The sequence below is a fragment of the Biomphalaria glabrata genome, chromosome 15 (assembly GCF_947242115.1).
Source record: "Biomphalaria glabrata chromosome 15, xgBioGlab47.1, whole genome shotgun sequence".
Taxonomy (NCBI): Eukaryota; Metazoa; Mollusca; class Gastropoda; family Planorbidae; genus Biomphalaria; species Biomphalaria glabrata.
In genome coordinates, this window is record NC_074725.1 from 5,020,010 (window position 1) to 5,160,052 (window position 140,043).

General features: G+C 35.8%; 5 protein-coding genes and 1 long non-coding RNA gene across 8 annotated transcripts; 3 read left to right on the plus strand and 3 right to left on the minus strand.

Moving 5' to 3' along the window:
- Positions 1–5,188: 5,188 nt before the first annotated feature.
- On the plus strand, positions 5,189–9,066 carry LOC106066692 (uncharacterized). The gene is made up of 2 exons (XM_056012238.1): positions 5,189–5,283; positions 6,631–9,066. Exons 1-2 carry the CDS (start codon positions 5,226–5,228, stop codon positions 7,002–7,004), a joined length of 432 nt encoding a protein of 143 aa, XP_055868213.1. The 5' UTR covers positions 5,189–5,225; the 3' UTR covers positions 7,005–9,066.
- Positions 9,067–10,190: 1,124 nt separating this feature from the next.
- Positions 10,191–16,837, minus strand: LOC106066691 (leucine carboxyl methyltransferase 1-like). Its single transcript, XM_013225767.2, has 6 exons — positions 16,586–16,837; positions 15,614–15,797; positions 14,535–14,776; positions 13,681–13,790; positions 13,482–13,565; positions 10,191–11,589 (listed from the first exon to the last, which is right to left on the minus strand). Exons 1-6 carry the CDS (start codon positions 16,784–16,786, stop codon positions 11,466–11,468), a joined length of 945 nt encoding a protein of 314 aa, XP_013081221.1. The 5' UTR covers positions 16,787–16,837; the 3' UTR covers positions 10,191–11,465.
- An 81-nt stretch (positions 16,838–16,918) lies between these two features.
- LOC106066693 (DNA polymerase delta subunit 3-like) lies at positions 16,919–33,108 on the plus strand. 2 transcript variants are annotated; one of them, XM_013225772.2, is made up of 13 exons: positions 16,919–17,211; positions 18,865–18,920; positions 20,156–20,261; positions 23,077–23,184; positions 23,963–24,027; positions 24,763–24,850; positions 26,860–27,048; positions 27,733–27,875; positions 28,394–28,428; positions 28,612–28,689; positions 29,530–29,796; positions 30,398–30,537; positions 31,679–33,108. In XM_013225772.2, exons 1-13 carry the CDS (start codon positions 17,140–17,142, stop codon positions 31,748–31,750), a joined length of 1,419 nt encoding a protein of 472 aa, XP_013081226.2. In that variant the 5' UTR covers positions 16,919–17,139; the 3' UTR covers positions 31,751–33,108. The 2 variants fall into 2 exon arrangements, with proteins under 2 accessions (XP_013081226.2, XP_013081225.2); XM_013225771.2 differs by having other exon boundaries at positions 16,924–17,211; positions 31,676–33,108.
- Positions 33,109–46,312: 13,204 nt separating this feature from the next.
- On the plus strand, positions 46,313–68,610 carry LOC106066694 (uncharacterized). 2 transcript variants are annotated; one of them, XM_056012828.1, is made up of 7 exons: positions 46,313–46,546; positions 49,586–49,677; positions 57,384–57,558; positions 59,603–59,784; positions 61,738–61,864; positions 63,874–64,018; positions 66,855–68,610. In XM_056012828.1, the coding sequence occupies exons 3-7, from the start codon at positions 57,469–57,471 to the stop codon at positions 66,905–66,907; spliced, it is 597 nt and encodes a 198-aa protein (XP_055868803.1). In that variant the 5' UTR covers positions 46,313–46,546; positions 49,586–49,677; positions 57,384–57,468; the 3' UTR covers positions 66,908–68,610. The 2 variants fall into 2 exon arrangements, with proteins under 2 accessions (XP_055868803.1, XP_055868802.1); XM_056012827.1 differs by lacking the exon at positions 49,586–49,677 and having other exon boundaries at positions 46,315–46,546.
- Positions 68,611–71,208: 2,598 nt separating this feature from the next.
- On the minus strand, positions 71,209–72,255 carry LOC106066696 (uncharacterized). Its single transcript, XM_013225775.2, has one exon. The coding sequence runs from the start codon at positions 72,253–72,255 to the stop codon at positions 71,209–71,211; it is 1,047 nt and encodes a 348-aa protein (XP_013081229.2).
- Positions 72,256–103,916: 31,661 nt separating this feature from the next.
- Positions 103,917–109,007, minus strand: LOC106074505 (uncharacterized). Its single transcript, XR_008774966.1, has 2 exons — positions 107,665–109,007; positions 103,917–104,405 (listed from the first exon to the last, which is right to left on the minus strand). It is a non-coding gene; the product is annotated as an uncharacterized LOC106074505 (long non-coding RNA).
- Positions 109,008–140,043: the final 31,036 nt, after the last annotated feature.

Genomic DNA, 140,043 nt, shown 5'->3' on the forward strand with positions numbered 1-140,043 from the left:
TTCACAAAAAGAGATCAAAATGTATCCCAATTTTGTCAAAACTTTTTTTTTTTTTTTTTCAAATTTTTTTTTTTTTTTTCGCATTTTTAAGACAGGCAAAAAATGTTGTGATTAAAAAGTGTACACTTATAGCATGCTTGGAATAAGTTAATACAGCTCCGGATTTACGACAGTGTGTCTGTCAAGGCCCTTATAATTGCTACATCTCCAATAGTATTTCCACTCTCTAGTATAGATCTAAAAAATTGTTTAAAATTATCTATCAGACACTATTTTAAAAAAAAAAAGCTGACTAACACTTTAATTCCCTTTAAGCATGATGTCGCCCCCCCCCCCCCCTCTTTTTTTTTCTTTGAGAGAAGGGAACGCGACCCACAGTTTGAGAACGTTAGAGTAGGCCTAACAGAGTTTTATTAGATTTCAGATCTGTATATATGTAAAGAGTGTTTATTCCCAGCGTATTTGGTATGTTTTGGTATTTAGATGTAGACTATAGATATCAAAGTGTATTGTTTCCGGCGTTACAAAAAATCGCCGTTTGCTTTTTTTTTCTTACACTTAGTCTACAGATCTATCTAGATCTAGATTCTAGAGACGTCATCCCAAGGTAGACTCAAATCTATAGTTACATTAGTTACAGCTAGTTTAACCGCGCTCTAGATGATACCAGATCTCTAAAACTATGATAGATATCTACACTTTACTCTGGATCTAGATTGACTAGATGATACTAAATTTTTTATTTTATACTACAATACTAGTTCTAGATCTAGATTACATTTTACATCAATCATCTACCTCTAGAGGCTCTAGCTCTACTCACTCTATGTCCTATGACTATCACTAGACTATGTCTATGATCTATCTTTCGACATTCATCATCATTGTTTTGTCATTCATTAATACTAGACTCTAGTATTACTCTATCAACTAATCAAGGCTATCTCAATAGTCTAGGCAGTCTAGGGGCAGTAATCGAACAATTCAACAAAAAAAATGTTTTATATTATGCTTTTTCTTAATGCAAAAACAATACAATGTTTTCTACCTAACACCATCATGAAATAAGAAAAACATTTTTTTTTTAAATACTCTAGAAAAGAAAAAAAAAAGCTTATAGATCTAGATAATTTTTTTTTGTATCAATTAGTTTGGATCAGTCATGTTATTCAATTTAATAGATCTAGTTCTAGACAGTGGCATAGCTAGGTTAGGGGAGAGGGGGATCTAAATTTGAAATCGGATCCTCCCTCTACTGCCCCTAGGATGTCCTGGTCCCCACTCGAAGAAGGGGCCCCCAGATGAGTGTCCGAAATTTGTTTTTATATTAAATATCACACCATTATCTCATGTCGTGATATTGAATATCTAAAGAGCTCAAGCCCCCCCCCCACCCCCTGAATCCCTAGCTACGTCTCTGGTTTTAGATCTAGACCAGCATCAATAAAACTGTGTGGTTATAATTATTTTACCAATTGGCGGAAAACAGATTCTCTATTGAAAATGCATTTTTCGAGTTCAATATTCATTATCTCTGAATATAGACCATCTGTGGTATATTTGCTTTTACTGATGGATAGATCTATGTTTCTGGAAGCTTCATTAGCAAAATTTTTTTGAAATTCGTTTTTATATGGAATTTGTGCATTTGTGAATATCATGAAGTATTGCCAAAAAGACAGACAACATTTACTTCTGGATTTATGTGATCCCATTTCAAAAGGTAAGAAACATATTTTAGAAATATAACTCATGTATAAAATACATACTTAGTATTTAAAAATGATTGTTATACACCATAAAGAAAAAAAAAAGTAAATAAAATGCTTCTTTTGTCTTAAATTTGAAAAAAAATAGCCTCGATGCAATTTTTGAAGTTGTGATGTCGCCAAACAATGTGTACATTTTTTTTTTAATATAAATTACATTTTGCAGATTTTCGTTTCAAAACACTTATTTTTGTATTTCTATCATCATAATTAATTATTTTTTTTATTTTTTGGCTATTTAAAATAAAAAAATATTTATAAAATCTCGTTTTTTTTAACACCAATCAGAATGGAGGTCGCCGGAATTGACTTCATGACCTCCCGTTCAAAGTGCTTTTTTTTTTTGTCATTCGCTCAGAAATATTCGAAGCGATAATTCTAGCAAAGGTAATTATAGACAGAATCTATTACAGATAATTCAGTTCATAATATCAACTGCTTAGTTAATTATTCTGCTTTAATAATAGGATGTCGTTTTCTTCAATAATTAACTTCAAGGACGGGAACACGGGTATCTATCTTTAGCCAGGCGCGCGCGATAAAAACAAACAAACACACGTTTTGACTTAGTCAACCCCTGAAGGCGCACCTCTGAATTGAGATCTTAGTCTGTAAAAGCTAAAAACCTATAATTTTTAAATTAATATCGACTACTACGGCAATTATTTTACTTTAATATTGGTGCAATGCATGCGTCATAAAATCGGCCCGGCAATGCGATGTTTCAGCGCGAGGGGGGGGGGGCACATTTTGAACTTAGATTTTAGATCTAAATTAATCTATCTCTAGATCTATAATAGTTTCTACAGATCTATATCTATAAAGACTAGATCTTAACCATATTTTAAAATCAATCTAGCGAAATGCTTTTAGATTAGTTAGACATAGATCGATCTCTAGGTCTAGGACTAGATCTAGGTCACTGGACTTAGACTCTGAGATTAGATTAGTCTAGATCTAGTCATTAGAGTTAATAAGCGTGAAATTATTTAAATATTTACTGATCTAGATCTAAATTCTCTTATCAGGATAGATTAGATCTAGAACTAGATGATTTAGATCTATATTTATATATAGATCTAGTCATTTCTAGTACTAGTAGATAGTCAAGTAGCGATGTACACACGTGGATCAAGAATCAAGACCGTAGTCGTAGTGATCTATCATGATCTAGTCTAAGTCTAAATGTAGACTCTAGGTCTTAGATCTATATAATTTATATAGCCTTATATCTACGTCTAAATATAATTCATAGTAAGACTTAGGACTAGATTTTAACATGGAAAAAAATCTGAGATCTAAATCTACTATCTAGATCTAGTCATTTCTAGATCTAGTAACTAGTACTACTAGTAGATAGTCAATTAGCGATGTACACGTGTGGATCTAGGAATCTAAATGTAGATTAGATCTAAGATTTTATATATCTAAATCTAATTCATAGGATCTTATAAACTCAGTAGGGTTAAATTAGATCTGATCTCTAGATCTACATCTTAAATTACTTAAAGTTAAAGTGGAAAAAATCTAGATCTAGTCAATTATAAACAAGAGTAGGAGAGAAGAGATTCAATAGACATAGTGACATAGTTAAAAATAACAACAAACACATATTAACCAAATTATAAAAGTTGTTTTTATTTCTTTTCTCAGCAACAGTTACTACAGATACAAAGATTGAGATTATTTGAGATAGTAAACAGAATAGTCAATAGATATAGATCATGCACCATGCAAGTTAAGCTTTATTAGGTCTAACTCTAAGTAGAGTACTCTAGACTTAGATCTAAAAAGTGATCAAGAACTAGAATAGATCTAAATCTTGATAATATTTCATTTAATATTAGATCTTTTCTAGTCTAAAATTATACATATCTATAACCTTTATCTAAAATTGATATAAATAGTATCATGTTAAAACATGAAGATAAGAGAAAAAAAAAAGACTTTTTATTGGTAGCGTGGGCCGAAGAGGGGGCTTATTTATTAATTATAAATACTTTTTAAGGTTGTTGTTTTTTTTTTTCAAATGTTCTATAAATATACTTTACTTTGTGACATAGTTTTAAGAAAATAATATTGTGAATTTGTGAAATTCATGGATTATTGGACATATCTTCTGTGAATTATGGATTTTTCATTATTAGGGGTAAGTGTGTTTGATCTCATTTTTTTATGTTAAATACTTGTCTGATGATAATGAATTTACTTTTTTTGGATTCCTCTCTTCTTGGGCATTAAAATTGATACATAATATGTCTAAACTGATTATGTTTTTGTTATTTAGGATAATGATAAAGTATAATTTGCAACCTAATTTTTTTTACGGAGGGGAAGGGGTCTGGGGTGGCTCAATTAATTTGCATAAATGACTTAAAAAACTTGTTTTTATATTTTTTTCAAATGTTCTATAAATATACTTTACTTTGGGATATATTTTTCTATAAATAATATTGTGAATTTGTGAAATTCATGGATTATGGGACATATCTTCTGTGAGTGATGAATTTTTCATTATTAGGGGTAAGTGTGTTTGACCTCATTTTTTCAAGTTAAATAATTGTCTGTTGCTTCTGATTTTATTTTTTTTGAATTCCTCTATTCTTGGGCAATAAATTTGATATATAATATGTCAATAAAAGTAATTTTGAAATTGGTCAAAAAAATGGTCCTTAAAGTAGAATGTTGAGAGCTCAATCTGTTTTCCGCCAATTGTTTTTGGTTAGCGCTGTTTCCTGTTTTAGCTTTCTCAATACGCTATATAATCCTATCAATTGTCTGGACCAGTTAGGAAAGTGAGGGGGGGGGGGAGAAAGAAAGGGTAATCTGGATGAATTTTACATTAATCTGGTTTTTAAAGCATTTACGAATAAAAAGGTACTGACCCAAATTCGAACTCTTGCTCACCCCTCCTCAAGCCGGCAAACTAACCACTATTCTAGTAAGGTTCTTGTGACAACAGAAGATTGTATAGTTATGTATTATGGTTTCAAACTTACTTTAAAGCTGCGACCTATATAGGGGGCTGGCTAACTCAGCTTGTACCACCACTTCTGTCAAGTACAATTTCTTTCCCTTCTTCAAGATAGAAAACAAAGTAATTAATAATTGGTTAATTTTTGTTATTGATTCTTGTGTTGTCGGGTAAAAGAAATAATTGTGTGAAAATTCAGCTTGATCCGAGATTGGGTGTCTGAAAAATAATGTGTACAAACATTTTACCAGACAGTGATAGGATCTAGTTAAATTTTTAAAAATAAAATTAAACTAGATTCTACGGTAGGTCAATTTTAGCCTAGGATGTAGATCTAATTAATCAATAATCAAATAAAGATCAATTCTGAAAGAACTTTGCAAACATGTAAAACATAACAGCCTACATTTACCATAAATTTAACATTTCATTTTCTGTTTGATAGGTTAAATTTAAACGTCTTTGACAAGTAGATAATCATTATGCCTCTGCAAGATCCTTGCCAAAAGTTTGCATGTGATTTGCAATCTTGCCTCAGGGGTAAGTCTGCTAATCAAGAATGTAATTAACTTAGAGATGATAAGCATTAGAAAGGGAAAGTTTTCCTTAGAGGCCTATACCTTTATGGCCTCCATCAGTAGCAAAGTGACTATGGATTATCTATCTCAAAGATAAGAGATGAAAGCCTGTGCAATATTTGACAGCAGTTCCTCTATACAGCCAGCACAATCATCAACTACACTTATTCTCTTCCACAAAATATTAGAGCATGGTGGACATTGGTACATAATAAAATCCTGGAGAATTTCTTTCTGGGATTTTGACTCAGCATTCTATCCAAGCTATGTTTACAACTCTGCCATACTGACTGACTAAAAATATTGATGCAGCTTGTGGTAAAATATTGAATTTCAATGACAACAATAATAAAGATGAATTTATAATTATGTGGCCTTGTTTGAAAGCTGGGAATGATTTCAAGCGTTTCTGTGGCCACACATTCTGCTCTCCATTATACTAAGTAAACCAACACAACACATTGCATAGACATTTACTGCAGCTTGCAAACTGATTTTAAAAAACCTATGAAGATAGTCTGAAAACTATAAAGAATGCTTATATCTGCATAGTATTTTTTTTTTCTTTCTTGACTGCAATATATGTGAAATAAGTAAAGTACCCTTTTCAAAACATGGGATTCATGGGACAGATGATGACTGGTCATGTGGTGTATGTGCTCTGGCCTCCCCCTCCCTCCCTTTTGCTGGAAGTTTGTGCTACGATATGATAATCTTCAGTTGTGAAAGAACATCTAACATACAAAAAATGATGATGTAAAGGCCATCTGTTTCTACAGCCAATAGCTAACTAGAGTATCATGTGGCCTGCACAATGGCCAACTAATTTCAGGCAACCATTAGAGTAGGGTGGACTAAATGTGTCCTAAAAATGTAGAAATTCAAACTCCCAGTTTTCATAAGCATTCAAACCTGAGACTCCTTAGTACACATGATAAGTGCTTAACCACTCAGCCACTTCAACTTTTCAAATTAGTATTTTTAAGGTCTTTATCTCTACAATAGTTCTTTACAAAGGTGATGGTATCATCATTAGATGAAAATCTCTGAGTCCAACTTTGATGAAATACTATTTTGATGGTTGGAGAGGTGGGAACTTTGCAGGGAAGAGTACAATGAAACAGAGATTATGTAAAGTAATACAAAATTAGTTTAAATGCAAAAACTCCAGGTTTCATTTTAGGCTGCAGTCTTTTCAGACCACCCTCATTTATACTAACTCATTTCTTTATCTCATTCTTTTAATAATACTTTATAAAAAATGTTTTGAAATATTTAAAATTTTAAAAAATAATTTTTCCCCCTATAGTGAATGATTACCAAGAATGGAAGTGTCAACATGTTATACAAGCCCTGTACGACTGCTGTTCCAATTGTGGCAAAGGAAACTCAGTTGTGTGCTCAGGTATAAACTGCAATTCTAATCCTATTGCTCAGAATACATCACTTAGGTATTCAGAGGGTAAAATACTTCCCGATGAGCCAACCTTCTTAGCTAATACTCCAACCATTCTTTCCTTGGAATCCATGAAGCCTGAAAATATCAATCCTGAATCAGTTGACGAATTTGTGGATAATATGCCAACAGTTCTTCAGCCTTCCATTCAAGCCATTGAAATTAGTAAGACAGACACTGACAAAAAAACTAAAAAGTCCAATAAGTTGAATGTTAAAAAATTTTAAACTGAAAACTAAAAAAAAACAAACAACAACAGCAAAACAATTTCAATTATGTTAAACAAAAGTTAAATTTCAATCTTTCTAGTGAATATATTTTTTATTCAAAGCTTCACACGTTTAAATAGTTCTGTTCTACATGTTTTGAACGTTCAAAACATTTGATTTTGTTATAATGTTTATTTTTTTAACAGTTCTTTTTGATGTGTGAAAGCTTAGTTCTTCTATACAATAGATACACAGAATATTCAGCCATTGCTAATATTTCATTCTGCATTTAGCATTAGCAGAACTTGTATATTAACACTTGCTTTGTGGTCATGTTTTCCACACTTAGAAGAACATAGACACTTTATATTGAAATGTGTTGTAAAGATTTTTTCAGGCATACGTTCACTAGTTAAAGTAGCTACTATTGTAGATGCACTAAAACAGAACATTACTATCTTTAATGAGATTGTTTCAAAATACTTTATACTCTAAATGAAAACAGTGTTAATAACTAGATGCAGGGCTAATTGTTTCAGAAAAGCAATAGTCCTTTAAATTCCTTACTATGGCTCCTCACCTAACCAAAGCATTGGTTTTGTTTTTCAACATACTTAGTTTTTTTTAGAAGTATGACTTTATTGCCTGTAATTTACTGTTGTCATATTGAATATATAATCTAGTCCATCATTGAAACTTACTAGCAGCTTAAGAGATTGATATTAGTAATTAATTTCAGGCTTTGTATTTTTCATTTTTTATCTTTATAGATATGATGAGAGGCCTTATTTGTAAATCTAGAGCAATAATTTATGACATGAGAATTGTTATTACTTCTTATGTGACACATGACAGGAGCCATGATGAGTTACCTTAAGTAAACCTAGGGCAAGATATATGACATGAAAATTGCCACTACTCTTTGATTTTGTCAAATGACAGTAGCCATAATTGTGACAGAGAGTGTCTTGCATACCAGTTGTTTATTTCCATTCTTTTGATGATGTTTTGACTTCCCCATCTTACATTCTTAAGATCATGACTAGATTGACCTAGAAACATGGGTAGACATAATCATCTTCTTTGTTGAAGTAACGTCTTTATTTCAGAAGAAGATAAGAAGTTGAAACGTTTTCTGTCTCTCTTCCTCCTAATGTCCAAGCATAAGCATTTATTATTTTTGTTTTTATTTTAAAAATGTACGTGTTACTATACTAATATCTGTGATTGCTTATTATTTGATGTTGTACAAGAAGTTGTGGGCAAATTAAAAAAAAAAATACTCCCAATGTATTAATTAAAAATATTAATGTATACAATTTTTATTTATATTGTGTCTGTTTTAAAGATGCTTATGTTTTAAAATATGCCTACTGATAGAGTGACGAGAATAAAATAAATAATTTTTTTATACCACATTTTTTAACTGTCTCCACTGCTTGTAAAAAAAAAAAAGACCTTACGTTTTTGAGGCCTTCTCTATTTTCTTTGTTTGATTGTGTAGCACTACCTTGTTTTCTTCTCGTTTGGTACTGTGATGCTATGTCATTTCACTTATATTAAGACAGAATTGGTAGTTCTGTGCTGTGTAAACAGTGACTGCGATTCATGCCTTCATTAGTTTTAGTCCTCCTGTAATACAGTTGGAAAGGTTCAGGTCTGTTAAAGAATAATTGCTTTTGGTTAGATTAAACCTAAATGTATCAAATGCCCAAGGACCTGGAAGAATTTTTGACCAAGTGGTTCAGTGTTTGGCTTCTAAACAAAAAGATCTTGAGCTTGAACATTAGAATGTCCAGAAGTTTCAAGCCCATCCGCAAATTTCTGAACCTGATTCAGTTTTCTAAAAATAAAGACCCAACATTTTTAATGTGAATATGTAATAGATTTTTAAAAATCTAGACCATGATAGCATTCTACTTATATCAACATCTTTGAGCAGTGAAAGAGATACAGACTTTTATTCTTAAAGCAACTAAATCAAAACTTTATTACAAAAGTGGCTAACAGTTGTTGAAAGTTTACATTGTGTTGTGGTATGTAAATGATGACTGTCTAAATAAAAAAGTTTTTATCTTGATAGCTTTTTTTATTTCATGAAGTTTAAATTCCAAGATATAGTTTTGTATTCCATTATGTTGAAATTTTTCTAATTTTCATGTTAATTTAAAAAGTATGTTTTAAGTTTGACATTTAAGCTTCCTTCAATTACATTTTCAATTCTGTTGATTTGATTAATTTGGTATTTTCAAACTGTTATCACAATCCAATTCATGTTATTTTTTGCACTAGATTTTAATATAAAATCTTGATAAATGGATAATTTAATTAGCAATATTTTAAAAAGTAATTTGGATTTGGATAACATATTAAAGCAATGCAGTTATAGTGTTAACTAATGTTCACATTTTACCTTCATTTTGTTAAAATTACCATGCATTTTAATATACAGAGGCTACGCACGTGTATTTGACCAGTATTAAATTACTCTCCAGTAATTAATTAAATTAAGACCAGTAAACAAAATCTTTTTAATTTCAAATGAACGAAGTTATTCATGACGTGTTTGTGTTCTTCTGATGAAAAGAATATGTACATTTCCATATAAAAAATCATTCATTTGTGAGAGGTGGGGGGATCAATTTGATATGTATTTCACATTAGTCTTCAATTGCTATCATTGTTTCACCTTTGGTTGATATTATCATTTGTTATTTATAGTTTCCAATTGCCATTTTCTCTCTTTTTTTTTTTTTTAAATTGCAAACAATGCTAACTCAACAAGTTGTTATTCTTTCAGTTTATAGTTCTTAATATTTTTTGATGATCTATAGCATAACGTATAAATTACATTTACTTTAATCCATGAAGGTAGAATAGTACTTTGGTAACTGTGTGAATTTTTATCTACCAAACAAATAAAAAAATATTAATACAAACATGTAAAAGAATGCTCCTAAACAGACTTCATTATGCAGGTATTCTGGTTCAACAAGTACACTAGTTGCATACAATGACAATGTAGCAAGGTTCTAATAAACAGCTGACCAACTAAAACTGTATCTAAAATGTTACTAAGCAATATGCCTCGAAAATTAAGGGAAAAAAAAGATATTTTCTTATGAAACATACAATTGAATTCTATTTGTAATTGTAGGCGCTTAGGTCATCAATGTGAGACACAAAATTAAAGCATGAAATGAATTAAAATTAAAGTCTGTTTATTCACGTCTTCATGGATTTAAACATAATCAATAAGTAAAGAAACCAAAAAGTGTTAAGCCATTCAGTATTAAAACAAACTCAATGATGAGCATGTGCATCCAAGTCAGTTGTTAAAAATACATTTAATCACACTAGAGACATGCAACACGTGTTCAATGCTAAAGCTATATGTCTTTCACTAAACTAGATGGCCAACACAGCAACTCACAAGTTACATTCAAGTATGAAGCATAAGATGGTTTTAAACAAAAAAAAAATTATAGTTCTTTTCTTGTTTATAATTTCATTAATTTAAATATTTTAACTAACAGAACTTGTCAAATTTTATTGTTTATTACAAAGGGCTTGAAAATTGTGTTTTTAATTAAGATTTTTAGCATTAAATGAATTACATCCACATATGTTTAAGTTACATTGTTCTATGAAATGAACTGTATATGATTTGACTGAATTGAATTCATTCAGTTTTATTTACACCAAGAAAATTGTTACAGCTTCTTGAAATATGTAAAAAAAAAATATTTTTTGGCCAATTTTGTAATTACATTATTTCACAAAATAGTTCATGCATACAGGTATTTGGCAATGCAAGAAATGCTTAATAAATAATAACAATATATTGTTTCTAAATTAAAGTTACAATATTAGTTACCCATAATTAAAATTATTAGATCTTTGGATATTTTATGTAATACAATGTATTAAGTAATTTAACATTTTATTTTCAACACTTGTTTCTAAGAGTCAATGTAATTGTTTTTCATTATTTAAGTTTCATTGTCATTTATTTTTTTAATAGTCTGAACAAGTTGACTGTCAGTTGACTTTTTTTATAAAAAAAATAACATGCATTTAGAAAATAGCAACAGAGTAATATTTGGTCATAACCATTGAAAAAAGTTTAAGACATGAGTTCTAGCACCCATAAAGATTCTGTGCTGTGTTAAGTTAGGACTGTAAGATCCATTTAGTCAGATCCATTTAACCACAACCTATTCTTTTTTTTTTTCTGACAGGAACATCTACATCTAAGGATCTCCCGTCTGCTGGCAAGCTCCAGGCTTGATGAATAAATAACAAACGTCTCACTGTGTAGCTGATCAGAAGAGAAATCGTCTGTACAAGAGGAATGAAATGCATTCTGTTGCTGTTTCTCTACATAGTTTAGCCTGCATCAATAAGCCTGCACAATCTGGTTAATGGGTATTTAACATCTGGCGGTTAGAAAGTCCCAAGGCTGTTGAGAATATGGGCTTAGGATAAGCTGATGGTGTGAAGACCAATGTTGCTTATGTCCTTATATGCCCAGACCAGACAGTAATGTCTCAGCAACTGATCCAGTAGTTCTCTTTCATCCAACAACTCCAACCTTTCCATTCTGGAAATAAATTGAAAAAAAAAATGTTCGTATTACTTATAAATACTTCATAGATATGTTTAAAAGAATTATTTATAAAAATTTGTGTTTCCTATTTGGAAACGGAAACCTCAATCTTGTATAGTTATCTAAAAGATTCAAAACAATACAAATAGTGATGAGAATTTTTTTGTCATTTTATTGTATTTTTAAAAATTTTCTACAAACTCACTCTGGTACAATTTTTGTACAAGTTTTTTTCTCCCATACCAAATCTCATATCAAGATGAAATTTTGAATCAATAAAATTAACCAATTAATTATATTTATTTGTTTGGTATCAAACAAAGGAGAGAAATTGTACTTGATAAATGCAGTATAAATTTGAATTATTCCCCTTTTTATTTGTAGAAAAAAATCAGGCCTTCCAGTAAAAGTTTGAAACTAACAATAGATAGCTATGAAATCTATTTTCATATTCACTGGCACAGTGGTTAGAGTATAGTGGTTAGAGTGTTCGCTTGAGTTCAAATTCAAGTTGTACAACTTTTTTGAAAAATTAAAATACATTTAAAAACTATGATGGTAACCTTCACCCAGGTACCCCCTTCTTTCAATTCACCCTTCCCAACTGGCCCAGATGAGTGATAGGATGATAGCACTTAGAAAAGCAAAAAAGCATGAAATTGCACAAAACCTGTTCAAAATTTTGTTCAATTGAGAATTGTATTTTAATTATTTATTTTTTTGCACAATATTAATAAATGTTCAATACAATATTTACAATAAAATATAGAGATACCGGTATGACAGTTTGCTGCATACTGGTTTATAAAATATTTAGGTAAGCTTTGGTAAATAAAAAAGATTTTTACAAATAAAATGTAGCTGCAAAACTTGCATATGTAATAGACAATTATGAACATTTAATTAAATTATGGTGACCTCAGATGAAGTCCATTAAAGGTAGGTGCAGCTGATCACCTCTACCTCACCACAGAGCTTTTAAGTGGGAGCTATTTACCATTTCCCGATTGTATTGTCGCGCCACCTATTTCTGATGATGGCCTCCATGTGAAGCTACTTTTTTTATCTAGGGCCTTTACTAGGGTCATTAATCTTAATTCCCACCCTGATACTTGTATACCAGCTCTTTGAATGCATCCAGGCTTCCTGAATAATTTGCTGGGAACCACTTTCCCTACCCATTGTTTTGATATCTGCTATCACTAAAGGATGTTTCCTCCAAGGGCATAACAAATTATGGTGACCATCCTCTCTTGTCAAAATCATAATCAGAATTTAACTTAAAACTGAAATTTAAAAAACTACCAAGCCATGTAAAAATAAAATGTTTGAAAAGTACCGGTTTATAAACCAATATGAAAGTTTAGCCAGAAAGAATCATTTTGAGTAAGCTAAAAAATTTTTTTTAAAAATCGAATTAAGATTGTCAGAGCAAATCAAAGCACTTGGTGCATGAGCCAAATGATCCTGAGTTAGAATCACTATGAACCTTTAGAAGATACATTCCTAGATTCACCAAGCTCTAATAGGTTCTGGTATGAAAAAACTAAAGATAGATTTTTATAAACTACTGGGCTATCTATCAAGGGAGTTTGACACTCAACTCGAGCAGAGTTGTGTTTACTGATAGCCTAAAGGCAGAAAGGAAAACCTTCTCCCTGGTATCACCTACCCACACACACACCTTGCTCCACAAGAGAGATTGGACCATGGTGCAATGCTGTAAGCATGAAAGCTGCACTGTATAAAAGCAATTAAAAAAAAAAGTAAATGGCTTTTATTGTGTGAACTAGATATCCTGGGTGTATTTAAAAATCAAAAACATGATCTGGTGCAAAGAAAAAGTTTTAGGAAGCAAAAAAAATAATAAAAATATCGTGAACAACCTGTGAACATCTTCTTGAGGTATATATCTGTAGACGACTGACATGTCTAGAGCATCACCACCAGTCCACCCATTGTTTAGAAACCTTTGAAATCAGAATAGTGTATTTTTTATTCTTCAATTGAACATATTGTTAACCATTTTAAAGTAAATAACAGTTTAAATAGTGTAAATTAAAGTAATAATTGAAGACAGCTTACCGATTCATCTGAGTTGTTAAACTTGAACAGGCTGAGACACCACTTAATACACAGTCGCGGGCTTTCAGGTTTTCAATCATTACTTGACCAAAGGCATCAGTCATGTTTACCTTTCAAAAAAAAAAAAAAAAAAGATGAGCACTAATTAAATGACTCAAAATGTTGAGACAGTATAGTGAGATGCCAAAAATAGACCCCTAAGTTCATCGTATGATTAATGTTTATACATTTGTTTACACATCCTTGAAAACTACACTACTACTTATTTTACCTACTAATGTCAGAAAAAAATCAAATCATCTTTACAGTCATACAAAAATATCATAACATTTTTTATGTTTTATTACTTTTTGGTCAGATACCACTCTCCATTCCCACATATCTGCCCTGATTCAAAAACAAAACCTAATAAAATACTCAGAAAGACACAAAGATAAAGGCACATTTCTTATTCTATATGCTAGGACAAACTCATACAAGTGCTTTTTTTTCCCCCCTAGTGCTGTTTGAGCATTAAATGGCTTGCATGAATTAGCCAGGAAAGCCAACGACTTAGCAAGAGTTTAAGTCTCTGATTAACATGCATGACTATACAGACACATAAAATTCTTAGGGCGTAATTATCTTCAGTTTTGAAGTAACGTCTGTAATTTATAAGATATTACAGAATTTTTAAATCACTAGAACAATAAGGGACCTTAAATAAAGCTAGCTAAGTATCATTGTTAAAAGTTTAACAATGACTTTTGTTATCTGTTTCCATGCCAATTATAGTTCATTTTGTACAGTTCACTTCACATTTTAGTTTTTTTTTTTTTTTAACTTTTAATGAGATAATTAGTATGCTTACAAACCTGTTCGTAATTGATAAAAAACGAAGTGGGAAAACTGTCAGCGATCCACTTGATCAATTTCTCTGTGGTATCAACCTCAATGTACACAAGAACACACTCGGAGAGAAACAGCGTAGGAAGAGCTCGGTCAATGCCAGAAGCTGAGAGTTTAGACTCTAGAGCACCAATGTTGCGTAGATTTGCAGAAACTAAATGGTAGTTTGCAGAATGAAGCTCTGCTTTATTCATCATTATGTCACTATCTGATTGGAAGATTTAGGTTAAATGGTCTAATTAAGTCATTCTTAATGGTAAGTGAAAGTATAACAACTTATATGAGGGTATCAAAATTTGAAAGATATAAAAGGGGGAATCACTGAGGTGGTATTGTGTTTATTATTATATGGGACTAAACAGTAATTAGACCTACAATTACTAGAAAGACATGGATTAAAAAAAAACAATTATAATGTCTTACTATGGATTTTGTTTAGAATAGCAAAAGTATAAATTAACTATTCTATTACAATTACTAAAATACAACTTAAGTATGAGTTTTTTATAAATTGAAAAAATAAATAGCAATACATATATATACAAAATCCCTTTGTAAAAACTAAAATTATATCCACAAAAGGGAAAGGACTGTTGAATCCCTGCTATATCACTCAATATTGCTAGTTTTATCTCCCTTGTAAATAAAACAAAATTTATTAATTATGACTAATAGGATATTTTTTTTAATTGAATCATAAGTTGTTATTGACAATGAATAATTGTGCAAAATTTCAACTTGATCTGAGAATGGGAAGAACAAAAAAGTGTAAGAGAATCCACCCAGACAGAGTGACAATTAAAAACTACATATATACCTTTGTTATTTAAAGCTATAAAATATAATTATTACTTATAGTTTGTTCCAGTAAACCCCTATTTATAAGTACACACCTGTTTCAGAAACACTGCAATACACGTGTACACTAGTTATTCATATTAAATATATACAAAAGTACAGCACAGACGCAACAACTATTGGTGAAGCTTCAAGATAAAAAAGTAATCTTACAGTAAAAAAAAAAATTTAAGTGGCTGCCAATTACCTTCTCCTGAAAGAGCTTGAAGAAGTTGCTGCTTGGACTTAATAAAGTGACATTTTCGAGTTGTCACCTGCTCAAAATCAATCTCTACAAAACTCTTTGGGACAAGGCCTGCTTGATGAAGTTTCCAAAACAAAGTGTCAAATCCAGCTCCAAGGTTGACTACTTGACTATTACATTGTGTCAACTGAAATGATTGATAGATAAATAAACTTTGATTATGAAGAGATAGATCTACTGATCTAGATAATAAGAATAAAATAAGATTATATTTTCTAGACCCTCTAGTATCTAGTCTAGATTCTAGATCTATGTATAATTCGTATAATTCCACAGACTATAGATCTCGAATATAATAGTAAGTAACTAGTTTAATATTGGCTGAGTAGTTACATTAGTAATCGTATAGACTACTAGGTCTATAGCGGATACTCCGTATAGAAGTACTGGTATCTCTTCTATTTCTAATAAATAGTACTAATACTAGTAATACATGACATAGAGACTATTATTAGTATTATTAGTATTTCTTCTTATCTTATCTTATATAATACAGACGTTACTTCAAAAAAGAAGATGATTACGTCCTACGCGTCATGCATTTAGTCATGCATATTAACCAATGACTTAAATTCTGCCAAGTCACTGGTTTTCCTGGCTAGCTCAGGCAACCCATTCCATGCTCTAATAGCACTAGGGAAGAAGGAGTATTTGTACAAATTTGTCCTAGCATATGGGACGAGGAATGTGCCTTTATCTTTGTGTCTTTCAGAGTATTTTATTAAATTTTGTTTTTGTATTTGAAGATTATGGTTCTATTTTACTACTACTATTATACTAAAATAAGTATATTTACTATTTTAGTATTTAAACTATTTATAATTCAATAAGTCCAATATGAATAATACTGGCAATATGTTAAAATGTTAAATTTAAATAAAATACTTGTTAGATAAAAAAAAAAAAGGGGCCTACTCGAAGAAATTTCTCCACTAACAACTGAGTCGAAATAACTCTAGCATAGTATCCTCGACTTATTTCAGGAGCTTTCTTGGTTGAAGATTTAGGCACCATACTGGAAATAAAAGGGTCGCTCCAATATCCTTTGTCAACTGCATAACGCTTACACGAAGCAGCGTCGTCGTTTGTTCCCATAACACCATCGTCTGTGGACATTTTTAATTGCTTATATTTTGACAACAATCCCCAGGCTACAGCGGTTATCTCTCTTGGTAAATGTAAATTTTGGAAGTTGATCCAGATTGAAATAGATCTAATATTGTATAATATAGATCTACAGTTGTACTAGATCTAGATCTAGATTCTAGATCTACCGAGAACTACACCTATATATAGATCTAGATGTCTAATCTTTTTTTAATGTATACAATCAAAGTAGATCTAGACATCTAGATCTATATACTATATGTTTCAAATTCACCCCAAGACAGATTTTATCCTTTTTTAGCAGATCACAAATTTACTAAAACATAGCGCGAAACGAAAGTAAACTTTTCATCTTGGTGAAGATGGCGACCGATATTGATGAAACACTCATTCAAGAAAACATTGAAGAATATGTCAATGACGACAATAAAGTTGTTAGTAACCAGACATCTAGATTTATAGAATAGATCTGGTCTATGTTGTTATTTTAAACAGTATCTCGACTCTGACTATAGATCTAGATTACTTAGAATTCTCTGTCAGTCTGTGACTGGTCACTCACAAGTCACTGAGAGTCACTGCAGTGTCAGTGAGTGAGTGACGCAGTCTCAGTGAGTCTGCATTGTAATGTAACGTGATTGTTTACAAATTACACTTGTAGAGATCTAACCTTTTTTCTTAATTAACTTTTTACGGGTGTGGATCTATAGTTTTAGTGACATAGTCTACTAGTAACCAGTTAGTGTTAGTGACAGTGCTGAGTGTAGGCAGTTAAGTACTGTTTTGTGTTTAGTCACTAACTAGATCTAGATCTAAGTCAAAGTGTACCATTAATTTAAAGTGACTCACTTTATTTAGTGTTACTGTAAATACTTACTTAGAGATCTAATAATCTAATGAGTATAGACTAATAGAGTATAGATTATAGTATAGGCCTGTCTATTACACTTTTATTAAAGGCTCTGTTTATAAGGAGGATTTAAGCACAGCTAATATTAATAAAAGAATAAAACATGACCTCAAATGCACACCATGCATGACTATTGACTATATAGACAATAAACTATCTCTAGAAATCTAGATCTCCTAATATATTCTATAAGATACACATACTAGATCTAGGAACTAAAAATGTACATTATGAAGGCATCTCTAAGAATGTTTCTTATTTTAAGAAAATGGAATAGCAACCAATTGTAATTACTACTAATGTTCTTTAATAAATCTTGGGAATAAAAAAAAGGTTGTTTGAGGTTTTGTGATTACAGTCATGTTGTTACTTGATTAAAAGATATCTAACTTTCATGGCATTTTCTGTGAACATGTAATACTAATTATTTACTAATACCACAGCTGATGATGTTGTTTCTTTTCTGGGTGGGATATGGGCAAGATATTTTTATTTCCAAAATCAAGTAACAATAATTGATTTGATAAATGCATAGCTTTGTTATGTTTTACAACGTATGACGCAAACAGATGGGACACACACACATATATATATATATATAACACATATATATTATATACATATACATACATACATATATATATATATATATATATATATATATATATATATATATATATATATATATATATATATATATTATATATATATCGGTATACAACATACATTTCATCCTTTAAAAAATCCCCTAAAACTTTGTCATGGGAAAGTGCTACTAACCCTGTATATAGGTTCTAGAGTCTAATCAAGCTCTAGTTCATAAAATCTAATCAAAACGTAATTAACTATTGACATAGATCCAGACCTAGATTTGAGATCTAATACTGGTTGCCTAATGCATGACACGTAGGACGTAATCATCTTCTTTTTAAAGTAACATCTGTATTTTATATAAGATTTGTATAAGATTTTTAAAAAATTACAATATTATGAACATAGATCTAGTTGTTTTTTTAAACCAGTCCCCCTTTAATTTATGAATCTAATGGTGGTTTATAATAAGAGGAATTGAAAGTTATTAAACTTTTTTTATATACATGTATATAAACCATTAGTATTAGTAAAGACCCATTTAATTTGTATTTTTTTTTTTTTTTGACTTTGTTTTTTTTTTTAGGTGACGATCAAATGGTTAAGTTTGACTCTGAATATTCAAATCAATCAAGCTAAAAAGTATGTCAGCCTTTATAAATGATCTTTAAGATATTGACTTTATATTTAACTTGTAAATTTTATGTGTGTTTTTTTGTTTGTTTTACATGTTTAGGATGGTCCTTCAGATTTGAAGATTATTACACCCTAGTGAAAACCTCGGCGGTGGATGGCAGTGGGCAGGGTTTGAGGTCATTCATAATACCCATTTTCTACATAAACCTAATGATATTTTACTAATTTAATATAAAATTAATGAAGCTGTATTACTTTCCAGGGATATATGAGAAGATATTATTAAATTATTGATTTTTATTCTGTAATGCTTTTAAATGTAACTTTGCATTAGTAATACTATTTATATACATGTTAACGTTATTTCCCTTTTCAAGTCCTTGAAGTCTTGTCATGTCTCTCATTTCTAAAATTCTTGACAAAAAAAAATTAACTAAAAACTTAGAATTGTGTTTGTTTATTGATGTCATCATTCTCATAACAGACTCATAGAAAGAATATTGTTACTTGTAACAAAAAGAAATAATATCAGTAATAAATGAAGCACTTTTAAAATGTTAAATTAATATAATTAATAAGACTGTGTTATTTATCTTTTAAAAAAAGGGTAATAGTAGATGAGGTCAGATATCTAGACGGGCCTACATTAATACCTTTAAAAAAAACCTCTTTGAAATATTGAAATATATAATCAACAGTTTCAACAATAAATTATCTTATACATATTTCTGTCTTTTTTAATCTGAGCTAGTATCAATGTAAAGTTACACACACTGGGTAATTTTTTACATTCTTACTACATAAATATGTAGCCAGTTGTCACTTGCTGTACCATTAAGTTTTGACATTATTTGACTGTATCAATTGACCAGACAAGTCTAAAAATATTGCCTAAATTATGTGACACACATTTGACTTAGATTTTCTCTAAAAATTAAATTGTTTTTTTAATTGATATTATTATATTATACTGTAGGTGACCTTAACTGCAATTCAGAAGCTCTGAGTTTTCTGTAGTGGTAAAGGCTTTGTATTTGGAATTAAATACTACTCCTGAGAACTCGAGGATCCTTCTAATTACTGCCATATATATCAGTTGAGATGCAGTAAAGCAGTTTGTTGTTGCATTCTCCACATAGTCATCATCATTTTTGTCAGCAATAACATCTGAGTAAAGTTTCTTTTATGCTATTCATCTTTTTGCTTTTTCTTTGACATTTTGTAATTTATGTGCATTCTAGGGCTCTGACAAAGTTTGTTAATGACCATAAAGGAAAGCAATCTGATGGTGATATTCATTGCACATATTTTGTTGCTGGTTTGGGCAAATCAGACAATGGAGAACCAGTAAGTTTGTTTTTTTTTTTTTTTTACTTTATTCTGAGCAAGATGTTACTATATAAAAGTAATAAGGCTTGTCTTCAAGTCTGAAGATTAATGAGAAAGGCAATATTTCTCATGGCTACGCAGCCCCTGCTGTGACCTATATATTTCGCCACATCCAGGGCAGGCTTAACTATATAAATGTGGGCTTCAAAACATTTTTAACCTAAAACATTTCTTATGTCAATTAAAGGCTGTTCTTTTATTTTAACAAAGCCAATATTAACTCACTCTGTCCAGGTGGATTCTTTAAACACTTTGTCTCTCCCATTTTCCATTCTCTGATCAAGTTAAAATATTGCTTCATATTCATTGTTCATGACAACACATGAACTATCAAATAAATTAACAAGTGTGACAGGTGGGGAAATGTGACGTGTGTTTGGCGCGTTTTATGTCTAGGGGATGATTATTTTTAAAGCTATCACACACCAACCTATCAGCATATGAATCGGGAGCAGACACGCAACGAGACAAAGCAATGCAAGATAGATACAAAAGTTAAAAATGAAGAATATTTATTTACATAAATATACATATAAGAATAAAAAGGGGGAGGGTTTGCATCTATCTCTAAATAATATTAGATTTAATCATCACTCTTGCACCTAATAAGAGAGTATGTCACTTTGTCCTCTGACTTAGCTGGTATTCCTGTTGATGTCGCAGCTGGCTGTGTCCTGGCTTGAGGTTCTGCAGCTGGAGGTGGCGCTCTAGCGGATAGAGGGACGCCGGCGATATAGTTCTTGTGGAGTCTCAATCCCCAAAATCTAATATCTGTAGTGGGCACAGTAGGGCGGGTGGCCGGCTACCGTGGGCACAAGGTTACTGCGGGCAGAGCGGATCTGCCGTGGGCAGCGTAGTTTACAGGATATGTCCAGTGAGTTGCAGAGGGTTGGCGTAGCTATGACGTCTCACACAGACCTGAGCCCATAGGGACGTCGCACCTAATAGCTTGACAGGTGGGCTGTCGAATAGGCGGGCAATGCCGATAGCGCCAAGTAGTAGAGTTGAGTAGATCTCAGTAGGCAAATGCAGCGCTGAATAGCACTAAACACATAAATAGTGGGTGATTCTCGATAGCAAATAAATAGGTGATTAATCCAATAGATAAAAAGGCAGACACCTGAGGGAGGCTGCGGATAAATAAAGACAAGTTAGGACATGTCTCTCATACATCTTATCGATGCCCTCGACTAAGGTGCATTCGTCAGATTGGTAAAATTGCTTTTGAGCACAAAAGGGGAGATGATGACAAATGGGATTTGGAATAATAGATGGCTGATAGTAGCAATATAAAAATGTACATAAAAGGGAAAGTAATAATATAAAATGTACATAGAAGGGGAAATAATAATCTCAAATAAACAACACAGGTGGATAGAGAAAGAAGGGAGGGTGAATTGGGCGGTGGTCAGCGATCAAGAAGGTTTGTTTACATATGACCGTGGGTCGAGAACAATGGAGCGCGCTTGAATGGAGAGGGTGTCTAACATTTCGTTAGAGTGAAATGGCTACAGGGGAGATAATTCAATACAGGGGAGATAACTCACATCTCCTTTCTAAGCGCAGTATTAGTGCGATAGTAGAATTATCAAGGCTGTCAACCGAGATAAAGGAAATAAAATAAGGTGTACAAATATATACATGGTTGCATCAATGATCAATTGATGCAACGTAGCATTAATAGATTAATGCAATACATAAAATATACATTAGCCATGTTCATGTTTTCTACTTACGACAGTGAGAAATACACAATGCACTAATTAAATATGAATGAAATAATAAACTACACATGATAAAATCCAATGGAAATATACACAGAGTAATTAAGATGGAACTTGTGATTAAGTTCGGCTTACCACCAGGTATTCCTCTAGGAGAAAGAATAAATGATATAGTCCAGACTCGATAGCTCAGCTCGAATGAGAATGAAAGAGAGTCTGGCTTGATTTAATTTACCTTATATACAAAGGCCTGGAAAATGTGGGCGGAAACCGGAAATGTCCTAGGCTTAGAATTATCTTACACGTGGGTGAAGTCCGACAAGAGATGGGATTCGCACATTGGGAGGTCAATGGGCGTGTTTGTCCTCGTGGTCTCCTAGATCAAAGAGAGACATAGGAGAAAGGGGGGGGGGTGACTTGCATTCCACGCAAGGTGGTGTCCACTGCGGCTGTCAGACATCCTGCCGATAAGATCAAAGAGTCTGTGTATATCTTTGCCCCGGTCAAGGGAAGATAAATGAAAGGACGCGCCTTAGCTATCTCCAATGTGGTCAACTAAGTCTAGCCTGGAGAGGAAAAGGTGGGGCGGGTGGAGAATTCAGGGGTAGGATGGGGAAATAATTAAAATAAAATAAATAAATAATGAAAAATAATAATTAATGCTGTGATAAATTTGAGTGACTCTGACAGCGAGTTTTTGACTTGTCACAACAAGATCAATTACTTACTTAGACTTAGGTCCTCCCGCGCCGTTCGGCGCATTGGGTGGCAAGCTGTCTCCATAAAGATATGTCATTGGCAATGTCTGAAGCCTCCTCCAGATCACATCAATTAGCGGTGATCAATTCTTTTTCTATATACAAAAAGTGGAGCTAGACTTGCAATAGCAGTGTATAGCTCAGTGCTTTCCATTCATGCAATATAAGCTTTGTTCTTTTATAAAAGTATTTATATTTTGCTCTTTTTTTAAAGTCATCTTTTTAATTCATTTCCTTCAATCTTAATTTTTTGTTCTTACAAGTCATCGAGTGACAATGTTCTTCTTGTAGATGCACAAGTGTTTTGTGGTGCCTGATACCCACCTGCTGGAAGTGGAAAAGAGTTTATCAGCAGTCACTAGCTGTCACATATACAGCATCCAGAAATCAATACTAAAGGTTAGATCACTTTATTATAGTACCTTTAGGGAGCTAAGGCATAGTTTAGGCTTCTTTCAATATGATGTAAAGGAACCCATCAAAAGTGGCTGAGAATTAAACAACCTAGATCTAATTCTTTTAACATTTATGATAGAATGCTGTGTTTACTGTTAGCTCGTAATCACTTTATTATAGTACCTTTAGGGAGCTAAGGCATAGTTTAGGCTTCTTTCAATATGATGTAAAGGTTGTGAAGGTCGTCTAGGGGGCTGGATCACTGGCGAGCAACTCCAATCCCTAGTTCAGTCTTTTGAAGACAGGAACATGTATCAGTAGAGCACACTCTCCAAGGAGACTCAACTCATTCATATAGTTAATAAACAATTTATTAAACTATTGAACCAATACACATAAAACCAATGTGTATCATCAGATCAACCCATAACAATGATAGTTAGTTAGATTGCACACCTCTCAACTAACTCTCTCATAGCCCTATCTCCAACTCTAAACGCTCTCAGCTCCCCTGTCCAACTAATTTAAATCTTACACACCTCATTTACCTCTACACACACACATGTGGACATGTTGACTGTTATCCCATCAGCTCGTGCTAGCTGTGGTCAACTTTTCAATGCTGAGGTAGAGTAGTCCCTACCATTACACTAAACAAACACAGTTTGTAACAATTTGTTTGGTTAAGTCATTCAGTGTATTGAGGCCATAGTATGTGGATATGGCTCTCAACTCTGTGTTTTATTTTATATATAATGTTACCTTTTTTAATATCCTGCAGAACTATATTCCACTTTATATGACAGACTATGATGTGATAAGAGAGAATATAGAACAGTGTCAAAGGTCAGATTGTTTTTTTATGTTATTTGTCATAGTAGTAATGGTAAAATGTCAAACAATTTCTATTAGTTTGAACCAATAAAATAATCTTATCATAAATTTTATAATTTTGTATTCTATTGGGAGGGCGTGTAGATATCTTGTTTTTTTTTTATTTTACAAATGTTATTCCCAACCCTTAATAAAATATGAAGATGTGTCTCTCTTGTTTACTATCAGCATGTCTCTCTTGTTTAGTATCAGCATGTCTCTCTTGTTTAGTATCAGCGTGTCTCTCTTGTTTAGTATCAGCGTGTCTTTCTTGTTTAGTATCAGCGTGTCTCTTGTTTAGTATCAGCATGTCTCTCTTGTTTAGTATCAGCGTGTCTCTCTTGTTTAGTATCAGCGTGTCTCTCTTGTTTAGTATCAGCGTATCTCTCTTGTTTAATATCAGCGTGTCTCTCTTGTTTAGTATCAGAGTGTCTCTCTTGTTTAGTATCAGCGTGTCTCTTGTTTAGTATCAGCATGTCTCTCTTGTTTAGTATCAGCGTGCCTCTTGTTTAGTATCAGCGTGTCTCTCTTGTTTAGTATCAGAGTGTCTCTCTTGTTTAGTATCAGCGTGTCTCTCTTGTTTAGTATCAGCGTGTCTCTCTTGTTTAGTATCAGCGTGTCTCTCTTGTTTACTATCAGCCTGTCTCTCTTGTTTAGTATCAGCGTGTAATGTTAGATAAATGGATCAAATAATTTATTTTTATTTAGTTATAGCAGCATTAAAAGTCCTTTGGTGGAACAGCGACCAAAAGTGGAATATATGAAATCTTTTGAAACAACTTCCAGTAATACCAAAGTAAGTCATGGCATTTTGTCTCTTTTAGAGTTTCCATTGTACAAAAACTCTACCACCATTATTCTTTGATGTTTTTAATTGTATATTAGTAACTCATAAGTAAAATTAACTCATTAGCTACTAAGCCATTCCTAAGCAGCATCTCTCTAAATACTAAGCAAAGGGAGGTAACTCCAAAACATCAATAGACTGACTTTACAAAATATATTTAAAAAAACATAAAACAACATCTATCAATAACAAAAAATACTTCTAAAAAAAGAGAAATGGATGACCTTTAAAATGATGTATAACTTGAATAGGGTTTTACAAAATTAAAACAATAAAAACAACAGGTAAAGACGAAAATTGGTTCGAGTGCCTGATTTTTTGAAGACTGGTGGACCCCCCCCCCCCCCCCAATCAGATGTGTAATTTTTGGTAATATTTAAATTTTACCCAAAGACCAGTAATGTTTTTAAGTAGGAATTTAGTAGGCCTATACAATAAACATTATGCTTTTATATAAAATCTTTATATGTCTTGAGTATTTACTGACTTTCACTGGGTACGCGTGAGGCCCTTAGTTGCCTGAACATGGCATCATGCTGATGTGGTTCTGCATGTGTCTCAGATTTCATGACTTCTAGCATAACAAAGTAAAAGTAATCAAACCATTGTCCAAACCAACGTTGTGAACACCCCCAACTAGATCTATTTCATCTAAAGTTTTCATGTGGTAAATAAAAACTGTTCAAAATATCAGTCAAAGATGTTGAAGATTCATTGACGCTAGATCCAGAATAGTCTAGATCTAGGCTAGATGATCGATATAATGTTTCCTTCACTCTATCTCTGAATCGGACTAGATCTAAGTCTAAATGTAGCGCTAAATTCTAATGATCAATGTCTTGATCAATATCAAGTTCATTATTAGCTGTATTTAGTGTATTATTTGCGATAACGGGTCTAAAAATTGAAAGGTCATAGAGAAAATGGCCTGTGCAGCTAAGAAAAATCGAAAAAAAAAATCAACAAACTTCGAAGGCCCATAGAAACTGAAGTGAAAGACGTAAAAACATCCGTTTTTTTTTAACGAAACGATCTATATTTCTACTTTTTAAAAAACCCAGCCAGCTCAAAATAACACCACGCGTCGCGCAGGAAAACGAGAGCTACGCAAGTCACGCTGTATGTGTGCTGTGGCGGGCGCATTTGGGCGCATTAGTACTGAGGGGGGAAGGGCGCATTAGTAGCTAATGAGTTAAAAAAAAAAATAGACATTTTAGAATTTAACATATCTGAACTTTTTCCAGGCATTGCAATCCCAGTAGTTAAATTTTTAAGTCTAGAAATATTTTCCTTTCTTTTTCTAATGCATAGCTTGACTGTCATTCTTACATAATAAATCTAATTTTATAAAGATGAATTTTTGTTTCCTTCAGTTGGTACTAATTCCATCATAAAAGATGAATTTTTTTTTTTCTATTAATTTGTCAGAAAGTGTCTGTACTAATTTTCTTGCCATAAAATAGGCCAGATTGATCACTGACATCAACTTTTCTTCTAATCTTTTGTATTTCCTTTTTCCAATTATTTTCTTGGTATGCTTACTTCGGACAACAGCTTTGTCTGTATCAGAGGTGGCAAAATATGCGCATGCTGGGGGTCTCAGGTTTGAATCCTGGTGAAAACTGGGATTTTTAATTTTGGGATCTTTGGGCGCCTCTGAGGCCACCCAGCTCTAATGGGTACCTGACACTAGTTGGGGAAAAGTAAAGGCGGTTGGTTGTTGTACTGGCCACGATACCCTTGTTAACCATGGGCCACAGAAATAGATGACCTTTACACACTATCTGCCCTATAGATTGCAAGGTCTGAAAGGGGAACTTAATTAGGGTTTACTTGGTCAGTTAAAGTAGTATACTCATTCTTAATCTTGGGAATCAAAGACTATGCCTTATATATTGCCTTGATTGGCAATCATAGAGGTAAACTTTTACTTTAGAAGTAAATTTTACTGCTTGCAGGTTTCCATGTCAGAGGCAAAATGTGTGAAACCATCAGTAGCGACCACCAGCAAAGTAACCAACAACAAAAAACCAGAACCAAAAGGGAGTATAGCCACCATGTTTGCCAGCACGGATAAAAAAAATGAAATAAAGGAAAAAACTGCAACGGTCAAAAATGAGAATGAAACCAGCACTGGAAATAAAATGGTAAATAGGTCACTTTTTTTTTAAAATCTGTAAGCTTCTTCTATTATTTTGTTTCTTTTATATCACTGATCTTGTTGATAAAGAGCTATCGCTAGGTCATTATGCATTTGTGCATTTCATTATTGATAATTATATGTTAAGTTGTTTAAGTAGCTGTTTATTAATGAACTAGCCTGTTGGGGTGGTGAACATGATTATTTAAAATCATAAAGTTATCCCCTTGCTTAACATTATGAATATCCACCGTGACACCCATCAATTATAGAAAGTATACAATTTTTATTAGAGTGTAGAGAACCTTTTCAAGTTGATTTGAGAACATTTTCATAGGGCTAGAATGAGTGATTTGTATCTTCTGTTAAATTTCTTTAAAAATTATTGAAAAAAGTCATGTATCTCAACAAACCATAGAATTACTATATTTATGAGTTCTATGTAGAAGTGTATGCCTACACCAAAAGTTTATCCACTTTTCTAGTTCTTAATTTGAATAGTATTTCTTCTGGTATCTTTCTTTACTCTTGTCTAGACGCCCCATGTTTTAAGACAACTTATTAGTTTACTGTTACATTTAAGCACACATCTCCGTATTTTATTAATAAATCAAAATAAATGGTGTGAACCTTTACTCCATATAAATTTAAAATTGTTTCCTTCAATAAAGCAATGTTATTCTCTACGTAGATGAAGCCAGTCGCCAAGCAAGCAGGTGTGTTGGCCATGTTTAACAAACAGACAAACAATAACACCAAGAAGATAGTAACCAAAACTGAACCAGAAACTGAAAGCGTATCAACAGTACCTACGAAAAAAACAGATACAGTAGGGTAAATAAGTTTGTTGAACTGATAGGATCTTTGTTGATATAATACCTACTGCATCATGTCTTATGTTAGATTAAAAGAGTGCAGGCTTCATAATTAGGGCAGTATTCAAAGTAACTCAGTCCTTGAATCAAAGTTTTTAACATTGTAGTTCACTCTCAACATTCTTCTAATCTTGTTATTATTTTATCTTATAAAATTCAATTTAAATGTCACTGAAAAGGGGAAAAACAGCTAGTGTTAATTTTCTGATGACTGTCACTTTTGGATCTGAAACACTAGAAAAGATATTGAAAATCCAATTTTATGATAGCTTGCAAAGTTCTGGTGCAACTGTTGATTTTAATTTTGAAAGTTTGATTTTTAAATTTAATAGAAATGCAATGGTTGAAACAGGCAAAGAAAAACTTAGATTTTTTATAACTGAACTATACGAAATGATATTAATGGTTTTTTTTTTATGATTGTCATATCAATATATGCATGTTATATTTAATTTTTTTTTTTTTAACAAATTACAGAGCCAAAGGAACAAATAAAAGACAATTAGATTCAGGTACTTTTACTCTATACTTGTTTTTCTGTTGTTGTATTGACATGATCATTAATCAGACAATGAATTTCAGATATTGAAATTTGCAACTGTCCATGTTTTTGTGATTATCATACAGTATATTTTGTTCTTATTTTTTTAAAATACATTTTTATTGTTGGTTATTGGTTGTTGTTTTTATCCTAGATAAAGAGGAACCAAAGAGAAAACAAAGACGAAGAATTAAAACAGATTTTTTTGATTCCAGTGAAGATGAAATTAGTGGTATGTAGGAGAATAGGTTTGAAAGTTAAAATTGTGTCTAAAACCTATTAGGAGTTGTTGTAGTAACTCAACTCCCAATAATATGTCCATTGGCGAACTAATTTTATGATAAAGTTATTGTTCACTTTACACATTTTCATTTCTTTGTAAGTGAAATAACTATTTCCAAGGATTGACTAGTAATAATCACAACCTAGGCTTAGTTGATAATCTGAAAATCCAATGTTCCATTTAATAGATCTATGATATAAATAAGTCTGAGTGTAACTTTCAATTTTAGAGAGGTATAATATACTCTTCATTCTTTTATATCTTATTAAAGCTGATAATATATTACAATAATAAATAAATAATAATTATAGCTTTTATATAGCGCTACTTTTATGCTTTTAGCATACTCAGAGCACTACGGTCCTATCTCTGTGGACCAGTGGGCGGGAGGGGGTATCTGGGAGAAGGTTTTCCATGTGCCCAGTAAACACAACTCTGTTCTAGTCTGGTGTCGAACCTCAAGCCCCCTTTACAGGTAGCCAAGACAAGCCAAATTTGAACATACTTAGCCTCTCAAGTACTCTTCCTACCCAATAGACTGTTGCATCAGCAGAGAAAGGGCATGAACCTTTTCTTTGTTTTGATTTTATGTTGATGCTTTGCTTTTAGGCTTTCATATTGAAATGAAACCACTGAAGAATATTATTAAATTTTTTTAAATACCCACAAGTCAGCTAAATATCAGTCAGCCTTCTGTCTGAGAAACAGAAAAATAATAAGTAGTTTCTTTGTGACTGAAACTGTGTTTATTATCTTTACAAAGAAACAGATTGTATAAATATATTTAAGGTTCAGAGGCAGAAGATGAACCAGACGAGCCAATTGATGTTGTGGAAGCTCATGAGTCAGAGGCTGAGATTATCAACGACAGTACAGAGAGTTTGAAAGATTCTCTAAACAGCGTAAACAGTGACAAGGAAATGTCAGTGGACAAAAATAATGATGACCGAACGATAAAAAATGAAGTCAAAACTACTGTTGTGTCCGGGGGAAAGAAGAGGAAAAGAACAAAAAAAGTTGTGACCAAAAATGTCCTGGACGATGAAGGATTCATGGGTAACTGATTTCTACTTTTAGGTTTGCAAAATCTTAATATAAAATGTAAAAAATTATTATTATTATTATTATAGCTTTTATATAGCGCTACTTTCATGCTTATAGCATGCTCAGAGCACTTTTGGTCCAATCTCATTTGTGTGTGTGGGGGGGGGGTATCTAGGAGTTGGTTTTCCGTACTGCCTTTAGGCGCTGAGTAAACACAACTCTGCCCGAGTCGGGTGTCGAATCTCGAGCCCCCTTCTAGGTAGCCAAGCCAAGTTAAAGCGCACTTGGCCTCTCGACCACGCTTCCCATACATTACATTACAGTTATTCCTTCTAGAGAGAAAATAGTTATGTCCTTTGCATATTCAGGTGTTAATCTAGTTGTGCATGTTATTTAGAGACTTAAACTTAGCAGTCATCGGTTTTCCTGGCTGATTCAGGCTACTCACTCCATGCTCTAATGGTACAAAAGAAACACTTGTACTTTGTGTATTTGTAAGTTATAGTGTTGTATATATTATTGCTATTTTACTTTAAGTTTGCTCAAAGTTGTTTAGTTTTATTTAACTTTCTACTCATTCTATAATTTTATGTCATTTTCTGTTTCCAAACAGTGACTCAGAAAGTAACAGAGTGGGTGAGTGAAACTGATGATTCTGATTTAGAAAACGGTAAGACGGAAGAAGAAAAGAAGCCAGAAACAGTGCCAGCTAAAAGTTCCGTCACAGTAAAAGCTGAGCCTAAAGCTAAAAAGGTAAAGGATTCTAGCCTTTTGCAGTCTTTAAAAAGTTTATAGAACTTTCAACTCTGCCTACGCACTAGTATAAACAACACGACTGGTTGTTTGCTTGCATTGTATCCCACAGTCTGATTGGTTTAGTACAGTGGCTTTAGAGAGAGAATTGTTACTTGACTGATCTATTATAAATTTATTACTGCATTTTGTCTTTCATCAGAACAATACCTAGATTCATATAGCACAATAGCAAGTAGGATGGTTATTAACGTACTAATATAGTGTATAGATGAGTAAATAAATACGCCATTTGTACTTAGCAGATTTCACATATCACGGGTGGTTCTGGAATGCATCTCCCGTGAAGGAGATCAATGCTCTTTTATGAAAACCATGTTTCCTATGAAATTCCATAGTTTCCAGGAACACATTACCTAACCCTAACATGCCATAGTTTCAAGGTAATAGACCTTAGTTACCTTGCTCAAACATCTGAAATGATCCAGTTCTAATTATCAGATTGGGTCATAAATAAAGGAAATCTAAACATTTATTTAAAAAGAGAATTGATAGAAACACACTTGATCAAAAGTGCATATATTCAGGAAAAGCTATTGGGCCTAGTGTTAGACACTTTAGTAAGTAGAGACGTGTTACATTTAGTGATGTCACAGCTTAGTGGGTTATAGTCTATTTATGCTATAGCCTATTATTAGCCAGTTGGTGTTAGGACTTCAAGGGGATAACTTGCTAATACGGACAGAGACTCAACTATGGCGTTTTCAGTATTAAACTTCATTCAAGTTTACAATGGTCTAGACTTGGTCTTCGTACTAGTTACATGTGTAGGTCTTGTTACTTAGTAGTTTTAATGCATCTTATGCACGGTACAAGAAACCCGGACTTCTCCAGAGTATTCAGTTGCAGTCAGACAGCCATCAGCAACTGCAAGTTCAAGGCCTATCATACTAGTCATTCATACTTTGATATTTCAGTAGTTGGCAAAAAATAAGCAATAAGAGCTTGAATGCATAGGTCTGTTGTCCATGTAAAAATCTGTATCTATCTTGGAATCCTAGTTCTGAAAAGAATTGTTTCATTTTATGGTTGTAGTTAAACTCTCTTCTAATTTTTGTATTTCAATTGTGTTAATCAGCAGGCGGCCAAGAAAAACATTTCACCACAGAAAGGCAAGCAGACGTCACTCATGTCCTTCTTTAAAAAGAGCTGAGTAGAGACGGTTCTATTGTAAATGGAAGACATTGCCATGAATGATTGATTGAAAAAGATTATGACTTTAGTGGCCTGACACGTGATTGAATGTGGACTAATATGCTGGCTGTGTTTTAGAATGAGGACACAATCACTTGTTGCTGTGTTTGTACAGCCATTGTTACTTTTGAATGTGTTGCATGATGGGAGAAGTGAGACAGCTGTTGATTTGATTGAATGAGAAATTAGACTCCAAAAATGGCATGATGTGTACACTCATGTAGAAAGCCTGAAAAGTAGTTATGTAAGCATTACTGTTGTGTTTATTTGTACTGAGATAAAGAAAGAACAAAGTCTTGCTTTAAGCATTATATTATTTCACTTTTAATACAGTTTTAAGTCTTTCTAGAAATATATAATAGCAAAGTACTCATTACATTTCACTTAGTTGTGACAAATTTTTAGTTGCTGGAGGCGCTTGTGACCTCCCTGAGTTGACAGATAGTTAGTTGTTAGTACTAATTTTTAAAAAATCTGGATTTCAAAAGTTGTGGTTTTGCTGGAAAATCCTTTGTATCTTAAAAATTTATTATTTTTTTTTTTTATAAAAAGCTTGCAATCACTGAATGTACTAAAGACTAAGTGGTGGGTTTGATACTAATGTTTCTGATATTGGCTCAAGTAAATTTACTTTGCACAAATAATCTCATTGGTATCATTATCTCTCTTTGAGAATCATTCAACTTGTAGCGATGCAAGAAATATATTTTTAGCTCGTTACAAAATCATTACAAATTTTGTTACACCTTTTCATTTGTTCAAACTGCTTTGAGCATGACATGACTCAATTGGTATTGATACTAAGAGTCAAAAAAAGTCTTTCTTGAAAGTTAGTTTCACCCCTATCCAACCTCAGAGCTCATTTCATCTCTGCCTGTGGTCCCTTCTGGGGCATAGACCACCAACCAGCTTCCTCCAGGCATCTCGGTTCTGGACGAGTCTCACTAAATGTCCTCACGTCTTGCCAATCTGCTTGGCATCTGCTTCCAAAAGCAGCAGAACCTCATAGCTGGGTACATTTAAATCTCAAATTAGAAAGCCTTTGTTCTGTCAAGATTTGAACTTATAAGCCTTAGATTAGCAGGCAAATGTGTTACTTTTTCTGCCACCTTTTGAAAATGAGTCATTGTTTTACTAAGTGTACATGTCAAACTTTTGCCTGTTTCATTATTAAATAATTAATGAGCTGTTTCTGTCCACGTGATTGCTTATTTGACTTTACATTGATTGTAGATTTCTGATGACTAAAAAAAATTCTCTTTGTTAAATATGAATTTTTTTTTCTGATGTATAATAAATGATATATTTCTTTCATAATAGTTTGATCGATTTTTTTTTACATTCATACTGGTGTTTTTAGTTAGTCTTGACATGATCCATTGTCACTTAGCATTTAAAGAACGTCCTAATTAATACTTAATTTAAACCAATACCGTAGTTTTAATATCAGATGTAAACTTATAGAACTGTTGTTTTTTTAACTCAGCCTTTCATCTAAATGTTTGTTTGACATGGTTGTGCTGTTTCTTCAGATTTATCGATTATTACTTCCTAGCCCAAACCTTGTGCAGGACGATGGGCTCAGATGGGGAATGTCAGTGGGAAGGAATCGAATTCAGGACCATTGAGATGACAACAGAATGCATAGCTCACAACCAGGCAGCGATCCTGTCTGGATGGAACTTTGTGTGTTCATTGAAGATATGTCATTTTAATGTTCAGTTCTCTGATTTGTTCATTTTTTTTTTCTTAAAAAAAATATCAACACATTAAAATTCCATCCTGCATGCCACTGATGTGTAGTGTGCAAATTGATTGACAAAGTGGAGCCCAGAAATTGATTAGTTTTGGTTTCGAGTCAATTAAAATGAGTACAAGCGTTAACACCGTGACTGCTCACAAGGTCTAGAAATAGTGTAGGCAGTAAAAATATATGATCAGATTAGACCTACATCAATTGTGTGTGATAGCAGGGCCTACATCCATTGTGTGTGATAGCAGGGCCTACATCGATTGTGTGTAATAGCAGGGCCTACATCCATTGTGAGTGATAGCCTATGGATGGGCAAAAATCATTGTTTATATAATCAGAACTTTGCAAAATCGTTTCACTGTCGTATCTCGAGGGAAACATTAAAGAACTTGGGGGGGTTGATAATCGTCAGCACTAGTTTATTTTAATTTGTAGTTTGGAGGTAACGTGCCATTCCGTGTACATCTCATGTGTACAGTGGGTCGGTGTGGGTGTGTACAGAGCATGCTCAGATAAGTCTTCAGCCAGATAGATCAGTGGTTCCTGAACACGCGCAACATTTGAAAAAAATTGTGTTACCATTTTTTTTTCTGTTGGATTCTTTTACAATGAAGTTTATTTTTTTTTAAATGAGCCATATTCTAAATGTACCATTTTTATTTAAGTACCGGTATAAAACACACACGCATAAAATGCAGACATACACAATTTTTAACGTTTTGGTTTATCGACTGATGCTACTGTGTCCTTGAAGAATATAACTTCTCAATATATCAGGCACAATATTGGTCAGCTGAGTTCTACTATCTGGTCAAGCCTGTTTCTATATTTTGAAAACACCAAATTCCTGCTGGCACCTGTAGGTATGAAAGTGAAACTAAAAGATCTTGTTTCTAAATATTTTAATTCTCTTCAGACAAATTGAGCCAGGAAAAACCAATAACTTGGCCGAATTGTATGTCATTGCTTAACATGCATGACAAGATTGACCTAGGAATACGTGTAGGACGTAATCATCTTTTTTGAAGTCACGTCTGTATTTGATAAGATAAAAAAACAAACTCGTTCAGATCTCTGTTTCAAATTAGAATCTAGATCGATTGATAGAGATGCTTTTACAGAATATTTGTTTACGTTACAAAGAAAAGCTAATGAAATATTTTCTTCACCTAGATATCAATTCACATGAAACACCTAGCCATTCCTCTCGCGGAACACTGATATAGATAAATGAAATAGTATTATCGGTCACTTTCACGCGGAAAGTGACTAAGGATTTTCTTATAAAAAAAGATAAATTGGAATACTACGGAAGTGCGAATTTGATAGTATTTTAGTGATGGCTTTATCCATGCAAATCTTAAACTGTATCGTTGAAAGCCTTAATGTCTTCAGTAGCCGTGATTGCTGCGTAAAGCAAGCTAAATTGGTAGTATAGTTCCATGGCCTACTGATTTGGCATTTAAAACTCCTAGACCTTTTAGCCGGTCAGAATATAAATACGCTAAATCTAGCCAATTCTTTTGAAACCAAATATTACAAACTCGGATTGTAGTCCTAAAAGTTTGTTTTCTTTCAAATGATCAATTTTATATTCACCGCTCTCTGCGACAGTAAACTCTAGCCTGATGGTGGTAGAAACTTCCTTGAAAACGCAGAGAAGTTGAAACTTAGAAGAGGATGAAGATAAATGAGGGAGAGAGGGATTTTAAGAAGAATAGAGGACGATGGGCAGACAACGATGGGCAAATAATTTGTTATTTTAAAAAAAGGGTGAAGGGAAAATCATTAAGTGTTGGCCGAACGGAAGGGAAAATCATACCCTTAGCTTGATCCAAAGGCCAAAAAGAAAAAATCTATAAAGAAATTGAGATAGAAAGAGAATAAAGTCCCCCTTGATCGAGAGGATTATGGGAGGAAAACCTCTTCTTTTTTAAAAGATTTATTGACACTCCAAAAGTAGGAACGTGCCAGGAGCTCTTTTGAAGAGACTTGAGGCCAAGAGATAACGGGGAATTCCGATATCCATTTCTGTCTCCGCCTTCTTGACTAGCTGGCTGGAATCGTTTGCTTCTCAAGCTTATTGACCCCTAATTGACCCTATATTGAACCCGTCTACGTACACATGGGGGCCATCTATCAGATCAGGTGAAATCTCTAAGGGGTTTCCATGTATAGACTAGGCCTAATAATAGAACACAATTAAACTGAATTCGGTATTTAATCGATGACAGTAACAGAACATTATTTGATTCGTACGTCTTGGTATTTTCAAAAGTTAAACCAGCAGGAAAAAAAATCCCACAGTAAGCCGGGCGAGTAAATAATCAAGTTTCTTTATAAAATAAAAAGTTCAATTCCTCGAGCAGAAACCACGAACAGATTATTAAACACACAATAAACAAACATTATAAGTTAATTTTAATCATAAATTCACAACAGTAGACTTAACATGAAGCTGGAAACTTAATGACCGATTCCGCTAATTGTCTTCCCTTGTATATGTACCCTCTCCACAATTAGCTTTTACAACATACAAAAAAGAACCAGAACCTTTTTTTAAACTCTTTTAGCTATTTTTAGTACCACTGGAAAATTATGGTTGATTCGAGAAATTTTAACATGCTATTTATACAAATTAAAACCTCGACAACGTCATTACTTTCGTTATAGGATAATCATGATTGTAATTTATAGGCTTGCGGTACGTGACGTTTTGGCGCGGCCGTTTTGGCGCGAGACGTTTTGGCGCGAGATGTAATCTGATGATTTTTCACTATATTATGCCAAGATAAACAAAGCATACATTCTACCAATTCCCCCCCCCCCCCCAACACACACACGAAAAAAAAAGTCTTAATAACTCTGACTATTTCATGCACGCATACTGTGAAGTATGGATGGCGGCCTGGTCTTGTGTAATATGAGTGATTTAACAATAATTAAATAACAAACTGAAATACCCAAAATAACGGACACAAATATCTTTTGTTCTGTACATGAAAAAAAAAAGGTTCAACACAAACACACGTACAAAACACAGGATAGGTATCATTCTTCTGAAAGAAATAATACAATGAACCTAAATAATGTGACCAAAATATTTTGCGCCAAAACGTCCAATGCGCCAAAACGGCTGCGCCAAAAACTACCTTCGCGTCAAAACGGCTGCACCAAAACGGCTGCACCAAAACGTCCTGCTTCGATAGCCTTGTAGATCACTGTAGATGAATGGGGCTAACGAGGACAGAAAGTCTGAAACTGTAAGATTCTTGGGTTTTTATGATCGGTACCGGTTTAAAAAGATCTTACTCCAAAATTACGTAGCTGTGATAGTTTGTTACAAACAATGAGAGAAGAAATCAATTACTGTTCATAATCAATGGTAAACAAAATGAGAGGTTGTTATATGACCCCTCTTCCTTTCCTCTGTCAAATGTTTCTAGTTAAGACACGTGATTGTGCAACATCCCAAATAGCCGGGCATGACTTATGACTTTAAGACCTTTTGACTTTATGACCTCATGAATTCACGACCTCATGACGATGAGTTTGCGGCTTTATGACCTCATGAATTTGTGATCTCTTGACTATATCATCATGACTATATGAACGTGATGACTATGAAGTTCTGACCTCATGACTTTATGATCGCTTCACTATGACATTATGACTTTATGACCTCATGATATTATACTTTTTTTGTGACTTTCTGACCTCATGACTTTATGATCGTTTGACTATGACATTATGACTTTATGACCTCATAACTTTATGACCTCGAGACTTTATGAACTCATGACTTTACGACCTCGAGACTTTATGAACTCATGACTTTATGACCTCGAGACTTTATGAACTCATGACTTTATGACCTCGAGACTTTATGAACTCATGACTTTATGACCTCGAGACTTTATGAACTCATGACTTTATGACCTCGAGACTTTATGAACTCATGACTTTTGTGACATCAAGACTTTATGAACTCATGACTTTTGTGACAATACTCCACACATACATTTTCTTTCTAGTTGATTATGTTGACTATTCTTCCCTAAATGAGTCAATTCACCTGAGTTAGTCTATCTACCAGTAGAAGTGCATGCATCGTATTGATGGTATACATTTTAACTCTTTCTCTCCGTAATTATTTTAATTATTTATATTATTTGTATTTCACTATCCTGTTGTGATTAAACTTCAATGACTTTTATGTTTGTTATCAGAAAATGTTATAGTTGGTATTGAATTATAGGAGAATCCATGCGCTTTTTACACAACACAAATTAAAGTTTAGAAATTCGAAAATCCGTTTAGTTTTATGGACTCAATTCAACGTTGGCATCGTCAGTTAGGAGAGAAAGGGTTAAAATCTATGGACATTTTATTTACTTTATGCTTCAAGTTCTTTAGTTGCACTTTCCCTTGTCTAGCTTCCAACTCTAGACACCTTTTCCCTATATACCATAGCACTGCTCACTCAAATTGATTGCGTTCGACAGTTTGGTCAATACTTGTCTATCTATCAGTCTTTTCTTAAGTAATTTGAAAAAGGAAAAAAAAATCTATTCTGAGCCTCTCAGTGCGTCTCTCCTTTTCTTGATGTGCCCAAAATAAAACTCCGAGTAATCGCCCTTTTGTTAACCTCTTCAATCGTATTGACTCATTTTCTCAGGATAAAATTGTGGGGATAATCAAATAGCTTTTAATTAGTTTTCTATTTCATTACTTAGAATCAGACTGTTTGCTTCCATGATTTGAAATCATTATGGAAATATTTTATGCGTAATTCTGCAGGATGGTTTGAAACTTGTTTGGTGTTTAAATGATTAAAATGTAGAAATGATTGTGCCTAAGTTTGGTTTAAATTTATTTTTTTAATGTGTTTTTTGTTTGTTTTGTTTTTTTTGTTTTAGATGAAGTATTGTGATTAGGGATGAATTGTTCGCTGTCTTTTAAAAGTCTCATCTCTGCTAATTAATTGAAACTTCTTTGGTGTTAATCAGGTTTTGGGTTTGTTCCGGTTCTTTTTTATTTTCCTCTATCTCAAGCAATTTTCTTTTTCAATTTATTTGAGGAGGAAGAAACCAAGACAGACAAAAGAATCCTGGTGGACCAGAGGTCTCTCTGTCCCCGACTTTCTCTCTCTCTCTCTCTCTCTCCCTCTCTCTCTCTCCGAGACTCCATTTCTCTACTACTCACATTCACTAACGCTCTTTCTTCTTCTCTAAAAATATATATTTCTCTCGCTCTCTCTTTCTATATCACTCCCTCCCTCCCTCCCCCCTCTCTCTCTTTCTCTCTCTTCCTCTCTCTCTCTCTCTCTCTGGATGTACTGCTTGGTATGGAAGGAGCCCAGTGGTTGCCCTGATGTCCACAAGGCAGAGTCAATCAACATTGAAATCACCAACCAATGTAGAGTCAACTTTGCACCCCCCCCCCCTTTTTTTTTTCCAGGCTGTTGTTGATGGTCGTTGACTTGAAGCACCAAACTGCTGGTAGAATACTTCACAGTTTAATTTTACTTATAAAACTTTAAATAACCTGAATACCTTCTTTAGTGAAAAAAAACTAATTATATATTTGAGATGAGTTGAAATATAAGAGAGATAAGATAAGATAACTTTATTGATCCAAACAAATGGAAATTCATTTTGATTACAATTGACAACCTCAGCGTAACTCCTGTACAATAACAATATAGATGCATGATATAGATGTACATGAGAACAACATTCACACACAATAAAAAAACACATAGACACTCATAACCAGCGCTTTATAAATAGACTTCTATGAACTTCTTGATGATGACAGAATTTTAATTTTTAACGTTGGTCATCCAGGGTCTATTATTACTGAATGTTTTTAATTTTCTTCTTTGATATAATTATGTTTTCACAGAACTGGATGTACGAATTAACAGTTGTGTTAAGTTCATCTGTCTGGGCAGTTGTTTGCAAACATGCCCAATCTGCTTCAGACAACTTTGTAGCTGTAAAACAGCGTCATCAGACCGTGATGGATGGACTGTACTTGAGGTTTTGTTGTTTTTAAAACCGGTTTGTACGTGGGTGTAAGATGGATCATTGTGAGGTCCGACTCTCCGAGGGGAAATGACGATCGAGATGTGTAGGCCATTTTTATGTTGCTATAACACATGTCCAAGGTTTTATCGTGCCTTGATTGACAATTAAGACTATAAGTTGGCAAGTGTTGAGCTAACGAAAGATAATTGCAATCTCCCATAACTAGTCGGACAGCATCAGAACTTATAGTCGTAAGTATATGTACAATTTCTAGTAAATGTTTTGCTGCTTTCTCTGTGTTGGCTGTGGGTGGTATATACACAAATATGGCGTAAAATTGTGTAAACCAGTCCTCCTCTTCTTGTTTTGCCACTATATGTTGTCCTGTCTGATCTGTACAAAAGAAACGCATTAAAGTCTACTGATGTGTCGGGAATAATGGACTTTAGAGGACTTAAGCAATAATATGAAAATGCATTTGGATCAAAATCTTACTACAAAACGCGTCTTTTCACTTTGGCATCCTAGAGTTGTCTACCCAAGACAGCTTACGCCAGTACCTGTTATCTGGCATCCTTCACACGGCAAAGCCACCAACCAATCGCGAGCTTCTTCTCACCGTCACCATAGAAACAAACAAACACACACACACACACACTCCACAAAACCAGCCGGCGACGTCCAAGATAACATTTTCAAAATATACCAATACGTAAATGTGCGACCAGTGTATTGTCCATTCTGTACCCCCCACCCCCCCCCCCCCCCCCCCATATCCCTACTTAGAACAGGGCTGTAAAAATAAAATAGTCACATTAAAGAAAGATGGATATGAAAATACTTTTTTTTTTAGAACCTCGCTTCCGTTGAGTGAAATCGCATCAATTATTTTTATAGCTTTTATATAGCGCTACTTTCATGCTTATAGCATGCTCAAAGCGCTTTTTGGTCCAATCTCATTTGTGGACCAGTATCTAGGAGTTGGTTTTCCGTGCTGCCTTTAGGCGCTCAACAAACACAACTCTGCCCGAGTCGGGTGTCGAACCTCGAGCCCCCTTCTAGGTAGCCAAGACAAGCCAAGTTCAAGCGCACTTGGCCTCTCGACCACGCTTCCCATAACTTTACGCAATGGTGTAAGTTACTCTCCTGGTCTTGGGACTTTAAAGCGTCTGCTATCTTGCATGCTGACAAGAGTCCCATTCGCGCTTTGGGGAAGGGGGAAAGCACCGTTCAATCGCTGCAACATCTCTCATTATTGAATGGCTTATCTCCCGTTGTCTTAGTACATTTTCTATATAGAGCAAAATTAATAACAAGTAATCTATTAACTAATTGGCTAAGTTTTTTTTTTTTATTGATTCATGTTTTTTGATCGTTAAGGAATAACTGTGCAAAGTTCCAACTTGATCCGAGAATGGGAAGTGGGCGAAATAACGTGTACAAGATTCCACCCAGACAGACAGATGGAGTGAGCTGATATAAGCTTGGTAAAAACAAAACAAAACTGGCCCGTGAAAAGGAATGATTCAAAACACTCTTAAGAGGAAGAAAAGGCAGACAGAGAAAGCGATGGGAAGACAACATAAAAGAATGAACAAGCCGTTGAGGGTAGATTCTGTCCAAGGAAAAAGACAGAGAGGAATGGAGAAGGACGGTCAACAGATCTTGTGTGGTGCCCCATTGGTGCAACAGTCTAAAGGATAGGTGAAGGTGATACTAAAACTTACGTCTTAACTCTTTCTCTCCGTAATTATTTTCCACGTTTCGACGAATTCTATTTTTGTTTACTCAGTAGTATTTCACTCCCCTGTTATGATGAAGCTTCAATCACTTTTTTGTTTGTTATCAGAAAATGTTTAATTTGGTCTAGAATTAAATGGGAATGCACGCTTTTTTAAATATAATACAGAGTAAAGTTTATACAATCAAACATTAATTTAATTTAGTGTGTTTAAATCAACGATGGTATTGTCAGTTAGGAGAAAAAGAGTTAACCCTAACCAGAGTCATAATAGGCTACCTAGTTACTTTAACCCTTGATAACTCATAAACTGCTAACGATGTCGATGAGTTGCCAACTCTCAGTGATGTTCTAAGACGATATTAGCACCCATTTTTGGGGTGTTATTAAAAATAAAATTATAAGATTGAGAAAGACTTTGAATATATATGAAGATGTATAAGATTGTAACTCTGATTGAAGATTGTATGTCTCGATACAGAGAATTTTACTATATGGTCTTGCGGCATGCGCTCTGGACTGCCGTCTCCATGGTCCAGGGTTCGAACCTTGCTCGTCGTCACTCCTTCCGTCCTGCGGAAGTTTTGGGCTTAGATGTAGCAATCTTTAAATCGAAAGAAACTTCAGAAACATGTAAAACTAAACAAAGATATGAGCGGAAATGACGTGCGGCCGTGTCACAATTTTTTTCTTTCACTAGCTAAAGAGTTTGATAGAATAGAGTTGTTTAATTGTTCATTAGAATTTCATAGATGAGTTTGTTTTTTTTTGTTTTTTTTTGTAGATCTGAAAAGAGATCACGTGACTTTTATTAATTATAACTCGGAAGTTTGTAAAAGAAGAAAACCGAGAATGCAAACTTTATACCACAGCCCCTCCCCCTTTTTTACCCCAAAACCTACTTTTTTTTTTTTTTCAAACCCAACATTTACAAACGAAATATCACGTTTTCGCATGTGATCAATACTATTATTCGCTCAGTAGGTTCTGCATGGCAGAGTAGTCTGTCCTTTACCACTAGTTCTTTATGCAGGTTAGGTAAACAAATAGAGCATTTTATTACTAAATAACATAATGTTTAACACATACACACACACGCACGCACACATACACACACACACACACATAGGTTAACACCTGTCAAAGTATACGCACTTAAAGCACATGTACATAATGCGATACGCACTTTGAAATGTCAATGTCATTAGTTATAATGACATGTATTGAGCAAAACTTGAGGGGAACAAATCAACGGCATGTCAGTAATTAAGGCCAGTGAGAAACGGTCGCAACGAACGTGCGACCACTGCACTTGTTCTAGTCCGATCGGGTCACAAGCAGCCGGATGAATTCCAGCTACCCGTCGCCTTCAGCGTGGCCCTCCGGTGGAAACGTCTAGTGGGTGGAGACTAGATAGGCTAAGTACGAGTAGCGAACCAGGCCCGGCCGGGCTTCCCTGGGTGAGCTTTTGCTTTTTTTTTCTCTCACTCGGGATTGGGATGGAAAGAACGCCCGGAACCCAGTCCAAATAGTATGCCACGCCGTTCCACATGGGGGCCGTCATCAGTGACCCGTAGCTGGAGTGGCGGTCCCTACACGGAATAGTGGCGGTTACAGTATAGGAATATGAGACAAGCTCCCCGCAGTTAGCACTGTTCTCGGCCACTTGTAGCGAGTGGGACCCAGGAACGGGGACGGTGCGCTGTGTACACGGCACGGCCCGGTCTGGCCCATTCATCCGATATGGCCGTCTACCGTTGGGTGCCCTCAGACAGGACAGGGGTGAAGAGCCCCATGTCCAGGCCTGGTGGTTGGATAAAAGCCTTTCTAACCATCAACGGGATAATGGCGCTTACGGCGCCGACGCCCTACTGGACTTCACTGAAGGTCACAAGCAGAGATATCGTATGCACTCAGTCACAAATAACATGGCGTCTCACCTTCATGGATGATCTGAAAGCGGCTGAAAAACACTTGGAATGAAGCTGCCAGCATCACTGGAGACTGATTTCTATGGAAACAACTTGCCGCCTGTTGTCGACTTATAGCACCTAACTGCTGGTAGACAACTAAACCCGTGGCATTTTACGACTCGAGAGACGATCTTTTCCCTTTGCAAGTTCTTGTGTGATACACAGCTGCGGTTGCAGGTAGGGCATATGTAATCACCAGGCGCTGTTGCATTTTCAAACTTGTTTCTGCTTCTGCATACAAATGGATTGCAGATTACAACTAAACCACTTTAGTTGAAATAACTTTAGTTGACTTCTTTTTGAACGAAACTAAATAGAACTTTTATAACAATATAGACAAATTTAACTTGAGATGAAATGAAATAAATTGATATTGAGACAAATCTAACGCACAATAAAAACATGTCAATACACTCTGTCATCCCATAGTCGTCTGGAGTAGGTAGAACAGCATACGATAGTGCCGATGATCTTGCATCATTCAAACGTTAAATTAGCGCTCTCTTTCTCTCTACAACAGCGGTTCTCAACCATTTAGGCTCGACGACCCCTATTTACAAACCCCCACTCTGCCGCAACCCCCCCCCCCCCCGCACACACACACAGCAATAGAAGAACAGACAATAGCAATTCATTTTTCGATGGTCTTTGGCGACCCCTTGGAAATCGTCAATCGACCCCCAAAGGGGTCGCGACCTATAGGCTGAGAACCCCTGCTCTACAACTAACAATAAATATTCCCTTTTCATATCACCTAGGAAACACACACACACGCATACTCCATAACACCGCCCAATGATTTAAATCATATCAGTTAGGAAACACATACACCCCATAACAACGCCCCATGGGCCTACTGATCTAAGTCATGTCTCACCTAGAAACACACACAGAGGCGGCCTTATCCTTAGAGGGGTCCTGGGCGAGTGTCGTAAGAGCCTATATATACCGTACCACATCACGCTAACGGGCTTGTCCGCCTCTAACGCTGTATTTTTACTACTAACACTAACACTGCCCCCTCCAAAGATCTGTCCGTCCCGGACAGAATCAACCTCATGACATTGGCTGTGAAGTTTCATCGCTGTAGGTGGGGGTCGATCGGTGTACTATTGCCCTTTCACTAATAACATACTGTATTATAATTGTGCTGCAGGAAAGATTTCGCCATTTAAGGTTAATAAACGTAACTAATGATTCAGAACCATTTTGCATGAAAATCCACTAACTAGATAACAGTAGTAGGAAAGTGACTATTAATTACGAAGGTGAACTAGATTACATCATATACATACATTGGCCTCCTTCAGTCGTAGAACGACTATGGTTCATCTCGCACTAGTGAGATGAAAGCCTGGGCATTGTTTATGGTCGGAACGTTGCCGCCCACACAGCAGTTCCTCCTTCTCCGCGCAACTGATGTGACCAAAGGAACGGAATATCCGATACAGTTTGGGATCAGTAGCGCCGCATGCTCTGCCAGGCTGTAGCACGGTGTGCCGCAATCTGCCTAAGGGTCACCAGCTCCTGATTTTTCCTCAGGGTTGTCTCCCGAAGCCTTTCCCGCATTCGGGTATAGCCGCAAGGCAGCGGAGGTATGGATTCAGGGTTTTCCTTCTCCTATTCTAGAAGCTAAATGTGACTAGGAAATCTACGATCGCTGCCCCCGCCCCCCCCCCCCCCATTACACGCGGGGCCTGGGTCGATTGCCCCACTTGCCACCGCCTAGGGCCGCCGCTGGTATCAGTTTATACTGGACTTCCTACTTAAGTTCTGAGAACTTCAATTTTCGCCTAATGCTTGCATAATTAAATACGCTACATAAGCTCACAGATACATGCATGCATTCAACTGTTGATACTTAAATCAAATTTTACATATGGTGACAGGCACTAATGGATCCCGCTATGTCACGCAATTTGTGAGACGGATTGTATGATAATGCCAAATCCGATTTAGTAGCCACCCCGCCTCTAGAGCTTAGCTATGGATGATAAAGATGGCACTCTAAGGGACGTCACAAAAGGACAACGCTCTGAAAGCTTATACTGTAGGCCTAGCCTAGATATTGTTTGCGTATGACTACACTGGGAAAAAAGTTCAATTAATTTAATTACTATAGGCCTATGCCCTATACCAGTGATGCCCAACCTAATTCGACCCGCGGGCCATTATAAGTTCCAACACTCATCTCGCGGGCCACGTGTACGAAAAGTTATAAAATGAAATGAAATTGTCCTGAAACTATTTTGGTAGAAACCTATGGATTTGATACTTAATTAATAGGTTATTTGACAATTATATATTTTTTACGCGTAAGACTATACATTCATTTCTCTACCTAAATGTGAGCAACACCGGCTCATGTTGTGGTCTCTTTTTGATAAATATTTCCATGGATCCTCCAATATCACAATTTCATAAACACACAAATGTTAAAGATCATGATACCAATCCATCAAAGAAAAAGTAAGGGCCCAAACGTATGTAAAGATACATTTTTTCAACTTTTCTTTTTTTTTGTTTGGAAGGTAGATTTCTACACTTAGTGCCGATGTTGCGGCGGGCCGGATGGAACCACGTCGCGGGCCGAATATGGCCAGCGGGCCGTAGTTTGGGCATCACTGCCCTATACGGATGCGCATAGATAAGTTGGTTTTTTAAAAATCTTTATATATATATATATATATATATATATATATAAATACAATGCAGTAAAAAAAAATAATAAAAAATGAAATTATTAGATGAGTAAAGAAACTAGTTTGGTTCAACGCCAGATAGGAGAATATTCTCTAATATATCACGTTTGCTCATTTTCAGCATCTGAATTAAATGCCAACTCCCCTCCTGGCTTAGTTCATCAGAAACCAAAGTCTTTCACTCGATGCTAAAGCGAGGCTGTAGGGCAGGGGTGGAGGGATAACTCGAAGGTAATCGCGCGCTGAGCTCTCGCTTTCCACACCATTTGGGTAATTTCTAAACCCCCCCCCCCCCCAGCATTTCTATTTTTTGTTTCGTATTTTTTTAGCCATTATTTTTCTTTTCTAGTGACCGAACTAATAATAGAATACACACAGATGTTTCAAGAAGTGCATATGAATTTCGGTTATCTTTGGGAAGCAGACGCGAAGTGAAAACATTATTAAAAACGTGGAACAGAAAAGAGACGGGATAATTTCGTTTGGGAAACTTGTAGAAGAAATATTTCCCCCAAATTTTGTGAACATAATCCTACGGCTGTGCTGTTGCTGAGGTAGGTGTTAGATCGTTCTAAAACATTCGCCTTATTGTAATAAAGTTTTGATTTAAACTATTGTAGGAAGACTATAAGGGAATAAAAAGAAAAAAAAAATTAACGATTTTTATTATGGCTGAATTAAACATTAAATGAAATCTGTGAATGATGGGTTTACCAATCTATGCTGGGTTGGTTCGATCAAATCAGAGGGCGAGGGGAGGGCGGCTGTCTCAAAAGTAAAGTAGCAATTATACATAAAACACTGAACCATAATCTTCAAATACAAAAACGAAATTTAATAAAAAAAAAATACTTGGAAACACACAAAGATAAAGGCACATTCCTCGTTCCATATGATAGGACAAATTTGTACAAATACTCCTTCTTCCCTAGTGCATGGAATGGGTTGCCTGGACTAGCCAGGAAAACCAATGACTTGGCAGAATTTAAGACATTGGTTAATATGCATGACTGAATGCATGACGCGTAAGACGTAATCATCTTCTTTTTTGAAGTAACGTCTGTATTATATAAGATAAGACATGTACTAAATGTAAAAATTTAAAAAGAATAGAAGCTTTTATTAGCGGGAAAAAGTGAGCAGTGCACTAACAAGCCTAGTACACCCCCTAGTGTCGCTATTCTGTCACAACATAGACTAACAATAAATATTTCTTCTCTAAATATCTTCATGGTCTTACCAGTTAGGAAAACAGCCCGGCCTACTAAAAATCAGACAGTTATAGAACGATAGCAAACCAATCTTCTTCCTAAAACAATAAACCAGTAATGGAAGAAAACTCTATTCATACTTTATGTTTCAATAGTTAGAAAATTTCACATTACAATTTTATTTGACGGCATTTTTAATAGCTCCACCTGGCATTTTATGCAGGCCTACTTTGTATGTGGATTAAACCCACGACGTTCGCGTTATAAATGCGAGCTCCATCAACTTGGCTTTTCAACCACACTATTATGTGCGAAATTTTAGCTAGTAATGAATTTTTTTTTTTTACTTAAGTTTCTTACTTCCACTAACTTCCACCTTCTTTCTTTTTGTTACCATTACCATCCATGAAGAAATAGAGTTAATTGGAATATCACAGCAAAGATTTTACATAAAAATTCGAATAAATAAATTTCATTACATTTTAAATATTAAAAGAAACGTTCACCACTTTTAGCTGTATTATAATTTGCTATAACTTTTCATCCGTACATGTCTCATTTCAGTCGTCGGGATGTTTGTACCTCTCCTAACTATTTTTACATGTTCTGATCAGAAAAAAAAAAGTTTCTCATAAAGTTGAATACAAATATTATAACATCGACCTCTCTCAATGTATGTATGAAGTGCTTCACGGTAGCCACAGCCAAAATGTCACCTAGTTCCCACGCATTAAGGAAAAGGCTGTGACCGAAAAAATACAACACCAAAAAGTTGAATGACTTTGTAGTGTTCCTCCTCCCTACTCCAGGGGGAAAAAGACGTCATTATATTTGTCTGTCCGTCCGTCGGTCTGTCACATCTAGATGTTGGAAAATACTTGAAAAGGTATTGAAAATCTGATGTCATATTTTACAGCCTGCATAGTTTAGGTGGTACGACAACTTTTAATCTTCTGATAGCGAACCGTTTTTATTAACGAGATTTTATTAACTCATTCCGTCTGTCTGGTACATGTTATTTCTCCCACTCTCCTCACTAGGATCAGGTTCACACTTGGCACAATTTTTCATTGTTGACCACAATACACGATTTAATCAAAAAAATTATCCGATTAATTAAATAATAAGTAGTAATTAATTAACTTTGTTTTTTTTTGTATAGAAAAGGGGAGATAAATCTTGCAGTAGAAAAAGATATGGCGGTAATAACTCGTATTATCCATTAGGAAAATTTGTCTTACAATTTGTGCATTACACCAAACAAAGCGTTATAATTCAACTTAAAAGCAAATGTAACCACTTCTTCTATCTTTTAACTAGATCTGTATTATGTGCCGTCAGAGGTGAAGGGAAACTAATGAGCGATCAGGGTTTGGGTCTCTGATTAAAATGTTTTACAAGATGAGCACGTTAGATGTACCTTCTCATTGTTGAAGGAATTTCTCTATTTTCTAAGATAAGGTTCTCAAATTGTTCGATCATTTAGCTTTCAAACTTATACGTTGACAGAAGAGATGTAGATATGTTCATCATGAAACTTCAACACGGGCGATCATCATTACTTATTTTGTTTTACAGCAATAAGCTAGCGAAGTAGTGCTACATGGGGTAACACTGTCTGTAGGTTCATTCAACCGAGGACATTCATAGTTCATTTCAGTTGACAACCTTCGTACTTCCCATCCTTTTGTCTGTCCATTGTCATACAGAATTTGTTGAATCCTTCCAGAAAAATCTATAGGATCGGAATGAACTTCATTCTTCTTAGGATAATTCTTAGAACTAGGAAAAAAAAACGATTGAGCCAAGAGAGACACATTGAGAAAAACACATCCGTCATGAGAAAGACACAAATGCTAGCCAATATACAACTTTCACATGTTCGAAATGTTATTGTTTGGATTATTTCCCATGGGTGTGTAGTCAGATGTAAGATTTATACACGTTTTTACATTATTATTATTATTATTATTATGTTAGAAAAAAACGAATATTCATTCTCTGGCGCAGCCAGGGTCGAGTTTCGTTAGAGAGAAACAAAGTCATTGTAGTCCCTTTATCAGTTTCCACCGAAGAATTTTCTGGTGATGTGGCAGGTCTGCAGTAATACCGCCCTCTAAAAGGCAACGAGAATGTTCCTAGGATTGCCAAGGGCCTTGAATGTATCTGTGAGGTCAGTTGTTATTATTCCCTCGGTTGATATAACAATGGAGTTTATTGTTGTTTTAGATAACTTCCATAAACGCTTAATCTCCAGGCCTAGGTTTCCATGTTGTTGTTGTTTTTTTTTCCAGCTCAGTTTTTCTTAAATTATGAGTTAGTGGTACGGCGATGTCAATAATGGTAGCGTTTTTTTCTTTTTTTTTTTTTATCGATGAGCAGCAGATCCGGGCGATTGAAATCTACCGTTTTGTCGGTCAGAATAAGCCTATCCCAGAACAGTAGATGATCAGTAGGCTCGAGAACCTCTTATGGTGAGTATTTGTAATATGGAGGAGTATCCTTACCGATCAAATTGTGTGTCAAAGCCAAGTGCTGGTGTATTAGCTTTGCAACTTGGTTATGGCGACCTAGGTAGGCAGATTCCGATAGGGCTGAACATCCTGCCATTATGTGTTCAATCGACTCGCCCACATTTCCACATTTTCAGCATTTGTCAACAATATTGAGTTTTAGGATATGTTTTCTCGTAAATTTTGTCCTAATTACTCTGTCCTGTATTGCTGTAACAAAGGCTTTTTTTTTTCCAAAGCCTTCTGTTTCAGGGTAGAGATGACATGCTTTGAGCCATGCTAAGGAAGCAGCCTTGTCAATGTTGTCCCTATCTAATAAAGCCGGGAATTTTCCGTGGTGTGTTTTTTCCTTCCCATAGGCGAATCTCATGCCCTACGTCGTCCAAACCGACATTAACATCAACATTGTTTAGGTTCAGAGGGGTCGAATCGAAGTCGTATTTCCGTAGGAAGGAAACTAGTTCATTACTGGAGGCGAGCAGTTTTGATCGTATTTTTTTTAAACTTTCGTCTTACACTATTTGAAGATGTTCTGCAATCCGCGGCCTCCATTAATATATTACTTTTATCCTTATTATTATTATTATTAAGCATTAAGGAACGGCAAAACAAAAAAAAAGTAATAAAACAAAACATAAAAAGAATAAGATTTGTGTGAATGTCTGCCTGGTCGTGTGATATGCGTTCTGAACTTTCGTCTCCAAGATCATGGGTTCAAACCATTGCCGCCTTCTACTCTGAAAAAAACAGTCAGAAACATGTACAGCTACAAAGCATGGTGTAAGTGTGGAGGATTTATGTTGTGTACCACTGCAGTGACCACATGACACCACTACAGCGGCCACATGACACCACTGCAGTGACCACACGACACCACTACAGTGACCACACAACACCACTACAGCGACCACACGACACCACTGCAGCGACCACACGACGCCACTGCAGCGACCACACGACACCACTGCAGTGACCACACGACACCACTGCAGCGACCACACAACACCACTGCAGTCAACTTATAACACAACTGCAATGGCCACACGACACCACTACAGCGACCACACAACACCACTACAGCGACCACATGACACCACTGAAGTGACCACACGACACCACTACAGCGACCACACAACACCACTGCAGCGACCACACGACACCACTGCAGCGACAACACGACGCCACTACAGCGACCACACGACACCACTGCAGTGACCACACGACACCACTGCAGCGACCACACAACACCACTGCAGCGACCACACGACACCACTGCAGCGACCACACAACACCACTGCAGTGACCACACGACACCACTGCAGCGACCACACGGTGCCACTGCAGCGACCACACAACACCACTGCAGCGACCACACGACACCACTGTAGCGACCAAACAACACCACTGCAGCGACCAAACGACACCACTGCAGCGACCACACAACACCACTGCAGCAAACTTACGACACCACTGCAGCAACCACACGACACCACTGCAGCGACAACACGACACCACTGTAGCGACCACACAACACCACTGCAGCGACCACACGACACCACTGCAGCGACCACACAACACCACTGCAGCAACCACACGACACCACTGCAGCAACCACACGACACCACTACAGCGACCACACAAAACCACTGCAGTCAACTTATAACACAACTGCAATGGCCTCACGACACCACTGCAGCGACCACACAACACCACTGCAGCGACCACACGACACCACTGCAGCGACCACACAACACCACTGCAGTGACCACACGACACCACTGCAGCGACCACACGGTGCCACTGCAGCGACCACACAACACCACTGCAGCGACCACACGACACCACTGTAGTGACCAAACAACACCACTGCAGCGACCAAACGACACCACTGCAGCGACCACACAACACCACTGCAGCAAACTTACGACACCACTGCAGCAACCACACGACACCACTGCAGCGACAACACGACACCACTGTAGCGACCACACAACACCACTGCAGCGACCACACGACACCACTGCAGTGACCACATGACACCACTACAGCGACCACATGACACCACTGCAGTGACCACACGACACCACTACAGCGACCACACAACACCACTACAGCGACCACACGACACCACTGCAGCGACCACACGACGCCACTGCAGCGACCACACGACACCACTGCAGTGACCACACGACACCACTGCAGCGACCACACAACACCACTGCAGTCAACTTATAACACAACTGCAATGGCCTCATAATACCACTGCATTGACATCAAAACACCACTACTGTGACCTCATAACACTACTGCAGTAAGGGCCAGATTAAAGGGAGAGGCCTCGGGACTTCCACAAGAAAGGTGTCTCCACAAAAGAGATAAAAATATATCCGAATTTTGACGGGTTAGAAAGTTAAGTTTTTTTTTTTTTTTTTTGTTTTGTTTTTTTCATTTTTACCGCTTACGACAATGTCGTGATTAAGAAGTGTCCGCTTTTTGTATGCTCGGAATAAGTAAATACAGTTCCAAAGGCCTTACCCTCCATTAAAGGAAATGGATATTAAATTTATAAGAATTCTATTTCTTTCTTCTAAAACATAACACGCTTTTAGATATAAGTATTTTCATTCAAAAATAAAATGGATCTTTATTAAAGCCTTCGAAAAATAGTGGGTGCCTCCACAAAAATCCTGCCCCGAGGCCTCTACATATATCCGGCCCTGAATGCTGTGACCTCATAACGACTTGAAGATAGATGCTCTTTAAGCTCATTCAGGTAAATGTTCCTTAGTATCGTCTTCAGCCCCTCTCTCGCCTCTAGATATCTCACTATATCACCTTAAACATAAGCTTCGCTTAAATAAATCACGACTCACATAGATGGCCACTTGGGCACGATTCACATAGATGGCCACTTGGGCACGATTCACATAGATGGCCACTTGGGCACGATTCACATAGATGGCCACTTGGGCACGATTCACATAGATGGCCACTTGGGCTACCTCCCGTTACAACGTCCCAAACTTCAACTATAAATTATTGAACGTATACTAAGAGGTGCAGTGATGCCACATGCCATATCTTATTGCACTTAAAATGGAGGTCGAAGCATTTAGTTCTGAAAAAAAAAGTATGAATAAACATGAAACGTGACATAGACCAGCACTAGGGTACAAAGGTTATTGAGAGAAGGTGAACAGAACATGGTGAAACATAGATAAGCCTCGAGGAGGACTCGAACCCCGATCCGGCGCCATCGCCTAGCAGCGACAGATAACAGTCTAACATCTACTTAAGCCATCCGGATCTTCCAAAAATGTGACGTCAGCATCGTGATGACGTGTTTCTCCCAGACCACTACCACATCTTTTGCCATGATTGTCCTCACAAGCAATTCTGTATTAAGAGTCAATAAATATAGGAGCCCCGAGGCTACTTCCAAAGACAAACAAAGGTTCTAATTTAAATTGCCTCTCTCTCTCTCTCTTTCTTTCTCTCTCTCTCTCTCTCTCTAACAATACAACAAGACGACATTAACGCATTACATATAGATAAGTTTCAGAAGTGAAGTATGTTTATCGTAGCTTCAGAAGTGGGAGTAAGTAGATGTTACATTGTTCTGTTACCGGTCGTTGACTTGTAGCACCAAACTGCAGGTAGACAACTAAACCGTTGTTGGCGTAATGTATCTTAGCTACTAAAACTTCAAATAACTTGAATAACTTTCTTTAATGAACAATCCAAATAAGACTTTATTTATAATACGGACAAAATCAACTTGTGATCAAATGAAATAAATGTAGTAGACTTTAGTAATAAAATCTAACTCATTTTAATAACACAACCTTTCAGTCTCACGTTCTGGAGTCTTCCTAAGACCAAGTGACGACAATGCCGCCTATGTTACATCATTCGCAACCATTCTCTAAACTCTTCACACCGTCACCTTATAAACACACACATACATACATACACACACACCCCATAATGCACTGGTACATGATGGCTGTTAGGCGATGGGTCCTTTGTTCGAGTCCTCCTGCGGGTTTATCTACGTTTCAACATATTTTCTTCCTCTTCTCTTAATAACCTTGGTACCATAGTGCTGCTATTATTTGTCAACATCAAGTTTAATTATCTTAGTCCACAACTAGAATTTTAGCATCCGATATCAGGGGCCTCAGCATGTTCTCTTCAGACCGACCATCTTGCAAATCTCTGTGTGTTAACCTTTAGAATAGATCAACTTAAGTTTTATTTACTGTATGGGAACATATGTAACCCTGTTAATTTTGTAGCTGATGAAGGCCTCGTGGCCCAAACGTCCTTTGTTTTACTTGGTCCGGCAGGGTTACATATATGCGTGTTTCGTATTTTCTATACAGTCGTTTACCTCTGCAGCAGTAAATCTTTGTGTTTTTTTGAGTGTATGGGAACAAGAACGGTTTGTACAATGAAAGATGTCGCCGTTATTATTCCTTTTGCGATTATTGTGGTTAAATTATATCGACTTATGTTGGTAACCTCTTCGCTGCGTCTTGAATAGGCTACTTTGAAAACGGTGATAATAATTAAACTTCCAACTCACATTGGAACAAAGGCGAAGGCCGACATTGTAATGAGAGTGCAAGTGGGATGTTAGTCCACAAACATAGAATCAGGGCCGGTCCTACAGGTTGCGGGGCCCTATGCGAAACGGATTGCGCGGGGCCTAATTTGGGTTGTGTTAAGGATAATAAGGGAAAATTAGGATTTTGTATTAGAAAATAAATCCGTCTTTGCATTTTATTTATACTTTACTAAGTACAAAATCAGTGTCAAATTAACTTTGGTTGCAGTGGCCTAAGACCGGCCCTGCATAGAATAGATAATGATTGGAATTCATCTCAACTACTGAAGTTCACAACCTTCTCCACTGAGGAGATCTTGCCTGTCTCTAAAGACGCTAAACTACATACTGAAGTCCACAACCTTCTCATTGAGCAGATCTTGCCTGTCTCTAAAGACGCTAACCTTTGAACTGTTTTCTTTATTCCAGAACTAACCCTAGTCTTCGTTTTGGTCCTGGCGTTATTGTCGCTAACTCGAAATAAAAAAAACAACCGAATCATAACTTTCACCTGCTTAATCCCTATGTCCGAGGGTTAACGAGGATACCACGTGACCAGCACAACGACAAACCGCGTCTTTACTTACCCAAAGTATGTCAGGTTAGAGTTAAGAGTTGTAAGTAACTTTACCCAATCTCAGGGACATCTCAACAAATCCTGACCAAAATCCTGGTCTTAAAAATGGTTTGAACTCGAGACTTCTCATTTGAGAAGCCAAGCGCTTTAGTACTCAACCACCACGTTCATTTTACTATATAAACATATCACAAGAGGAATATTGACAAACTGGTAATCAATATAGATGTTTTATTAATATGCTCTTTTATATTGCGTTTTACTAACTTAATGATGTAGAATATTATAAGGGCTTATTTCATCCTCTCATTTTCATAAAGATAAGCAGCATGTCTGTCTTTCTTCCTATCTGTTACTTTGCGTGCCGTTGAAAATGGATGTGCGAGCCACCTCTGGCAAGCGTCCCATATGTTGACAACGCACGCACTGCTTCATTTAAATAACCCACGACGTCATACCCAGTCCAACGGTTGCCAAGAACACAGAAATATGCCAATTGTGAAACAGATACATCACCGGGGATATCCGACACATGCCAATTATATCAGCGGGAATGCCCAATTTTCAGCCCATTCCCGTCATTCAAGCCACGAATCGTGTTGCTATTTTCTCGCTTCCTTCTGACAAGCTAAACGATTTGGTGCACGGAAGAGGGCCATGAATGTTTAAGACCGCGAGAGTCTTTTGCATGAAACGAATATTATTGATCATGTCGAAGCTAGAGGTGTAAGATCTATCTTGATCTAAATTCCTCGTACATGTGTAAAGAATGCCGTTTTGGAGATTTATTTCTAAGAATATTTCTTAAAAAACCTAACTGGCATATCGTAACAAAATATTGGAGATTTTAACGATATAAAAATTAATCTGTTCTACATTCTTCAAGCAATAAAATACAGTAATAGAACAAAAAGCAATATTGAGAAAATAAGGTTGAGAATTCAAATAAATAGATACACTAAGCAATGTGATGGGTACTAAATCGAGACCAATCATTACAGAAGGCCTGAAAGCTGATCTGCAACGTCACAACATGTGGGCAGTTTAGACAGATAGCTCTTTGCCACATCACAGGTCTGAACACTGCTCCCAACTAATTATCTCAAGAGAGCCAAGTAGTTGATCTGCCTATCAACACAGCTGCAGCATCACAGCTTGTTAAGTTCCCTGTAGCCTACGTTTTTAAATGTTATTAGTCGCGCACTGTCGTAGATCAAAAAAAAATTCTTTCATAGCGAAAGTTGTCGTCTGCATCACACTTCCTGTCATTTAGGAGATTTGGATTGGACCAAATCGTTAGGCTGAAAATAATAACTGCACTTATATTAAAAACAAACAATTAAGAAACAATTATTGTTTATCACTATGAACTGTATTCAAATTAAGCTAATTTTAGTTCAATATAAAAAAATGTAATAATATAATATATATATTAATACATTTAGGAAACCTTGCTGGACCTAAGTAAAAAATAAGGACGTTTGGGCCACGAGGCCTTCATCAGCTACACACAAACCAAAAAAAAAAAAAAATAAGGACAAACAATTAACTCAAAATAGGCTTTTAAGTGACCTTATCTGTCCGATGTAGTTGGCTATCGAAAGGAAATAATCTCCAATGGTGCGCGTTAGGGGAAGGGGCGGAATGTTTGTCGTTATCTTATTTTTAAGAAAAGTGAGTCAGTTGTTGAGTTGATTCTTAATAATTAAGTCCTGTCTCATAAATTGTAATTACAGATTTTTGTTTAGCAAAACTCAGCGTCTCAGCGGATGGAGAATTCCCTGAAGCCTCATAGGTGGCTCTAGAAACAGCTTAAATTCAATCCCAAATTTAAAGAAAAGCAAATATAAAAATCCTTTTTTTAAAAAAAGGAAAAAACTCCGCTATTACAACTATATATCTTAATACCTTAAAAGTTGTTTCCTTTAATCGATATCAAAATAATTATTTACCAATAATTAATTGACTAATTGGTTAATTTATTAATCGATTCATGTGTCATTAGGTACAATAAATAATGGGTTAAAGTTTCAACTTGATCCAAAATAAAATGTTTAATTACCTAAAAGGACGAAACCCTACATATTTAGCCTCATATATGAATACCAAAGGATTAATTTCCATCGTTGATATCAAACAAAATAATTAATTTGCAGTAATTAACTAATTAGTTTATTTTTTCATATATTTTTTATTGATTCATATCTTGTCTATGTCAATGAATAATTGGGCAAAGTTTCAATTCGATCCGAGAATGGGTGTGGGAGAAATAACATGCTTTACCAGACAGACAGTACGAGTTGATATAAGCTTTATAAAAAATCCTTGCCACCACTAGCCTAATATTCAAACTTGACATGTTTGGTATGGCAGCTTTTATTTGATTTGTTTTTTTTACCCATAGTTGCTTTACAAATTATTATTAATCACTATTTGATAATCTTTATAATCACAACATAATCTTTTTACTTAATCCCGCAGAGAGACATTCACTTGGTAGTAGGAGCTACGAGAGAAACGAAACTTGACTGTTGAAGAGTTCCAGAGCTAAAGTTCTACACGCGCTATGTGGACCACAGCTTTGTGCGTAGTACTGACATCACTGACAACACATTTGACACATGCTCAAGTTTGTGGAGACGTCCCTATAGTCTGGGTTTGTACCATTCACAGAGTGTTTGTACGATATCTTATCTTTGTATTATCTTCTCTTATCTTTTTTCTTATCTTCAGCAACCATTTTGGTGCTGAGCTGTAGGCTTTTTACAATACCTCTATTCAAGTCAATCCTTTTTGAAACCTATGCAAAGGGTGTGTGCACGCGATTCTCGAAAACGGCTCAAACAATTTTTTCTAGAAATTTGACAGTTGATGTATATCGTTGGGAAAAGAACAACTAGCTCTTTGGCCAAATCGGGAAAACTCTAGTTTGACCGTTATAATTTTTCAAAATTTAAAAATAAAATAATTTAAATTTTGCCAGAGCACTGGAAAATATTTATCCAGAACACATTCTACGTTTCATTGTATTTCCACATATGTGTATTATTCATTCGAGAGTTTAATAAATCAATGTTCAGGAATATTTTGCGCACAGTCATCTAGGTCTAGATGGAGGATATTCCAGCTACCGTCGCCTCAGCGTGGCGCCTCCGTGGATACGTCCGCCAAGGGAGTCGGATAGGCTAAGAATGGTAGCGCACATAGCTCTCAGTGGGCTACCACACGAACGGTCGAGAGACTGTACACTGCACGTGGTAGGGATGTAACAAAGGCTCGCTAACCCGTCCAACCCCCCCCCCCCCCATCGATTCGTTCCCTAACGGGGGCCATACGCGCTGTGATGGACCCTCGCACGGGTTCGATGGGACATTATAGACATAAGAAGGGCCCCCACGCGGCTCGGCCTCCGGCCTCGCACGAGGGAGGGAACTCGTGCGTGGCTCAAGGGGGTCGTGACTAGCGACAAACCGGGTGTGAATACATGATCACTTCGGCTAAGGCGGGACTTCGGACAGAGGGATTGGGGAAGAGCCGATGACTCATCCTGGCCATGGATAAAAGCCTTTCCTTGGTCAAGAGGTCCATAATAGGGAACGGGACGTTCTCGGACCTTAAGGACATCTGAATCTAGGTCTAGATCTGAATAACTATTATTATAGAATATACATTTTAGTAGATTTATACATTCGTTTAATTAGGATTTTTTTCTCGGGGACGGGAGTAATGTAGTGATGTAGATATGTTCCATTGTTTAAATGTTGATTTAAAAATTTTATCATACTGTTACGAATCTCCCTAACCGGACACTCTGTAAACTGCACCACACGACACCACCAACTGAAAGAACTTGACAACTCCGGGCTCCAAAAAAAGTAATAGTTTAATGTCAATAAATAACAGCCAATATTGTACAATTGGCAGCACGTAACACAAGACTGTACAAATATCTCTCCGTTAATAGCCGTACCGCCGTGTCGACTCTTGCACTGGTCTCTCTGTCTCGTCTCGGACTTGTACTGAGCCGTCGTAACGAACCGTAGATCGGGAAGTTGTCTCCCCGTCTCTGATTCCTTTGCTCTTTATGTAGGGTCCCTGCTGGCCTTCTAGAACCGAACGGAAGATCACTTGACCATTCTAGTTATCACATGACTGCAGCCCTCGTAACACTCCTGAGCTCTGTGCACGACGCCGATCCTTCCCGTCTTCTCGGCTGACCGTCGTAACTCGTCACGGTTGACCGCTCGTCTCGGCTGACCGTCGTAACTCGTCACGGTTGACCGCTCGTCCAGCGCTGGCCTGGGGCGATTTGCGTCGGCTGACTACACACTCCTACAACCCCCATCTGTGCCAACACCAGGTTTATAACAATACAGTAACGTTTATTTTTTTTTCTGTATTTATCAATTTTTATTGTTTAAAGGTTTATATAGAATACCTAAGTGAATTATTTGTAATCTCTGGTGTTTAACCCTTTACAGCCTACGGGCTTATACTTACGCGTATACCTACTTTGTAAGCCTACATTATTTAGATTGTCATTAAATTCTGTGAGAAGGAGTTTCCTTGGACCTGATTGCACCGTCTTACGGGCCGGAAATGACCCGCGGAACGTAGTCTGGGCATCACTATTTAAACTTATGAAAAGATTAAAGTTAACTTCCATGTGATTGACCTCTGTTGTGTACTTTTTGTTTTAGAGGAACAATAATCAGACCTGTCCTCCGAGAGCCATCTGCGCAGACGTTTTTAATACCATCAGGGACTGGTACAACGGAACGACCTGTCCGGAGAAGCGAACCCTGCACAACTGCTTCTGCGGGTCAGGCATGTGTCCAGTGAATGACGAGAGTCACCAGATGTATGCTTCACAGTTTCACAGGTAAAAAGTAACACATTAAACGTTTTATTGGTGACCATCCCACGTAGACTAGACTAGAGTATAGAGTATAGGGTTTAGTAAAAGAAATTTCTATAAATCAAATAAGAACATAAAACTAAAATGTTGTTTAACCTTAGTTAGGCCAATAATAGAATATGCATCCTCCGTTTGGGACCCCTCAACTCAAGAAAACACAAACTGGAACAGACACAAAATAGAGTAGTGAGATTCATAACAAACGAATATTCACATTTGACTAGAGTAACACCTTTAGTAAAATCACTAAATTTAGAAACCCTTCAGGATAGAAGACTCAAAAGTAAAGTAGCAATTATACATAAAACACTGAACCATAATCTTCAAATACAAAATTTAATAAAATACTCTGAAAGACACAAAGATAAAGGCACGTTCTTCACTCCATATGCTAGGACAAATTTGTACAAATGCTTCTTCTTCCCTAGTGCTATTAGAGCATGGAATGGGTTGCCTGAGCTAGCCAGGAAAACCAGTGACTTGGCAGAGTTTAGGTCATTGGTTAATATGCATGACTAAATGCATGACGCGTAAGACTTAATCATCTTCTTTTTTGAAGTAACGTTTGTATTATATAAGATAAGAAGATAAGATAGAGAGCAATGAAATGTCAAATTGTTCTAGCTACTTCCTTTTTCGTTTTTATTCGATATATATTTAACCCTTAAAGTGCTGAACGGTTTTACAATGAGTGCATACACAATTCTGATGTTTAGAGGCTAAACTACCACACGCGTTTTAAGGGTTAAGAAAGCCAATGTCGCTAAATTTTAACATAAGTGTTGCCAATTTTTAAAAAAGAATTGAGTTAAAATTTTCGACAGCTCAATGCGTGGCAATAGATCTTCATATCAAAACTCTTTTATTTCCACTAGTTCATTGTCTTTTGTATTTAAATAAGTCTTAGAGTGAAAGTCTAATGCTTCCAACATGATGAAACATTATTTTTGGGCAACAAAACGGAAGAACTTGATTATGCAGTGTTATTGTTTTTTTATATGACAGCAACGACAGTGGGCGTATTCTCTTTTGTTGATGCATTAAATGTATTTAACAGTGTTGATCAACTCATTCTTGTTGGCTCCCGCTTTGTGCTCCACTTATCTGGGTTAATTTATTAAAGTTGGCAGCTATCTCAGCGTTGTCTTAGGCAACACTCTACACAGAACACCAGACTCTGAGGAGGGGTGGGGAGGGTTCTTTATGCATCGTGAGGTAGGGGTTTCAAGGAGACAGAGAGCATGGTCCGGAAATGACCAGAGGGCCGTAGTTTGGGCACTAGTGCATCTAGGCTAGTGAAGTTTGTGATCTCATCTAAGGGAAGGTATAAGTAGTGTGATCTGAAAAAAGTCTCTAGAGTGTAAATCTGGACAAGGAGAACTTATGCCCCTGACCATTCAAAAAATTAAAATTATTAACGGCCTAGCCTGCAGGATTGCGGGGATGACGCCAGACATGCTATTTTAGGAAAAGGACCTCTGATGCAGTCTAAACCTTGGAAAAAAAGAAAAGAATAATAGTTTCACATTTCTATGAGGCAAATGATTTTTATGTGGCCCACGGACGTGTGGCCAGCACAAGGACCAACTGACTTTAATTTTCTCCAACAAATGTCGTGTACCCATTAGATTAAATTAAAAATCCCAATCCCAGTCTTCACCAGGATTCGAACCCGGGACGCCTCGGCTACCGAGTCTTTGAAAAATGGTTTGGACTGAAGTAGAGCATTATCTGAACCAGGGAAAGACTCCGGTTTTGTCGTTTTTTGCCATATCTTGTATCAATCAGGGTAGGCTCTGAAATAATGTTTATATGGTTTTATTAATTCATTATTTATTGTGTAATTTTAAAATGTTAATCAGTAAAAATTTGTTCATATTATAAATATACTAAACATTCTATTTAATTTTTTTTCAGAATTTACACTTGCGAACCTGTGTGTAGGTTGCCGTGGTGTGCCAATGTTAGATCCACTGGTGACAGAACTGTGGCAGTGGTAACGGAGCAATCTTCACCGACGTTTTCGCGAAACACCTATCAAAGGGTAATAACTCACTCCTAAACTTTACATTTAAATTTAGACGTGCTCACATTTGTAAGATTAAATCTTGAATGTTAACTCTAGCTACTTAATTTATGAGAAATAATGAAATATTTGGTTGCCAGGTCCGAGAAGAGTAGGGGATTCTCCAGAATTTAAAACACATGAGATAATAAGAATAAGACTTGATTGGGCAAAAATTTAATTTTACATAAATGTATGTGTCAATGGATGGCTTGACATGTGATTTATTACAGGATGAAGTAATAGGTACTTGTTGCATATGTGTAGCGTATTGTCCACATAACTGCCTGGTCGTGAGGTTTGCGCGGTAGACTGTCGTTCAGATTCATCGATGGTCTCGGGTTCAAACCCTTCCCGCTCCCATCCCCCGTCGTCCTGGGGGGAGGCTTGGACTAGGAAGTTGTCACGGATGAATGTGTGTATGTAGGTATAATCTATTTTTACGCTCTGCGCGAATGACCGAAAGTGTGTTTTGTTGTCAGAGGTTGATCAGAGAGAGACCAGCGTGTGTGATATGCAGTAAAGCTGATTAAAGTTTATGTGTTTGATCTAGTGGTTTCATTGTTTTATTTCGTTAACTAGAACTGAACCAGGGACACCTAGACGTATCGAGTCCTAAGGTAGATTCTATCGAGTTATTATTATAAATATAATAGTAAAGCTGTGACAGAAGTAAACTATCTTCAACTCTGAAGGAACATCCGAAACATGTCAAACATTTTCCAAAACATAGCCTACCTACTGAAGGAACTAAAGTAACCGGAACTACTGACATACTTTCAAGCGTGCCACACATAACAACTAAACTCTTTAGCGCTGAATACAATGTTAATTTAAAACAACGTACAGACGATGAACTGGTGCAAGTTAAATCAAATATGAACATCAGGGACGAATTTAAAAGAGGGCAGACGTAGCTACAACCCAGGGGTATCCACAAGAAAGAGGCCTCTACAAAAGTGATAAAGATATATATCTGAATTTTGATGGGTCAGAAAATTTTAAGTCTTTTTTTTTTTTGCCTAACATTTTTAGTGTACCCTTGTAGTTTGTACGGGTGAATGATTATTTATGTTGAGCTCGAGGAAGATAGGACAAAATAAACACAAGTGGAACGTAGAATGACTGTATCTGCTTCATGGGAAGAGTTCAAATAGTTTAATAAGAAACAGTCTAGTGTGTGTCACTTATCAAAGATGTTTAGGCTATGAAAGCCTGTCTTCCAACTATTTTAAAACCGCATTCGATTTGTGACGTCATTTTTGTCGCGTTCACGGTCAGTCACCTAAAGTGCGTCGCTAAATAATATTATCTTGTTTACCAACTGATATTTTATTACAATGCTTATACTAACTCAATCTATCATGTCTGTAGGTCTGTATGTCTGACTCTCTGTCTGTCTGGTAAAAAGGTGTTTTTTTTTCCCATTTCCCATTCTTGGATCAAGTGGAAATTTTACATAATTATTGATAGTCGATGACAGCACAGGAATCAATAAAAATATTTAAAACTTAGAACTCATTTAATTAATTTTGTTTTATATAGCAAGAAATGGAAATAAACTCTGCCATCTCGAGAAAAAATGACAGCCATTATCGGTTCTTTCTCTGAGATGATTATGAACAGGATGGCTGCCTGGTCGTGCGGTTTGCGCGCTGGACTGTCGTTCGGATTTATCGACGGTCGAGGGTTCAAACCCTGTCGGCTCCCATCCCCCGTCGTCCTGCGGGAGGTTTGGACTAGGAAGTAAACTATCTTCAACTCTGAAGGAACATCCGAAACATGTAAAACATTTTACAAACAAACAAACATGAGCTTTGTTGTGTTCCTTTTAAAGCATTTTTTTTCTTTAGCTTCATCTGCTATTAACAAAAAGTTAACCAGGGGTTACTATACGAATCAAAATACAATGTTGTGATCATTATTTAAAAAATGAATGTATATGCCTCTACACATTGTACACGAGCTTTCTCTGATACCCATCACAGGTGGACTGCCGCTGCCCTCGTCATCACAGGCCAAGCATTGGTAACGGCATTTTGCACCATGCTGTTAAGTCATCTGGAAATGTTTACAACCCCCTCAAGCAGAATTATCAGACACAGCATGTGTGTAGGAACTCCATAGCTGACAGTGAGTACTTATTGTACATTAGAACATAGGGATATAAAGATTTTAGAGTTAACTCTTTCTCTCCGTAATTATTTACCACATTCTGGTGGAATCAACGCTGGTATCGTCAGTTAGGAGAGAAAGAGTTAAATATAGTTTCTTCTTCTGTTTGTTATGCTGGAGTGTTCAGATGACTAGAACCAATATCTGAGATAAATTGTGCAGTGGTTTCCAGATCAGGCATCTCTACAAATACTTATCTTTCTATAAGGGTGTTTTGGGGGCCGGTGTCTTGTTCAGCCCACTTGATAAAAAATGAAGTTTTGAAGGAATTGGTAGGCATTACTTGCTTTCTCTGGTGACTTAGTCAAATTTCACTTGTCTCAGGTTTCAGTTTCCGGAACATATATTGCCTCATTCTGTTGTTTCCGGTTCTGAGGTAAAAGATTTGACGTTGGTCGTGTCGAGATTGCTAATAAATAGGCATCGAGTTGTAATTCGAAGGAGAGTTTGTCCATTTCTCGTTTATTCTATTCATTATTAGTTTCTTCATTTCTTCCGGATAGAGTGCTATTTTCAAAATATAGATTAAGGATATTTTTTTAAAGTCTACATTTAAACGTAGTGTGACTACAATCTTGACTTACTTGACTTTTGACTCTCAGTGAAGCATAGGGTCGTAGCAGCACTTAGTTATCGGACTGTGTTCTGGGTAATTGCCCTTAGTTGGGTCCATCTTCATGCCGCCGTCCTTGCTTCTTGTTCCACTGATCTCCTCCATCTTTGCTTCTTGTTCCACTGATCTCCTCCATCTTTGCTTCTTGTTTCACTGATCTCCTCCATCTTTGCTTCTTGTTTCACTGATCTCCTCCATCTTTGCTTCTTGTTCCACTGATCTCCTCCATCTTTGCTTCTTGTTCCACTGATCTCCTCCATTTTTGCTTCTTGTTCCACGGATCTCCTCCATCTTTGCTTCTTGTTCCACGGATCTCCTCCATCTTTGCTTCTTGTTCCACTGATCTCCTCCATCTTTGTTTTGGTCTTCCAGCTCTATATCTCCCTTTGTGAGTTGCAGTCCCCAGGCTATCTTTTAATATTCTCAGAGTTTCCTCTTTTGAACTGTTGATCAATTGCTGTTTGCTGTTCGATGTTTGCTGTTTGCTTGATAGTGACAGTAGTTTGCGATTAGTTTAGCCATCTAACACCAATTACATTTTGTAAGCATTTGTTGGTGATAATATTTTTTTTATCTTTGTATTGAATTTTCTCGTTTCAATTTCTTTCTCTCTATCTCTTTAAAGCTGCCTTTCATTCTCTTCACCTAGTTGTCTTTCATTTTTCCAGAGTTGTCTTTCGTTCTCTCTTGCGTTGTATTTTATTTAGCAAAGTTATAACAACTCAATCTGTTTGTGTGGTATAGATTTCTTCCAATTCCCACTCTAGGATTAAGTTGAAATGTTATGCTATTATTTACATTCGATGACATTGCAATAATCAAGTTAAAAGAATAAACTAATTAAAAATTTTATCTAGAGAAAGGCAGCTAAATCTTGCAACACTAAGATATAAGACAAAAATTGTGTTGTTCTTTCCTTTTTCTTAAATTTTTTCTCTCTAGAGTTACCTTTCATTATGTTTCTCTGTAGAGTTACCTTTCATTCTGTTTCTTTGTAGAGTTACCTTTCACTCTGTTTTGCTCTAGCTTTACTTTTCATTGTTTTTCTCTAGCTTTACTTTTCATTCTGTTTCTCTCTAGAGTTACCTTTCATTCTGTTTCTCTCTAGCTTTACTTTTCATTCTGTTTCTCTCTAGAGTTACCGTTTCATTCTGTTTCTCTCTAGCTTTACTTTTCATTCTGTTTCTCTCTAGCGTTACCTTTCATTCTGTTTCTCTCTAGAGTTAACTTTCTTTCTGTTTCTCACTAGAGTTACCTTTCATTCTGTTTCTCTCTAGAGTTACCTTTCATTATGTTTCTCTGTAGAAATACATTTCATTCTGTTTCGCTCTAGCTTTACATTTAATTCTGTTTTTCTCTAGCTTTACTTTTCATTCTGTTTCTCTCTAGAGTTACCTTTCATTCTGTTTCTCTCTAGCGTTACCTTTCATTCTGTTTCTCTCTAGAGTTAACTTTCTTTCTGTTTCTCACTAGAGTTATCTTTCATTCTGTTTCTCTCTAGAGTTACCTTTCATTCTGTTTCTCTGTAGAGTTACATTTCATTCTGTTTCGCTCTAGCTTTACATTTAATTCTGTTTTTCTCTAGCTTTACTTTTCATTCTGTTTCTCTCTACAGTTACCTTTCATTCCGTTTCTCTCTAGAGATACCTTTCATTCTGTTTCTCTCTAGAGTTAACTTTCATTCTGTTTCTCTCTAGAGTTAACTTTCATTCTGTTTCTCTCTAGAGTTACCTTTCATTCTGTTTCTCTCTAGAGTTACCTTTCATTCTGTTTCTCTCTAGAGTTAACTTTCATTCTGTTTCTCTCTAGAGTTAACTTTCATTCTGTTTCTCTCTAGAGTTACCTTTCATTCTGTTTCTCTCTAGAGTTACCTTTCATTCTGTTTCTCTCTAGAGTTACCTTTCATTCTGTTTCTCTCTAGAGTTACCTTTCATTCTGTTTCTCTCTAGAGTTAACTTTCATTCTGTTTCTCTCTAGAGTTAACTTTCATTCTGTTTCTCTCTAGAGTTAACTTTCATTCTGTTTCTCTCTAGAGTTACCTTTCATTCTGTTTCTCTCTAGAGTTACCTTTCATTCTGTTTCTCTCTAGAGTTACCTTTCATTCTGTTTCTCTCTAGAGTTGCCTTTCTCCCTTTTATTATCTTAAAAATTCTCTAAACATTCCTTTATACTTTATCCCAGATGCGATGAACGACCCATGTCCAGCCTACAGGGACACTGTCCAAGATGTCTAACAGAAACCCAAGACACAGCTTGCACTTTCACAGTTTTTTAATTTAGTCCCCAAGTTTTCATCTCCAATTGTTGTGTGCTTTCTCTTACGTTTGAGAACCTCGTCCTTGTGTCAGCTCTTGTTAATTCATTTTATGTATGCTTATAGTATTACACACGTTGGTATAAGAACTCTCACTGAAGGCCGGAGATGCGCTGGTGTCGTTTTGTATTGAGCATTTAATCGTATCTCATGAAATAAAGAAATAGGGAAAGAGCTCCTTATCGGAGATTCTCGAAAAAAACGAAACAATGTCACGGAACTTCAAATGTTGCCAACTAAATAACTTCAAATAGAAACGCTTAGAAAAAAATTGATTCTGCATTGCTAAAAAAGTGCACAAAATAATCATTATTAACACTTCCTTTATTCTGTACACCGGAGACACCCAAAAATGCTTGCTATTTATAGATATGACTTCATGTATGAGCAGTACCAATAGGAAAAGAATTGTGGGTTGTTTTTTTTTCCGAAAGCAAGGTTTGTATTATATTATAAATTTATTTAAATATTGAAGTTTAGGTCATTTTTTTTTAATTTTCTTTAAAAAAATGATTTTACAAAGAACTCTTTTGTCTCCCGCGGAAAGAAGAGGACTTGGTGTTTCGAGACATCTTTCCTGTCACTTTTTTTTTGTCGTCAATTTTAACACGTTATGGAATTGGAAGAAAACGAGCTGTTATTACTTTAGACTAGACCATCTCAAGTCTGATCTACTTAAAAGAAATGCCGGTCTTTATCGTTTAATTTAAGTGTTCACATTTTGCTTAAGCCCCCCCCCCCTTTTTTTTTTCATCCCCATTTTTTTTTTTTAATTTCACTTCATCATTTTTTTTTCTTCAAGTTTGTTGTTCCATTGGCTACTTCAAATTACTGCAGAAATATGTAAATTAGAGATTTATTTCCATTGGCTACTTCAAATTACTGCAGAAGTATGTAAATTAGAGATTTATTTCCATTGGCTACTTCAAATTACTGCAGAAGTATGTAAATTAGAGATTTATTTCCATTGGCTACTTCAAATTACTGCAGAAGTATGTAAATTAGAGATTTATTTCCATTGGCTACTTCAAATTACTGCAGAAGTATGTAAATTAGAGATTTATTTCCATTGGCTACTTCAAATTACTGCAGAAGTATGTAAATTAGAGATTTATTTCCATTGGCTACTTCAAATTACTGCAGAAATATGTAGATTAGAGATTTATTTCCATTGGCTTCTTGAAATTACTGCAGAAATATGTAAATTAGAGATTTATTTCCATTGGCTACTTCAAATTACTGCAGAAATATGTAAATTAGAGATTTATTTCCATTGGCTTCTTGAAATTACTGCAGAAATATGTAAATTAGAGATTTATTTCCATTGGCTACTTCAAATTACTGCAGAAATATGTAAATTAGAGATTTATTTCCATTGGCTTCTTGAAATTACTGCAGAAATATGTAAATTAGAGATTTATTTCCATTGGCTACTTCAAATTACTGCATAACTATGTAAACTAGTGATTCATTCATTCTTTAAAAATAAATTCCATCGTGGTAGTCAGATCAATGCATATTAGTTTCTTTGTTTTTACACCATTCAACGTACATTCTTAGTTTACACACCAGAAAGTCTAGAAATATGTTGATTTGAATAAAGATTTGGTAGCAAACAAAGACTTCATTGTCGTTTTCCGCTGTACTCTTTGTTTTTTTACAGTTGTTTTTTTTTTCTTTTTACGAACTTTTTTTTTTTAAAGTCGAAAGAGAAAAAAAAACAAAGACAAATAAGATGCCTGTAAAATTACAAATTCGTTAAACCTGTAGAATTAATAAAGAAGTTAATGTCAGAAGTGTTAGGAATTGAGTACTAAGAAATTGAGAATAAAAAAGAAACTTAAGACTGAAAAAAAAAGAAACATTATAAAGAGAGTTTGTGTGGAATCACAAACTCAGAAGCGGCCATCAAAGAGGCCCACCCAAGTAGGTAAAAAAAAAAGCAGGTTTCAATAATTTCGGCATGAATATCAGAAGCCATGAAGTACTTCCTTCTTTTCTTTCTTCTTCTACTTCTTCTTCTTCTTCTAGTCAACTTTTCGCTGCTGACCTGTAAACTCTTTTGCAAGTAACTTGCCCACACTGCCATACAAAGTGTTGCTTATGTTTGTATGCAGTGGTACTGGGGTCTGTCTAAAGTTATTTAGTTTGGGACGCTCATAGACGGCATGATTTACAAAGCAATGAAGTACAAACTATCAACAATGACAATCACACCTCCCCACAGACAAAATAGACGTAATGCACACATGTGTTGTTAGGTAGACCGGTGGCGCAGCTAAGAATTTGGCATCATTTGGGGGCTGGGGAGCTTGACCTCTTTAGTGACCCTGCATTTTGTCATTCGACCCCATGACATGAGATAATGGCGTAATAGTTACTATTAAATGTAAAACAAAAATTCGAACACTCGTTTGGGGGCCTATGGGATTTTCATATTATTCCTCCCCATCCCCCCCACCATAGCTACGCCACTGAAGCAGACTGACGGCATGACACTACGAGATACGTAGATACACTTTTATTATTAGTGAGTGCTATTACTATTATAAGCTTGTTACTAATCAAATGCACTCAATGAAGTAATTGCAATGAAGATATGGTTCTAGTTAGACCAAAAGTCATAGAAGGCCTGAACAATGACCTGCAACGTCACAACTTGTGGGCAGTGTAGACCAAACGCTGTATGTACGACGAGTCAACAAGCTTTTTGTCTCCACTGCCCACAGGTTGTGAAGTCGCACGTCAGTGGTGTTGCCTACTATAACAATGTATCTGGGTTCAACGCCAGCCTGATCTAAAAGATGTTATTCAATGATCCTGTTATTGATGGTTGGTGAAGGGCTTGTCTCTCGTTCAGGGTCTATGGACGAAGCTCTTCAATTGGTCAAGCGACTAACGGAGCTTGGTTGTAGGAGTGTGCGGTGCATTTGTGAGTAATTAGAATCAATAAACACTGCTCATTACATATTGTTTTATTGTTTGGTGCAGTGTCATACATATACATACATTCTTTCGTTTTTGAAAACAAAAATAACTATGACGTAAATTGTTAGTAGCTCTTATAAGAGAGATAAGAGATAAGATAATTTTGTTTTAGTCCAATCAAATGGAAATTTCAGTTTGACTACAATCGACCACATCAGCGCAATTACTGTAACAATATCAACATGAAAGCAAATACGAAAAGCATTTGCACACGAAACACATATACACTCATAACCAGCGTTTTATGAATTTAGACTTCTATGTACTTCTCGAAGTTGCTACAGAAACGGCAAACTTGACACCTAAAGTAAGTACTTCTCGATGACTATAACATTCTGATTGAAAGTTTCTAACTCTCTGTGTTTTAGTCCTAAAGGAGAGCAGACGATGCGGAAGTGGTTTCATGGGTGCAGGTTGTCTTTAAGAATCGAGTCTGTTTTGAGTCTTGGTTGTGTGTGCGTGTAAGCTCTGAGGGCGCCTCGTTATCAGTTGATTTCACAGTCGTGCGAAGTGTGCCATAATTTTGTTACTAAAACATTTCATGACCAAAACTGCACAGCTCGAAGTGTTAAGACGAATTTGCGAAGCCTTGGCGTTACAGAATTTCTCCATAACCAAATGAGACTTGAATATGTCAATAAGATTCCAACAAATAAATACTTTTGTATACAAGTCATATTTTGATGTCAGCAATGCAGTTTAGAATCATTATGCTAAGTGTTTGGTGGATGGATTTCTTACAGTAACAACTGTGAAGCCACTATGAAGTATGAAACATGTATTAGAAAAATTCATATTTGTAAATTTGATTTTGGGTTAAGATTTTAACAGTTTATCATCACAGTAAAGATATATGTCACCATACACAAAAAAAAATATGTTGATTTTTATGGAATCCATGTTATTGACTAAGAGTCAACTTTTGGATATAAACCAACATACAATGTATGTATCATCGTAATATATTGTAAATGTGCAATGCACTAGGTTCAAGCAATTTCTATTCCAATATAATAAAGAAATATTATTTCTTAAAACAATAAACCACTAAGAAACCTCTACTAGAAAAAAAACATGTTTCATATTTGTCATTTAGGAAAAAAAAATATTTTTATCCCTTTAGTTGTAAGTAACTTTTTTTCAAGATATTTTATCATTTGGGACTTACTGAGTTCACTGCATATTTCCATGGATATTAAACCAAATTTATATAGAAAAAAACAATATTCTAAATTACTTTTCATATATATTCTTGGTCACGAAATATCCGATGGCGCGAAATATGACGGCCCTATAATTAGTACTACACTTGAAGTAGATGACTGTACTGAAACATCCGTAGATGACACCCAAGTAAATGCCAACACTGTATATGCTAATGTGAATGTTGTAGTTCTCATCTGCCGTCAGATCAGGCGATATGTGACAGGCCGCCAAGAACAGAATCTGAGGGACACTTATCACCATGTACAGCGACGCTAGGATGAGTATCATCCTCACCATTCGTCTTTCTTTCGTGGACATGGCTGACCCCTTGACCCCTCGCCCTTTTGAGTCCCCTTTCTCCTGACTGGCGCTGTCTCGAACCGTTGACGTCTTCCGCAGCCCATGATGCATCACGACAGCGCAAAAGAAGATGCAGATCTGGCACATGCCAGTGAAGAGGAACCCGAAGGCCATATCGTTGTAAAGCTGGAACCGAAGGTTGACGTCGGAGTAGGTCATGAAAAGGATGGTGGTATTGGTGGCTAGGTTGAATTCTAGGTGGAAGTCGAACGTGAAAAAGATCGGAAGATAGTTGATGATCACGAAGAGCGAGAGTGCCGTCATGATCGCCTTGGCGTGTCTAACAAGAAATGTGGTGTTGAAGGTGAAAGGTCTGAGGATACACATGCACCTCTCCACCGAAACGTACACAGTCAGCACGCTGGACACATCCACGAACATGCAGCGCGTCCAGGCCATGATCAAGGCCGTCGAGTCAGCGTCCAAAACGACTCCGAACGCCGAAATGTCGCCGACGTGACAATTGCTCATTATCGACACCGTCCCGGCGGTGACAAAGTCGCAGACGGACAGCCAGAACAGGGTGTAGTTGACACGCTCCTGGAAGCCCATCTTGACGAACACGACCATGTTGAGCACGTTGGCGATCATGGTGAGGATGGCTAAAGGAGTGCTGACGATGGTGCCGAACCAAAAATCGAAATAGAATTTGGCCTCGTCCGACATAAGCACCTGGACCTTGCTGCCTGTACTGCCATTGGCGGACGAGTTCATACTAGGATTATTCAAAAGCCAAATATCTTTTCAAAGTTTTTCTTTAACACAAAATAGAAAGAAGTGCTCAGCCGTGGAAAAACAAAAGTCCTGGCATATAGAGAATTGACAGCTGTATTTATAGCATTGGAAGAAAAAAAAATTCACGAAATGCTAAGAGTATAAGTAAATTTTATGCTGAATTAATTATCTCCGTAAAATTACACTAATTTAAACATCTATATCTTTATGACCTAATTGTGGTCATAATAACGTATAGTTCTCTTAAACCTTTAATCTCGTATAAAATCTCGTTCTAAGTCTCGTGAACATAAAGGGGAACAAGCATAGTACTTAACATTAACAAGAGTTGTCTCAATAATAATTTTTGTCTGAACATACCTTAAGTTAGGTTTCTAAGTGAGCTTTGCATCTAGACATATAGCTACTATTGTTTGGTCTCGGTCTGAGATAATCTCTAATCAAATGATATTCAATTGTAAAGAATTTCTTGTGATGTCGTTCGGAATTTTTTTTTTTAGAATGGGGAAGATCCATGCGCAGTCAGCAACAGTAGCTGCCCCTGCCTCAATCATTTTAACAGGGGCATAATCTTGGGCCGTCTCTAGAAACAAACTGTAAATTAATAAGCGAGTAACTAAATACGCCAATAGGAAATAAAAAAACACAACAAGAAAAACAGTTTTAAAAAAAATTACGCTCGAATATTTTCCGACAATAAACTGACAAGGGCGACAATAAATCTCTCTAGTCATTAAACGAATATAAAAGAGTTATCTTTATTGCTCCTTGTCCACGACTGTAAAAGCTTTATGCCATTAACTGGATGCTTAAACAGAAGTTAATTAATAATTGTTCTCATATTTGACCTTGACCTATCAACCTCAGGGATGTCGACATTTTTCATTTAAATGTTAATACGAACAGAAGGGATAAAGGGAGTTAATAAATAGAGATGGAAATTACTTTAAGTATTTAACGTAATAAAAATATTAATAATTGTTTTATGGGATATTTTTTTTTTGTTTCTGAAACCTCTGAATGGATGAAGTTATGAGGCGCTTGAATATGTTTTACGGGTTAATTTTTGCATTTTAACAAATCCAGATAATTGATCAACTCTTTTAAAAGATGTCAACAGTGGGAAAATTTCCAGAAGTTTCTAATTTGAAACTTGACAGTGACGCAGTGATTGATGTCGCGATATGATTTGATGACCAGGGAGTCTCACGGTATTCCTGGTCAAGCACCACTCAGTTGTCAAGTATGTTCTCTAGGACCTGAAGCAACAACAACAAATCTATATATCAATTTATTGAAAAGAAACTCTTCTTGGTGGGAGGTTTTGTTTCTAGATCTATAGCGCTTCATGTCTCAAGAACCAATTATGTAGGCAAAAGAAAAACAAGGAATATCATGAATATTGAGAACACTTCTAACAGGATGAGAATGAAGTTACAGAATAAATTATTAAGTTTCTTTTCGAAATCAAAGTGTAAGTATGGCTCAGCTTAAGAAGAGAACCTCACACAATCAACAGAAGTCTACCAGTATTGGAACAATACCTATTTACTTTGTTGGTATTTAAAACAAAGAACTTCAAGCAAAATCGATCTTTACAAGAAGAAGAATTATTTATTTTAGTCGAGTCTTTTTCAGCTTTGGTTCATTTTTTTTTTTTTTTGCTAAGCATTTAACACTTGATCTATATAATGTTATAGAGAACATACCTATATACATAGTGCACAGAGCAGACTATTTAGATCACAGCTGTATATATACACATATCACTAATGAGGTTGAAAACTAGCGACAAACAAGACACTTTTTCTGTTCATTTATATATTATTTTATTTTTATTGTCTAATAATAGATGCTCATCAGACATTATGAAAATGGAAAAATAGTGATGTATAAACATAAATTTAACTATTCAATTTATGTAATAATATTGGTTGTAGAACTACTTTAGCTTATCTCATTGTTTCATGTGACTGTGGAGCTCTATTATCCTCTATTATCGAGAGACATACCGTCCACATGTGAAGAAGGTTAAGGTGACATTCGCTTTGGAGGAAGCAGCCACTTTACATTTGGCACGTTCTTCTTCCAGGTCAATGCTTTCTTTGTCATCATCTCCCTGGACATAATACGGTCTAGGGGTATGTCTAGGGTAGGGGTATAAGGGTATGTCAATGGTAAGTCTAGGGGGTATATCAGGCGTACTAAGGGTAATCTAGGGACGTCTAGGGTATGTCTAGGGGTATGTCGGGGCAAGTCTAGAGGTATGTCAGGGGTATGTCTAGAGGTATGTCAGGGATATGTATAAGGTTATGTCTAGGGTATGTCAGGGATAAGTCTAGGAGTATGTCTAGGCCCTTAGGGGTATATTTTCACAGCAGCCAACATAGATACCCACTGCTTTGAGGTCCTGTTTGATTACATCCACACATCGGAGATATTTACTTATACTGTTTAAGCAATAATAACAAGAATTGCGTTTGTTCAAAGTAATAGTAATAATAATCTTTATTATCCATAAGGAAATTCGTCTTGAAATTTGTGCATTACATTTAACAAAATATAACCATAGAAAACCAAAATATACATTTTTGTATTTGATAATTTTCTTTAAAAATGTGTGTATCTGTTGTTATTAATATGTTCACAGTGTAAACTACATTACGAGATCCACCACTAGTTTATTATAACTAGAAAATAGATATAAAAGACAGGACAGTTCCTTTGTTATAGTAAATAAAATAGAGATTATTTTCTATAAATTGAGAAAAAATATTTTGTGTCTAGTCTCAAGAACAATCTTGTTTGTATAGCAACGGAATCGTCACTTCCTGCTGGCGGTAAAGAGATGATCTTTCCTTATTAATTGCACAAAGTTGCTTCTTTTTCAGAGGAGAGCTCTCCCAAAGGTCGCGAGACGTTCGTTATAGTATTGCGACGTCGCAACCTGTAGGCAGAGTAGACCAATAACTCGTTGCCACGTAGTACAGAGCTTGTGCTGGTCACATGACACCCTCGTTAACCGTAGGCCAAAGTAAAAGATAACCTTGACATCATCTGCCCCTATAAATCGCAAGGTCTGAAATGGGAACTTTACTTCTGTTTTTTATCTGCTTCTAGTCAAGTCTAGACTACTCTAGGCGCTATGATGTAACCTTAACCTGAGTTACATGTGGACAGGAATGTCTCTCAAGAACAGGGCTGTACAGACACACGATTAAATGCTCTACTTCAGCCTTTGAGAAGAATCATGGTCTTTCTTCGACTGAAGGAGGTCAACAAAGATACTTGTGATTATTTCACTGATGTGTATGTACTCCAAATGCTAATTTTTATTTAGATGAGGAGAATAGGTTATTAAGGTAAACAATGTAAAAAAGAGATTTAAAATTGTATAATTTTTTATATGTCCCTTAAGAGTTGAAGATAATCTACTTCCTAGTCAAAGGTCCCGCAGGACGACGGGGAATGGCAGCGGGCAGGGTTTGAACCCTGGACCATCGAGAAGTTTGAACAACAGTCCAGTTCGCACACTGCACAACCAGGCAGCCATCCAGGATTTAAGGCGACACATTAAACATTTTATTTTTTTCAATTGGTCAACTTTGAAAAGAAAAATCTTTCAAAATTGAAACGAAACATACAGATGTGTGGACAGATGGTATTTACGTTTCGATTCAAGGAAAGCAACTGAATTATCACTTTCTTGAATAATAACTCTAATAATCTCCCTTTTAAAAGAACATTTATTTACAAATCTGAGACGTTTCTTTGGGTAATAAGAGAAAGAGTTCTAACTTCTTAGTTAAGCCTCTACAGCAATGGTTCTCAAACTGTGGTCCGCGGATTCCCAGGGGTCCGCGAGACGACGTTGAGGGGGTCCGAATAAAGATGAAAATTGTTTACAATTAAAATATTAAAAAAAAAAACAGTTCATCCGCTCGGATAATTTTAATAATAATGAATTTGTCCCTCAATACTGTTTAGTATGTCTATGGACGAACTAGTCTATGATAACCTAGAACATAGATTTGAAGACATTCTTCACATGGATATTTACGACTTTGTATTGAACCCTTTTGCACTTGGACAAACTCATATCTCAATCACAGATGAATCAGCTCTAATACAGGAGAAGCTTTTTGAAATACCCAGAAACAAGGTACTTAAACCCAATGTTCAAACAAGTATATTACAGATTCTGGTTACAAAAACATATTTCAAATTTATAGCTTGCATTATGGCGCTACTACTTTCCCATCTTCTTATTGGTAGAACGTGGGTTCAGTACCGTAATTCACCTCAACCAATAAAAGAAATCGCCCTGAAATGTGTGCTTCAGATTCGCTGCTGCTATTTACAAACACTGCGCCAGACATATTATTTTTTTTTTTAATTTTATTTTAAACAAAAGTTATAATTTCCATAAATACGACTTCAACATTTTTTTTTACATTTTAAATTTTAAATTTAAATACCAGGTACAATACAATTATTTAGCTTAATGGTCCGTGGGTACAATTTATCGATACAAAGGTGTCCCGGGGTCAAAAAAGTTTGAGAACATCTGTTTTGAAAGACAACTTGGTATAAAGATATGAGTCCTAACTCGTAACCGTTTGATTGTCAAAAGAGCTGAGCCGAAGGTTCTTCGAGCTCTAGGCATGTAAGCCTGCATGAACAAACTTTCTGTGTTGAAGAGATCCAAGTCAGTGTCTATGTAAAGCATTGCTATTTCCGATGTATCTGGCACTCCGGGCGCATGGACTAGAATGTATGGCCGAAGGCCGAGTACACCGGGAACCTCCGCCATTTTCCTATGTTGTACCAAGCTAACCGTGCAGGACTCGCCATTAGGTGTAACGGTCCCTTGAGGAACAGCGCATGGATTATCACCAGGGACGTGAAAGCTCTTTTTCAACTCCGCACCGTGCAATGGAAAAGCTCTCGCATTCCCTTGGACACTCCAACAGGACTTTTGTTTTGCTATTCATTTAGCCTAATTACTTCCTCAAGTAATCGTTTCCACACAGTGTGCCACGTTGAGGCAGAATAACGAACCCGGGTAACTCGTAACCAAAGTCCAGGATTTGAACTTCAAACAACCGTAACGACAGCGCATAGTACACGCATCCCAGTTTCAACACTTCGGCCTATTTGAGCACATCGTCTTATCTTCCTGTGTCCTCAGCTCTCCGCAGGGAATGTGCAATTTTTTTTTGCCTTGTGTGTTCATGATGGTTACGAAATTCGCGTCACAGTTTCATATATCGTCAAGCATTGAACATAATTGTAAAAGATACTTAGCTTAAACAAAATACTAGAAATAGGTCATTACATATCATTTTCTATATATTCTTAGGTTAAAACACATTTTATGGCGATTGGATATTAACTGTTAGATCTTATCTTTATGGCATATAAGCAAAATTGTCAAAGGGCTCGTGAAAATCTGAGTTGGAAACAATCTTATCAATGTAAACATCTGAGTTGGAAGCCATCTTGGTAGTATGCGTCAATGTTTTTTCAAACAATGATAAAGTGATGTTTAATAATATGTTTTTATGAGATAGTTGTGAATAAAATTAATGTACAACTGTTTTATTGAACATAACTTTATTTCAAAGGAAATACTATATGCTACAACTAGATGATGTCTATTATGAACAGCTGCCTTAGTTACTGATCTTTTTATTGCAGTGATGGAGAGTCAGGTTGTTCAGAATCTTTCAGCTCCTCAGGTGTCAGTGCCAGAGCGCTCTCTGACGTGCTAAGATGAGACCTATTAAAGAGATGCCAGGTTTTTGCACGAAAAGCTATCCACCTCTGTCGATCAAAATAATACATATATCACCAAACCATAACTCAAAAAATAAATTATATATAAAAAAAAAAAAAAAAGCTAAAGTGTAGATGTATCAATTAATTTGGGTCTGTCGTGTAATTAAATTTGTAAAACATTTTGAACAAAGCTGAAATTTTGCATAATTATTTCTTTTACCTGACAAAACAAGAATCAATTAAAAAAAAAAAAGACCAATCTATTCGTGATTAATTATTTTGTTTGGTATCGAAACAGGGAAATAAATTGTACGTGACAGATGTGGCTGTATAAGTTGAATTATTCCCCTTTATCATTAGTGTAGAGAATTCGGTAGTCGCTTACAACTTTCGAACTAAATCCAAAAAGCTATGAAGCCTTCTATTTTCATAAGCTATTCGCTGGCACAGTGGTTAGTGTATTGGCTTAAGGAGGCTTGAGCCTTCGATTTCGAGGTCAAGTCATATAACTTCTTTTTATTAAAATGCATTTAAAAAGTAATTACGGCAACCTTCAACAGATACCTCCTTCTTTCTCTCCCCTTCCCCTCTCCCCCTTTATTCTCGACTGATCCAGACGCGCATCAAGAAAGCTAACAGATTGAAATTGCATTTCCAAAACAATGGACCTCATTCCCCAATCGTAAACCAACAACAATTAGCCACGTGACAATATTGATAAAACAATGAAAAAAAAAAAAAAAGTATTACGTGACAGCCTTAATGGATTGCCTAATTTGTATAGAAGAGATAGAGAACCACGTGACTAAATGTTGTTTGTTTACGATTGGTGAATGAGGTCCATTGATAAAAATATTTGTAATTGCGCAGATTGACTATTGTTAGTCTAGATCTATTACGAATTTAATTACATGAATAATACAAACTAATTGATACAATTAAATAAATATTTTAAAAAATTAGGGCTCTTATATAGCGCTACTTTCACGCTTAAAGCATGCTCAGAGCGCTTTGGTCCAATCTCATCAGTGGGTGGGAACAAAACTCTGCTCGAGTCGGGCGTCGAACCTCGAGCCCCCTTCATAGGTAGCCAATCCAAGCGAAGTTCAAGCGTACCTGGCGTCTCGTCCACACTTCCCACTTTTGCTTTATATAAGCTTTGGTTGTTTTTTTTTTTTATTTATATTTTTGTTTCTTGTTTCTTTTGCGCTGAATGTCCAGACAAAGGCACGAAGTTTATAAACACGGGTCACAATGAAATGCCTAGATGAAATCATTTATTATTTGACATGTCAAGTCAACCAGCCTATTATAAGAATTCATATTAAAAAAGTGACTTCAGATCAAGTTGCAAAACACTTGTGACTGAGAAAACGAGTTACTGGCAAGAGACGCCAAGTTTCGAGTTGCAGTGGAATCAACCAGAAGTGTAGAGGACGCATTGATCTAGTAATAAACGTCTGCTATCCTAGTCTTAAATTTACACAAGGGCGAGTACTCGAGTGACAGAGTGATGTCAGGTAAGCAAGAAAACTGAATGAGTCATTTTCTGAAAAACAAAGAAATGTTATTTTTATTTATATTAAAATAAAAAGACTTCTTTTTTTATTGCTGTTATTGTCATCTTCGTTAGTCCGCTACACCACGTAGACAGGAAAGAATACATGAGTTATTGGGAGTAATAAAGAATGGAAAAGTCAGAGAGAGAGAGAGAGAGACAGACAGAGATTAAGAGAGAGAGAGACAGAGAGAGAGAGAGAGGAAGAAACAGAGAAAGAGAAAAAGATTGAGGACGACAGAGAGAAAGGTCGAGAGAAAGAGAGAAAGAAAGAGATAGTGAAAGAGAGAGAGAGAAAGAGAAAAAGATTGAGAAAGACAGAGAGAAAGAGAGAAAGAGAGAGAAAAGAGAGAGAGAAAGAGATAGTGAAAGAGAGATAGAGAGAGAGAAAAAAGAGAAAAAGATTGAGAAAGACAGAGAGAAAGATGGAGAGCAAGAGAGAGAAAAGAGAGAGAAAGAGATAGTGAAAGAGAGAGAGAGAGAGAGAAAGAGAAAAAGATTGAGAAAGACAGAGAGAAAGGTGGAGAGAAAGAGAGAGAAAAGAGAGTGAGAAAGAGATAGTGAAAGAGAGAGGAAGAGAGAGAGAAAGAGATAGTGAAAGAGAGAGGAAGAGAGAGAGAAAGAGAGAAAGTGGGAAAGATGAAAAGATAAAAAGTTTAAACTATGGCACACTAATTTGAAAGAAGAGAGAGAGAGAGAGAGAGAGATTTATACATTGAAAAAAATTTCGGGATAAAATGAGAGAAAGGGAGAGGGAGACTGAAACAGAGGATCAGAGAGAGAAAGAGGTTTTTAGAGGTATGAACTGTTTAGAAAGAAAGGACTGACAGAGAGAGAAAGAGGTATTCAGAGGTATGAACTGTTTAGAAAGAGAAGACTGACAGAGAGAGAAAGAGGTATTCAGGGGTATGAACTGTTTAGAAAGAGAGGACTGACAGAGAGAGAAAGAGGTATTTAGAGGTATGAACTGTTTAGAAAGAAAGGACTGACAGAGAGAGAAAGAGGTATTCAGAGGTATGAACTGTTTAGAAAGAGAAGACTGACAGAGAGAGAAAGAGGTATTCAGAGGTATGAACTGTTTAGAAAGAGAGGACTAACAGAGAGAGAAAGAGGTATTCAGAGGTATGAACTGTTTAGAAAGAGAGGACTGAGAGAGAGAAAAAAAATTCAAAGAGAGTTTGTGTCATCACAAACTCAGAGGAGGCCCCGATCAGGAATATTTAAGCAATGTTTTGAAATGACAGCAGACCTAGTCAAAGATCTGTCATAAGACAAACCACGGTGTATTCAAACTTTTAGAAAGTGATCGTGATATGTACATACTTTGTGCAGTTTTAATAGTTGTAAACGAAACTCGATAACGAGACTTCTGGACTTTTGGTAAGAAATTGAACAATGTAATACCTTTCTGGACCTTTTTCTTGCCAAAGAGTGAAATAAGATTCTCAATAGATTTTGCGATCTAAACGTGACAGACGAACAGACTAACAGGTAGACAACAGAAAACAAACAAACAAAAAAAGATTATTTAAGACTCTTTGGTTAGCATTGTATTACATATATACAATTATTGTACTAGTGCACAAACTTTGGTGTGTTAAAAATTAAATCAATTAAATGTGATATTTATATAAAGTTTTAATTCTTAACCTTTTTAAACAAAAAAAAAACTATTTAAAATAAACTTTTTGTAGAAATAGCTCCAAATAACAAATATTAAATTAATATATCTTTATATTTATTTATATCATTTTTTTGACATTTTAACAATAATGTATGAATAAAAAAAAATGAAATTTCTATTACATTTAAGTATTGTTTTGAAAAAGGTATATTTCATGAAAAAAAAATGCTTATAATTTTTTTTTTTAAAAGGTTCGCTTTGAGAAGATAAAAGTAACAGCTACACCATAACTTTTCAAGATCTAAAATATCATGATATTGGGTTTCCTCATCTTTTCAAGTATTTACATTCCAAATATGACTGACGGATGGACAGACAGACCACGTAAAATGAATAGAGGCTTTTCTCCTTTCAGGAGCAGCTAAAAAGGGTAAAACATGTTTGCACTTTACAATTCAACGCTCTGGATGGCTGCCTGGTCGTGCGGTTTGTGCGCTGGACTGTCGTTCGGATTTATCGACCGTCGAGGGTACAAACCCTGCCCGCTCCCATCCCCTGTCGTCCTGCGGGAGGTTTGGACTAGGAAGTAAACTTCAACTCTGAAGGAACATCCGAAACATGTAAAACAAACAAAATGTAGAGATTCTCAAAACTGTGCAGAGACTAAAGCTGAACTGGTTATGTCATATTGTAAGACAAGACTCACTATCTAAAGCAGTGGTTCCCAAACTTTTTTGTCTTGTAGACCCCTTGCTATGTTTTCTGGTTTTCAGTAGATCCAATGCTTAAGTTATATTGCATTTTTTGAAAATTCATTATAATTAAATTACACATTTTAAAAACTTACATCTAACCAGTGGCTTGAAGAGTGATAAAGTAATTTAATGCTAAATTTATGTTGAATCTATTTTTTTTAAATAAATTCATTAACAAAATTCTAATTTAAACCAATTAAAGTAACAGTTAATATATATAACATACTAAACACATTGGGAACGTTTTTGTTTTTATAGGTTTGCAAGCTCACAATTCGTTGCTATGAAGATTATGTTTCTTATAGGGATTTGTTGTTCTATGAAGTAGTCCTTTAAAACATTAAATATTAATTTAAGTATCAATTTATAAAGTTTTCACAAAGCGCAGTTTTCTTTGGATTTCTTCATCCGTAATAAATCGAACACATGTCAATTAAACAGAAACATCATTACCAGACAAGGTTGACTTTGCCAGCTGTATAGAGAAATTTGTTGTTTGCAGAAATATGCCATTGGCAAAGACTTACATAATGAGAAAGAAAAGTTTGACTACATTCCAACAGAGCTCAAGGATTAAGTGAACTCTTATCTACAAATTCATTATTAACAACAAATGGGTTGCATGGATGGTTCTTAAGAAATCACCACAAAAGAATGAGCTAGAATACTCATTGCCTAGCCTAATGGAATAAAACTAATTAAAACTAATTAAGAAAGTAATTTCATTATAACTGGTGAGTTCTATGACAACCACAGAGAAGAAATGGGAGCACTGCAGCTGACAGCTACCATACTAGCAAATCAACCAAGTACGCCAACAATCAGATTGTTTTCCTGACCGATGTAGAATCAGTCCTACAAATCTTGAAAAGCTGCCTAGCTGTGTGGTATGTGCTCTGGACTGACGTTCGGTGGTCACAAAGGTACCTGGTTCGAACCCTGCCCGCACTTATCTCCCGTTGAGAGGTTAGGGCTAGGATGTAATTATCTTCAGAATCTGAAGGAACATCCAAGCATGTAAAACATTTTTTTTACAAACTATTTTACAAAACAACAACAGCAAGAACATTGTTCTCCAATGTTGCACTAGAAGGAAATGAGAAGGCTGCCACACTTGCATAATGTGAGAGAACAAATACACACTTGTACATCGCACTCTATCCGGAAGGAATGAAGAAACTAATAGTGAATAGTAAAAGCGAGAAATGGACAAGCTCTCATTCGAAGAACAAGGAAGACGACACAAATTATGAACTATCACTTCTAAATGTTCACATCAGAATGAGATAAACATATGTCCTGGAAGATGAACATTGGGGCCAGGGAACGTTGCCTTTTTGTAGTGACACCAGTGAATGCGGACCACGTCTTCAAAATTGCTTTCTTCATCAACAGGCCCGAACAAAACACTAGCTACAGTTAGGCGCTTCCTCGCTGTGTATTATGCAGCTAAGTCATACGGAAGTAACACTCAAATAACGAAATCCAATAACACAGGCGAAAGGCCAAACAAGATAAGTTATAAGTAAGCCGTCGCTGATAGCGAATGCCGAATAGTTTAATAGTAACAAAGGGAACAGTCGAATGTCGATAATCTAAATCTCTATGTTTATAAAAAGCTGACTCTCTCTAAATACGTCAAGAGAAGTCTGTTTACATTTCGCTAGCTTTTTATTTTAGAGTGTCATAGTCATAGACATAAATAAATATAGACTGGAAAAAGGAAATAACTTCATGTAACTTGAAAACATGTATAGGCCTATCTATTGTATTCGGATTTCCGAATTCTGAAAAATTGAAAAATTGCATGATCTTCAGTCTTAGAGATTAATCAAAACTCCTAGACATAAATAAAATACACGGAAATGCAAGTCACAAATTTTCGTTTCATAAAACTCTATTATATTTATTTATGTCTATGTTCATAGTCTTTTAGTCAAAACTTGCTCCATTTACGAAACAAATAACTAATTCCTAATCGTGCTATAACACCACACACCTATGAAATTCTTTTAAAGATATCAGAAATAGGTTTGTGTAAGCGTTTTACAAGGTTTTTAAACGGCTGGTAAAATTAATGATTTGCCTATAATGTGAGGTTTTCACTATTTTACTATAAGTAAAGTGATATTGTAAAACGCTCACTAATCATCTTCTCAATAGGAGGTCAAGAGATTTTGTGGGTACATTCTGAAAGTTTTTCAAACCTTTGTCTTTTTATCAGGGTGGCACCATCTCAATTGATCCTCCAGCTTAATTGGTTTCATAGCGTCATCAAAAAGGCACATAAACAATCACTTATTTGACAAGGAAGGAATGAAGTCCAATTTCAAATACTCAACTCTGTACCGTCTACATTTCTTTTGGTCAAAGTTACAACTAGACAAAATTACGCTATTTCAATAAAGTATTTTAATTAAATACAACAATTTTGCATTCAAGCAGCAGGATAAAAAGGTGAAGCAACGTTTACCTTTCATAGACCCCTTGGAAGTCTTCGTAGACTTCGTATTAAGTAGCAATAATACATAAAACACTGAACCATAATCTTCAAATACAAAAACAAAATTTAATAAAATACTCTGAAAGACACAAAGATAAAGGCACATTCCTCGTCCCATATGCTAGGACAAATTTGTACAAATACTCCTTCTTCCCCAGTGCTATTAGAGCATGGAATGGGTTGCCTGAGCTAGCCAGGAAAACCAGTGACTTGGCAGAATTTAAGTCATTGGTTAATATGCATGACTAAATGCATGACGCGTAGGACGTAATCATCTTCTTTTTTTGAAGTAACGTCTGTATTATATAAGAAGATAAGAAGTCCGCTGGGGATCTCTATAGACAACTTTGGGAATCACTGGTCTAAAGTCATTTTTCAAGTTACAGTGCCGGGATGGGTGGGGGCGGAGAAAGGATCGTCCAGAAAAAAAGCCAGCTGGACAACGTAAAAGAATGGACCGGCCTCTCGCTTGATAGCCTGCTAAAAACAGCTGCTGACCTGGAAAATTTGGTTGCGCGAACTGTCACAGCACCACAGTTTTAGATACATTTCTAGAGACATTGTGTTCAGGGACCAGGATGATAGCTGGAGATTAATATTGAACTGTAGAATAATTTCCATTGTGTTTATGGAGGGATGATTGAAACTTCAATATATTAAATGTACATATAAGATGCACTCTGTAACTATTACAACAGAGAAAAGCAAAAATTAATGAAGACAGGCGCAAAAGACGTAAAGAAAGCTTAAGTATATCGCCGGCTGACAACGGTTTTGTCTGCAACAGATCTGGAAAAATATGTAGGTCACAACTGGGTCTGCGTGGCCATGTAAAAAACTGCAATTCTCCTTGATTTTTGGAATCGAAAATATTGCCATTATAACTAATGTCTACTAAGATTTTCAAAGGCCTAAGTTGTTCTTTTTAAAATTATATACTGATTTTATTTCAGAGAGAGAGAGAGAGAGAGAGAGAGAGAGAGAGAGAGAGGGAGAAAGAGAGAGTAGTAGGGAAATGTGTGTATCAAGATCTCAAGGGGTTGGTAATTACATAGCGTAAAAACCTTCTTTGAAGTGGATATGATTACATCTGACACTGCCAAACAAAACATCAGTTATGTTGATTACTGGCTATTCAAAAACTTGTAATACTGCACAATGTCAGCACTAACACATTTGTCACATGTCTATCATCATATGTCACGTAATAGGAATATGAGATTAAATGATAAAATACAACGATACAATGAATGTAATATCTTGGTATAATTTTCGATCAGATATCCCAGCATTCTCTCTCCAACCTCCCTCACCCTTAATGTCATTGTCATTCGACATTGTTACTTTTTAAATTGTACACAAAGTAGATTTTATGTCCAATGGAAACCATAGAATTTCGACTTCAGCCTCTTTCTAATTGTAAGACCATTTCTTCGTGGATAATACCGATGTTTTGTTATTAGAAGATTGTACAAATATTATTAAATAAAGTAAGTACATATATTTATGTATACTACAAAATAAATTTCAAGTTTACAAAAAATGATCACTTGATATTGACATTTATGAAGATCCCAGTAATTATAGTCGACTGTATATCATTATATAAAGACAAGGGGAGTAAATAATGGTTGGTAAGACTACCGCTGTTACTATAACTCAAAATTATAACTTGTATTTTAATCGAGGCAATGTTTAGCGTGAAATAGTAGGTCAGATATATTTCTATACAACTTTTATGGTAATATTTATTTAATGCTAATGGTCAAATTTGACAAGAGGACTTGAAGAGGTCCTGGTTTTAAAGATGTCCTATATGATAAGTGGACATTTTTAGACAAAAGGTTCAGTTGGACAAGAGGTCAAGTGTTTCAAGAGATCCAGTTTGACTAGAGGTCCAATTTGACTAGAGGTCCAATTTAACTAGAGGTCCAGTTTGACTACAAATCCAGTTTGACTAGAGATCCAGTTGGACACGAGATTCAGTTTGACTAGAAGTCCAGTTTGACTAGAGGTTCTGTTTGATAAGAGGTCCGGTTTGACTAGATTTCAAGTTCTAAAGATCATCTTTGACGCGATGAGTTGATGCGGTCCTGATTTAACAGAACTCCTGTTTGAGAAGAGGACTTGTTGGATAAAATTTTGACTTTATCAAATAAGAGCTCGTTATGTCGGCATCTCAAAAAAATCTGTACATCTCCGCTGAAGTCAAATTTTACTTTGACTTTTGGTTCGTGGTGATCACCACCACTAGCCTAGCCACACTGACCCTCGCGCTAAATCTGGTCAACATGGCGGTCTTTGTTAAACACGGTTTGAACAAACAGGTCAACTTCACTTTATTCTGTTTGTCTTTGAGCGACTTCATGGCTGCTGTTTCCTTAGTAGCAATAACTGAAATCTTCACTGGCGAAATATGGCTGTATCTCAATATCATGGAGCGGTCTTTCTACTCCTACTTAGTACACTTGTTCAGAAATTTGTTTACGGATATATCCACGGCGCTAACAGTTTTCATTTCAGTTGAAAGGTCGGTTTGCGTTGTATTACCTTTTCAATATAAATACACTTGCCTCGCCAGACAACCCAGAGCTCTTATTTTCGGAATCGTTTCGTTCGTAGTCATAAACTACGTTCCGAATTTTACGTTTGCAGGGCTTGGGACTTTGCTAACTTTTGACAATTCCACTGTTTCGAATTCTTTGTTTACAGAGCTGTACGTGACGATGCAAACCTACAACGACATAGCCTTTGGCGTTATTCTAGCTGCCGCATGCCAGGTCTGTATTTTCGTCTGCGCGGTGCTGATGTATCAAGGGCTGCGTCAGTCTGGAGAGCTGACGAAGTCAGGTCACAAAGTCTTGAAGACTAAAGTGAATGGATTATCCGGGAGAGACAGAGAGATTGTCAAACTGATATTGGTGCTGTCTATTTTGTACTTGGTGTCCAGCATGCTGCAGGTAATATACTGCTGGACAAGGGCTATCCTTCCGGAGCTGGCAAGAAATGAGCTTACCAACCTAAACAGGGTACTTGGAAAAGTGACTACCTTGATGAGTGCTATTTACGGATTTTCAAGTTTTTTTGTGTATGTTAGTTTTAACAGAAAATTTAGGCTGACTCTATGGCATGTCAAACTAGTATTTGATCAAATAAAGTTTAAATAGTCTCACATTTTAGGTACCAAGATATAATTGTCTCTCTTAGCAACGACTCATGTGACTAAAGAGGCCAATCCTTATTACACAGCTGCGGTCACGGGTTGAAATAATACATAGAAAGCCTTATTATTATTACGAGCCGACCCGCGGAGTAGCATACGCCCCCTCCCCCCTCTTTTTATTTTCTGAGCCTCGCTCTATGTCACCGAGAAAAATTACGTGGGGGTAACTCTAGTCCGACTTGCAGAGATAAAATCCATGACTTTTTTAATCTCGTGGTGTACCGCATGGTCCGGCCACGAAGAGAAATATATATATAGATGAGAATTCGTATCGACGTTCTGTGTGCTCATTAGCTATGCATAGAGATTTCTGTTTAACAAAAGGCTATGATGAATTTATCACCAATTTAACTATTTGCCCACGAAAAAAACACAAAATAGCAAACAATTATACCCGTAACAGTTTGTACTGCACTGCACTTCACCTAACGCCAGTAATAACATTCTATTTTTTGGTCAAGGTGGGGTGGAATATAGCATTCTGACACGTACTGTTGCACCAACGTAGATAAATGTTTGGTTCAAACAGAAAAAAAAAACCCACTGAGGATTCATTATGCATTGTCGGCAGACGTTTAGAGGGGCGGGAGGCACTGCGCCAAGGACCGGAAATGGCCCGCCGGAACTATTTTGAGTATCACTTGTCTAGTTTGATCAAGTGATTAGGATTGTAACTATTTCAATAATGAATGAACCTGAAATTTATCAATACATGTTCAGAAACAGTAACAACACAAAATCAAAGCAAGTTGGATTTCATACAAAGTCGAATCATATCTATGACTAGGTCTAACTGCTAGGTCCTGAGCAGCTCACGAAATTAATCATATCGGTCACACACACACACACAGATAAACTACTACGACTGGTGTACTTGTGCTATGAAATGTGTGTTTGTTTGTAAGATGCTTTACATCAGGGGTTCTCAACCTGTGGATCGCGACCCCCTTGGGGGGTCGTTTGACAATTTGTCAGGGGTCGTTTAAGATCATTGAAAGTATGTCCTAAACTAAAATGTAAAACTTGACACATACAAAGTTTTTTTTTAACAACGGAATTTACTAATTTTATTGTTATTCGAGGATACATGTAGCAGACAGCTGTATCAGAATTAACTTCAAGCATTTTAATTGTCGAAGCAGAACATTTCAACAGTTTAAGTTAATGTGCTTAATGCATAAGCCTGGTCGTGTTGTAAAGCTCTGGTACGTCGTACATTAGGTGAAGAGTCATTATTAATCGTCAATAATTAATAAGATATAAATGAAGTTTAAGGTTCGCCACTTATAATATTCGTATCTTGTTCTGCATCAAATATACAGAATGTCTTAAATCTGTAATATGTAAACCAAAATGTGTACGTTTTGAAAAAGGTTGAACAGCGCATCCATAAATTTTAATTTGTATACGTAAACTTTGTATAGAAATGTATAACGTATTGTACAACATGAACCTTGGATGAAGTTCTAAAGTTCTAATGGTAGTAGGGCAGGAAAGCTTGGGCCTCTCGTAGTGCTCTGGTAAGAAACTCTGTTGTTGAACGTAGTGCCTCATAACTCCCATGCAGTTCAAGTGACCCTCCAGTTGTCTCCCCGCAGCTTTTGGAGACTCTCGTAAGACATTCACCACTGCTTCCTCTGCCTGTCCCATTAGTTTGTATGTCAATTGTAGCGAAGAAGTCGAATCATCAGTGATGCCATTAGCTAATGCTTTGCGGACAAAATTTCATCCAACTTGCCAAAATTACTTAACATCTCATTTGCACTTGCCAGACATCCAATGGAAGTCAAAGTTAAAGATGTTTAGGAAACAGAAATAGTTTATTGAACTCATTAATAAAGATGCAGCGAAAACTTTTTTTATAATTCCACACATCTGGATCAAGTGTTTACAGTCATGTCCCAATTGGTCTGTGTTGCACCTTCTGCTTCAGTTTGCAATGATATATTATTTGTATAACAGCCTGTTCATTATCACGTCTAAATACAGAAAATCGTCATTTGTGTATGCTATGTGGATAATGTGAATTAGAAATAGTAAGATAAATAAATGCATATCATAAAGAGATATTTGCTCATTTATGTATATTTATATATTTCAAGAATATAATTTCATATTGTTTCATGATTAAACATAAAGCTTTGGCAATGAAAATCAGATTTACTGTTGGAAGAGGGGGGGGGGGGGTCGCGGCATAGTGAGGAATTGAAAAAAGGGGTCGCCGAGAAAAAAAGTTTGAGAACCGCTGCTTTACATGTTCTGGATGTTCCTTCAGAGTTAAACATAATCTACATCATAGTATAAATCTACAGCAAGACGAGGGGGGGGGGCAGACCATACCCTATAGACCAGAGGTTCTCAAGCTTTTTTTTGCCCGGGGACCACTATACAAAGTCAAAACTTGCCAACGGACACCTAAGTGAAAAATCTACATAAATGCATAATATATAAATTAGTTCTCAAAGAGTAGTAAGTAATAGACATATAAAACAGAGGGGACGCGGTGGCTGGATAGTTAAGCGATTGGTTTCAGAACCTGTGGACCTGGGTTCGAATCTCGGTGAAGACTGGGATTTTGAAATTCGGTATTTTTAGGGCGCCTCTTAGTCCACCCAACTCTAATGGGTACGACTTTAGTAGGGGAAAGTAAAGGCGGTTGTTCGTTGTGCTGGCCACATGACACCCTGCTTGTTAACCGTTGGCCAAAGAAACAGATGACCTTAACATCATCTGCCCTATAGATCGCAAGGTTTGAAAGGGGAACTATATAAAACAGCAGTGAAGGCGAGTTATTAACATTATCCGATTGGATAAACTGGCTTTTAGCGAAGAAGTTACTTTAATTGTATACAATGTTCATATTTCTGTGGACCCCTTATGGTCGTTTCACGGACCCCTTTGGGGTCCGCGAGCCACAGTTTGAGAACCACTGATCTAAACAAACTGCCATTGTCCTAGCGCAAACATAGACACTACATTCCCACTGACCTACACAAGTGAAATTAGAGTACACATACACACATTCATCCGTGCTGCTTTCCTTTACATCAGTGATTCCCAAAGTGGTCTATTATGATCCCCAGGGGTCTACGAAGACTTCCAAGGGGTCTACGAGAGTGCCAAAATGAATTGGGGGTCTTTGAGTTGTAAATAAGGGATTACGATAGTGGATCTCTTTGAAGCAGGTCGAGACTTTAAATTTTAATTTTCCATTATGTTAACTCAGACAAAAATGTTTTTTTCTATAGCTAATCTTTTGAATTTTAACCACTAATGATTTTTCTTTATTTTTCAATGTTAATATCTTTTTTTTAAAAAAGGTTCATTAATGTCTTCAGTAGTAATAAATACATTGACCTTAATAATTTCAGTTTGATATTAAAGCACATGTGTCACGGATAAAGACAATCATGTAACTGCAGCGTGAAACAAATGGCAACGAAATGAGCACATGAATAATATCTTCAAAAAAAATTCTTGACATTACTTGTTGTGAGGCCGTTACATTTGCTTTGTTTGACTTATGTGTTTTTAGCAATGTTTTGAACACTGAAAAATAAAAACAATTAGAAAAAAAAAGTAAAAAAAATTCGACACATGCAGTTTCTTTGGACCTATCAGCTGCTTAAAGAGGCAAGAACTACTGATTAAGGTCATCGTTCGGACCATAGTCAACGACGGAAGTGACTTTCGTGACCCCTAATGAAATAGAAAATAAAAATTAAAACCGACAATAGAAAATACGCAGTTTATTAATACTCTAATTATATTATTCCCCTATCTAAATCAACAAATTACTGAAATATATATATATATGTATCGCAATGTCCATAAAGGTCAACTATTGTTCCGTAAGCTGCAAGCTTCAAACATATTCGCGCTGGTGTCATAAACTTTTAGCTGAGATCAAAGTTGATGACAACTGAGTCTCTAATAAATTGTGAATAATCCAGATACTGGTTAATCAATTGTTGAACCAGATTCCAAAGAGAGTTTGTGTAAATACAAACTTAAAAGTGACCCACGAAGTGGATCATCGTTTTGGTAGGCAATGCAGCAAAACAGGCAGGTTGAATTATTTTCAGCACGAATATAAGAAGTTTTCAAGTACAAACTATCAACAACCACAATCAACAACCACAATCAACAACCACAATCAACTAACACAATCAACCAACGCTATCAACAAACACAATCAACAAACACAATCCTAACTCTTTTCATACTACAACCACAATCAACAACAACAATCAACAACCACAATCAACAACCACAATCAACAACCACAATCCTAACTCCCTACATTGTAAGCAGACCTGTGCAGTCGAAAGTGTTGTCCACGTTGACGGTATTATTATTATTATTACTTTTGTACACATGAACTAACATTCATTCTCGTCGTTAAAGGGAAACAAAATTCTTTGTAGCCCCTTTAACAGTGTCAACCTAGCACATCCACATCATCAGAAAATTCCTCAGCTGACACTCTATCCTCTGAAAGGCAACGCATAGCTTCTTAGGCATACTTTGGGCGCTGAATGTGTTTGCAACGGTTTTTGTCTTAGAGATCATTGCAGAGGCGTAGTGAGCAAAACGTGTGCCGGGAGAGAAATTTTATTGGCGCCCCTATTTCCCCCCCCCCTCCCCCAATTTTCCTTAAGATCCACATAGAAATATAGACTTATAAATAAAAGATTTTAAATAATAATATGATACAAATAACTTTTGAATGTATTACCTAATTGAAATATCTACATTTTGTTTTGGGTGCCCATGAGGGTGGCGCCCTGGACACTGTGGATCATTGATAACTAGAATGCATATATTTCACAAGAATTACGGCGTAATAACATTGTATAATCAAGATAAATGATACATGCTCATTGTTTGTCTTGCTAAGTTTGTTTACATTTTGATACTTTCTATATGCTTCATTCAGTACGGTGACCTAACAGAAGGTAGGGGAGCCGCTGGTAGCCAACCTTAACGGTATGCAAACGCGACATGAAGCTCTTCGAAATGCAGCTGGGATAGATCCACATGGAGAGCGAGCATAAAGGAATAGTCCCGGATTGCAGATGCCATACACAACAGTAGTAGAAAGAATGGTGAAAATGCAACGGCCTCTGGTGATTAGATATGCCCAACCTGTGACTGCATCAAGGATTGGCCTCTGTTACGAACATAATGATAACAGAGTCGAAAGCCATGTCCGCTTAGTATGGTTTTAATACACTGAATGACTACACAACACACATTTCGTGAACACATTCTTACGGACGAGTTACAAGCACATGTAAACATAAGAAAGACAACCGATACAGCATAGAATTTTCAATCACCCCCAGTTCAAATTGTGCTTACTAGTATAATTAGCAACTAAAGAATTAAGCAAACTCAGAAAAATAGAGATTCAAGTAAACAATGTAGAATATCATGACATTCTGTAACGTATTGATATAACATGATAAATCAAATATCATATTAAAGTCAAGTAACAAAGCAAAATGAAGATAGATAGATTTTGGTGCAAACTTATAAAGTTAAGTCCAAGAATGACGTCGGAGCACAAATTGTCTTGTAGAGAGAGTTTAACTCCTTCGTATCGTTTATGATGGAGTCGTATGTTAGCGTAGATGTGTCCTTGACTGATTTGAGATAGATGGGTGGAAGCCATAAAGATTCTGTTGCCTGAGGAACATGTCGGCCATTTGTGCTTCTTAGCAATGTGCGTCGAAATATGGCTTTCACAGCTCCCAGTGTCTACTAGGGCTTTCAATTGCACGTTGTTGATGAAAATGGGTATCGTAGATTTGTTTAAACTCAAAAGCTGCACAGTAGCGATAGCGGAAACTGTTGAAGATTTCTATTTGCTTACTCTTTGAAAATGACCCTTTTTGAAGCACTGATTGCATTGCAGGGCATTGAGAGCGGGGATGCTTAACCATGCAGTAAAAGTAACACTTGCTAGCTAATGCATTAACTTCATGTATGTGTGAATTGCTTGCACTTTGAGGAATCGATACATTTGGCGAGGGTGTGGCCAAATAATTGGTGAGAGTAGTTGCCGCGTAATTAGTTTCCGGCTGTGATGATTCATACTGTAATGAGTGCTGATAAGCATGTTCTAGTAAGCGAGCCTCCTCGAAGGCGTCCTTTAAACTCAAAACAGTCTTTTCAAGTAGACGTTTTCGAATGCTGTTGGACACTAGTCCATTGATAAACGAATCTCTACTAGCCTCTTCTCGGTGTTATTCAGCAGTCACCGCCCTGAAGTTGCAATCTTTGGATACGATTCTTAATTTCTGCATGTAGGCGTCTCTCGTTTGGCCTTGCTCTTGTTTGCAAGTAGCTAACTTGTGCCTAGCAAACACCTCATTCTTTGGTTGTATGTAGATGCCGTTTAGAGTCTGGATTGCTTCATTGAATGTCTAATTATCAACTATCATCTGGTATACAGCAGGAGAGATATAGTTTATCAGTAGTTTCCTAATATCAAGATTATCTACTGATACTACTGATACAAAGCTTTTAAAAGTTTCATACCAGTGCTGCCACTTCTCTGCTGCTTGAGGTGCTGTAGGCTTGATATCAAACTTCTCTGGCCGAAATATCCTATCCATTTTGAAATTCCTACAACTTCACAGTTTTGATTCAGTGTATTAAATTGTTATGAACATAATGATAACAGTGTCGAAAACCATGTCCGCTTAGTCTGGCTTTAATACACTGAATGACTTACACAACACACATTTCGTGAACACATTCTTACGGACGAGTTACAAGCACATGTAAATATAAGAACGACAACCGATACAGCATAGAATTGTCAAAACAGCCTCCTTGGTCACACAAGAAGTTGCAAAGGGAAAAGTCTCTCGAGACGTAAGATGCGACAATGATGAAAGCAGGAATTTCCGCAAAATTTTTTGCTAGAAGTTATAGAAGTTAAATTTAATTATAAAGTTAGAGTGTGAACAAGAATGTTACAATGACAATGGCATATAGAGACACACTAATGACATATATAACTTTATGTGTAAATAGAAAACAATTTCTAAGTTTTCTCAGATCAGAACATGGTGAGATTTTTTTTCACATTTTTTTCATCAGGCTTTTGACAGTGAACATAGAGTGGATCGTATGGTGAAATGTAGAACTGAAAAAATAATAGACGAAAATACTGAAAGCTCCATACGTGCCAGAGATGAAAAATGATAAGGGATCGATAATCAAGATCAAGTTTTTAGACTCAACTTGTTTGGCCTCAGAGCCAAAAGTATCGAAATAATTGTAGATAATGATAACTAATATTTGTGGGAAAAACGAGAACATGTATAGGCAAGCCAGGACAAACACCATCTTGACCACACGTCTTTCTTTAATGGACAAACCGCTTTCCGTTAGAGTTTGGTCTCTTTGGAACGATCCTGTCAGAGCCCGCCTTGCATTTGAAGACTTCTGCAAACCTCTAAGCATCAAAATTGAGCAGACGAATATGAGACATGGGAGTAGGACACATATAATGGTTCCTGCAAAGTAATCAATGAAATCAGAATAACCGTATGTGAAGCTGGAATAAACTATGTAATATAATGACGTATTCGTTTCTTCGTTGCAAGTGGCTTCAAATCCATAAGGAATCATTAAAGGGAGGTAATACAATATAAAACCCACTACTATAATTAGAACAATCTTTTTGCCGTGTCTGGCGATGACAGATGAGTTGAAATGTAGCGGTCTGACGACACACACGCAGCGTTCTATTGAAATAAACATGGTCAGACCAGACGAGAGGTCCCCCCACATGGCCTTGATCGGCCAAAGAAGATAATTAAACGATTGACCGTTCATAAGGATGGGGCCCAGCTCAACGTCCCATAACAGCCCTTTCGTTCTTGCAGCTTGAGCCACAGTTCGCATCAGGTCAGCGACGGACAACCAAAACAATGTGAAGTTGACCCTCTCTTTCAGACCTAGCTTCACGAACACTATGATGTTAATAATGTTTGAGACAATGCCTAGTCCGTTTAAACAGTTAAGTGCCACTACTCCAAGCCAAATTGCGGTGCCGTATGCGACCTCTTCAGGGATGATACGATTCCAGTCTATATTTTCAGGGATTGTGAAGTTTAACATAGTTTTACTAAATCTGCATAATCTACTTTTACGTTATTTTCAAAGTCCTTTCTTAATCTAAAAAGTTAGGATTATTGTCAATATAAGTCGTCGTTTTTTATTATCTTCATGGCCACATTCGTTATAATTATAGCTCTGCATTGCCTATTTATAATGTCTGTTTGAGAGAGACAATTCTAGAAGATCTAGATCTAATACTGTTTTAAGTCTTATTGGGATGTAGTGTTTATGAATTATTGTAGACATTTTAAATTTGAATTCATTGACATCTTTTTAAATGTATCTTAAATTGATATCTCACAGCTTGGACTGTAAACCTTGCAGATCGAGAAACTATAAACTTCTCTGAAGAGCTTGTTGAGTTGATTCAGGGGTTATGTCGGTCGATTTGACGAAAGTAGACTTCAGTTTCTGTTTCTACCCTTATGCTTGCTACAATCACTTGACATAACGGTACTCAATAAACCAAGACACAAAGGTTCAAATCATTTAATTACTTCCCTTCTTTTGTTGTACAATTTCAAGAGTTACTTACCTTTCTTTCTAGTACATCCTTCTGGACGGACCAATTTTATTGGTAATATTAGACGACGACGTCCTCGGTCGGTTTTCAAGAAAAAAAAAAGCTTCATACATTTCTTTTGTTGTCTTAATAGTAAGTTCTCCTGAGTGCAGATTAAATTTAGACAAAAGAAAATATTTTCTTGGGAACCGTTTCACCCATCAATTCGGTCCTACCTGCCTTTCGTTGACTGTTAGAATACTAAGTATAAAACCAATGTCTGCATAGTAAAGTATCCCTTTCAGACCTTGCGATCTATGGGGCAGATGATGTTAAGGTCATCTGTTTCTGTAGCACACTGTTAACGAGAATGTCATGTGGCCAGCACAGCGACCAACCGCCTTTACTTTTCCCCAACTAATGTCGGGTACCCATTGGAGCTGGGTGGACTCAGACTTTACCAGGATTCAGGCTCGGGACCCTGGGTTCGGAAGCCAAGGGCTCCATCACTCAGCCACCGCGCCTCCTAGTGTCTGTATAGAATGGCTTAAATCACCGGAGAAGCTAACACAACACATATACATTGTGATCTCATTCGCGGATTGGCAACTGTACAGTGGGTCTATATATGATAGATATTGCAATGCATTTCACCATCGCTTGTGGTATTGACCTAATTACATATTTATTTTTTGCAGGTTCTGAAAACTGGCTTTACTTTTACAATAGTGAAGTGGAGTTCAGTATTTCAAATGACTAAGCAGTCACAGCTGCGACATACATCCTACCCAGTCATATCCGTTGTCCGGCGGTGGTCAATTTAGCCCTCTTCGCCCTCTACGTCTGTCATTGGCAGTGGATTTTTAATGGTCAGAAACCGCCTGCAATGCTTTTAAGCAGTGATGCGCTGCCTAATTCGACCTGCGGCCTATTGTATTTTCCTACACTCGTGTCCCAGGCCACATTACCGAAAAGTTTAAAAAAAAAACAAAATTGACCTGAAACTAATTTTATGAGAAACCCGTTGGTCTCGTTCTGACATTAATTAGTGGTATATTTTCTTACACACCTGAGAGTGGCTTTCTTTTTTTTTTTTACTTAAAATGTGAACAACATTGTAGCTTGATCTAGTTTTACCGTCTACTCATTTTTTTTGTGTTTTCTTTTATTTGTAAATATTCCCATCAATGCCGCCATATTTTTTTTCATAATGCCGTTTAAATATTGTGCTTTTGTTTTTAAACAGCTACACTTTCTTTAGGAAACAAATTTGTTGGCGTCACGTGGTCCATTAAAAGTACACGTAAGCTTTTACGTTATAGTGTTTAAGGTCAAGGTAACAATCCATCAGAGAAAAAGTGAGAGGACCCTAACACAGGCAAAGATACATTTTTCAACCTTTTTTGGGTAGGGGGGATTTCTACACTTTGTGCCGACGTTTCGGTGGGCCGGATTGAGTTAAGTCGAAGGACGGACGTGCCAGGCGGGCATTATTTTGGACATCAGTGATTTTAATTATTGCATGCATTGTTTCATTTATATATATATATATATATATATATATATATATATATATATATATATATTGTTGCTGTGCCTATAAATTGCAAATATACAATACATTTTAGAATCGCTTGTGATGAAATTCTAATTCTAAAATTCTAAGATTTACTATGGCTATGGCACTAGCTCTCTATAAATAAAGTACTGTTTAATTTCCAATCCTGTATGTTTACAAGATATCACTAACTGAGTGATCAAGAGATCTCTTAAACTATCAAGTTGTGTTTATGAAATATCATACACTGGTTTCTTTTACAACTTTGGGGCTCACTTAAACACGGTTATGATAGATTCGAAGCCTAAGCGTCTCCATTAGCAAAATAAAAAAAAAACGCAAGCTTTCAATTAAACCTTTGTATTTTATTTTCGGTATATCCTTATAATTTTATATAAAAGAATAACTAAAAAAGGAGATATGAATATAATATCTGTCAGTATCTTCTTGCTTTTGTTATGGATGACCCGTCAATACTTTTGTGAGAATGACCAGTGTGTACTCTAATGTGTAGGGCATGTAACCCTGTGACACTAACCGGTGGCCATAGTGTTGGTTTACGTAGTGCGTTGGTCGTATTCATGACAATAGGCCTATATGTTTTCTAGCCCTTGGTAGTTTGGTTACTATTCTATTCACTTTTAGTGGGTAAGTTAACTATCATCTTTTACAAACCTTAAATCAACTCACTCTGTCTGTCTGTCTGTCTGTTGAAATGTTTGTACACGTTATTTCTACCACACCCAATCTCGGATCCAGTTGAAATTCGCACAATTATTTTTTTTAGCTGGCTAAACAAAAATCAATAATAAAAAATTTAACTATTGATAATAAATTATTTTGTTTGGTGTCGAACAAAGGGAAATAAATAGTATTTGACAGATGTTGTGGTAAAAGTTGAATTAGTCCCCTTGAAGAGGCTTGAGCCCTTAAATTCGTAAACAAGTAGTACAGCTTTTTTTTTTAAATGCATTTAAAGTGATCACAATAAGATTCATACAAATACCCCCTTTCTCTCCCTTCCCCCCCTCCCCCTTACATTTCCCAACTGGTCCAGATAAGTGAAAGGACAAGGGTACACGAGAGTTGACCCATTGCACGGATGGAGTTGAAAGAGAGCTCTCGCGACCCTGTCGATAATCAATGCGCCATTGGTTAGCTTGGTATAACATAGGAAGATGGCGGAGGCTCCCGGTAAACTCGGTCGTTTGGCCATATGTATAGCCCATGCGTCCAGAGGCCAGTTATGTTGGAAATAGCAATGCTTTATATAGGCATTGACTTGGGTCTCTTCCAGACAGAACTGCGGTTCACGCTGTTGTTATTTTTTTTACTGTTTGACGCTCAAACAGGTTTTTTTTTTTCAAACTTAGAGCTCGAAGAGCCTTCGGCTCAGCTCTTAGACGATTAAACGGATCATAGCGAAAGCTAAAATTATGAAATTGCGCTAAACAAAAACAATGATAAAACTATTTCTTATCGCACAGATTTATTATTGTTATTCTAGATCTATTACAAATTTAATTACATGACTGATCTAAACTAATTGATACAACTACATTTAATATACGCTTTTTTTTAAAAGTATTTTTTATGTTTTTTTGTTGTAAAAATTTGTCCATGGTATTTTAGAATTTAAAGCTGATTAATGAGAATTAGACTATATAGTTTGTGCACTGGTCTGTTTATAATCTTTAGGCCCAGTGTCTTGTGTGGCGTGAGGTTGTAACCCTGTAGGTTAACTATGACTGTGAAGTAAAGAAGGTAGAGACTTTTTGTATGACCCAAGACTTAAATAATTAGTAAGAGAAGCAGTTAATGACTTTGGTACCTGTATACTTTTATAGGATCATTGAATTACTACGTAACTAAGGACGAGTTTCATAAAGTGAGCACACCTTGATCAGTTATTGAAGTTTACATTGTTGTCACTTTTTGTTAACAGTTTGAACTGATTCTTATTGTTATTCATTATGATTTTTTTTTCATATTAATAAACAATTTATGTTATGTTTTTTGAAACAACCCCCGGGCGTCACTTGTTATTACAATAATTAGTTTCTATGTTCCTATCAACTTCCGGTATTTTTTTGATAATATCAAAGAATTGGCCTTACCTAGTCCCGATTCCTTTTAGGCAGAGTTTAACTAAAAGCCAAAACTTAGGCTTATAACATCAAAAAGATCAAATCTTGAGTAAATTTCTTTTTTTTCCCCGAGAGATAAAACAATGTATTATAGCAATTTTGCTCGTGTATTTGTGTAGATAAGCGTACTATACTCAAGACAAAGTTAAAAGTAAATTTCCCCTTACAGACCTCGCGATTTAGTGTGGAAAATTAAAGGTCTTCTGTTTCTGTGGCCCACGGTTAACAAGGGTTTCATGTGGCTAGCACAACGACCAACAGCCTTTTCTTTTTCCCTAACTAATTTCAGGTACCCATTAGAGCTGAGTGGACTCAGCGGGCCCTAAAGATCCCGAAATTAAAAATTCAAGTCTTCAACGGGATTCGAACCCGGGACCCCCAGTTCAGATTCTGAGCTCTTTACCCTTAAGCGCCTCCACTATACTCTGTAGCACTGTCGTTTATCTTCATTCAAAAGTTGTCAACGAAAAAAAAAATACAATTAATAAAGTGAAATAGATATTTCCTTTTGTTAGAGGAAACAGTGCAAGAATTTTAATATGCGGAAACAGTTAGGGCTAATTTAATTGGGTTTATCGGAAAATGCATTTTTTTCCATCGCTTGCCTTATGATAAAAGGATGCTTCTTCTTCTTCTTCTTCTAACCAGCTTTAATGCTGCTGAGCTGTGAGCTTTTTTGCAGACTGTACCAAGGAAAAAAAAGTGTGCTGTTTTCTTCAGTTGTTCATCACTGCCGTACAGGGTGTTGGTTATGTTGGGCTCTTGTGGAAGTAGGGTCTGCCTAAGGTGGATTAGGAAGGGGCATTCAAAGAGGATATGGTTTACGGTTTCAAAAGGGTGGATGCAGTGTCTGCAAAGGGGTAGTTGTGTGGAGTTTATTTTGTTCAGATGGTAATTTAATAGAGGTGTGTGTCCTGTTCTTAGTTGGAAAATTGTAGATTGCTCTTTGCGGGGGAGGAAGTTAATACTGTCCAGTTTGTTAGGCGTAGTCATTTCTTTGTACATGGCTCTGCCTGTGTTTCCTGATGCTCATTGGTTGAGCCACTACTCTTTGTGATTGTTGACTAACATTGACCTTAAGGTGAGGTAGTTAACAGGTCTATCTGGTTGTTCCATAGTTGAACCCGCCTTTGATAACTTATCTGCCTTTTCATTTCCCATGATGCCAATGTGTCCAGGGATCCACTGTAGTGTGATATTGATATTTAATTTTGATATCATCAGATGGAGTATCACAATTAGTGTTGTCAACTCTCTTGGGCTGTTTGAGGTGCTGCTGTTAAGTACTTGCAGAGTGGATTGGGAGTCTGTAAAGATAACAATATCTGATGGTGATTGCACTTCTTCATATAATTTGTTTTCCACTGTCTGGAGTGCTATGGTAATTGCCTCAATTTCGGCTTGGAAGTTTGAGCAGTAATCACCACAGGGTGCGCTTATCTCAAAGTGTTTATTTTTAGGGAAGACCAGAACGGCACCAAGATCAGCATTGATGGTGGCTTTGAAGGCCGATCCGTCGGTATATTTATGGATTGCTTTCAATTGTTTCGAGCGTGCCTACTTTGAACTCCAGTGGATTTGATTCTTTTGTTAAGGTGTTATTTAGTATAAAAGGATGCAAAAAAAAGTTAAACTGGTACTAGATCTAGCATCCAAAAGCTGAAAATTGTGCGCCGAGGGTTCGATCAATAGGAGGATTCTACAAATATCTTTGTAAAAAAAAAAGCGAGCGCAGGTGTTTGTGTTGGGGGGGGGGATTTGTTTAGATCATAAGGCAATATAAAATATTCATAAAATATTTCGATATTAAATTGAGAAGCTGAAGAAACGTCAGTGATAGTACGTATGAATAACTTTTTAAAAATTGTTTTTTAAATTTTTTAAAAATTTCAAATCATTTCAAAATATTTTTTTTGAGACTTCAAATAGCCTCTAAGTCTATCTGTCTGTTTATCTTTATGTGCGCGAAATGTTACAGCACCCCTTAGACGAAAGAGATGAAAGACTCATTTAGTTGCATTTTCGCAAAATCATAGACATTTGCTCTTGGTGACCAGCATTAAGTGTGCAATCCGAAAATAAGGAATAATATTTCAAATTGTTACTTTTTTTCTTTCAAGGCGGCATCTCCAATTTGATTAATTACTGCATTTTTAACTATTCTAACGAAACAATGATCATGAATTGTTTCGTTTTTCGTGATTTCCTATGCATGAATCACACTGTTCGACCGATCCCCCAAAACTTCCATTGTTTGGTTGAAACAATCGATCCACAATGCCACGAGCGACTAAATCCCATTTTAAAAGAAGCTGCACGAAAGATCTTCTTGTTCCAATTGTCTCAATGCTAAGTCTTTTTTTTTTGTTTACCAAGCTGATATCAAGTGACTCCAGCAGTCTCTCCGTAGGATCAATCTCGACCACTTTATTTCTTCCACTTTCCCTTTCTGGAACAAGTTGAAACATTGGAAAATTATTCTTTGTCTATGATAACACAAGAATAAAAAACCAAGGTAACAAAGACAGTTTGTGTGGAAACACAAACTCAAAATCGGCCCACCGAAGTGGTCCACCCAGGCAGGCAAAAAGGCAGGTTTCAATATTTTCAGAAAGAATATCAGAATGAAATTCTATCAAAGGCTAATGACAGAGAAAAAATGGAGAAAGAAGGTTGACAGATCTGGTGTGGTGCCCCAACGGTCCATCAGACCAAGGGATAGGTGAAAGTGAAGTTGTATGTGAACCTGGCCTGATGTCTTATAGTGAATATCTTATTTGTTTTGTTTTGTAAAGGGTCAATCTCATATTCAAAGCCTCAAGGAAAAGAAAAGACATTTCCGTCAAAAAAAGAACTCCTTTCGTTATTTTGATGTGATGGAATGTCCAGAAGTTAACGCAATAATATGAAAAACTACTTATTAATTATAATTTAACATTATGTTCCACTTATATGCATAATGAATAGATTTTTTTCTCTTTAAAAATAAAATTTTTATGCAAATGTAGTAATAGTATGACATAACTTACTTAACTTTGTAATACATTTGTAAAAAAAAAAAATATTATTTTACAAAAAATCTAACACCATTAGCATAAATGTGTTCAAAATATGGTACTTAGTCAACTCCCTTACTAAATAGCCTCCAGTGTTTGTTACTATTAATAGTGAAGAGTTGTAAAAGTGGTGTATTTTTTCAAAAAAACAAACAAACTCCTTTATATTTGATTTTAAAAATGAGATTTTTCGTTTTCATATAAGGAAAAAGTAGCCGTTTCATCAGAACTTTGAATGGTCTAAAATATTATGATGCCGGACTTTCCATATCTTTTGTAGTTTTCGATACGGGAAGGACGGACCAAACAATTAATTTAAAAAAATTAAATAAATTTAAATTCGGCTAGAGATCTAGATCTACGTGTATATCCAACATTGTTTCTGAAACGATTATATTGCGTAATTGATATGACTATTGCTTTCGGGAATTTCCGAATGCATGGCGTTTCTGACTGAAGTGTTTAATAAATGAATGAACAGGAATATTTTGGGCATCGCCTTTTAAGTCAAGATCTAAAATCTAAATGCTTGTCATTGGAATATTATAAAGTGTACTAGATCTATACATTCGCTTAACTATGATTATTTATCAAAGAGAAAGGGGTATGGTACTGGGTGTGATGTATGTTTAATTCTGTACTGAAGTCAACTGTAGATGTTTGTTAGATTTCAATCAATTACTCAACAGACGTTTGGGTTTCTTGTTCGGATGTATTCAATGTAGTTAAACAACAGCACAAAGATAACACACATCTATTTTTTAACAAGTGAAAATATGTGGTCAACACTGATGAACAATGAATAATACGTTTAATCCAATAAAAGGCCACAGTCAAAGTCTCTGTCAAATAGAACACGTCTTTACCCAAGAGAATCCTATTGCTAACTGATTGTCCAGTTTCTAACCCAAAACCGTTCAATATATGTCTTCTATGGTGCGTCGCTATATAACTAATACTATAAACTAGGTGCCTAACAGATTCCTCCCCCCCTTGGAAAAAAAAATATGTCAATATTTTTTTCTACTACTGTCAAGTCTTACAGGGCATTAGCATTTCATGGGGAAGACAACAAACATAAAATCTTGACATCTTTATCTTGGCTTGACAGTTCGCACTAATGTTCATCTCAATGTTCATATCCATATTTCCAATAATGTTCATTTAAATGTTCATAACAATGTTCACTTGGCACTCTGTATACTTTCGAAGTTCATCATAGCAATGTGGCATTTCATGGGCACTTCATAAATCTCACACAAATATTCTCCACTGGCAGTAATCTGACAAAATATAATATTTCAAAACAAATTATAAACTTTGTCTCCACATTTAATAAGCTTTTCCTTACCACCCTTTAATAAGCTTTCGTCCATTTTTCTTTTCCACTCACCCTTTTCCATCGACCTAACTTTTGTCAATGATATATGAAAATGATTCACAATAAATATAACCATACTTACTTTCAAATGCTTAACAATCAAATTTACTTATCTCTCTTTTCCACTAACATTCAAATTGTGCATGTTAATTAATATATTAACATACAAAAATCTAATATCAAACAGCAATGTAGTATATACATAGTATTTACAAATATCAATTTCTCATATTAATGTCAATCTAGACAGCATATAACCAATTTAAAATTATCAATCAATATCCATATGTCAATAAAGTACAAGAGGTACTTCCACCTTAGTTTTATAACTTTACAAGTTTAAAACCTATCATTACTATTCTGTGGAATGTCACATCATAGAATTTACTCATTCATATATATTTCATTAATCAACCTATACTTCAATTTAAAATTCATTTGTCTCATTTTATTTCTCAACACAAATAAACTTTAATAACCAGTTTAACTTAAACATGGTTCTATATACAAAATATCACTTCTCAATTTATACTATATCTTCTCATGTCATTTTGTTCATCATAAGTTCTGTACCCATTTGCTTTATAGTCATTGTATTTGCTTCTACTTTGGTTAATTCTTCCACCAAATCTACAACTAGAACTCGCAACCTTCTGATTGTTATGTGACATACTCCAACATTCTCTAGCAAAATGTTCTTGCTTATGACAATTATAACAAGTCATGCTTCTTTTATTATAAGAATAATTCATGGGTCTACTGTACAGTTTAGTATTTCTGTTTCTCATATTTCCATTTAACAACTGACCATATTTGCTTTGCCATCTCTCAATGTCCCTCATAGTACAAGATTTAATTCCTCTAATGTTACCTAATAACATATCCTGTGTTAAACTAGGTATTACTACAGCATACAGTAACCAGTGAAAAAAGGTGTCTTGATAAAAATTCTGAAAGCTTTAAATTTCTTAATACTGCCATCTATTAAGCTAACCTTTTTCATGTAACCTAAGTAACACCTTGGTTCTACAAATTTTGAATGAATGGCAATTGTTGTGCATGCTGTGTCCCTGATAAAATTTATAGATTTTCCATTTACTAGACCTTTGAATAGTTTAAAATTATTTCTCTTTTCTTCAACCATATTATTTTCTTCTATAGTGTTACCATAATTTAGTTGCTCAATTTCACTATCCTCATCACTATAATCTCTTTCCTGATTTTCATTAGTATAGTAAACTCTATTTGTTTGATTCCTATCCCTATGTTTACTACTACTTCTGTTTTGATTTCTATCTCTATATGAGTTCCTATCATTTGTTCTATAGTAAGTTTTTTGCAATGGGAAGCTATGTGACCTTTCTTATAGCAATAGAAACAAGTTATTTCCTCAGAATGATTATCCCTAGATTTTGATCTTCCATTTCTATTTTCAAACCTATCTTCAGTTTCTCTAGAATGTCTATCATTACTTCTGACTTTTTTTTCACTTGTGTATCCTATTAAATCTACCTTATTCTTATCTTTAGTAGAGAATGGATTAGTTGGATAAGCATTTTTATAAATTCTCATTATTTCTGTGACTTCATCTAAAGATTTAGGATTTCTCTCTTTAATGAATGATTGAAGTTGGGGATCACACTTGTTAATAAAGTTATCTAACAGAATGAAATTTTTTAATCCCTCATAACAATTTCCCACTTTTTCTAACTTTACCGACTTATTGAAAAAATCTCCATATTAATGGTAGTTTGAGGTTCTATTTCTAATGATGGTACATTATCAAAGTATTTCTTTCTGAAAGTTGTAGCATTATGACCATAGGCATTCAACAACTCTCTTTTCAAGACTTGATAGCTATCATTAATATGATGGTCATGATTTTGGCACATTGTTAAAGTTTGACCATGGACGAAGTCTATCAGTATCTCAGACCATTCCTCCTCTGGCATATTAAATGTAGACATTTTGGCTTCATATCTTTTCAAAAAGTCACCAATGTCATCTTTCTGTTCATCAAAACTTTGTATCTTCCTCTTTAGCCATGTTTGCGAATTAGGGTTGTCTCTTTGTGTGGTAGCATTATTTGAATTATTTGTGTTATTTCCTTGAGTTGTCTGTGCAGTTTGAGCTGATGCTTGAGCTGCCTCCAATCTCTTCTTTTCCATTTTAGTTTCATGCTCTCTTGCTTTTTCTCTCTGTTTGTCTTGTCTTTCTTGGTCCTCTTTCCTAATTCTATCTTGGCGTTCTAGTTCCTCCTTTCTAATTTTTTCTTGTCTCACTATCTCTTGTCTTTTTTCTTATTTTTGTCTCTCTATCTCTTGTCTTTTTTCTTCTTTCTGTCTCTCTATCTCTTTTTTCCCCTTCTTATTTTATCTTGAAGTTCCATTTCTTCCTTCACAACTTGCTGTACATACGCTGCCAAGTCCTTTCCTTTTAACTCCTTTGCCTTTCCATCCTGCATAGCTGCTTCCTTAATCTTCTTAAGGTTCACATATGAGGATGTAGCCATTGTATTATGTTTTTATCTCAATAAGGACTTAGATTTATATATTTACTTATCCTTATAGTTTAGCTATGGCTTAAATTTAAATTCTAAACAAGTTTATGTAAGTTTCAAGTGTCAACTTATATGAATATTATTATAAGTACTTTTATTAGTAATATTATCAGTTAGATTCAGACTTCTATATGATCATTAGACTATTACAATATATGTCTTTATAGATTTTAGATTTAGCAATAAGTAAATCTCGTCTATAATCATAAATGAACTTTGTATTTTAATAATATTAATATCATACAAGTTTATATCTATATTCAAGTATTTCTTTACAATATATAGTCTAGACTCTAGTTATGACTACTATTGACAAAGTCAAATCCGATTAACTGATTTAATGACAGATTCTATACTATACTAGATTAGTAACTAGATCTATAATCATTAATGGTTAAATGATAGTCATAGACTCATAGAGGTCTAGATCATCCAGACCAGACTCCAGAGAGTAGACAGTAATTATGACCAGTAATAAGTACGACTACTACTAGAGTCTAGATTAAATCTAGTCCAGAAATTATGGTACTATTTAACCATAAGTTAAAGTATGTCCATACAATATGTATCTTTAATAAGATATAGATTTAGAATGTACTACCTTCCTTAACTTTCAAATTAATACAAAACTATGTAGTCCAGATGTACAAATGAAATATTCAAGAATTTGTGGATCTAAAATTAGCCAGACGACAGTGTTAGACTACTATGCCAGTTTCGGAACTATTCTCATGGCAAAATCATATTTGATTTTAACCGCTCCAACTAAAAATTTATCTTAGTCTGATTCACAATAAAATAATCTTACCTGCACTTTTTATCATTAAGTGAAAAAAATAACAGATCTAATTAAATTAATAAAAATAAAAAATATAATATAATATACACACATGAAATAATTAAATGAGATTATCGCTATGGGTTAGGAACTTAGGATATGACAATATGGCACACAGTGATAACGTCACGAAGTAACCAAGCAACAACGGATATGACGTTTATACAAACAAAAACAATTACAATCCTAAATATACATTATATGATTATAATCATTATAGCTTTTTGTCTAGATTACGTCTTTTCCACTTGGGTTTAAGGCGCACCACCTGATTGTACTCAATCTAACGTACCAAAACCTATTTCTAAGGGCAATCTAAACATATACTAATAAGAAAAATGGCACTTAGCTATGATAAGAAAGAGATGGTAAGATCAGGTGGAGATTTCCAATGTTCAGATTCCGAATATGATAGATCTACAGCAAATTCCACTGCCTCTCTTCCGACTCTGTTCTCCGGTACTGCCACTGGATACGATCTGTGTCAAGTATCTCACGTAATGCCCCAGATGTTTTGATATGCCACAGCAAAATACTCCAGTTTCTTAGACGACTGTTGATGACCGTATGTGTAGTTGCGACGACTTGATTTGCAGACTATAAACGACTGCTGTTTCTTAGACGACTGTTGATGACCGTATGTGTAGTTGCGACGACTTCATTTGCAGACTATAAACGACTGCTGACGAATAGGTTAATAGTTCTCAAGGCTATGAATGATTTGTGTAGACAAATACTGACGAGTAACGGTCTCTTGACAATAACTTGTTCTGGGCGAACGAATAACGACTTTCTTGACGATGACTTGATCTGGGCTGACGAATAACGATTCTCTAAAATAGTTCACTGCTTCTGCTGCTAATCCAGTAGTTCGACAACAGTTGCTGCTGCACGCGGCTTCACTAGACCAAAATGTCCGTAATGTCTAATGTAGACTAGGTGAGACCAAGGTCACCTCTGACGACGTTCCGTTATACGATAAACGGTTTTCACAAAAAATAAGTGGATGTAGCTGTTTCCACTACTTCAACACAAACAAGTCTAGATATGGTCTAGACCAACTTATATATAATAAATAGATCAATGTTCAGCAACGACAAATACGAATTCACTAACCTTCCAAAGGTCAAATCCAGTGACCGTTATATTAGTGGCAACCGGTTCAATGAGCGAACTGCTCCACAAGGATTTCTCAAAGGGTAAGACAGAGCGATTCAGTTAGCTAACAAACTTGTAGTACTCACAATACTTCTGACAGCGGGCAAACTGCATTGCAATATTGATCTAGACGTTTGGAAATCAAAAACTACACTTTAAGTCTAGAAATTGAAATTCTGTATCTTGATCTACTCTATATCATTCTAAACTAGGCATATAAATTCTAGATCTAAAATCCACAATGATTCTAATTAGAATATAAATCTAGATCTAGTTTAAAAAATGTAGATAAGATCTAAATTTAGCTATTATTTCTTTTTTTAAAATATGAGTCAGATAAGGAGGTTTAATAAACATTACTATACCGAAATGTTTTAGCAGTTCATTGCAAGAATTAATTCTATATGACGTCAAAGAAAAAAAAATCCGTTACGTCACACGGCGTAGTTAGACTAAATAAAGTCTTCATCAATACGAGCAAAATGTCAAGGGTTCAAATACATTGGTGCACCAAGTGATCTCTTTTAGCAATTCATTTAAAGAATTAATTCCATATGACGTCAATGGAGAAAAAAAATCCATTACGTCACAATGGGCTAGTACCAAAAAAAAATGTCTTTATTAACACGAGAGATTTAACAAGGTTTGATAGACATTGGTGCACTGAGTTCTAATAAAATTCATTTAATAAAGATTGAAGCCGCATTTTTTGTGTGTGCTTTTTGTCTGTCAGTCTGTCTGTCATGTTAATATAAAAAAAAAACAACTACTAAAAGCTATTGAGAAATTGATTCACCTTTAACATCGCAATAGTTTTAAGTATCGATAATAGATTTTTCCGGATGTTTGTATTTATAGTGAGAGAAAATGAAAATTGAAGATAAATCTAATACCGTTTATTAAACTTTTGATTAAAAAATCCGGAACAACCTATTTTCATAAATTAGAAGAAGATTGTTTGTTTTATTAATTAAAAGAGGGATTTCAAACAGTTATTTGGCGTTAGTAGATTTTTCAAATAAAATTCGGAATTTTTTTAAAACGTTTGTACGAAAATTAAAGTAATGTAGGTTGATTTCTTTTTCAAAACAAAATCCGTAACAGTCTTTACCGATTAAAAAAAAACTTATGTTATTTGAATGTACATTTTTTTTTATATAGTTATAATGTTTTGTTTGGTGTAATGCACAAATTATTGGACAAATTTCCTTACTAAAAATAAAGGTTATTATTATTATTATTAAACCTAAATGACGTAAAATTTACTTACGCGAGTCGTCGCGAGTCCATTTTTATTAAGAGTCTTTAAGAAAAAGTCAACACAGAAGTATATAAATAAATAACAGAGAATAATTTCAAGTGAATTATTTTATTCATACAATTTTTGAAATGATGTTCACACTATTATTCCACAACATTTATTTTGTTTTTTTTATCACCAGTATTTTTAATGTAATCATTTCGTGAAAATTTTTGCGAAACGAAGAACTGAACAAATAATAGACAAATATGCTGAAGGAACTATAGATGCCTAGAATGTAGATTGACAAAGAATCAACAATTAAACTCAAGTTTCTGGTTTTATTTTCCTGGATATCAAAGGCGTACATATCGAAAAAATGGTAAATAGATAAAAACACTATCTGTGGGAAGGAAGAAAACATGTATAGACAGGCAAGAACGAAGACCATCTTGACCACACGTCTTTCTTTGGTGGACAAACCGCTTTCCATTTGAGCTTGGTCACTTCCTAGAGAAGCAGTGAGAGTCCGTCTGATATTTGAAGACTTGTGCAAGCCTCTGTACATCAGAATTGAACATACAAAAACAAAGCATGGTACTAAAATACACAACAGAATACCGCCAAAAAAGTCATTGAAGTTGTCGTAATCATATTTGTAGGATGCGTAAACCGCGTAGTATATCGAAGTATTCGTTTCTACATTCAACTCAGCTTCCAGTCGAGCAGAAGTAATAAAGGGGAGATAATACACTATATACGCCACTACTATAACTGAAACAATGACTTTACCGTGTCTGGCTATGAAGGACGAGTTGAAATGCAGCGGCCTGATGACACAAATGCAGCGCTCTATTGAGATAAACATGGTCAGACCAGACGAGATATCACTCCACATAGCTTTAATATACCAAACTAATAAATAAAAAGATCGACCATTCATAACAACTGGGCCCAGCTCAACATCCCATAGAGAACTTTTTGACATTGCAGCTTGGGCCACGGTTCCAATCAGATCAGCTATGGACAGCCAAAACAATGTAAAGTTTCCCCGCTCTCTCAAACCTTGTTTCACAAACACTGTAATGTTTATAATATTTGACACAACACCTAGTCCATTTAGACAGTTATGTGCCACCACGCCAACCCAGAAGGAAAAATTATAAGCAAACTCGTACGGAATTAAGATTTCCCAGTCAATGTTAACATCGGTCGTGTTCAACATAGCTCTAGTCATTCTGCATGCCTGTACTAAACATGCTTTATAAGTGTACAGGTCTAAACTGATGTTGAAAGTCTTTATTCGTGTATTAATTTACTAATTTGGTTATTCACAGTATTTGATGCTAACATAATTCAGAACAAGTTCTTCCACTTCTAGATTCCCGATGGTGGTGGATAAAAATTGTATTTATATCGATTCTGAGGTAACATAAGAAACTATATCTTCAATACAAAATGTCTGACATATGAATTCCTAGACGATAAAATAATACCGAGAGTTTATATAAAAATGATATGATATAATGACATATATGAACTAAGACCAAAATACTTGTCGTTTGAATCTCATTTTGTACAAAAAAAAATCTTTGTCAGGTGTGCTCATTGATTTACGGAATAGATCAGGTCAACTTGAATTTAACATATGGAATAAAGATATCAATTTTAGGTCAAGAGATTTGTTCAGCGTAATGAGGTACCTCCCCCCTCCCCCTCATTTCCGTTTCCCTGTTTTGAACTAAAAAAAAACAAAACCGAATGCCTTGATATCACTTGAGAAGTCCAACGTTTAAGTAGATAATTCTAAGCTTCTAGTAGTCATGACTTTGACTTCATTACATCGACCAAAGTGTAATGGTATTGAAAGTGTTTCAAGATCAATTAACCTTTAATAAAAAAAATTTTTTTTTAAATTTCAACTTATGAAATCGAGTTTTTTGTGGAGTATTAGAATGAGAATTTACTAGAAGTTCTTGACAAAACAACTCAACAAAGACGTAGGGTTGATTTCCGCCTTCCCCCCCCCCCAATCAATCGCTGACTAATGTTATTAAGTATACTTTGAAAACTGCTAGTGTGTGTGTGTGTGTGTGTGTGATGTATAAGAATTTGTCAGCTATTATTAAAGAGCCCTACTGGAGATAATTGTCTTCTTGAATGGCAATTGGACTAAAAAGATATGTAACGTCTAGAGCAAAGTGTCCCTGAAACTTAATGTGGCAGTGGGCCAGGTAGTCTAGTATAACAGGTAACAACATTGGACAACCTGCGAGTCCAATGTTGACAAACTCACAAAACATGCTATATTCATGGCCAATTAACGAGGATAGTGTTGACATCTCATAAAACATGCTACATTTAGGGCCAACTAGTGGGGCCACTGTTGAAAATCTTACAATACATGTAACATTCATGGCCAACTAGAGAGGCCAATATTGACGATCTCATAAAACATGTTTGTGTCCTGTTTTTACTTGGAATATTGTAGATTGCTCTTTGCTGGGGAGGTAATCAATACTGTCTAGTTTGATTGGCATGGTCATTTCTTTGTACATAGCTCTACCTGTGCCTCCTGATGCCCATTGGTCGAGCCACTCTTCTTTATGATTGATGCCTAACATTGACTTGAAAGAGATGTAGTTTACAGGTCGGTCTGATGGTTGCATGGATGACAGTCTATAAGCCTTATCATATCCTATGATGCCTATGTGCCCAGGCATATGACAGAGAAGAATGGAGAAAGAAGGTTGACAGATCTTGTGTGGTGCCCCAACGATCCAGTGGACCAAGGGATAGGTGAAAGTGTAGGTGAAGTTAGATGTGAACATGGCCTAAATAATTTTTAAATAATTATTTTTATATTTTTCTAATTGTTTGGTATAATATGATGTAATGATATATATGAACTAAGAGAAAATACTTGTCGTTTGAATCTCATTTAGTTAAAAAAAAATCTTTGTCATGTGTGCTCATTGATTTACGGACAAGGTCAGGTCAACTCGAAATTAACAGATGGAATAAAGATATCAATTTTAGGTAAAGAGATTTGTTTGGTATACGGTCAATCTCTTATTTAAATCCTCATTAAAAAAAAAAACATTTCGTGAAAAAAAAAATTGTAGTTAGGTGTCTTATGGTTGACACTTACTGCAGCATTTCACGAGATGGTATAAAAACTACTTATTAATTGTTGTTTTAAATTATTTTCCACTTATTTGCATATTAAAAAGATTTTTTTCTTTGAAAAAAAATAGTAACCATCTTTTGTAAATATAATAGTTAATATGACAGAACTTACATAACTCAGCTAAAAAAAACTAAAATCGTTTGCATAAATTTGTTCTAAATTTTGATAAATGGCTATCTCCCTTACTAAATAGCCTCTTTTGTTTGTTACTGTTACTAGTGAATAGTTGTAAAGATGGTTTATTTTTATGAAAAAACTGCTTGCATAGTTGATTTTAAAAATTAAATTGTTCACTTTCAGAAAAGAAAAAATAACCGTTGCATCAGAACTTTGGAAGGTCTAAAATATTATGATGTCGGATTTTCACTCTCTTTTCTAGTTAACGAGATCTAAACGAGACGGACGGACTGACATAATTCCACACAAAACCCTTCCGCGAAAGTCGGATCTGCAAACATAAAGGGTCAACTGTAGCTCCGATCGCACACCTTGTTCTTAAAGAATATCGATTAAGCTTCGACATTCGGACCGCCAATCTGGAAGAAAATTACATAACATTATAATTAGTGCAAAGCGACAAGCCAGGAAAGTTCTGTGACTAAATCCATCAGTGACATTCTAAGCAACTGTTTGGTTATTGCAAGTGTTCTGGTTCTCCTTCGTAATTAATTGTCACTTTCCGACTCCAGCTTAGCAAAAATTATTATTTTCTAGTTTTTTTTATATTTTTTATGAAAAATGTTTCTGAATCAATAGTTACGTTTATTAACTCTAAAAAGGCGAAATATTTCATGCTGAACAGTTACAATGCAGTATGTAATTAGTGAAAGTTAAATAGTACAGTACCTACGTAAGGGAAGCGTGGTCGAGAGGCCAAGTGGCTTGGCTACCTAGAAGGGGGCTCGACGTTCGACACCCGACTCGGGCAGAGTTGTGTTTACTGAGCGCCTAAAGGCAGAACGGAAAATAAACTCCTAAATACCCACTCCCCCCCCCCCCCCACTGGTCCACAAATGAGATTTAACCAAAGCGCTCTGAGCTGGCTATAAGCATGAAAGTAGTGCTATATAAAACATATAATATATATAATATAGTAGCAAAGGTGTACAGCGTGAGAGGCGGTCGAGCCCGTTAGCGTGATGTACGCTATATATATATATATGCTCAGGGCCCCGCATTTGACACGCGCTTTGCTAAGGCCGCCTCTGGTCACAATAGAAAGACACACAAATACTCCATAACAATCCTTGGGATCACAAACTCTCTTTATAAGCTTGTTTTATTTTTAATTCCTGTCATTTGGTTGAGAACGCGTAAATATTAGGATAACCTTCGTGCGGGCGACAACGTTCAGTCCACTATTTGGATAACAGCCTACACTTTCTTCTTATCACGTACTATGTAATGAACAATAACCGATCGATCGATGGCGGCCTTCATAAGGCATTATCTGACCTTATCTCATGAAATGCAGACGTTAATTCAAAAAAGAAAATGATCACGCGCTAAGCGTCATCAATCTAGTCAAGCATGTTAACAAATGACCTAAATTCTGCTAAGTCATTGGTTTTCCTGTCTGGTTCAGCCAACCCACTTGGGAAGAAGAAGCACTTGTACAAATTTGTCCTAGCATATGGGACGAGGAATGTGCCTTTATCTTTGTGTCTTTCTGAGTATTTTTTACTTTTCCTGTTTGTATTTAAAGATTATGGTTCAGTGTTTTATGTCTAATTGCTAATTTACTTTGAGTCTTCTCTCCTGAAGACTTTCTAAATTTATTGATTTTACAAAAGGTGTTACTCTTGTCAAAGATGAATATTCGTTAGTTATGAATCTCACTGCCTTATTTTGTGTCTATTCCAGTTTCTTATTGTTTTCTTGAGTTAAGGGGTCCCAAACAGAGAATACATATTCTATTATTGGCCTAACTAAGGGTAATTAACATTTTAGTTTTATGTTCTTGTAAAATTAAATTTGAAGGTGAATTTTAAAATTTTTCTTTTTTTTTGTCAATGAAAACTAAGTGACGTAAAAATTAATTACGTGTGTGCCCATTCAACACAGAAGTATATAAATAAATGACAGAGAATAATTTCAAGTGACTTATTTTATTCAATCAATTTTTGAAATGATTGTTCACACTATTATTCCACAACATTTATTTCGTTTTTTGTCACAAATATTTTTAATGTAACCATTTCGTGAAAATTTTTGCGAAACGAAGAACTGAACAAATAATAGACAAATATGCTGAAGGAACTATAGATGCCTAGAATGTAGATTGACAAAGGATCAAGAATTAAACTCAAGTTTCTAGTTTTACCTTCTTGGATATCAAAGGCGTACACATCGAAAAAATGGTAAATGGATATAAACACAATCTGTGGGAAGGAGGAAAGCATGTAGAGACAGGCAAGAACGAAGACCATCTTGACCACACGTCTTTCTTTGATGGACAAACCGCTTTCCATTTGAGCTTGGTCACTTCTAAGAGAAACCGTGAGAGTCCGTCTGATATTTGAAGACTTGTGCAAGCCTCTGTACATCAGAATTATACATGCAAAAACAAAGCATGGTACTAAAATACACAACAGAATACCGCCAAAAAAGTCATTGAAATCTTCGTAATGATTTTTGTAGGGTGCGTAAACCGCGTAGTATATCGAAGTATTCGTTTCTTCATTCAACTCAGCTTCCAGTCCAGCGGGAGTAAGAAAGGGAAGATAATACACTATATACGCCACTATTATAACTGAAACAATGACTTTACCGTGTCTGGCTATGAAGGACGAGTTGAAATGCAGAGGCCTTATGACACAAATGCAACGCTCTATTGAGATAAACATGGTCAGGCCAGACGAGATATCACTCCACATAGCTCTTATATAATAAACTAACGAATAAAAGGATTGACCATTCATAACAATTGGACCCAGCTCAACATCCCATAAAGACCCTTTTGACATTGCAGCTTGGGACACGGTTCCCATCAGATCAGAAATGGACAGCCAAAACAATGTAAAGTTTCCCCGCTCTCTCAAACCTTGTTTCACAAACACTGTAATGTTTATAATATTTGACACAACACCTAGTCCATTTAGACAGTTAAGTGCCACAACGCCAACCCAGAAGGAAAAATTATAAGCAAACTCGTCCGAAATTAAGATTTCCCAGTCAATGTTAACATCAGTTGTGTTCAACATAGCTCTATTCATTCTGCATGCCTGTACTAAACATGCTTTATAAGTGTATAGGTCTATAATGCTGTTGAAAGTCTCTATTCGTGTATTAATTTACTGATTTGGTTATTAATAGTATTTGATGCTAACATAATGCAGAACAAGTTATTCCACTTCTAGATTCCCGATGGTGGTGGATAAAAATTGTATTTATTTTGATTCTCGTGTAACATATTAAACTATATCTTCAATACAAAATGTCTTACATTTGAATTCCAAGACGATAAAATAATACCGAGAGTTTATATAATAATGATATGATATAATGACATATATGAACTAAGACCAAAATACTTGTCGTTCGAATCTCATTTAGTAAAAGGTCAGGTCAACACAAATTTAACATATGGAATAAAGATATCAATTTTAGGTCAAGAGATTTGTTCAGCGTCTACAGGTACCTCCCTTCTCCCTTCCTCTTCCCTCTTTTGAACTTAAAAAAACAACGAATGCCTTGATATCACTTGAGAAGTCCAACTTTTAAGTAGATAATTCTAAGCTTCTAGTAGTCATGACATAGAAAAAATTCAACTTATGAAATCGAGTTTTTTTCTGGATTATTAGAATGAGAATTTACTTGACAAAACAACTCAACAAAGACGTAGGGTTGATTTCCGCCTTCCCCCCCCCCCCCAATCAATCTCTGCCTAATGTTATTAAGTATACTTTGAAAACTGCTAGTGTGTGTGTTTGTGTGTGTTTGTGTGTGTGTGTGTGTTTGTATGATGTATAAGAATTTGTCAGCTATTATTAAAGAGCCCTACTGGAGATAATTGTCTTCTTGAATGGCAAATGGACTAAAAAGATATGTAAAGTCTAGAGCAAAGTGTCCCTGAAACTTAATGTGGCAGTGAGACAGGTAGTCTAGTATAACAGGTAACAACATTGGACAATCTGCGAGACGAATGTTGGCAAGCTCACAAAACATGTTATATTCATGGCCAATTAACGAGGACAGTGTTGACATCTCATAAAACATGCTACATTTAGGGCCAACTAGTGGGGCCACTGTTGAAAATCTCACAAAGCATGTAACATTCATGGCCAACTAGAGAGGCCAATATTGACAATCTCATAAAACATGTTACATCAGTTACCAACATGCGAAGCCAATGCTGACAATCTCACAAAATATGCTATATACAAGGCCAACTAACGAGCCCAGTGTTGACACTCTCTCAAAAATTGCTTAATTCATGGTCAACTAGCGCGGCCAATATTGAAAATCTCATAAACATGTTAAATCAATTTCCAATAAACGAGGTTAATGCTGACAATCTCACAAAATATGCTATATTCAAGGCCAACTAGCGAGGCCAGTGTTTACAATCTTACAAAACATGTTACATTCATAGCCAAGTAGCGAGCTGAATGTTGACAATGTCATAAAAGATGTAACATCTATGATCAACATGTAAGGCCAGTGTTGACAATCTCATAAAACATGTAGACTATGTGTCCTGTTTTTACTTGGAGTATTGTAGATTGCTCTTTGCTGGGGAGGTAATCAATACTGTCTAGTTTGTTTGGCGTGATCATTTCTTTTATACATAGCTCTACCTGTGCCTGCTGATGCCCATTGGTTGAGTCACTCTTGTTTATGATTGATGGCTAACATTGACTTGAGAGAGATGTAGTTTACAGGTCTGTCTGATTGTTGTATGGATGATAACCTATAAGCCTTATCATTTCCGATGATACCTATGTGCCCAGGGATCTAATGTAAAATGATTGTTATATTAAATTTTGATCTTATATGGTGGATTATCATGATTAGTGTTGTCCACTCTCCTGGTATAGATGATGTGTTGCAAGTCACAGCTTGAAGAGTGGATTAAGAATCCATAAAGACAACACTATCTGGCAGTGGCGTAGCTAGGGTATATGGTGCCCAGTGCGGTAGCTCGTGATGATGCCCCCCACCCAAAAAAAAAAAGGTATAAAGGAGAGAAATGTCATTCCACCACCCCGAACTAATGTGTTTTCATTGTTAAGGTATTGCTACTTCGCCAAAAAAAAAATATACTACGAATAAATCTTACGACCTTTGTTGCTTGCAAATTATCAATACTTTTTCAGAAATCTTTTTTTTTTTTTTTTTTTAAATGAATGTCAAATTAAAATTTTTTTTCATCGTTTTCTGCAATGAAATTAATTTGAGGATTTACTAATTGGGATGGCGGTAAACATTCATGCTTGCCACATCACGATATTGCTTATATCGGGTGATATTTTTAATTATCCCGTCCAAGAAAGAATACATTTCCACCCGTTGTTCTTTCTGGTGTGTTAATACAGAATCTTCACCTTTTTCACCTGTCATCTTTTTTCTTGTGGCCTAAAAGTCTTTGAGGTCTGATAATCTCCAGATCTGTACACATGATCACTGCAAAGGTAACACTGGCTATTAGTTGTTTTTATTTTTCGTTTCAGTGGGCAGTCTTGAATTGGAAATCCATGTTTTTTGAAGGTAGTTCTTACGTGTCCACTATTTTAGTTAATACAGCGATCAAAATTCCAAGGTGAGAAAATAAATGTAGGCTGCATAGTAACTAACAAACCGCCTGCTTTAGATTCAGTAGAAGACTTTTCATCTATACTAGTCAGTGTCTCTAGTTTCTATAATTTTTAGAAAATTATACCATAACCATGTAGACGGCGCTTAAGGCTAGTTTTGGTTATTTCGCTGAGGACGTCAAAGCGAGCTGCTGAAGTTGATAATAACCTGTGTAAACGGTCCGGTGTACGTAAAAATGTTACTGAAATGAGGTCAGATTCAGCAACCCGAATTTTTGCCAAACTCGGAGAATGGTTCAAGCAGACGAGGCATTAAGATGATGTCAATGAAAGAATTAGTACACCGTCATTATCCAAGACAACGTAGCCTTAACATTGGGGAAATTATCTAGCAATATTTGGCTCGTAATTCCTATTACAATAAGTTGGTTTTGCATTTGTGGGGACATTTACATATTATGTCTGGAAGCAGCTTGATTAGGATTACATGTTCTCTTAAGAGTGGATCTTACTTGGATAGTAATTTCACAAACTTCCAGAAATTACCTAGATTTTGTCTTTGCAATTATTCTTCAGCATGTTCGCAATGTCCATTGTACGCCAGATTCTGTTTTTTTTTAAATCTAAGATTCTTTTCAGGTAGCAATATTAGATTTTTACTCTTTGGACCGTTTGATCCATACAGTCAACTATTTCAACCAGAGCTAGCACTATACGCACTATTTTCAGTCTTGAGAAACGCCCATAATGTTGTTTACATTACAGTAATACAATTAACTAGTTAGTGAAGAAAAAAAATAAAAAAAAAAACAACAGATAATTATGCATGAAACATATCACTGTCATTGCTCAATGGTCATTAAAATTTACAAGAAACTAACAACTTAGTGAGATGAAAATAAACAACGACAAGTATTCAAGAGTCTAGAGGTTTAAGCTCTAGATCTAAATGAAAGCAGCGTACCGAGAAATGAAGTAACAATGTGTATCATGTTCCACGTGTAAAAGTGTGTCGCTTCAAGAGATTTAAACAACTCTAGTAAATTGGATACAACCAGGTCTAAAGTTTACATTTAATTAAAGAAAGATCATGAGAGATAAACAAAGTAGAAAATAATTAAATTTGCATTTAACATTTCTAATACAGTAGTTTGTCTTTGTTCATGTATGTATCTGTGGCATTTTACGTCTCGAGAGACGATCTTTTCCCTTTGCAACTTCTTGTGTGACTAAAGAGGCCAATCCTTGATACACAGCTGCGATCGCAGGTTGGGCATATATAATCACCAGGCGCCGTTGCATTTTCACCCTTCTTTCTGCTTCTGTTGTGTATGACATCTGCAATCTGTGACCCTTCCTTTATGCTCTCTCTCCATGTGGATCTGTCCAGTGCCACCTCTTCCCAGTTGCCAGTGTCGATTTTGAAGAGCTTCATGTCGCGTTTGCATACATCCGTATAACGTAAAAGTGGGCGACCAGCGGCTCTCCTGCCTTCTATTAGATCGCCATACAGGATGTCCTGTGGAAGTCGACCTACTGGCATTCTACGAACGTGGCCAAGCCAGCCAAGGCGTCTGCTGCTGATAACAGAGCGGATCTCCTGGCATCTTGCTCTATGTAGCACTTCCTCATTGGTTATCTTATCTTGCCACCTTATTTTAAAGATCCGCCTTAGGCATCGGAGGTGGAAGACATTCAGCTTTTTTTCCTGCCATGAATAGGTTGACCATGTTTCACTTCCGTACAGCAAGGTGCTCAACACACAGGTCCGGTAGACTAGGGCTTTGGTACTGCTAGTCAGCAATATGTTGTCCCAGACTCTTTTCTGCAACCGTGACATGGTGGCCATTGCCTTGGCTATCCTGTTGTTTATGTCTTTATCCAGTAGAGTGTTGTTGGATATGATGGAGCCAAGGTAACAAAAGTGATCAACAACTTCTAGTGGTTGGCCATTAATGCTTACTTGAGGTGCAGTGTTTGTGTTTTGGACAAGTATCTTAGTCTTGCTTTGACTGATGATTAAGCCGAACTTCTGGCAAGCAGCAGATAGTTTGTCAACCATGGACTGTAGCTGAATATCAGAATCAGCCACAATAGCTGCATCATCAGCATACAGGAGTTGCCTGACAAGTAGCTTCCTAACCTTGGTTTTTGCCCGCAGCCTTGATACATTAAATAGTTTTCCAGAGGATCTTGTATGGAGAAACACACCTTCGTTTATGTCGCTGTACGCATAATGCAGTAGACAGGAGAAGAATATGCCAAACAGAGTAGGTGCGAGCACACATCCCTGCTTGACACCACTGCAAACCTCAAAAGGTGCTGATTGGGCTCCATTGAATTTGACAGTACATTTAGTTTCCTCGTGAAAACACTCAATTAACTTCAGTAGTTTGGGAGGGCAACCTATTTTCCTCAGGAGTTTGAAAATGCCACTTCTGCTGACCATGTCAAAAGCTTTAGTCAGATCAACAAAAACAATGTAAAGGGGTCTGTCTCTCTCTCTGAATTTCTCCTGCAGTAGTCGTAGAGAAGATATCATTTCTATAGTGGATCTACCACTCCTGAATCCACACTGAGACTCTGGGTAGACTCTAGAAGCTATCATGTATGTATAGTGTGTTGTTTTTACTGAGAAAGTATGTCCTTAGTTTGATGCCCCTCACCACTTGATGCTGTGATAGTAAGTGTATGTGTTTTGAGTGGCTGGTAGTGCAGTGTGTGTGTCTGTGTATGAAATGACCAGTGGACCTTGAGTGTATACATGGTTGAGTGAACAGCACTGTGTCAGGACTGTGTGTAAAAGGAAGTCAGTTTAGAGAACAAGTGGCTGGAGTAAAGAGCATAAATATAGACTAATAAAATCATTGTGTTTATTGAAGCTCATGTTTTTTTAGTGTCTATTACAGATGCCCCTTGCGGCCCGCACCACCCGCACATAGCTAGCTACGCCACTGCTATCTGGTGGTGCTTGGATTCTATCAGAGCTAGTTTTCAGCTATCTGCAATCCTTTACTGATGGCTTCGAGCCGTGATCGCCACAGGATGCATTTATCTCCAGAAGTTTTTTTCTGGGAAGAAATGGAGGACAGCAACAGTTATGGAGGCTTTAAAGGTTCATGACAATCTCATCAATCATGGAAAATAGGGAGACAACTTTTGTTGGCGATCCCACAGAACATGTTTCATCCGTGGCCAACTAGCCATGCCAGAGTTGACAAAATATGTAGTTCCATATATATGTGACGAGATGTTTTAATACTTATTGTTGGCTCGTTAGATAAAGTCTAGGGGAAGTCTAATTTATTTATCCCTCTCACATATATAAGATATTTTAGCAGGCACACCACAAATAATAATTTGTAAATTAAAAGGATTTAATAAATACACTTTTCAGGAATATTTGAGGAAAAAAAATATAAAGATCTGATACAATGGTGCTAACATTCATCATAGGTTTCGTTAACTAGTGAATGTTAATGTTACTACTGTCTTGTCTACTTATTTTCTGAACCGCTAGCACGTTGGGTCTTCTTCTGGTGGTCGTAGGACTGGCACCCAGAAGGATGAGTCATCCGGCGCTGTCTTAGGACAACGGCTCGCGATGTCCTCTATGCTGTAGACATCCTGGCACTAGGGGATTAGGCCGCTGCCTGTTTAGCAGAAGGGGGGGGGGTGCTGCTGTGTTCTACGTGGCCCGCGGACACCTAAAGAAATCAGGTGTGCCTACACATTACACAAATATAAAAATGCAAATATATTAAAAATACATAATTGTAAATATCTTTAATTTATTAAAACTTTTACATAATGAAGAGGCTAAAGAAACAATGTCTCTAAATGTCATTCTAAAAAAGTTTAAACGAAGATTATTTTAAATGGCTATAATTCGAAAAATTCAGTCAAAGGCACTAGGGGATTAGGCCGCTGCCTGTTTAGCAGAAGGAGGGGGGGGGTGCTGTTGTGTTCTACGTGGCCCGCGGACACCTAAAGAAATCAGGTGTGCCTACACATTACACAAATATAAAAATGCAAATATATTAAAAATACATAATTGTAAATATCTTTAAAATATTAAAACTTTCGCATAATGAAGAGGCTAAAGAAACAATGTCTCTAAATGTCATTCTAAAAAAGTTTAAAGTAAACGAAGATTATTTTAAATGGCTATAATTCGAAGAATTCAGTCAAAGACACAAGTTCACGCCAGTATTTATTCAATGCTATGAAGAACTGTGTTGAAAGAGTTGAATTGGTTTGTACAAGATGGAAAGGGTAACAACTGATGGAGCCCGTGTTTAGACTGAGAAAAAGAGGCTTTTTAATAAAATAAAGAACAATTTCCCAACCATAAACTAATAACGGGAAAGTTTACACAAAGCTGCATTGAATATCTAGTTATAAGAACAATAAAAGAATTAAAATAGTTTTCACATAAGCAAACTGCCTAGGGACCACTTTTGTTTGGGCGGGGGGCCTCATACAAGACTTAAATTAATAAAATCAAATTAAGAAAAGAAATAGAGAAACCAATCCTCACTGTTATTATTGAAGTACACTAGGTTTTTAATAAATTGCATACTTTTAGTTTTTTCGCAGTTAATTTTTATTTTTTTATTTTATTTGGTGCTATATAATTCACTTTGCCTAGGGCCTCCAATTATCTATGGCCGGCACTGACTGGCTATTCAGAAAAGTAATTGAAGATTTGAAAACAAAACATTCCGATGTTCGATAACACAGTAGTATCCACTGGCCTAGCATTAGAATAATATGGAATCTCAATGAAGAAATTGTTAGGTTTCTTGAAGGACATGACTGTGACTTTGTTATTATTTCTGATGAAGAGTTGAAGACAGACTTCATGTTTATCATTGGAATCATTGCAATTTGTTGTTTACACATGAAATGTATGTGCATTTGAGATCTTTTCAAACAAAGCTGTTCCATTTCTTTAGACCAGCAAGTGAAATCAGGTTTTCTTATTTTCATTGGTGAAAGGTGAAAGTATTTCTAGTAAAATGGTTGAAAAGTACAAGACTTTAAGCCTTCAAGAACTTGGAACCAGTTTTCAATACCCTAGCTGCCATCTTGTGAAGAAGCTGATTCAGGTCCAGAGGAAATACCTCGAGCAAATTATGATCTGGAAAAAAAAAGTTCCAGCCAGTTCTTTCGCTGGAGTAAAAAAAAAAAGATATTACATTATTTGAAACCACATTCATTTGTGAACAAACCTTTTTTGTTTGAACATTATCAAGTGTTAGAACAGATTGAGGATGATTGACTGTAATCGGCAGCGGTCACAAGAAAAACAACAACTAGTGAGCTCGTTCCAAGATTCCGGAAAATTATGCATGAGAGTAAACAGTTATTTATTTTATATTATGTACTACTATACATGTGTGGTGAAATTTTGTGATCTAATTGGTCATTAATTGAATAAAAAAAACGTTCGTAAAATTAGTACTAGAAATTGCTAACTCTTGTTGTAATTCCTCAATTGTAGTGCAATATATATATATATATATATGAAACTATCTGAATTGAACGTTAGTAAAAACATACAAGCTTGGATTCTAAACTTTCTCATCAAACGCCCACAATATGTAAAAGTAAAAGAGCGTGTGTCAGGCACGAGAGAGCCTATCACTGGAGCGCCTCAGGGGGCGTCCTGTCACCAGTATTGTATACCATATATACAAATGACATTCAGAGCCTGTCAGCCGACACTCCCATCATAAAATTTGCTGACGAAACAGCAATCATTGGCCTTATTGCAGGGGACGAAAATCTGTACCATTCAACAATTAACACTTTTTACCAATGGTGTATAGATAACTTTCTAATTTTAAATGTTCAGAAAACTAAAGAAATGATAATAGATTTTAGGAAACATAAAGGCCATCTTTCAGAAATTCAGATAAACAACCAAATCGTAGTACAAGGGCAAGAATATAAATACTTTGGTACAACCATCAACAACAAACTGAAATGGAGTGAACACTGTCAAAACCTTTACACAAAAATTCACCAACGTCTTTTCTATCTCAGAAAGCTAAGGAAATTTAACATCGACAAAACAATAATTAAACTTTTCTATACAGCAACTATCAGCAGCCTAATTAACTTTACCATCACCTGCTGGTATAGTAATACTTCACTGGCACAAAGATTTAGACTAAATAGACTAATTAAAAAAGCATCGTATATCACTCGAACACAGCTACCATCTCTTAAAAAGTTTTTTCATGAAAGATGCCTTTCCGAAACCTCTCGATTCTTAAAGATAACCTGCACCCATTAAACCACTGTTATATAAGATCTGAACGAAGTGTTCGTCTCCTTCCATTAGGACTAAAGCAGGAAGATTTAAAAACTCCTTTATCCCACTTTCGGTCAGAGTGTACAAGATCATCTGTCGTCATGGAGAAGTACATATAAATCTATTTATTTGGTTATGAGTCTATATGTGTTTCGTGTGTGAATGTTGTTCGTATTTGCATCTATATTGTTATTGTACAGTAGTTACGCCAAGGTTGTCAATTGTAGTTAAACTGAATTTCCATTTGATTGGATCAATAAAAATTATCTTATCTTATATATATATATATATATATATATATATATATATATATATATATATATATATATATATATATATATATATATATATATATGCGGTCCCCCAGTCTCCAAATTTTTTAAATGCGGCCCTCGGTGGAAAAAGGTTGCCCACCCCTGATCTATATATATAATTCTCTTCAGTGGCTCAATAGTTTGGACACCAAGGAGTAAAGGAAAGATTACTCTTTTATTTCTGCAAGTAGGACTAAAGTTACCCCACTTAATAGCAGGGCCGGACTTAACCATTGTGACCAAAAAGGCATGGAAAGATCACTCTTTATTTATTTCTACCCCACGTAACTTAAGCGGCCAAAAAAAAGAGGGGAGGGAGAACAAGTAATCTACTCTGTATTCACCCATCACTAAATAGCAGGGCCGGACTCAACCGTTGTGGGACTCTATGCGAAACGGATTTCGCGGGGCCCAGTTTGGGTAGGAATACGGATAACAAGAGAAAATTAAGAGTTTATATTAAAAATAAATTCGTTTTTGCATTTTATTCATTCTTTACTACGTACAGAATTACTTTACGAGCCTTGCGTGTAGCAAAGTCATACATTATATCATAAAAATTCTTTTTTCTACATAGATCACGCTCAATAGCAATAATTACCAAATGTTTCAATACATATACGAGAAATGTTGACCTCTAGTAATTCTTCATCAGTTTGAGGCGCGAGAAGCGTCTTTCACCAGATTCTACAATTACGAGTATTGCATAATACTGTTTTTTTTTTATCGCGCGTAGGATTGACGTCTTCCATATTGAATGACACCCCAAAATGACAATTTTCGCCTATATATTTTAGGAGGTTTGTATGAGTTTTCAAACGATTTTAATAATTTCTTGAGATCTCCAGGACTTTTTCGTATATATTTTGCTATTTCATGAGATTTCCAGGAGCTCCTGGTAAATCAGGAGGCCATGTGTAATCAATTATAAAAGTTATAAAATGGTTTAATTTAATAATTTATACACCTAGAATAAGCGCTAGCCCTATGAAAGTGCAGGGCCCACTACGGTAGCATAGGTAGAAGTTGCCAAAAGCCAGCCCTGCATAATAGCGGCTTATGTTACGAATTGGATCGACTATTAGTGAATATTTGTAAAAGTGTTGTATTTTTATGAAAAAAACTGCTTGCATAGTTGATTTTAAAAATTAAATTGTTTACTTTCAGAAAAGAAAAAAGTAACCATTGCATCAGAACTTTGAAAGATCTAAACTATCTTCAAATACAAAAAACAAAATTTAATAAAATACTCTGAAAGACACAAAGATTAAGGCACATTCCTCGTCCCATATGCTAGGACAAATTTGTACAAATACTCCTTCTTCCCTAGTGCTATTAGAGCATGGAATGGGTTGCCTGAGCTAGCAAGGAAAACCAGTGACTTGGTGGAGTTTAGGTCATTGGTTGATATGCATGACTAAATGCATGACGCGTAGGATGTAATCATCTTCTTTTTTGAAGAACGTCTGTATTAGATAAGATAAGATTTCATGACGTCGGATTTTCAATATCTTTTCTAGTTTACGAGATCTAAACGGGACGGACGGTCGGACATAAATTCCACACAAAACCCTTCCGCGAAAGTCGGATCTGCAAACTTAAAAGGTTCAACTGTAGCTCCAATTGCACACCTTGTTCTTAAGGAGCATCGACATCATAGGTTTTTCATACAAAATGTTCGGAATCAATAGTTTCGTTTATTAACTTTAAAAAGGCGAAATATTTCATGCTAAACAATTAAAATGCAGTATGTAATTAGTAAAAGGTAAATAGTACAGTACCTACGCAAGGTACTATGTTTAGTAGCAAAAAAATAAGGTGTACAGCGTGAGAGGCAGACGTGCCCGTTAGCATGATGTGGTACGGTATATATATATGCTCAGGGTCCAGCATATAACACTAGTCGAGGGCCCCGCGCTTTGCTAAGGCCGCCTCTGGTCACAATAGAAACACACACAAATACTCCATAACAATCCTTGGGATCACAAACTCTCTTTATAATCTGGTTTTTATTTAAAATTCTGTCATTTGGTTGAGAACGCGTAAATATTAGGATAACCTTCGTGCGGGCGACAACGTTCAGACCACTCTTGGGATAACAGCCTACACTTTCTTCTTATCACTTACTATATAATGAACCATAATCGATAGATCGATGGTGGTCTTCACAATGCATTATCTTATCTTATCTTTTAAAATTCAGACGTTACTTCAAAAAAGAAGATGATCACGTCCTACGTGTCATGCATTTAGTCAAGCATGTTAAGCAATGACCTAAATTCTGCTAAGTCACTGTTTACCTGGCTGGTTCAGCCAACCCATTTTATGCTCTAATAGCACTTGGGAAGAAGGAGCACTTGTACAAATTTGTCCTAGCATATGAAACGAGGAATGTACATTTATCTTTGTGTCTTTCTGGGTATTTTATTAGATTTCATTTTTGTATTTAAATATTATGGTTCAGTGTTTTATGTATAATTGCTACTTTACTTTTGAATCTTCTCTCCTGAAGACTTTCTAAATTTATTGATTTTACTAAAGGTGTTACTCTAGTCAAATATGAATATTCATTTGTTATGAATCTCACTGCCCTATTTTGTGTCTGTTCCAATTTCTTAATGTCTTCTTGAGTTGAGGGGTCCCAAACGGAGGGTGCATATTCTATTATTGGCCTATCCAAGGTTAAATGACATTTTATTTTTATGTTCTTATCAAATTAAATTGAAAGGTGTATATTTAAAATTTTCCCTTTTTGGTTCTATGAAAACTAAGTGACGTAAAATTTACTTACGTGAGTCCATTTTTATTAAGAGCCTATCAGACAAAGTACTTTATTCATTCAACACAGAAGTATATAAATAAATGACACAGAATAGTTTAAAGTGACTTATTTTATTCAATCAATTTTTGAAATGATTGTTCACACTATTATTCCACACATTTTATTTCGTTTTTTTTCATCAGTATTTTTAATTTAACCATTTCGTGAAAATTTTTGCGAAACGAAGAACTGAACAAATAATAGACAAATATGCTGAAGGAACTATAGATGCTTAGAATGAAGAATGACAAAGGCACAACAATTAAACTCAAGTTTCTGGTTTTTCTTTCCTGTATCTCAGAGTCGTACATATGGAAATACTGGTTAATGAATATGTACGCTATCTGTGGGAAAGAAGAAAGCATGTAGAGACAGGCAAGAACAAAGACCATCTTGACCACACGTCTTTCTTTGATGGATAAACCGCTTTCCGTTTGAGCTTGGTCACTTCCTAGAGAAGATGTGAGAGTCCGTCTGATATTTGAAGACTTGTGCAAGCCTCTGTACATCAGAATTGAACATACAAAAACAAAGCATGGTACTAAAATACACAACAGAATACCGCCAAAAAAGTCATTGAAATCTTCGTAATGATATTTGTAGGGTGCGTAAACCGCGTAGTATATCGAAGTATTCGTTTCTACATTCAACTCAGCTTCCAGTCCAGCGGGAGTAAGAAAGGGGAGATAATACACTATATACGCCACTACTATAACTGAAACAATGACTTTACCGTGTCTGGCTATGAAGGACGAGTTGAAATGCAGAGGCCTGATGACACAAATGCAACGCTCTATTGAGATAAACATGGTCAGGCCAGACGAGATATCACTCCACATAGCTCTTATATAATAAACTAACGAATAAAAGGATTGACCATTCATAACAATTGGACCCAGCTCAACATCCCATAAAGACCCTTTTGACATTGCAGCTTGGGACACGGTTCCCATCAGATCAGAAATGGACAGCCAAAATAATGTAAAGTTTCCCCGCTCTCTCAGACCTTGTTTCGCAAACACTGTAATGTTTATAATATTTGACACAACACCTAGTCCATTTAGACAGTTAAGTGCCACCACGCCAACCCAGAAGGAAAAATTATACGCAAACTCGTCCGAAATTAAGATTTCCCAGTCAATGTTAACATCAGTTGTGTTCAACATAGCTCTATTCATTCTGCATGCCTGTAATAAACATGCTTTATAAGTGTATAGGTCTATAATGCTGTTGAAAGTCTCTATTCGTGTATTAATTTACTGATTTGGTTATTAATAGTATTTGATGCTAACATAATGCAGAACAAGTTATTCCACTTCTAGATTCCCGATGGTGGTGGATAAAAATTGTATTTATTTTGATTCTCGTGTAACATATTAAACTATATCTTCAATACAAAATGTCTTACATTTGAATTCCAAGACGATAAAATAATACCGAGAGTTTATATAATAATGATATGATATAATGACATATATGAACTAAGACCAAAATATTTGTCGTTCGAATCTCATTTAGTAAAAGGTCAGGTCAACACAAATTTAACATATGGAATAAAGATATCAATTTTAGGTCAAGAGATTTGTTCAGCGTCATCAGGTACCTCCCTCCTCCCTTCCTCTTCCCTCTTTTGAACTTAAAAAAACAACGAATGCCTTGATATCACTTGAGAAGTCCAACTTTTAAGTAGATAATTCTAAGCTTCTAGTAGTCATGACGTAGAAAAAATTCAACTTATGAAATCGAGTTTTTTTTCTGGATTATTAGAATGAGAATTTTCTAGAAGTTCTTGACAAAACAACTCAACAAAGACGTAGGGTTGATTTCCGCCTTCCCCCCCCCCCAATCAATCGCTGACTAATGTTATTAAGTATACTTTGAAAACTGCTAGTGTGTGTGTGTGTGTGTGATGTATAAGAATTTGTCAGCTATTATTAAAGAGCCCTACTGGAGATAATTGTCTTCTTGAATGGCAACTGGACTAAAAAGGTATGTAAAGTCTAGAGCAAAGTGTCCCTGAAACTTAATGTGGCAGTGAGCCAAGTAGTCTAGTATAACAGGTAACAACATTGGACAATCTGCGAGTCCAATGTTGACAAGCTCACAAAACATGCTATATTCAGGGCCGACTAGTGGGGTCACTGTTGAAAATCTTACAAAACATGTTACATTCATGGCCAACTAGACATTCTCGTAAACATGTTACATCAATTACCAACATGCAAAGCCAATGCTGACAATCTCACAAAATATGCTATATTCAAGGCCAACTAACGAGCCCAGTGTTGACACTCTCTCAAAACATGTTACATTTATAGCCAAGTAGCGAGCTGAATGTTGACAATCTCATAAAACATGTTACATTCATGGCCAACTAGCGAGACCTGTGTTTATAATGTCATAAAAGATGTAACATCTATGATCAATATGTAAGGCCAATGTTGACAATTTCATAAAACATGTATGTGTCCTAATCAATACTGTCCAGTTTGTTTGGCGCAATCATTTCTTTTATACATAGCTCTACCTGTGCCTCCTGATGCCCATTGGTTGAGCCACTCTTCTTTATGATTGATGGCTAACATTGACTTGAGAGAGATGTAGTTTACAGGTCTGTCTGATTGTTGTATGGATGACAATCTATAAGCCTTATCATTTCCGATGATACATATGTGCCCAGGGATCTAATGTAAAATGATTGTTATATTAAATTTTGATTTTATATTGTGGATTATCATGATTAGTGTTGTCCACTCTCCTGGTATAGATGATGTGTTGTAAGTCACAGCTTGAAGAGTGGATTAAGAATCCATAAAGACAACACTATCTGGCAGTGGCGTAGCTAGGGTGTGTGATGCCCAGTGCGGTAGCTTGTGATGATGCCCCCCCCAAAAAAAAAAAAAGGTATAAAGGAGAGAAATGTCATTCCACCACCTCGAACTAATGTGTTTTCATTGTTAAAGTATTGCTACTTCGCCAAAAAAAAAATATACTACGAATAAATCTTACGCCCTTTGTTGCTTGCAAATTATCAATACTTTTACAGAAATCTTTTTTTTTTTTTTTTTTACATGAATGTCAAATAAAAAATTTTTTTTTATCGTTTTCTGCAATGAAATTAATTTGAGGATTTACTAATTGGGATGGCGGTAAACATTCATGCTTGCCACATCACGATATTGCTTATATCGGGTGATATTTTTAATTATCCCGTCCAAGAAAGAATACATTTCCACCCGTTGTTCTTTCTAATGTGTTAATACAGAATCTTCACCTTTTTCACCTGTCATCTTTTTTCTTGTGGCCTAAAAGTCTTTGAGGTCTGATAATCTCCAGATCTGTACACATGATCACTGCAAAGGTAACACTGGCTATTAGTTGTTTTTATTTTTCGTTTCAGTGGGCAGTCTTGAATTGGAAATCCATGTTTTTTTGAAGGTAGTTCTTACGTGTCCACTATTTTAGTTAATACAGCGATCAAAATTCCAAGGTGAGAAAATAAATGTAGGCTGCATAGTAACTAACAAACCGCCTGCTTTAGATTCAGTAGAAGACTTTTCATCTATACTAGTCAATGTCTCTAGTTTCTATAATTTTTTGAAAATTAAACCATAACCATGTAGACGGCGCTTAAGGCTAGTTTTGGTTATTTCGCTGAGGACGTCAAAGCGGGCTGCTGAAGTTGATAATAACCTGTGTAAACGGTCCGGTGTACGTAAAAATGTTACTGAAATGAGGTCAGATTCAGCAACCCGAATTTCTGCCAAACTCGGAGAATGGTTCAAGCAGACGAGGCATTAAGATGATGTCAATGAAAGAATTAGTACACAGTCATTATCCAAGACAATGTAGCCTTAACATTGGGGAAATTATCTAGCAATATTTGGCTCTTAATCACTATTACAATAAGTTGGTTTTGCATTTGTGGGGACATTTACATATTATGTCTGGAAGCAGCTTGATTAGGATTACATGTTCTCTTAAGATTGGATCTTACTTGGATAGTAATTTCACAAACTCCCAGAAATTACCTAGATTTTGTCTTTGCAATTATTCTTCAGCATGTTCGCTATGTCCATTGTACGCCAGATTCTGTTTTTTTTTAATAGAAACAATAAATTATATCTAAGATTCTTTTCAGGTAGCAATATCAGATTTTTTACCCTTTGGACCGTTTGATCCATACAGTCAACTATTTCAACCAGAGCTAGCACTATGCACACGGACAGGACTTGAGAAACGCACATAATATTGTTTACATTGCAGTAATACATTTAACTAGTTAGTGAAGAAAATAAAATCTGTTAAAAAAAAACAGCAGATAATATGCATGAAAAATATCACTGTCATTGCTCAATGGTCATGAAAATTTACAAGTCAACTTACAACTTAGTGAGATGAAAATAAACAACGACAAGTATTCAAGAGTCTAGAGGTTTAAGCTCTAGATCTAAATGAAAGCAGCGTGCCGAGAAATGAAGTAACAATGTGTATCATGTTCCACGTGCAAAAGTGCGCCGCTTCAAGAGATTTAAACAACTCTAGTAAATTGGATACAACCTGGTCTAAAGGTTACATTTGATTAAAGAAAGATCATAAGAGATAAACAAAGTAGAAAATAATTAAATTTGCATTTAACATTTCTAATACAGTAGTTTGTCTTTGTTCATGTATGTATTAGTGTGTTGTTTTTACTGAGAAAGTATGTCCTTAGTTTGATGCCTCTCACCACTTGATGCTGTGATAGTAAGTGTATGTGTTTTGAGTGGCTGGTAGTGCAGTGTGTGTGCCTGTGTATGAAATGACCAGTGGACCTTGAGTGTACATGCTTGAGTGAACAGCAGTGTGTCAGGGACGGTGTGTAAAAGGAAGTCAGAGTATAGAGAACAAGTGGCTGGAGTAAAGAGCATAAATATAGACTAATAAAATCATTGTGTTTATTGAAGCTCATGTTTTTTTAGTGTCTATTACAGATGCCCCTTGAGGCCCGCACCACCCGCACATAGCTAGCTACGCCACTGCTATCTGGTGGTGCTTGGATTCTATCAGAGCTAGTTTTCAGCTATCTGCAATCCTTTACTGATGGCTTCGAGCCGTGATCGCCACAAGGTGCATTTATCTCCAGAGGTTTTTTTTCTGGGAAGAAATGGAGGACACCAACAGTTATGGAGGCTTTAAAGGTTCATGACAATCTCATCAATCATGGAAAATAAGGGGACAACTTTTGTTGGCGATCCAACAGAACATGTTTCATCCGTGGCCAACTAGCCATGCCAGAGTTGACAAAATATGTAGTTCCATATATATGTGACGAGATGTTTTAATAGTTATTGTTGGCTCGTTCTATAAAGTCTAGGGGGAAGTCTAATTTATTTATCCCTCTCACATATATAAGATATTTTAGCAGGCACAACCACAAATAATAGTTAGAACAGACTAGTAGATTAAATTTGTAAATAAAAATGATTTAATAAATACACATTGCAGGAATATATGAGGAAAAAAATAATAATGATCTGATATAAAGGTGCTAACCTTTATCATAGGTTTCGTTAACTAGTGAATGTTAATGTTACTACTGTCTTGTCTACTTATTTTCTGAACCGCTAGCACGTTGGGTCTTCTTCCGGTGGTCGTAGGACTGGCACCCAGAAGGATGAGTCATCCGGCGCTGTCTTAGGACAACGGCTCGCGATGTCCTCTATGCTGTAGACATCCTGGCACTAGGGGATTAGGCCGCTGCCTGTTTAGCAGAAGGGGGGGGTGCTGCTGTGTTCTACGTGGCCCGCGGACACCTAAAGAAATTAGGTGTGCCTACACATTACACAAATATAAAAATGCAAATATATTAAAAATACATAATTGTAAATATCTTTAATTTATTAAAACTTTTACATAATGAAGAGGCTAAAGAAACAATGTCTCTAAATGTCATTCTAAAAAAGTTTAAACGAAGATTATTTTAAATGGCTATAATTCGAAAAATTCAGTCAAAGGCACTAGGGGATTAGGCCGCTGCCTGTTTAGCAGAAGGAGGGGGGGTGCTGTTGTGTTCTACGTGGCCCGCGGACACCTAAAGAAATCAGGTGTGCCTACACATTACACAAATATAAAAATGCAAATATATTAAAAATACATAATTGTAAATATCTTTAAAATATTAAAACTTTCGCATAATGAAGAGGCTAAAGAAACAATGTCTCTAAATGTCATTCTAAAAAAGTTTAAAGTAAACGAAGATTATTTTAAATGGCTATAATTCGAAAAATTCAGTCAAAGACACAAGTTCACGCCAGTATGTATTCAATGCTATGAAGAACTGTGTTGAAAGAGTTGGGTTGGCTTGTACAAGATGGAGCCCGTGCTTAGACTGAGAAAAAGAGGCTTTTTAATAAAATAAAGAACATTTTCCCAACCATAAACTAATGTCGGGAAAGTTTACACAAAGCTGCATTAAATATCTAGTTAAAAGAGGGGTACGGAAATGAGAATAGTTTTGACATAAGCAAACTATGAAGCTGCCTAGGGACCACGTTTGTTGGGGCGGGGGGCCTCATACAAGACTTAAATTAATAAAATCAAATTAAGAAAAGAAATAGAGAAACCAATCCTCACTGTTATTATTGAAGTACACTAGGTTTTCAATAAATTGCATACTTTTAGTTTTTTTCGCAGTTAATTTTTATTTTTTTAATTTTATTTGGTGCTATCAAATTCACTTTGCCTAGAGCCTCCAATTATCTATGGCCGGCACTGACTGGCTATTCAGAAAAGTAATTGAAGATTTGGAAACAAAACATTCCGATGTTCGGTAACACAGTAGTATCCACTGGCCTAGCATTAGAATAATATGGAATGTCAATGAAGAAATTGTTAGGTTTCTTGAAGGACATGACTGTGACTTTGTTGTTATTTCTAATGAAGAGTTGAAGACAGACTTCATGTCTATCATTGGAATCATTGCAATTTGTTGTTTGCATATGAAATGTATGTGCATTTGAGATTTTTTCAAACAAAGCTGTTCCATTTCTTTAGACCAGCAAGTGAAATCAGGTTTTCTTATTTTCATTGGTGAAAGGTGAAAGTATTTCGAGTGAAATGGTTGAAAAGTAAAAGACTTATTTGGATTCCTTGATTGCGGAATTTGAAAGCAAATTTTAAACCTTCAAGGACTTGGAACCAGTTTTCAATACCCTAGCTGCCATCTTGTGAAGAAGCTGATTCAGGTCCAGAGGAAATACCTCGAGCAAATTATGATCTGAAAAAAAAAAGGTCTAGCCAGTTCTTTCGCTGGAGTTTAAAAAGATTTTACATTATTTGGAACCACATTCGTCTGTGAACAAACCTTTTTTGTTTGAAAATTATCAAGTGTTAGAACAGATCGAGGATGATTGACTGTAATTGGCAGCAGTCACAAGAAAAACAACAACTAGTTAGCTCGTTCCAAGATTCCGGAAAATTATGCATGAGAGTAAACAGTTATTTGTTTTATATTAAGTACTACTATACATGTGTGGTGAAATTTTGTGATCTAATTGATTATCGGCTTAATAAAAAAAACGTTCGTAAAATTAGTACAAGAAATTGCTAACTCTTGTTGTAATTCCTCAATTGTAGTGCAATATATATATATATATATATGAAACTATCTGAATTGAACGTTAGTAAAAACATACAAGCTTGGATTCTAAACTTTCTTATCAAACGCCCACAATATGTAAAAGTAAAAGAGCATGTGTCAGGCACGAGAGAGCCTAGCACTGGAGCGCCTCAGGGGTGCGTCCTGTCACCAGTATTGTATACCATATATACAAATGAAATTCAGAGCCTATCAGCAGACACTCCCATCATAAAATTTGCTGACGACACAGCAATCATTGGCTTTATTGCAGGTGACGAAAATCTGTACCATTCAACAATTAACACTTTTTACCAATGGTGTTTAGATAACTTTCTAATTTTAAATGTTCAGAAAACTAAAGAAATGATAATAGATTTTAGGAAACATAAAGGCCATCTTTCAGAAATTCAGATAAACAACCAAATCGTAGAACAAGTGCAAGACTATAAATACCTTGGTACAACCATCAACAACAAACTGAGATGGAGTGAACACTGTCTAAACCTTAACACCAAAATTCACCAACGTCTTTTCTATCTTAGAAAGTTTAACATCGACAAAACAATAATTAAACTTTTCTATACAGCAACCATCAGCAGCCTAATTAACTTTGCCATCACCTGCTGGTATGGTAATACTTCACTGGCACTAAGATTTAGACTAAATAGACTAATTAAAAAAGCATCGTATATCACTCGAACACAGCTACCATCTCTTGAAGAGCTTTTCCAAGAAAGATGCCTTTCCAAATCACTCATGATTCTTAAAGACATGACCTGCACCCATTAGACCACTGGTACATAAGATCTGAACGAAGTGGTCGTCTCCTTTCCATTAGGACTAAAACAGAAAGATTTAAAAACTCCTTTATCCCACTTTCGGTCAGAGTGTTACAAGATCATCTGTCGTCATGGAGAAAATTAAGAGTTTATATTAGAAAATAAATTCGTTTTTGCATTTTATTCATTCTTTACTATATCTACGTACAGAATTACTTCACGAGCCTTGCGTGTAGCAAAGTCATACAGTATATCATAAAAATTCTATATCCTACATAGATCACGCTCAATAGCAAGAATTACCAAATGTTTCAATCCATCTACGAGAAATGTTGACCTCAAGTAATTCTTCATTAGTTTGAGGCGCGAAAAGCTTCTTTTACCAGATTCTACAATTACAGGTATTGCATAATACCGTTTTTTTTTTAATCGCGCGTAGGATTGGCGTTTTCCATATTGAATGACACCCCAAAATGACAATTTTTGTCTTTATATTTTAGAAGATTTGTATGAGTTTTCAAACGATTTTAATAATTTCTTGAGATCTCCAGAACTTTTTCGTATATGTTTTGCTATTTCATGAGATTTCCAGGAGCTCCTGGTAAATCAGGAGGCCATGTGAAATCAATTATAAAAGTTATAAAATGGTTTAATTTAATAATTTATACACCTAGAATTAGCGCTAGCCCTATGAAAGTGCAGGGCCCACTACGGTAGTATAGGTAGAAATAGCGGGTTATGTTACGAATTGGATCGACTAGTAGTGAATATTTGTAAAAGTGGTGTATTTTTATGAAAAAACTGCTTGCATAGTTGATTTTAAGAATTAAATAGTTTACTTTCAGAAAAGAACAAAGTAACCATTGCATCAGAACTTTGAAAGATCTAAACTATCTTCAAATACAAAAAACAAAATTCAATAAAATACTCTGAAAGACACAAAGATTAAGGCACATTCCTCGTCCCATATGCTAGGACAAATTGTACAGATACTCCTTCTTCCCTAGTGCTATTAGAGCATGGAATGGGTTGCCTGAGCTAGCAAGGAAAACCAGTGACTTGGTCGAGTTTAGGTCATTGGTTAATATGCATGACTAAATGCATGACGCGTAGGATGTAATCATCTTCTTTTTTGAAGAACGTCTGTATTAGATAAGATAAGATTTCATGACGTCGGATTTTCAATATCTTTTCTAGTTTACGAGATCTAAACGGGACGGACGGTCGGACATAAATTCCACACAAAACCCTTCCGCGAAAGTCGGATCTGCAAACGTAAAAGGTTCAACTGTAGCTCCAATTGCACACCTTGTTCTTAAGGAGCATCGACATCATTGGTTTTTCATACAAAATGTTCTGAATCAATAGTTTCGTTTATTAACTTTAAAAAGGCGAAATATTTCATGCTAAACAATTACAATGCAGTATGTAATTAGTAAAAGGTAAATAGTACAGTACCTACGCAAGGTACTATGTTTAGTAGCAAAAAAATAAGGTGTACAGCGTGAGAGGCGGACGTGCCCGTTAGCATGATGTGGTACGGTATATATATATGCTCAGGGTCCAGCATATAACACTAGTCGAGGGCCCCGCGCTTTGCTAAGGCCGCCTCTGGTCACAATAGAAACACACACAAATACTCCATAACAATCCTTGGGATCACAAACTCTCTTTATAATCTGGTTTTTATTGAAAATTCTGTCATTTGGTTGAGAACGCGTAAATATTAGGATAACCTTCGTGCGGGCGACAACGTTCAGACCACTCTTGGGATAACAGCCTACACTTTCTTCTTATCACTTACTATATAATGAACCATAATCGATAGATCGATGGTGGTCTTCACAATGCATTATCTTATCTTATCTTTTAAAATTCAGACGTTACTTCAAAAAAGAAGATGATCACGTCCTACGTGTCATGCATTTAGTCAAGCATGTTAAGCAATGACCTAAATTCTGCTAAGTCACTGTTTACCTGGCTGGTTCAGCCAACCCATTTTATGCTCTAATAGCACTTGGGAAGAAGGAGCACTTGTACAAATTTGTCCTAGCATATGAAACGAGGAATGTACATTTATCTTTGTGTCTTTCTGGGTATTTTATTAGATTTCATTTTTGTATTTAAATATTATGGTTCAGTGTTTTATGTATAATTGCTACTTTACTTTTGAATCTTCTCTCCTGAAGACTTTCTAAATTTATTGATTTTACTAAAGGTGTTACTCTAGTCAAATATGAATATTCATTTGTTATGAATCTCACTGCCCTATTTTGTGTCTGTTCCAATTTCTTAATGTCTTCTTGAGTTGAGGGGTCCCAAACGGAGGGTGCATATTCTATTATTGGCCTATCCAAGGTTAAATGACATTTTATTTTTATGTTCTTATCAAATTAAATTGAAAGGTGTATATTTAAAATTTTCCCTTTTTTGTTCTATGAAAACTAAGTGACGTAAAATTTACTTACGTGAGTCCATTTTTATTAAGAGCCTATCAGACAAAGTACTTTGTTCATTCAACACAGAAGTATATAAATAAATAACACAGAATAGTTTAAAGTGACTTATTTTATTCAATCAATTTTTGAAATGATTGTTCACACTATTATTCCACATTTATTTCGTTTTTATCATCCGTATTTTTAATTTAACCATTTCGTGAAAATTTTTGCGAAACGAAGAACTGAACAAATAATAGACAAATATGCTGAAGGAACTATAAATGCTTAGAATGAAGAATGACAAAGGCACAACAATTAAACTCAAGTTTCTGGTTTTTCTTTCCTGTATCTCAGAGTCGTACATATGGAAATACTGGTTAATGAATATGTACGCTATCTGTGGGAAAGAAGAAAGCATGTAGAGACAGGCAAGAACAAAGACCATCTTGACCACACGTCTTTCTTTGATGGATAAACCGCTTTCCGTTTGAGCTTGGTCA

Bases quoted from the DNA above. Each gene is read 5' to 3' on its own strand.
- LOC106066692 (XM_056012238.1), top strand. From the start codon at position 5,226: ATGCCTCTGCAAGATCCTTGCCAAAAGTTTGCATGTGATTTGCAATCT. The intron at 5,284-6,630 runs GTAAGTCTGCTA...TTCCCCCTATAG, and splicing joins TTTGCAATCTTGCCTCAGGG to TGAATGATTACCAAGAATGG.
- LOC106066691 (XM_013225767.2), bottom strand. From the start codon at position 16,786: ATGTCCACAGACGATGGTGTTATGGGAACAAACGACGACGCTGCTTCG. The intron at 13,566-13,680 runs GTAAGCTGTCTT...CTGATTTCAAAG, and splicing joins TTAACAACTCAGATGAATCG to GTTTCTAAACAATGGGTGGA. The intron at 11,590-13,481 runs GTTGTTCACGAT...ATTTATTTCCAG, and splicing joins CCTCAAGAAGATGTTCACAG to AATGGAAAGGTTGGAGTTGT.
- LOC106066693 (XM_013225771.2), top strand. From the start codon at position 17,140: ATGGCGACCGATATTGATGAAACACTCATTCAAGAAAACATTGAAGAA. The intron at 28,690-29,529 runs GTATGTAGGAGA...AATATATTTAAG, and splicing joins CAGTGAAGATGAAATTAGTG to GTTCAGAGGCAGAAGATGAA. The intron at 29,797-30,397 runs GTAACTGATTTC...GTTTCCAAACAG, and splicing joins GGACGATGAAGGATTCATGG to TGACTCAGAAAGTAACAGAG.
- LOC106066694 (XM_056012828.1), top strand. From the start codon at position 57,469: ATGTGGACCACAGCTTTGTGCGTAGTACTGACATCACTGACAACACAT. The intron at 57,559-59,602 runs GTTTGTACCATT...TTTTTGTTTTAG, and splicing joins GAGACGTCCCTATAGTCTGG to AGGAACAATAATCAGACCTG. The intron at 64,019-66,854 runs GTGAGTACTTAT...ACTTTATCCCAG, and splicing joins TAGGAACTCCATAGCTGACA to ATGCGATGAACGACCCATGT.
- LOC106066696 (XM_013225775.2), bottom strand. From the start codon at position 72,255: ATGAACTCGTCCGCCAATGGCAGTACAGGCAGCAAGGTCCAGGTGCTT.